A 144,179-nucleotide genomic window follows, 5' to 3' on the forward strand; every position below is an offset into this window, starting at 1 on the left:
TTCTCTGCATACTTTTTTTTTTTTTTTTTTTTTTTTTTTTTTTTTTTTTTTTTGCCGTTTCTTGGGCCGCTCCCTTGGCATATGGAGGTTCCCAGGCCAGGGGTCGAATCAGAGCTGCAGCCACCGGCCTACGCCAGAGCCACAGCAATGCGGGATCTGAGCCAGTCTGCAACCTACACCACAGCTCACGGCAACGCTGGATCCTTAACCCACTGAGCAAGGCCAGGGATCGAACATGCAACCTCATGGTTCCTAGTCAGATTCGTTAGCCACTGAGCCACGATGGGAACTCCTACATACATTTTCTTTTTTAAATTTATTATAGTTAATTTACAATGGTTCTTACATTTCTGTTGTACAGCAAAGTGACCCAATCACATAGAGTTCTCTGTGCTGTACAGCAGGGTCACCCATTTCCTATCCATTCCAAATATAACAGTTTGCTTCCCAAAACTCCAAACTGCCCGTCCATCCCCCTTCCTTCCCTTCCCCCCCCCCCCCCCCGGGAACCAAAAGTCTGCTTTCCTTGGCCATGATCTCTTTCTCTTTTGTAGATAAGCATCATCTGTGCCATATTTTAGATCCCACAAATAAGTAATATCACATGGTATTTGTCTTTTCTTTTCTGGCTTGCTTCATTCACTTAGCATGAGAATCTCTAGGTCCATCCATGTTGCTGCAAATGGCATTAGTTTAACTTTTCTTATGGCTGCGTGGTAGTTCATTGTATATATGTACCAAATCTTCTTAATCCATTCATCTCTCAATGGACATTTCAGTTGTTTCCATGTCTTGGCTGTTGTAAATATTGCTGTCATTAACATAGGAGTGCATGTATTTTTTCAATGAAATTTTTGTCCAGATATATGCTCAGGAGTGGAATTGCTGGGTCATATGGTAATTCTATATTTATTTTTCTGAGGAACCTCCATACTGTTTTCCATAGTGGTTTTACCAATTTACATTCCCACCAACAGTGAAGGAAGGTACACTTTTCTCCACACCCTTTCCAGCATTTATTATTTGTTGACTTGTTAATGATGGCCATCTGACTGGTGTGAGGTGGTACCTCCTTACAGTTTTGATTTGAATTTTTCTAATAATTAGTGATGTTAAGTATTTTTTCATGTGCCTGTTTGACAATTGTCTATTTAGGTCTTCTGTTCATTTTTCAATTTGGTTGTTTGATTTTTTGTTGTTGAGTTGTATGAGTTGTTTTTATGCTTTGGATATTAGGCCCTTGTCCTTTGCAAAGATTTTCTCCCATTCTTTGGGTTGTCTTTTCATTTTCTTAAGGGTTTCCTTTGCTGTGAAAAAGATTTTGAGTTTAATTAGGTCCCATTGGTTTATTTGTGTCTTTATTGTTATTATTTATTATTATTGTAGGTGGTGAATCAAACAAGATGTTGCTGTGATTTATGTCAAAGAATGTTCTGCCTATGTTTTCCTCTAGGAGTTTTATAGTATCTGGCCTTATATTTAGATTTTTAATCCATTTAGAGTTTATTTTTGTGTAAGGTGTTAGTGTTCTATTTTCATTGTTTCACAGTGTAGCTTTCCGGTTTCCTAGCACCACTTATTGAAGAGACTATCTTTCTTCCACTGATGTTCTTGCCTCCTTTCTCATAGATTAGTTGACCATAGGTGCTTGGGTTTATTTCTGGGCTTTCTATCCTGTTCTATTGATCTATATGTCTGTTTTTGTGGCAGTACCATATTATTTTGATAACTGTATCTTTGTAGTATTTTCTGAACACAGGAAGCTTGATTCCTCCATTTGCATTTTTCTTTTTCAATATTGCCTTGGCTATTCTGGGTCTCTTGTGTTTCCACACAAATTTAAAAATATTTGGTTCTAGTTCTGTGAAGAATGTCCTTGGTAATTTAATAGGGATTGCATTGAATCTGTAGATTCTCTTGGGTAGTATGGTCTTTTTTTTTTTTTTTTTTTTTTTTTTTGCTTTTTAGGGCTGCACCCATGTCATATGTAGGTTCCTAGGCTAGGGGTCCAATCAGAGCTACAGCTGGCCTATGCCACAGCCATGGCAATGAGGGATCCAAGCTGCGTCTGTGACCTACACCACAGTTCATGGCCATGCCACATCTTTAACCCACCTAGCCAAGCCAGGGATCAAACTCGCAACCTCATGGTTACCAGTCAGATTTCTTTCTGCTGCGTGACAATGGGAACTACTAGTATAGTCATTTTGACAACACTGATTCTTCCAATCCAAGAGTATGGTATATCTTTCCATCTGTTTATGTCAAATTTGATTTCTTTCATTAGCACCTTATAGTTTTCAAAGTGTTGATCTTTTATCTCTTTAGGTATGTTGATTCAATGGTAAATGGGATAGTTTCCTTAATTTCTCTTTTTGATCTTTCATTGTTAGTATGCAGAAATGCAATTGACTTCTGTGTATTAATTTTGTAGACTGTAACTTTGCCAAATTCATTGATGAGTTCTAACAGTTTTCTGGTGCTATCTTTAGGGTTTTCTAGGTATAGTATCATGTCATCTTCAAACAGTGATAGTTTTACTTCTTCTTTTCCAATTTGGATTCCTCTCATTTCTTTTTCTTCTCTGATGGCCATGGCTAGGACTTCCAAAACTACACTGAATAATAGTGGTGAAAGTGTCTTATTCCTGATCTTAGTGGAAAATGTTTTCAATTTTTCACCATTACATACATTTTCTTTTAATAATATCTGGCATTCACCTCTTCAAGATTACAATATAAATGTGTTTCATCATTCAAAATGCAGAAACATTTCAACCTTCACCATGAAATCTATATACTTTCTTCTTTCTGCATTTCTAACTACTTTCTTCCAAAATTGTTAACACCAAACTAGCAGTAGCTCATGTGAATTTTATCTCTTATCATGCTGCATTTGAATTTATGTTAACTGCTCCATCTGTCTTTTCTCCACAGTGACATTAAAAGCTTCTGGAAAGCATAGCATGCATGGAATTCATCTCCTTCCACTGGAGAAAGGATCTAGGAAAATGGTCATAATAATTTAACAGAAGATTGATAAGAAGATAGAGAACTTGAAAAAGACTATACAACTATTAAGCTACAGACTATTTATCATGAACACTATACCTAACATCTGCAGAATACACATTCTATTCAATGTACATAGTTCTTCTTCCAGAATAAACCTTATATTAGGGTACTGAACAAATCTCAATAAATATGAAACAATTGAAATGATACAGACTTGCCTTCCTTCCACTCAATGCTTTCACTAAAACTGCCATCCACAGAATTACAGTATGTTTTATTTACCACTATGTTATTCTAAACAACATTGCTTTGAATCAAGGAACTTTCCTCACAGAATGGGAAGTGTAGCAATGAGCCAAGGGGTCCAGGCTCATGAAATTCACTGATTTCACCATGTAGCCCACCATCCTGAAGTAGCATGCTTGTTAGAATGATGAAATGACATTTTGAAAATGTAATTACAATATCCAATAGGTGATAATATCTTTCAGGGATGGTGCAAGATCCTCCAGAAAGCTGTATATGCTCTGAATCAGCACAATTACAATAGAACTCAGTTATAGAAATGAGGACTGTAATTTTCACAAGAAATCTCTCCTTATTTTACTGTGACTGTGTGTGTGTGTATTACATATATATTGTACATATGTCAATTTTACATCAGAGTATTTAAGTCATAGTATAATAAGAATAGTAAGCATCTCCTAAGGACTTTACTTTCTCTTCTAGGAAATGGGTTATAGCAGGATAGTTGTGTCAAATTAGGCATCATTATGTCCTTATTATTTTCTTCATATGAAAATTAAATATGATTTAAGGACATGCATGTGGGTGTCAAGTTGACAAGGAGTGGACTTGTAAATATGAATTGTGGGTATCCACTTGACTGACCACATAGTGCCCCGATTGAATGTTATTTCTGGTGTGTCTGTGAAGGTGTTTCCATAAGAGATTAACATTTGAATCTATAGACTCAGTTAAAGTAGATGGCCCTCCCCAAGTTGGAAGAGTGTCATCTAGTCCGCTGAGGATCTTAATAGGACAAAATGTAGAGGAAGGATAAATGTGACTTTTTTTTTTTTTTTTTGTCTTGAGCTGAGAAATCCCATCTTATTTTCTTCTGCCCTTGGGTTTGAAGTGAATTATGCCATCTGTTTTCCTGAGTCTCTAGTTTACAGACAAAAAACTGTGGGACTTCCAGCCTCTAAGCCGTCATAAATGTGTGAGTCAGTTTCTTCTAATCTTTCTCTCTCTCTGTCACACACACCCCCCCCAACACACACACACACACACACACACACACACACACACACACACACACACACATCTTATTGCTTCTGTCTCTTTGGAGAACACTAACACTTTACTCTTAATCATTTTGAGACTGAAACAATTATCACCATCTTTCCAATCTAATTCAGATAATATTTAAATTATGTGATCATGGTTTAATTTATATAACTTATGGGGAGATATTTGACCTGAGGTATAGGTCCTCAAATTACAAATTAAAATTGTTTTTCTTTCTATTGTGCTGTTGTCTGTAGATATCTTAGGTCTAAGGATGTCACACTCACACAAACACAAAACTTCTGGAAAGCCAAAGAAATTATAATATATAGTGGTAGTACCTCCTCTAATCATAGAAAAACTAAATTTAACCTACAGAAAACATTATTCTAGTATAGACAAATGCAGAGGGAGTTGACAAATAATATGAGGTGAAAATATTTTCATATTCAGCTGGGTAGCTGAAGAGCAAATGATTCCATTTGTGGAATTTGATGAGCCCTAAAATGTGAGTAATTTCCCTTATCACATAAAGAGAGCTGTGAAAGTCTCAACATAAGTCTTGTTTCCATTTGGTCCTCCTGCCAATATAATTAACTGAAGTCTTTAGGTGGGTATTATGAGTTCTAATAAGGAGTCTGAGTGAATTTTTACAGTCTTCTAGAGTAAGACTTCAGCTTACTGAACTCTGACGCAAACATTGCAAGGAAACAGATATAAGACTGCTAGTGAAAGACAGTACAGTTTTTCATGATGTCACAATCCCCACCTTGGACTCAAAGTGTGTTATTGAGAGAAGACTATGATGCCTTTCATCTGTGGGAGGGGAGCTGTCTCCTAAGTCAGGACATAGACATAAGTCATTGAAAGCTTAAGAACTCTTCTATCCATTTCGACCATCGTAATTCTTCCAGTATATCATACCTTCAAAAACAAATTACCAAAGCTTGTATTGTATCTTGCTGAGTTGACATACACCACACATTATTGATAATAATTGAAAAGTAACAAACAATTAATGAAAAATCCATACTTTAATTTGACCTGCCACTGGAAGTCTCCTCTGTATCTCAATTTCTAAATTTAAATTTCTTATTTTACAGTGGTTAACGAATCCGACTAGGAACCATGAGGTTGCGGGTTCGGTCCCTGCCCTTGCTCAGTGGGTTAACGATCCGGCGTTGCCGTGAGCTGTGGTGTAGGTTGCAGACGCGGCTCGGATCCCGCATTGCTGTGGCTCTGGCGTAGGCCGGTGGCTACAGCTCCGTTTCAACCCCTGGCCTGGGAACCTCCATATGCCGCGGGAGCGGCCCAAGAAATAGCAACAACAACAACAACAGCAAAAGACAAAAAAAGACAAAAAGATAAATTTCTTATTTTAAAATCATTAAATATCTGTTCACTCCCTTTAAGTTTTTCAAACTACTTTAACTAAAACCAGTGGTTCATTTGTTCATTTCAAAAAGAAATAGGAGTATGTATATTCTTGCAAATCATTCTTATATTAATCTTTTTATCAAATGGCTGAGTTTTAAGCTGGTTAAAATATCATCAAAATATATATTTACACAGATTTACACATACACGTACCACGGGCACACACGCACACTACAAGTCAATCCAAGACCAGCCCCCATATTTATTTTCAGCTTAACTCCACTCATAAATTTATGCTGAAACAACTGATTAGCATAAGGTGCTATGTATTGCAGTTAAACTTCTAAATATTTTTAGGAAACTGATGGCATCAAAACAAAAGGGTAAAACCAAGATTTGCATATCATACCCTTTTAGTGTCTTCTTTCCCATAGTCTTATGACAAAAAAATGCCTTTCTCTCCTGAAATTTCTTTTGAAATATATTTTTATTATCCTTTTTGGTGAATAAATTGATTTATTGGCTTGCTGTCTATGCACTGCTGCTGGTGAAAGAACCTATCTCTGGCCGAATATTGAACAGGTTTTGTTATTGTTGTTGTTTTGTTTGTTTACTTTGTTTTGATTTTGGACCCCTCCATCTCCTTGTATCTATAAATGGGAAATTTGGGTGGCTAGAAAATAGCTGATACAGCATTTAGAAGCTGTATATCTTTAGGACACTTCTAAAGATACAGTGAAAGAAAATTTTTTGAAGGAAAATTTACATTTTTTTTTCCTATTCCAAACAGAGCAAAGGGAGTTTTTAAGCAAAATTTAACTCATCTGATATCATCAGTCTTACCTGATTTCATTATGTCACATATTTTCAATTGCACATTAACCTGCAGCATTCTGTGATTTCCCAAAGTAGATGTCATATTATGAAATTAAAATTCTTTCCTCATGTTATTATGTCTGTTCATATATGAACATGCAGAAATAAAACCACTGCTTTCTAAGTGAAGTCAAACTTCACCATGGCAGGTAAATCACCCTGCCAGATCAATACCACATGACACAGATTTCTCAGACTATGCCACAGTACAGAAATGGCAGGAGGGTCTAATATGCTTTGGTAGTGAATTAATCCAACTCATGAGTGTATTTATGCATACACACCAGCCTGAGAGATTGTGTAAAGTAAATGAGCGAAAAATTATTTAAGAAAATTCATTACGATCTCCAAGGGACCTGAGTTATATGAATCTAAGATTTTTGCCTAGAAAACATCTGATTTAACTGGCCAAATATATTTGCTCTACTCAGATTGATAGATACTGCAGATTTGAATCCTGGGCTGGAGAATTAACAAAGTTAATTGTGTGTTTTCATTCCAGACAATGAGGAGAATTAATCATTAAAAGCTTGTTGAAAATGGAGGTTATGGTAGTAATACAGTCTAACTATTCTACCTAAGTCACAGTATTTCTCTATATTATTTTTTTTAATGGCTGCACCCACCACATATGGAAGTTTCATGGCCAGGGATTGAATCTAAGCTTCAGCCGCAACCCATGGCACATCTCCAGCCATGCTGGATCCTTAACCCACTGTGCCAAGCTGGAGATTGAATCCACACCTCAGCAGTGACCCAAGCCACTTCAGAGACAATACTGGATCCTTAACCCATAATGCTGGAGAGGGAACTCCTCTTGTGTATTATTAATATTAGACTTCTTTCCACTTACCATCTTGTGTGATTTATTAGCCCAAACCTGATGAGGTTAGAATCCTTCTAGTGTTTTCAATCACTACAAATTTTAAAAAGAACATCAAAAGTATGGAAATAGAGCTTCATATATTCATACAGCTAATATTTAAGGGTAAAACAACATTAATAATGTATAATTTATATCTAACATCTCTAATTAGTTTTGCCTAATGTTTTCAATATTTTAAAAAATATCTTTTAGTTTTTAGTTTCTGCCTTTGTCCTCCCTTCCCCCAAATAATATATTTGTAAAGAGGCTAGATAATTTATCCTGTATAGTTTCCTACAATCTGAATATGTTAGTTTTTACTAATGTCAACCAAAATGCTATTAATACAGTGCTTTACATATAACACTATATTTCATTTATCTTTCCAAAGTTATTTTACAGGATCTGATTTGATCCATTCAGTCCTTATAGCACAAATAAAACCCTAAATGAGAATGGCACTTCTAGGGAATCGTAACACAATACAGGGTTATGGAATCCAAGTCATACTGGTCATATGTTTACCCTGAGTTGCCTGAGGTCAAGTGCTAAAAACTGAATTGCCTTCAAGGTAAGATACCAGGAATCTTTATCAAACTTCCATGACAGGGAGTTTCTGTTGTAGCTCAGCAGAAACAAATCTGATTAGTATCCATGAGGACATAGGTTTAACCCCTGGCCTCTTTCAGTGGGCTGGGGATCCGGTGTTGCTATGAGCTGTGGTGTGTGTCACAGACTCAGCTTGGATCTAGTGTTGGTGTGACTGTGGCATAGGCCAGCAGCTACAGCTCCAATTTGACCCCTAGTCTGGGAACCTTCTTGTGCCACAGCATAACCCTAAACAACAACAACAACAGCAATAAAACTTCGATTGCAATAAAGAAGACAAACATTTTTAAAGGAAAATTAATATTGAATTGCAAAGCTATAGAAGATGTAAAGACAGCAGCATGCAGATAAAGGCAAGATTTGAACAAGCAATTTTGGAGAGACATAACCAGTACTAGTGTGTTGGAAACTTACTTTTATGGGATTTTTCCTGTAAGGCCAGGTTTGAAGGCTTTTATAAATCATAGCAGACTGGGCACATATTAGATTACACTGGAAATATGGGTATTACTTTTCCAATTTTATAGAAAAAGTATTAAACTTAGATTGATTTCTTATTTGAATAACTTTAATTTCAGCAGGCTGCTTTCAGATTATCTTAGTGTTTTTAATTCCAACATACTATCTTGCCCAGACCAAGAAAAATACTAGTTTCAACAAGCATGGCATTCTCCCCCCAAAAAATTTGATGCTCACAAAATCAACAAAAAGAAAATTTCTTAAAAGAAATTCTGAGTTTGTTAATCAGCCAAGTTTGGAATCCACTGCTTAGATCACAACAAACCTCATGGTTCTACTGTTTATTTTACTCTTTGTTTGCTGACATATTAACAATAAAGACCAGTGGGCAACAAGATGTACAGGAAACTTTTCTCATTTTGGAGTCAACCTTACTTTGCAACCTTGGGAAACTTAGTTTCTAAAAGCCTCCTTTTCCTCTTCTTTAAAACAGAACTTAAAGGTGTTTCCTGGTAGATTAGTATTTAAGGGTCCAGTTTTGTCACTGCTGTGGTAAGGGTTCTATCTCCTGTGGGCATGGCCAAAAAATTTTTTTAAAGAAAATAAAATAGAAATTAAATGCCCACCTTAGAAGTAAATATTAAATAGAATAATATAAGAGATCTGATGGTAGTAAATAAGTAATAAATGCTAGTTCTCATTCTTCGCTTAACCAATGAGGCATTGATTTAAAAAAAAAAAAACAGGTGCATTAATGGCTATATTAAATACAGGCATAATTTGCAATAAATTATTTTTAAAATAAAAGAATCAATAAGCAGATTTATTTTGATTTAATTTTAACATATAGGTCTTGCTGTTGAGTTATTAACAGATGTATTTATGTTTAGGGCAAATAAATGTCCTCTAGATCAAGTAACATTCCTTTTCTTCAATAACAAATAAACTTTAAAAGGGCAACTTTAAAAGCATCTGCAGACTTTGAAGATTATAACATTTGCTGGTGTAAACATGAGAGAATACATGTAATAAAAGTGGCCTATTGGTTCAAGAAATTAGAAATGATCCCAGAGGTAAAATAACCATAGAAGCACGGTTAATAACAAAGAAGTTAGGAAAGAATTTTCCATGACCTTCTTATTCTTGTCTCGTCCAGTCTCAACTAGTGCATTAATCACTCAGACAATGAGATATTCACTGAACAGCTGGCCTTAATATCCTTCAAAGTCCTGGACTTTTCATAATTGGTGTTGGCTTGCAGAACTAGACCAGGGATATTCAGGATGGCTACAGTGAATGTAGGGATGCAAGAGATTTCTCCATTTGTCTGACCTTCTGGAACCTGGAGCCAGCTGAGAATTTTCTGTTATCCAAGTAGCATTTGAATGATCTAACTACCCTCAGCATAAGTCTGGCTTGTTGAGGAAAATCCTGACTCAAGTTCTAGGATTCTTGTTTATACTGCACTTTCACATCTGGTAGCAGATTGAAAGCTTTTCAACCCCTACATGATGTTCACCTTTTCTGGAAAAGGGGACTACGACCCACGTAATTCAAACTAATATTATCACCTTTTACAGAATTAATGAGAAGCCTCTAATTGCCAGCACTGTTTACCTGCTATGCTGGGAGTATATTTCAAAGGCACATGAATTAGCCATTGCTGGCTTTATAATTAGCGTGTGACAACTTTAATTCCAAAGGCATGTTTAATCAACAGCAACAGATGGAAATGCGCCTGGTGGTAAGTCATTCCTTCATAGCTCCTGATAGCAAGTTTGTCCCACTGGCTCTGAATTATAAGCTATTTAGCATAGTAAGTGCTAAATTGCTGGTGATATTTTCCATCTTTTTGGGGCTATCAGAATTACAATACACAAAAGTAATTATAATCACTGACATATAGGAATACTCACTACATACTAAGTGCTATTCTTGTTTTAACTTAATGAAGCCTCCAGATGACCCCTCATATTCAGTAATTTTGATATTCCCATTTTACAGGTGAGGGAATTGAGCCCAGAAAACCAGAGTGACTTGCTGAAAGTTCACCAGTTCCTAACAATAGTGTCAAAATTTGGATTGACTGCAACTCATTGTGTTGTAATAAAAACCCTCTGGTATTCTTCATTGTATGTAGCAGTTTACTGTCGTGGTTTTGGATTCTGCTAACAAAACTGTTATTTTATGGATGTTATGATTTTAGGTCCCAGTTTTTCTAACTTGTCTCTCCACCAGGACCAGTCACATACATAGAAGACAGACACCGTCTGCTTGGTCCTTTTATTTATTTGATAAACGTGTACGAACTCAAAGTCAGTCACTGTGCAAAGTTTGGACTCACCATTACCCTCCTCAAATAAAAGCTCTAGAAACTTTCAGGAACCTTCTCAGTGATGTTCTTTTTACTTCCCATGGGTTCACTGGATGGACCTTCACCAAAGCTCCAGTAAATAGTAAATATAACACCCTGTAACTTTTCTCCCAGCCCCCAAATCCATCCGCTTCTAGGGTTTTGCCACTGCAGGAAAAAAGTGATTCAGCTGGCTCAGATCTCTATTTGTAAACTTCCTGGACTTAAGATATCAAACCACAAGCAGGAAAGGTATGCCAATGTTTAGAAGTTTGGAAAATTCTGAGCTCTGCCTATCAAAACACAAATTCTCCTTCCCTTCTCAACTATAATGGACCATTTACACTAAACATATCTAGACTTGAAACCAGTGATTTTCAAAACTGTCCTGAACATTGATATTTCTTGAGGAACTTAAACACTGACTGCAGCAAGTGTCCCAAACCCATACGAGTTACTTAAAATTCTCTGGGGATGGGCCTGCACATCCATCCTTCTGAAAACCTTCCCATGTAAATATCATGGATAGGTGGGGTTGGGATGTCTAGCCTTAGACTTTCAAACAGAGAGTTCTTTAATGCTTTTCTGAAAAAAATATATATGTTTATATTAAATCCTAAAACTCATGGGTAAATTGCCTAGACTAATCACTTCTTAGACACAGAAAAAGTTCTGGTCCCTACAATAATTCTGAGGTGTTTTGTCCCCTCTAATTTGGAATGTGCTATTGTTACAGAAATAACAACTATGATGTGATCAGAAGAGATACCACTTTTATTTCTTTGTCATTAACCCCAGGGAAGACCTGTAATTTTTTTTTTTTTTTTTTTTTGGAAATGTAGAAATACCTAGCTGCCAGACATGCTTTAATAGTCTTAGAAATAAAAAGGAATAAATTAATTTTTTTTCCGTTTTTGTTCCTCAATGATGATTGGCTTTTTCTCCTTTACTTGATATATATATATATTTTGTTTTTTTTGGCCACCCCACAGCATATGGAGTTCCCAAGCTAAGAATCAGATCCTAGTCACAATCTACTGTGGTGAAGCTGAATCTTTTAACCCACTGTGCAGGGCTGAGGATCAATCCTGCGCAAAGATGATAGCCATTTCCTTTGCATCACAGCAGAAATTCCTCTTTCACTTGATTAACAAATGGTAATTCTAAGAGGCTCAGGTCCATTGCCCGATCATTCCACCTGGGTGAAATTCTTTCAAATATAGACTCATACACACACACACACACACATCACATTATTCTAGTAACAAAGGGCCTTTAGAGACACTTGATTAACAAACAGGAAAACAAGCGTTATCTTTCAAATAGCTTGATTTACTTACAACCACGTACATAATATTACTTTTACAGTTTACACTTAATTGAATTGATTCACTGACAAGTATGTTAATAGTACAACCCCAATATACCATGTACCATGCAATCTCCCTGAATTTGAATGACAAAACTATACATTAGATTCTAATACTAAATTAGATTAAAGCTATGATTATAAATAATTCATCTTAAAAGAAAGTAAAATGTATTATGAAATCACTGTTTTTCACTACATACTTAATAATTAAGTAAAAAAGAGTAAAACATAACAGCGAATTCTCTTTTCATGTGAGATAATGTTACCTGTGCATTTCCATTGTCAGGGGATACTAAAACTTTTATAAACCTAAAGGTGGGAAGTTTCTTAAATATAACAATAATATGAATTATCTTATTTCTACAGTGTGCTGTCATTGTTTTAGAGGATAAAAGAATGTCTTGATGTAGATGCTTTGTCCCCTTCTCTCCATGGCCAGCTTATTAGTGTTTACTGCTCAGGGTCCTGAACACATCAGGGTCTATTCTTGGCTCAATACTCTTCTGTCATAGTCTTGGAATTTTTTATATAACTAGGACTTTGTGTTTTTATTTTGCACAATCCCTACAAATTATGCAGCCATCTACCTCCACCCCTGCTCTTTATTCTTGTAACTACCAAGTTTATGCCCCTGATATCTCTAATACGTCTTGGCTAAGGCTCAAAGCTTGATGGCAGAACTTGACCCCTGCCTCTCCCAGGCAAGGTCAACACTTATTTCCTCTTGCTCTGTGCTCCCAACTTCTACTGGTGTTCTCAACACCTCATCAACCTCAAAAAATCTGAGGACAGTAGTTCTTGTTGTGGCTCAGTGTGTTAAGAACCCAGCTAGTAGCCATGAGGATATGGGTTCAATTCCTGGCCTCTCTCATTGGGTTAAGGATCCACTCTTGCCACAAGCTGCTGCATAGGTTGCAGATGAGACTCAGATCCAGTGCTGCTGTGGCTGTGGCAAAGGCCTGCAGCTGTAGCACCAATTTGACCCCTAGCCCGGGAATTTCCATATGCTGTGGGGGTGGCCCTAAAACGAATAAAAAAGAGAGAGAGAGAGAAGAAATCTGAGGACACATACCAGTGTTAGGGCTATAACCTGTGCCACTGGCTTAGTTTGCTCACATTTCATATTATCACTCACCTAAGCAACTGGTATGAATCAAGCCATCAATTAAAAACTGAAAATTGTTCCTTACAAAATGCAGAGCATGAAGTGATATATATATATATATATATATATAGTGTCTATGATTTTTTTATAACATTATACATCACATTTAATCTTTTCAGTTAGTATTCTTGTTTCTTCGACAGCAGAGTAAGAATCTGTCTGAGGATTGGCTATTCTGTTCCCCTTTAATCTTGGTTCTATTAGCTTCAGTGTCAGAAGATGACACATTCTTGCTATTTCCTCAAATTCTAGTCAGATACTCCATTTCCAATCTTGCTATATACAGATGACACATATATGTCACGCCATTCTAATGGTTAACATGTTTTTTTCTTTTTATGAAAAGATGCCTATTTTCTCTTGTTTCAAAATAATTTCTTAAAAGCCAACCAGTTCACTGGATTTGATTCAAGTATCTTTACCCTAACAAAATGACCTAATCAACACACACACACACACACACACACACACACACACACACACACACACACACACTAGCACACAAATTCCCCAACTGGGAAATTAATGAAGCCTGTATTCAAGATGTTTAGTATTTTCAGACAGGCTGGCAAATTGAACTATCAAGAAGAGGGTTGCAAACAAGAAAGTCATTCCGCAGCCATCTTATTAATATAAAGGAACACTTTACTGAGTGAATAGTCCTGAGTTTAGAAACAGTTTGTAAATATTTTCTTAAGGAAATCATTTGAATCCCATGAAAAAAATGTGTAAGATATGAGAGCAAATGGCAGTGGATGCAGAGGTTCTGTGAATAGTACCCAGGTTGCAAGTGTGTTTCTGTATCATCAACACTGCATTCAAAATAAAATCCACTGCCCCCAAAGTGATTGCCATTTATTTATTTATTTTTTGGATTATACACAGTCTTATTATTTTACTCATCAACTGGCATATCATAAGATATATTACTTAAAATATCCTTTTTGATTTTATTAAATTTTTGAAAAGCTAATCTCTATGTAAATAATTGTGAGTGTATGAAATTGTAAAATTGTTATCTTCAGAATCAGTTGTTCTGATCTAAACTCTGCAATTTTGTGTATGTGTCTATTTCCTCATTGCTCTTCTACTCAGACACTCTGATACATTATGAAAGTATTTACTGTCTCATTAAAAGATTCAGACCAAAATCAGTTTAAAGACAACCCCTGAGCATTTCACATTGGTGTAGTCCAGGAACATAGGACAATTTCCTGGGAAAATATACTCAGTTATCCCCATACTATTGACATTGCCTGCACCTCTCAAGTTCACAATTGCTGGCTCTGATCAGAGAGGTATGACACCAACTACCGTTTGAATGACCAGCTTTGGTTACTTTTTAACTGATATGTTCCTCCTACCTGAGCACATGATCAAAGAAGTGGCCAGTCCAGCTATCTTGATTAACTATCATTTAGCAAATTATTGAAAAAGTATATTTGAACATTGACACTTCTGAGAAGGGATAGTTTAATAAGCCAGGTAAGGTGAAGAGTGTAAGAGAGGACCAGAAATGACAGTAAAATATCTAATTTTTACAGACCATTACGTTGATAGGTCAATGTGTGCTTGTTTACATTTTAAGACGTCTGTCAACTTTAGTCAACTTAAGTGTGTCACTGACTTTTCCTCTAAATGAGTTTGAGAAAGCAAAACAATAGCCAATAGCTGTTAATCAAGAATAAAATAGAACCACTAGCTGTATCTCATTGAACAACTGCTTGATCAGTCTACTGTATTTTTTGTTGCAGTTGTTGTTCATGACCATGGTATGTGAAAGTTCCTGAGCCAGGGATCGAACCTATGCCACAGCTGCAAACAAAGCCACTGCAGTAAAAACACCAGATCCTTACCCCATTTCAATGCAAGAGAACTTGTCCATCTACTCTTTGTTTATGAAAATGTCATCTGCCTAAATATATCATACTTGCTCACTTGGGATTATTTTCATTCATGGAAATAAATAGGGCTTCTATGAAGACTAAGCAGACTTCTAAGAGTCATTATTTGTGATACTAGTACACCCTTTTACTGAGAAAAACACTGTGATTATGTAGCAGGCCATTTATAAGGTGTAATTTTTTTTGTAACCTGAGGACTTAGGAATTTCAAAAAGTAATTTATTAAAATTATATTTCCAAGAGAAAAAGGTCATACTTCTGCTACTTTATTTAGTATGTGACATATTCTTTTTTTAACATATATCCACATATTTAATGATTCATTGTACTTGGAGTACTAGTGGACTTACAATTTAGGTTACTTAAAGAAAAAAGTATGGGTTTTGCTTATTATCATTTCCAAATCAGTCACCACAGTGAAAGCATCTCCTGTTTTCTTGCCTCTACAAGAATATTTTGAAGAGCAGGGGCACACCACTCCGTTTGATCTGATTAAGTGTCTCAAATTTCAAATATTTAAATCTCCCATTTTCACTTCTTCCTCACTTTTTTTTTTTAAGTTGGACCCTATTTTTTTTTTAATTACTCAAATGAATTTATCACATCTGTAGTTGTATAATGATCATAACAATCTAATTTCACAGGATTTCCATCCCACAACCCAAGCACAGCACATCTCCCCACCCCCCAAACTATCTCCTCCGGAGACCGTAAGTTTTTCAATGTCTGTGAGTCAGCATCTGTTCTGCAAAGAAGTTCCGTCTGTCCTTTTTTTCAGATTCCACATGTCAGTGAAAGCATTTGGTGTCTCATTGTATGGCTGACTTCACTTAGCATGATAGTTTCTAGGTCCATCCATGTTGCAAAAAATGCTGGTATTTTGTTCTTTTTAATGGCTGAGTGATATTCCATTGTGTATATGTACAACATCTTCTGGATCTACTCCTCTGTCGATGGACATTTAGGTTATTTCCATGTCTTGGCTATTGCAAATAGGGCTGCAATGAACATCAGAGTACATGCGTCTTTGCGAGTCATGGTTTTCTCTGGGTAGATGCCCAGGAGTGGGATTGCTGGATCAAATGGTAGTTCTATGTTTAGTTTTCTGAGGAATCTCCATACTGCTTTCCACAGTGGTTGCACCAATTTACAATCCCACCAACAGTGTAATAAGGCTCTTTTTTCTCCACACCCTCTCCAGCACTTTTGTTTGTAGACTTTTGGATGATGGCCATTCTGGCTGGTATAAGGTGGTACCTCAGAGTTGTTTTTATTTGCATCCCTCTAATAACGAGTGATGTTGAACATCCTTTCATGTGTTTCTCAGCCATCTGTATGTCTTTTCTGGAGAACCCAATGAATGACAATGTGCTATCACTGAAGATAACATAAAGAATATGTCACATGTCATATTCTTTATGTCACGTGTCATATGTGACACGTGACATATTCTTTATGTTATCTTCAGTGATAGCACATTGTCATTCACTGGGGAGCATTTCCATTGGAGGAATAGTTTAAATTTGCATAAAAATGTGATGGATATGAACATGATCAAGCACTGAAATTCCATTCTCATCTTTAAAATGTGTAACTTGTATAACATGTACTCTGCATTCATTATTTTCATTTAAATTACTAACTTCCATAAGCTTAAAACACACACACACAAACACACACACATGCATACAGAGACGGAGTCAATGCATTAGGCAGGTTTTACTTATTCTATATGTTCAACTAATCCATGTATTTACAAAGAAGATAGAAGGAATTATCCTGGGGTAATTTCTGGACTCATTTATTTACCATGTGTCTTGATTGATTTTATTGTTACCCTCATAACATGTAATAAAATAAGCCAACACATGTCACAAGATGTTAGTGAATAATTATAAGGTAGCATGACAACTCTATAATTCCTTGGTTAAAAAAGAATAAAAACCATGAAAACAGCTGGAAAACAGAGCAGAAAGGAATACGAAAATATTCTCTTTCTGATAAAACATGGACACTTCACAATTTTATACACATTTAAAATTTTATATTTATTTCCTATTAGTTCTAAGAACTGTTATATATTGAGTTGAATATACTTGATGAACTTACAATCAATTGAATAGTATTAATTTAATTTGGCTAAAAAGTTAGCATTACGAGTACAGTGTAAACCACCAGGCAATGAGGAACTTTGCAGTGGAGCCCTGGAAAATTCCTTGGATGGAGGTGATGTTTTAGTTTTTCTTGCAAAGCACATGGGATAAAATAGCCTAAGGATGCATGGATGTCAGTCAACCCCAATGTAATTATCTAATATTGGTCTTCTTAGCTAGGCTTTAAGATCTTTGAGCTCAGGAGGAATGTTACTCTTCCTATTTTCTTAGTGCCTGGCAAAGAGTAGGAGTTTAATAACATCTGTTGAAAGGAGAAATGAAAATCAACAGACTACATTTTTTGTGTCAAACATCAAAACAGAAATTCAGTAAAGAATTATTCTGGGAATGGCCAAATTTGACCAAAGTCCTATTATTTGTGGAATAAAAAGTTTAGGGTCTTTGGTTTTTGAAGATTAAATATAACATTAAGATTTGAGGTCAGGAGTTCTCTGAGGGCCTAATGGGTTAAGGCTCTTATACACTGCCATGGCTTGGGTTGCTTCTGTAGTATATTTTTGATCACTGCCTAGAAACTTCCACATGCTGGTGTGGCAAAAAAAGGAAAAAAAAAAAAAGAGAGAGAGAGCCTGAAATAAACATTGTGCCTCTTATTAAAAAAAAAAAAAGAGGTTGCTGCTACCATTGCTATAAATGAGGAGTCAGGAGAAAAGTTTGTCTTGAGTCCATGGGAGAAAAATTTAAGTTCAAGACGTTGAATTTAGATCCAGAGTATCATATATGACAAACCACCATCAGTGGTTCAAAATGTGGTGTGGGTGCCCGAGGATATATTTAAGTTTAGCACACAGATTTTTAGAACTCCACTTGCATACACCCATGATAGATAGATAGGTAGATAGGGATAGAGATGTAGTTATTATAAATTCATATTCAGAGGTTGGTATAGGAAAAATATAGATTTATGTATTTATTTTAGAGATTTAAATGTTTTACAATCATATGAAAAGAGGTAATAATTAAAATGAATAAAATGTTTAAATAATATAAATTATTTGAAAAATAAATAAATAATTTGAATGTAATTTATAATAAATTAGAATAAATTAAAATTAAAGTAACATTTATAATTATGTAATCATGCCTCACATTAAATAATCAATATTTTAATAAGTATAAGACAAAATATCTAAAGAACATATAAATATGTTATAATCTTCTAGAATTAAACACATTTTGGCTATTTTTTGAAATGATTTTTTTTTGTTGCTGTTCAAGTCTAGACCAAAAAATTAATATGAGGGAGAAAAGCAGAAACTAATTTTCTCCTAGCAGTAGTAGCTGATATTTTAAATAACTAGTCTTTGATTTATTGATTCCCCTAATTCAAATTGCTTTCTGCCGATCACGTGGGCAAAGCATATGATTTTTTTTTTTTTTTTTTTTTTGTCTTTTTGCCTTTTCTAGGGCCGCTCCTGCGGCATATGGAGGTTCCCAGGCTAGGAGTCTAATCAGAGCTGTAGCCACTGGCCTACACCAGAGCCACAGCAACGCGGGATCCGAGCCGCATCTGTGACCTACACCACAGCTCACTGCAAGGCCAGTGAGCGAGGCCAGGGATCGAACCTGCAACCTCGTGTTTCCTAGTCGGATTCGTTAACCACTGCGCCACAACGGGAACTCCTATATGATGTTTTAATTTCTTTTTTTCCTCTTTATTTAAGAAGTGTCCTTATTAAAAGATCACTTGCGTAAGAATAGCTCGAGAAAAATCAGTTTTTATTATTTCTTTCAATAATAAATTATACTATAAAATCTCACCTAACAACATAAAAGAGGAATTAAAAAATAGTAAACACACTCATATTCTGGATTGGAATATTTACTATCCAAAATAGTGTTCACACCAAATTAATCTGTGGATGAAATTCAACTGAAGTCAAATTTCCAAAAGTTTTCCTATTTTTATAATCAGTCAAAATAGTCCTAAATGTTTATAGAATAAAATATTAAAACCCTAAGTTGAAACATAAAAGAGAGAGGGTCGCGCTCTCTTTTATAGGCCAGGCACTTGCTAAATTGTTGTTAAGTGAATAAATGAACGCATTGATTCATGAAAGGAAAAACTGGGAGAGTTGCAAGAGTGTTGATAAGACCCTTCTGATATAGAGCGTAAAGAGAAGGCCTAAAAATCATGTCAGAGCAGACAGTAAGAAAAATCCTCTCAGCTCCCACACTAAACATGAGGCGTCATTAGATAAATGTAAAGGTTGTGGACCTGGGAGGGCAATCATAACAACACTGAATCTCAAACCCAACCCAATTCCAAACTACCTTGAACCAAGTCCCATAACAAAGGCAAAGCAGATAGAAAGACATGCTGCTTATTATCAGGTATAAAATCTATTTACCTTAGTCAGTACTGTATGAACAAGGGGTCCAGATCTAAAGAACAAAAATGATAAGGCACATGGAAGGACAAAACCAAAAACAAAACAAATACTGCTAAGAGAAAAGCAATCAACTAAACACAACTCACATAGTACACAAACATTAAGATTATCAGATAAGAGATTTAAGATAAAAGATGAATAGTTTAAGGACACAAATGGAAAGGTACATGAGACAAGATTGGATGGAAAATTTCTTCAGAGATATCAAAACTATATGAAAAAATTGAATGGAAATGAGGGGAAATGAAAACACAGCAATGGAGATACAGAATGAATTCAATGGGCTCGTCAGTGAACACAATTCAGACTAGGAAAGAATCCATCAACTTGCAGTGACATCACCATAAACTAATCAAACAGAAACACAAAGAAAATAAAAGATGAGAGGATCCAAGAACTGTAGTATAGGCCCTAAAAAGACACAAAAAATTAACTGTAGTACAATATCAAATAGTCTAATATGTTCATAATTGGAATAACAGAAATGAGAAGACAGATAAATTGAAAGAGGAGATACCTGAAACAATGAAGAAGAACATTTTTAAAAATATAGCCAGACACCAAATTACAGATCCAAGAAACTTTAAGATCAGCAAGCAAACAAGTTGTATGATTTTTGTAAGATTTTATGATTTTGACAGAAGGAAGATATCTCAGATATAAACCTTTTTTTTTTTTTTCCCCCAGCCTCACATGCATCTTCCTTGCCCTTTAATGCTGTGGCTAAGAAGATGCAGATCACACTTCCCAGGCTCCCTTGACAGCTGGCTTCTTGTCAGTTTCAGCCAATAAGAGAAATTAATGGGAGACCAGAGGGCACAAGTACAGGGGAACCACCTTCTTTCTCTCTTTTTGTGTCTGGCAGCTTTTCGAGATGTGTGCATCTGTTAAGAATTTCTAGCTTCAACCACAACACAACTTTCTTTGTTCCAGCAAAACAGTAGCTGCACCCCTGTAATTCCAGTACTGGCCATGTGTCCCCTTCTCAGACTTTGAAGGCTCTGACATCTCCTTTACTGCAATTTACCCAGCTGGGTTTAGGGCCCAGTGGCTGTTGCTTTATCACAGATATAAACATCTGAATTAATTTGCTGTGTCCTTATTTCTCTCTGAACTTCCAGTACATGTAACTGTTCTTCCTTTCTTCCTTCCTTCTTTTCTTTTCCTTCTTTCTTCCTTCCTTCTTTTCCTTCCTTCTTTTCCTTCCTTCCTTCCTTCCTTCCTTCCTTCCTTCCTTCCTTCCTTCCTTCCTTTCTTTCTTTCTTTCTTTCTTTCTTTCTTTCTTTCTTTCTTTCTTTCTTTCTTTCTTTCTTTCTCTTTCTTTCTCTTTCTCTCTCTCTTTCTCTCTCTCTTTCTCTCTTTCTTTCTTTCTATTTTTGCCTTCTTAGAGATGCATCAGTGGCATATGGAGGATCCCAGCCCAGGGGTCAAATCCAAGCTGTAACTAGAGGCCTCTACCACAGCCACAGCAACACAGGATCCGAGCCACGTCTGCAACCTACACCACAGCTCACTGCAACACCGGATCCTTAACCCACTGAGTGAGGCCAGGAATCAAACCTGCATCCTCATGGATGCTAGTCGGGTTCAATAACCACTGAGCCACAACAGGAACTCCTTTTCTTTATTTTTTGAAATTTATTTATTTATTTTGGCCATACCCACGTCATGCAGAAGTCCCCAGGCCGGGGATCAAACTCAAGCTACAACAGTGACAATGCTGAATTTTTAACCACTATACCACCAGGGAATTCTCACAACTAGTTTTCTTTATGTTTGTTTGTTTTCCTAACAGAATACTGACTAATAAAGGAAAAAAAAAAAAAAAAAAAGACTCACAAGGGCACAAGGTACCTCCTTGCTCTCGCTACTCAATAATATATTGTTAAAACCAAATCCAAATATACACACATACAATTTCTGAACAAGAGGCAAATGCTGAAATTAATCATAATTTGTAATATAAACTTGTGCTTCTGTTACAAAAGAAATACACATCACTTATTTCTTTGTATCATTTAAATATGACACTTAACATGCTACTAAAAACAAATATTAATTGTCATTGTGCGTTTACCCAAAAAGCATGCCAGTATCCACATCCCTGTTTGATAACTCCCAAACTAACCAATGGGAAATGCCCTGTAAAAAGCTTCTAGATACTCGCACCAGGGGACATCTAAGGAAACTAATTCTGCTTGAGTCCCTCATTTTTTGCTAGAGTTTCATGCACATTTGATTTGATTGAATCCACCACTCCACATATTTATAAAGAAATGTTTTATAATCCTCTTTTATAGAGACTCAGAGATTAAGTGGCCTTCTAGTAAGGAAACCAGGTTCTGTATGACTTCAAATTCTACGTTGCTTCCATTACCACATTGATTTTGGATTATTTTCTATAAATCTTTTGGCTTTGGATGAATCATTCTGCAGTCAAATAGTGCCAAAAAATTTAAAAAGCCCACACAGTAATATATAAAATCTGTAATTTCTCTTTAAATATGGTAAACCCAGCCACCCGCAGCTATTTAGATTTAAAGTTAACTAGAATTAGGTACAATTAAACAATTTAGTTCCTGATTAGAACTAGCCATATTTCAAATGCTCAGGAGCCAGAGGGTCTTATGTCTATCATATTGACTAGCAGCAAAGTTATAATTTTTTTTCTATCCTCATAGAAATGCTATTGAACAAAACTGATTTAGAACATAAGACACACCCAAAGGTAAACACCTCCTTTATGCTCTCTTAGGAATGCTCTGTCATTCCTATTGTCACTCTTTAATGCATTCCAAATGATAAAACGATAAGATCTTCAGGCCAGATGCCCACAAACCTTAAAATCCAATATTGAATCAAGATTTCCTGAGCATATTGACAAATAAACAAATGGAGTAGTCAGGATTCAGGTACCATTTCTCAAATTGGAGATAAAGAATAAAATTCAGAAAAAGATGAACACATACAAAAAGTCATTGTTGATTTGGAATCTGTGAAATATGAAATAGCAATCATTGCCTTAAAGAACTAGGAATTAATCATCAAAGTCACTTTAGTGAAGGAGTAAAAGAAACATTTTCTAAGAATGTTAAAACCCATCTTCAAATATAGTACACTGACATCAAGCCTAAGAAGGAAAATCACATTGAGTGATGCTTTAAAAACACAGATCAGGAGTTCCCGTTGTGGTGCAGTAGTTAACGAATCCGACTAGGAACCATGAGGTTGCGGGTTCGATCCCTGGCCTCGCTCAGTGGGTTAAGGATCCGGCGTTGCCGTGAGCTGTGGTGTAGGTTGCAGACACGGCTCGGACCCCACATTGCTGTGGCTCTGGCGTAGGCCGGTGGCTACAGCTCCGATTCAACCCCTAGCCTGGGATCCTCCATATGCCGTGGAAGCGGCCCCAGAAAAGGCAAAAAAATATTAAAAATTAAAAAAATAAAAACACAGATCAATTCTTCACATGAACAACCACCAAAAAGAGCTACCATATTTCTCCAGCAATACATAGCAGCATGTGGATTGACAGCAATAGGAGAGATGGGAAAGTTATCAGTCATACCCAAGTTAATGATGGCAGCATCAAGGGCTGCAGAATGACTATTGTCACATAGTATGGAGCAAGTGACACTTGTTAGCACTTCTGGCAGAGGCAGTCTAACTTGAGGAGTATAGCAAAGTGCATAACAACTCCTACCACTAAGGGGAGGAGCAGGCCCAGGATGTCAACCCCTATGCATGGCTTGTAGGCTCAGAGGTGACAGGACTCACAGGCAGTGTAGAGAACAACACTATGTACTAAGAGATCAGGGCAAGATCAGCTTCTATAGTGAGCACTGGTCCCTCATGGCCAGAGAGTTCCACCTTGCAGCCAACGTAGGGAAATAGTCTCAATGAACAACTCTCGTGCTTCAGGCAAAGGACTGTTGCCAGCAACAAATATAGCAGTGGGTTTAGCCACAAGCCATTGCAACACACAGGCAGAACAGAGTACACATCAAATCTGGAACAGGAAAAGATATTCCCAAATAAGGCAATATTCCCAGCATAGACTCTGAGGACTTTTTATGTACCTATAAGGAAATGTTCCAGAACTACAATGGCACCTCCTCGTGAAACTGTGCCAGGGTGACAGGCTGCTCTGTATGTCTAATAGGAAAATATGTGTATATGTCAGAGTGTCATTGGAAGAACAAATGAAATATGAAATAATGGCAACAAGAAAACCTGAATATTTCAAACCAGGTGATGCCATTGATTGAGTGGTTTTTAGTTATCATGCATATTAAATTTCCATTTCAAAAGTAGTTTGCATTTTTGAAGAGCTGGAGACAGTATCATTTCATATATTCTTTTTGAAGTTTGGCCATATTTTCTGAACTAAGAAAATTTCTCTATTTCCCAATGATTTTAAAAAATATTGTTTGTTAGTACTGAAATATTTTTACATATAAAGTAAATTTCCTGAAATAACTACAATACCTGAAACTATAAAGTCTTTTGAAAAATTTGTGACATATAGCCTTTCAAAATAACAATCAAGACATTCCTTAAATTTGCATCTACATGCTATATCCCTTTAATAGGCAATATGACAATAACCCACCTTGATGTTAGCATAAGATTTGTATGTACCAATGAATTTCAAAAGCTCACTGGAACATCTTACCAGTGAAAAATACTAGCACATGAAGTGCTCGTCAGCAGTTATCATAGCCAAGTCCAGATTTATTTTCTCAGAAGGAAGAATTGTGTGATCTGGGAGATTTATGCATTTGGGAAGACTGAAATGAGTAGAACAGATATTTAGTAGCTCACCCTATGCATCCTAAATCATCGCTTCTGTTTGGATGCTAACAAGTTATCTTTCTAAATGCCGAGGTTAACATCCAGCCGTCTTTACATTAAGAAGAATTGGGAGGTTGGCATGACAACTGACTGAAATATACAGGAGCAAAATTGACTCAGGAGAACATAGATCAGAGATTATTCTGAGTAGCAAAGCTTACTGAAAATTGTTCTCCTTGGGAATTTCTTTCCAAACCAAACCATTTCGTAAACCTGTAGGCCAATGTGCCCCAGTGTATGTATACTTCTTGTTCATTGTGAGAGTAGTTCTTGATAGTTTGGAGTTCATTTTTATGTCCAAGTGGTACAGAAAATTAAAATAAGTACTTACTAAGTACTTAGTTAATACTTACTAATAAAAACCTCTTGCCTGTCATGGAGTAGAACAGACAAAAGAGTCCGTCCCCATGAGATGATGTGGCTAGGGTAGAAAGACAGAGACTGTAAGATGAATAAAAATGGCTTGTCTATCTTGTCTAGGGGAAAAATAGACGACGATCCACGCGGAATGATTTGAGGGTTGATTAATCAGTTTCTCCAACCCTATCTTCAATTCACCAAGGTGACTAAAATTTATAACATTCATAGAATCATGGACTGATAGAATTACACATTTTCAGTGACTGTAGAGGTCCACTAAGACACCTTCTTCATTTTAATAATGAGAAAATTAAGATACAGATAAGTGAAATAAATTTTTGCTTGGTGTATAGCCAATCTGCAACACATTTAAACCACCAAATAATCCTTACCAACACCCATTATTACATTCTGTAAATACGTAACACCTAACAAAGCAGTTGCTTGCTAAAATAAGACCTGTTACACTCGGAGTTCCTGTTGTGGCTCAGTGGGTTAAGGACACGATGTTCTCTCTCTGAGAATGTGGGTTTAATCCCTAGCCTTGCTCAGTCAGTTAAAGTTCTGGCATTGCCCCAAGCTGTGATGTAGGTTGCAGCTGCAGCTCTGATTTGCTCCCCGACCCAGGAACTTCCATATGCCACAGTGTGGCGATAAAAAGGAAAGAAAAAAAAGTCTGTTATACTCATCCCCCCCAAAGAAGCAATATTACTAATGCTATGCTCTACTCTTTGTTGCCGTTCCTTTTTTACCATTTAATTTGATTTAAGGATATCCTACTTATACCCCAAGGTCAAATTGAAGTTCATCCTGGTTTATTAGGAATTCTACCAGGCATTCCAGGTCTCTAAAACACTCTCTTCCTTCCGAGCATCTATATAAGTTTGATGAGGAACACATATAAAACTCTTGCTGAGGGACGTCTTGCTGAGTATTAAGTACACAGGTATACAACAGAAAGGAAATTCCTAGAAGATCTGAGCATATTCTAAACATTGCCATAAAAACTTAAGTAGGATCATTTTTTGACATATTTAAAATAAATATATTAATACCCTTATTGCACAGAAAGCCTTAAAATCTGCAATAAAACACTAAATAAACATAAGAGAAAAATTGTCAAGGAATATGACCCAATATGACCAAGAAATTACAAAATAAACATAAAAATGGCTAATTAACATGTGAAAATATTCTCATATGTATTAAAAAAATTACATTAATATACTAATAACTTACTAATAGGAATAAATTAGTACTAATTCCATGGAAATTGATTTGGAAGATCTATTAAAAGCCTTCAAAATATTTATACCTTTCCATTAGTAATTTTACTTCTATGAATTTCTTCTGAGGAAATAATCACAGATATTCACAAAAATTTTAGGAAAGTAATATTCATATTAGCATTCTTAATCATATACAAAAATATAAAATTTCATTGGTACAAGATCTATAAAGCAAATCAGTGTGTCTATGTGGTGGAATTTTATGCATCATTATAATCATATTTTTGAAAGAAATGTTTAATTATACAGAAAAAATAGGATAATATCAATTTAGCTAAATACTATTGATATACAAAATTACAGAGCATATTATCCCAACTGAGTATATATATTTATATTGCCAGTGACTATATTTTTATATTAGTCTGTATGCTTCCTCACATTTCTTAAACACATTAAAGCCATTGTGAGGAACAATGATAACAAAAATATTGAACCGATAAATAAAAATCAGTTCTATTATTAAAAATGTTTGTATTTTAACTAAGTTAAGAATTAGTTAGTTCTAACCTAAATAAACTCTGTAGCTTATGAGTATATTAGAAAAAAAAAAAAGACAAGAGGATGCTCTTTTTTTTTGAGTTGGCAAATATATTTTTTTAATTTTTTATGAAAACATTGATGCAAACTATTACATTTAGAACGGCTAAGCAATGAGGTCCTACTGTATAGCACAGGGACCTATGTCCAATCTCTTGGGGTAGAACATGATGGAAAGATGTTGGCTATTTTCTTTTGTGTTGTACCATATGGCTTATTCTATGACTTATTCCATGCACAATAGTTTATACTTCTTAATCTCCTACTCCTATATTTTTTCTCCCCTTCTCCTTCTCCCCGCTGGTAACCACCAGTTTGTTCCCTATATCTCTGAGTCCGTTTTCTTTTTGTTATATGTACTAGTTTACTTTATGTTTTAGATTCCACATGTAAGCAATATCACACACAATTTGCCTTCCTCTGTCTGAGTTATTTTACTTAACATAATGCACTCCAAATCTATCCACATTGGTCTTAAGAAATAAATTCTTTCATGCTCCTTTGACTTCCAAATTTCTAGACTCCAAAAAGACCACTCTAGTTTGAATGAATTCTTCATTTAGACAATAGCACAAATTATTTTGTTGCAAGTTTCTGTAACTACACTTCATATACCCTAAGGACCTGAATTAGAATTTATATTTACCATTATCCTCATCACTAATTCATTTGCAAGTCATTTCTTGAGTTACTTTCCTGGGTAATTTCCTTATGTTGTTGCATTTTTTCTAAGTTCTTGAGAAGGCAATTTTGCATCAAATATTAGGAGCAGTTTACTTATAAAATACCAACTCCTACTCCTTTTCCTAATCCACTAACATATTCTCCAGCTCAAACAAGAATAATTCTGCGGGCCAAGCATGACTGAATCTCCTGGTTGTTGTCCAGTGGATTAAGTATATGAAAGTTATCCTTTATAATTCTAAAGTTGAGGTTTCCTTGTGAAATGTGATATCTAGTAGACAAAATATAAGGTCTTCAAGGTAAATATTTCCTTTATGCAGCTATTTAGTAGCTATATAAACTTAAATAACTTAAACTTTGAGTCTCAGTTGACTAATTCATGAAGCTGAGATAATAATACCTCCCTCAACAGACTGTAATGAAGCCTAAATCATATCAAAGCTATAACATGTCTAACAAAGATATCTGTTGCCTTGCACCTTCATCATTCTGAATTCTTAAACTAGTTATACCTGTAAAATTAGATTCAGGTGGCAAAAACTGGTGTGAATAACCAGCTAAAATTTTGTTTGTGGCATATATGGGAACTTGATATTTAGATGAATATAAATACAACATTACACTATAGATTGTGTAGAAATTCATGATTTGTTATAAAAACTCTCATCATTTGTTTTTTTTTTTTTTTTTTTTTTTTGAAGAAAAAAAAGTTAAAACCTGTGTGCTCAAAGAAGCTGATATTAGGTAAACAGGTCCCTAGAGCAAGTTTAACAAAGAAGTGTCACATTCTGACAGGTTTCCTTTGCTTCCCTATAGCCTCAATGTATATGTGAGACAAACTTAGCTGCTGCCTTGGTATATTTTCTGATCCATCCATGCCATCTTTAATCATGTAAACTCTGCAACAAAATTGAGTTACAGTGTAGATCACAAAGGACAAAATAGAACATATAAAATATAGACAACTCAGACAAAGCAGAACCAAAATCTTATGTTGTGAGATTTGTCTTTTTTATAGGTTTCTGGAAAGCATGCTGTAAATTGTCATGGGAACTAGACACTGGAGTCATTTTTCCAAGTAGCATTTTACAGAGTAAAAGGTAATACATGGCAGTTAGAGTATACATGAAATATAATATATACGCTCACCACACATATACAGTGTTTGCACTATGAGGGTAATCAGATTGCTACAACATTTGGAGGGTAATAGTGAGCAAGAGCATTGGAACATCAGATAGATTATCAGTGATGCCATAATGTTTTATAGTAGGATGTGTGGTAAGATCATACAAGAAGTTAGCTAATTTACTACAGCAATAGGGATTGTCAGTCGATGAGAGGATGAGTGGAAGGAGAATGATTTAGGGTCACATCAGCAAAGGTTCTATCTCATTCCTGGGTAATTTTTTTGCCTACCAAAGAAACTCTGGCCCTCTCAAATTCTTGATGCAAAAGTTACATGTCAGAGCCAGACACCAAAGAAAAATCTAGACTGAATACCATTTTAACATATCAGAAAAATGCCCAAATGCATCTTACTCTAAAGGAAATTTAGAAGACACTTCAAATTTCTAAATAGAAGTACTTCAGAGATGGACCAGAAAAAAAAAAAATAGTAGATGTGGGCTCAGTAATTCGGTATTAGTAACTAGAGTGCTGTGTTATAATCAGAACCACATCAATGAGCCCATTTGATGCAGTAATTATAATTCTTACAGTGGACTCTCTGGCATGTTTTCTACCTACGAAGACAGTAATCTAACTTCATCATATAACTTTGTATCCATTTACCTTTTTTCCTACCCTGTTCTACTGACTGTCAAATGTTAATTCATCCTCCAAAACTCAGTCCATAAAGCCTCTCCTCCAAGACCTCCTTGGATTTCTGCAGGGTGAATGATTCACCTCCCTTGTGCACCTTTAACACCCACCCAAAAGTCTCTGTATCTCCCATCATACTGTAACTCTTCAAGGACCAATATGACCACACCCATCCATGCCAGCCCATTGCCTCTGTGCTCTTTGACAAACACAATTATAGATGTTTTTAATGAGAATTATTGTATATTTTAAGTGGTCTATCAATTAATTAAGTGGGTAGAATTGTATAAATCCGACTCAGAATGATAGAGTTTCTCCAAGAGCTGTTCAGGTTAGGGCATCACTCTGAGCATCATACTTTCTGTCTGGCCAAGGGAGAGAGTTCTGATTCCAGACTTTCCATAGTCCCAAATCATCCAAGAAAACAGAAGGCAGGAAGAAGAGATGGCCTGGGAATGAGAAACAAGACAAATGGATGGGAAGGAGGAAAGTCACAAGGACAAACTTTTGAGTGATAAATAAATTCAAGAGAATGTATAATACTCACTCAAGTAAATTTAAATCAAATATAGTCAAGCCTACTAAAATGTTAGAATGTACACTGAGGGAGACAAGCAAAGGCAATGGAAAGACGTAATTGCTCTTTTTAAAATATGATGACACAGTGTTTATCAACTCTTCTTTGTTCTTTCAGGAAAAGCCTCCTGGCCTCGAATGTAGTACAAACCTAATGACTGATGATTTACATCCTTTGTTCTCATGGGGAAGAACAAGTGAGTGGCAGAATGTTTGTGAGATTTGGAGTGAAATGAGAATCTGATTTCTAGTTTTTACAGCAACACGACTCTAGGAAATTTACCTATATTTTCTCACCTTCAATTGAAAAACTTTCAAATTGAGAAATCAATAATTTGCTCCAGGAACTGTGTGAGGATTTAATAAGATATTATGTGAAAGAACCCCAGTCCATGCTATCATGTGTTCTGCCCTCCTCCTTTCTTCCTCAACCTTCCTTCTTTTTCTTTTCTTTTTTCTTCATTTCATCTATTGAAATGTCTATTTATTTCTTTGCTTTATGTTACTGACTAGATATCTGAACATGGTGTAGGAAAACAAATGATTAAACTTGTTGCTAATTAAACAGATGTGCTAGATCTTAAAGACTTCCAAAATAAATTTGTGTTACTTTATAAGAAAAAAAATTGGTGGCTCATGAAGGGAAGTTAGATCTACAGAAGGATTTCATTAAATATGCACTGATTGTTTTGTTGGTATGGCTTGCTTTTAACAAAACATCAGATATTTGAGAAATGTAGACTGTGTGATTGTTCTTATTCATATAACCTCTATGTTGTTTTCTCTTGAATTAATCCCTTAATAGCTACTTCATAAGTCATGTCTTTTTTGGTTGTTCTAAAACTAAATTTTATTTATTTATTAATTTATTTATTTTTAAGTTTTATTGAAGAATAGTTGATTTACAAGGTTATGATAATTTCTGCTGTACAATAAAACGATTCAGTCGTACATATACATATATCCATCTTCTTTCAGATTCTTTTTCCACATAAATTATCGCAGAATACTGGGTAGAGTTTTCTGTGCTCTACAGCAGGTCCCTGTTGGCCAATCATTCCATATTCTTCAGTGTGCATATGTCAATTCCAAATCCCCAGTCCATCCCTCCCAACCCCCCGACCTGTCCCCTTTGGTAACCATAAATTTTTCAAGGTCTGTGAGTCTGTTTCTGTTATGTAAATAAATTCATTTGTATTCTTGTTTTTAGATTCCACATGAAAGTGATGTCATATGATGTTTGTCTTTCATACATTTTACTTGAAAGCATCATGTTTTAAGAAATCCCTTTAAACGTTTGTAAAACTAAACATATAATCTCCGCAAGAGTGCCATTCCCAAGTTATCTACAAAAGCCTCACCAATTACCCCATGTTTGACAGCATGGCATTATCTTTATCTTCTTTCTCTCTTTTTCACTGTTCTAATTTCATTTCTCTCCTTAATCACTTTCTGCAATTCACCTTTTCTTCTCTAATCAATGACCACTATTAGCCTCAGTACTCAGCCCTCTTGTTTTTTCAAAAAATATTTTCAAACATTTCTTCATTCACACCACTCGACAAATACTTATTATTGTCTATTATTTGCCAGATACTCTTCTGATTGTTGCAGGAACAACAAAGAATCAAATAGACATAATTCCTGCAGTCATGGAACTGTACTGGAATGGAGGGCTTTAGTGGGGAAGGAAGGACATGAAATAATACCAAATGCTGATATATGCTGTAAAACATTGGATGGAAAGTATTGGAGGAAAGGCAGATGGTGGAGTTATGTTATAGAGACATACAAGTCACATTGTTGAGGAGACGGGGTTTGATTTGAAACTCGATGAGAATGGAACAGGAGGAAGTTATTAGGCTAGATGAGACTGGCATGAAGGAATTTATCTTCTGGTCCTAACTGATGTAACCTTAGGCTGGCTGGAGATCTCCACCTCCCTTTATCTCCTTGTGGCTAATGATGACAGCTCTGCTGCTGCTATTACCTCCAGATTCTTTCCCTCTCTTGTGGTTTACCCACTTCTCACCCATACCTTTGTAATCAGTCACTTTGCAAACAAAATCTCCTCCAATTAGCCTAATTTGGGCATGCCATCTGTTTCCTGCTGGCTCCCTGACTGGTATGGTAATTTGTACAGCACTGGCCTCAGGAAAGAGACCTTCAACTTTGGATTCTGATGTTATGCTAGTCACATAATGGAGTAACGCAGGATGACAGTCTTGCTGGGTGAGGTAGGAGGTAAATAGTTGGGATTCAGGTAATCTATGGTATGTTCTGTCTTTGTGATTACTGACATTATCACTAGTGGCAGCATGATATGAAGTGCAGATGGAGGGTAAAGCCTGGAGAAATCAGAATTCTGAGTCACTTCGTTGCTATCACACCTAATGATTATGGAATCACCTGGATTCTTCTATTACACCTTAAGATTATACATAAAAAGAAAATATAAGAGCTATGAAAACAAATTAAGAACATATGGAGAAACACAAGACCACAAGAGCAGCTTCAAAGCATGTTTCATTCTTGTAGGACAGATAGGCACTGGATCTCTCTGGAAGGTGTAGAGCTGCAGTGATATTTCAATACTTGACCACACCATGTGTCTCATGCTAAAGTGAGAAGACAAGTCAGTAAGGAATGAGGCATTGACTTGTCCAATAAGACTCTTTAGGCATATATGAACAGGGCTAAAACCTTAAATCTCAAAGTACCCTCTTCCTGTACATATAGTCTTCCTCTGCCTAAAAAGCCTTTATGTGACAGACATGTTACTACCAATGTACAGTGAATTTCCCCCAAACTATCTAGCATCAGGGCTTTGCCATATCTTTTGCACCTTGCCATGATATGGGAAGAGGAATTTTAACCATCTAGGTATCCCATCGAACGAACATTACATGGGTCCATTATACTAATCATGTTATACCAACTGAACCTGGTACCCAGGAAACAGCAAGCACTTTTGATCCCTTAGTAAGGCATTACACACTAGGATGCTGGAAGAAAGCCCTCTGAAGATTCAGGGAAATAGCACTTCAGTAAAATGTCTGAGAATTCAGATATTTAAAATATTCAAGCTGGAGTTCCTATTGTAGCTCAGCAGATTAAAGACCCAACATTGTCTTTGGATGTACATTTGATCCCTGGCCTTGCTCATGAATCCAGTGTTGCTGCAAGCTGTGGTGTAGGTCACACATGCTCCTCAGACCTGCTGTGACTATGGCTTAGGCCTCAGCTGCTGTTCTGATTAGACCCCTGGCCTGGGAACTTCCACATGCCACAGGTGCAGCCTTGAAAAGGAAAAATGAAACAATCCAATCCATAAGGAGATATATGTCATATATCACTGTACCTGGTACTACCTCTTCCAAACAGATAGAAAGCTTTTGGACTTCTTTGGATTAGAAGGCTCTGAGTGGAAATATACCTATGAATAATCAGGTCCATGTGACTTATTGCCAAGAGCAATTATGCAGAACCTATGCTGTCACAATAGGAAAATCATAGTGCTGACCCCATATATTTTGTTCTTTGAAACTACTATTTGAAATGAAGCTCCTGGTTTATTATTGGTCCTTTTAGAAACTGAGTGGCATAACATAGGTGACCAAGTGACTATACCACTCAAATTAAACATCATAAATTGGGTAATATCAAAGCTACCAAATCTTACAATTAGATGTGTTCAATAGCATTTCATTATAAGCTCAAGCATGTACAAAAGTCAAGAGATATCTGTAGAATTGCTTTTTCTGGCCCTAAGGGTGAAACCATGCCATGCTTCTCCCCTATCTTCCAGTGTTTGCTAGAAGTCCTTGACATTCTCTGGCTTATAAAGGCATAATTTCATTTTCTGCCCCCACCTCTAAACCACTTCTCTGTGTGTCTCTGTGCATCCTTTTCTGTCTCACATGGAGACTCTCACTGGATTGAGGGCCCATTCTAATCCAGTATGATCCAATTTTAATCCTGCCCAATTATATCTGTAAAATTTCTATTTCCAAATAAGTTCATAATCCGAGGTTCTGGTGGATGTGAATTTTGAGGAGACACTATTCAACCTACTACATCATCTAAAGAGGGGACATATTTTATGGAAAAGAAAGTGTACCAAAGACCTTAGTTCCATGGAATTCACTAGTCTACCACTTGCCCTATCATTCAGGAACATCTGGGTTTATAGGATGGTAGAATTGTGTCACAGTAGTGGCTGGTAAGCAACCCTCTATCCATTGAAGGGATTACCCATAGGTATTAACTATTCAGAATACATGGGCCTAGGAAACAAGAACCCTGTTAATATTATACATAGCAACCCAATGGAAGGATTCTTGATTTATATTTCCATGACCCTGGGCTAAGTGCACTTTTTAAAGTTTTGGCCCTAAGGGAAGCATAAATTTATCAGAGACCAAAGGGAAGTTTCCAATGAACTGAAAATTAAAACCGCTACCTCATCCTTTTGGGGATACTCATACTTTCTCACCAATAGATACAGAAAGAAACGATTGTCCTGATGACTGAGTCCAATTTCCAGGAGGAAATTGGGTTTCTGCTGTACAAAGAGCAAGCAGGACTATGTGTAGATCCCAGGGAATTCTCTAGGAAACATCCAGTACTTCCTTGATGGTTAAATTTATGTGTCCACTTTACTGGGCCATTGGGCCCAGATATTTGGTTGAACATTCTGAGTGTGTCTCTAAGTGTGTTAGTGGATGAGATTAACATTTGAATTGGTAAATTGAGGAAAGAAGGATGCCCTCCTCCAAGTGAGTGGGCCCCATCTAATCCATTGAAAGTCTGAATAAAATAGAAAGCTGAGAATAAAAAGCTCTCTGCATGACCCTAACCTAGGACAGTAGCTTTCTGCCTTCAGAATTGAAGTTTGAAACTTATACCATGAACTCTTCTGTTTCTCAGACCTTTGAACTCAAACTAAATTATTTGCTCTCCTGGGTTTCTAGTTTTCCCAATTCAGATGTTGGACTTTTCAGTCTCCATAATTGTGTAAGCTAATTCCTTAAATTATGATGTATAGATGATAGATAGATAGATATAATATATATATTAATTATATATATAAAGGTTTTCCAGTAGAAAACAGGTAATATTAGAGACATATTGATATCTCCTGTTTGTTCTCTTTTTCTGGAGAAACTGAATTAATACTCTTTTAGATACTATAGTCTATATGTTTAAAAAAGTTTATTAATCCAGCAAAGACAAAACTACCCAGGAAATAGATCCTTCAGGAAAGATTTTGTTCAGATGAGGTGCTGACAGAAGGCTAGAAACTATGAAATTGGTGGTAGAAAAAGACCACTACTATTTTCCACTCTAGGCCTTGTGGTCCCCTAGGGAGAGAGGAAAGATAGCAGCTAGATTTCTTAGGACTGAATTGTGTCCCCTCTTAGTTTTTTTCCCTCTATGTGAAGAACACAAGGTTTTGCTTGAGTGTGGTTGAACTGCCATCATCTCATGACTATGGGACTTTATGCATCCCTTGTGTCAGGTTCACATTGTTTTACCCTATGATACAGGACCAAAGTATGAGCTAAGGTACAGAATATATACACTGAGCCACATATCTTCCATGCATTCCTTAGATCCACCCTCTACCCAGCTCTATTGTCCTTGTTGCCTTGCAAGCCTGTTCTATACTGATTACATTGTTGCTGTGCAGCCTGACTTTCAATTGTGCTTGGCCAGTGGGATCCCAGGCAGAAGAGTGGAGGGAGAAAGTTGAAGTAAGGATGCTTTTTCTCTTCCTGTGAGGGTGCCTTAAGCTGGCTTTGTTTATTGACATTGACTATTACTTCTCAAGGTAGATACCTTGTGTGGCTCTCTCCTTCCTCTCTCAGCACTATTCCTTCTTTTGGGCCTAAGGACAGTGACAGTTCTCAGTTGCTCCTAGCCCTATGGTTCTCCTAGTTCTGCTTGTGGTCCACCCTCATGTTTACAATCAATCTCTTTTAAATAAACTCTCCCAAATTAATGCTAATTTTATTGTGCCCTCTGTTTTCTATTAAGATCCTGACTGATATTACATGATTTTGAGACTTTAATGATAAGACAAAAAGGCAGGGAGTTCTACTACCTTTTTTTTTTTCAAGGTAATGTTTCTGGTTTCTAATACCTACATCTTTTTACTTTATATCTTGTGATCTAGCAACTCTACTTTTAAGCATATACCCAACAGAATCATTCCTGTGCACACCAAATGACATGCATAAGAATGTTCATAGTGATTATTTTTAATTTTTTAGTATAGTTTATTTACATTGTTCTGTCAATTTCTACTGTACAGCAAAGTGACCCAATAATAAATATATACATACATTATTTTTCTCATATTATCTTCTCTCATGTTCTATCATAAGAGATTGGATATAGTTCCCTGTGCTATACAGTAGGACCTCATTGCTTATGTACTCTAAATGTAGTACTTTGCACCTACCAATTCCAAACTCACAGTCCATCCCACTCCCTCTCCCTTGGCAACCACAAGTCTGTTCATGTCTGTGTGTCTGTTTCTGTTCTGTAGATAGGTTCATTAGCATCATATTTTAGATTCCACATATAAGTGATATCATATGGTATTTTCCTGTCTTTTTCTGACATTTCACTTAGTGTGAGAATCTCTAGTTGCATCCATGTTGTTGCAAAAGGCATTATTTTATTTTGTTCTTTTTTATGGATGGGTAGTAGTCCACTGCGTATATGTACCACATCTTCTTATAGCGGTTTAATCATAATAGCCCTAGTGAGGGTTGATTCGTGTCACCCCAAAGGTGATACCAAAATCTTAATCCATAAGACCTCATTTGGAAATAGGGAGGTTGAATATATAATCAGCTAAATTAAGATGAGATCATGCTGCTGTGGAGTGGGTCCTTAATTTAATATAGCTGATGTCCTTATAAGAAGAGACACACAGGGAGCAAATGGCCATGTGGCAGTGGAGGCAGAGGTTGGAGTTCTGCACTTGCCAAGGAAAGACAGGGATTGCTGGCAAATTTCAGAATCTAGAAGAAGAAAAAATCTTCTCTTCTATAGGTTTCAGAGGGAACAAGACCCTGCCAGCACCTTGATTTCAGACTTCTAGAGTCCAGAATAGTGAGCAATAAATTGCTATTGTTTTATACCATCTGTTTTGTGGTTCTTTGTTACAGAAGACCTAGAGATCTAATTTAAGGCTCAAAGTGAAAACAACCCAAATATTCATCAAGAGTAAAATAGATAAATCCCTCATGTCATGTTCACAAAATGGAGCATACTATTCCACAACAAAAATAATACTTCTACATGCAAAAACAACCATAAATTTGAGTGAAAGAAGCCAAATACAAGGGAGTATATATTATAGGGTTCCATCTGTTTAACATTCAAAAATAGAGCAAATAAATCTATCATGTTGAAAGTCCAGATAGTGACCACATTAGGACTTGGTTAACGAGAGTATAATGATTAAGAAAGGGCCCAAGGATGGCTGACTTCTGATGTTTCATTTCTTAACCTGGGTGATAATTATGTACATTATCTACTTTGGGATAATTCATTATGTGCGCTTTATACATGTATACATTTACATTATAAATCAATAGTAGATTGATACACTCGGAGTAGATTTGAAATGCCATTCTCTAAAGAAAAGTTTGACAAGAAGAAAGATAAATGGATTTAATTATCTAATCCCCAAGAATATGTCCGTTGTGACATTGCACTGATCTGAAGCAGCCATACTATTCTTTTCCTTCTTTCTTTCTTTCTTTCTTTCTTTCTTTCTTTCTTTCTTTCTTTCTTTCTTTCTTTCTTTCTTTCTTTCTTTCTTTCTTTCTTTTTTCTTTCTTTCTTCCTCTTTTTCTTTTTTTTCCTAGGGATCAAATCAGAGCTGCAGCTGCTGTTCCATACCACAGCCACAGCAACACAGGATCTGAGCCATGTCTGCGAACTACATTGCAGATCACAGGAACGCTGCATCCTTAACCCATTGATCAAGGCCAGGGATGGAACCTGCACCCTCAAGAACACTGCTCAAGTTCATTACTGCTGATCCGCAACAGGAACACCATGAAGCCGCTATACTCTTGAAATAATGGAGAAGGGAAAGATTGGGATCAGGAATGGACGATGTATTGGCTAGTCCACCCCCAGATGGTAATACATACAATTCCAACTCCTTGGTCTAAACGAAGTTTTCCAGTCCTCCACTTAGAGATAATGGTTCCTTCAAAAAGTAATTTACCAGGCTGAGTCTACATTACTCACCAAGGAGAAACAGAAGTTATAGCAGTTAAAACTTGAACTATTGAAATTATTCATGAGTTTGTCAAAATTGTCTCTAAATAACAATAATAAATACACCGTAAATAGCACTAAAAGAATTAAGAGGTCCTAACAAGCAACGTAAGGAGGAGGTACTGGGAATGATGGGGGGTCCTTTATTGGGTGGTGGTAAGAGTCTAGGGCCAATTTGCCCTTTCAGTTTTCCTGGGTTCAGATTCCTGTTCCACCCCTCAATACTGGTGTGAATTCATGCAAGCTATTTGATCTTTGGCAATATCTTAATACAAAAAACAAAAACAAAAACAAAACCTCCTTTTAAGGCAGCTCAAATAAGGCTAAATAGTTCACATGGCAAATTGTGTTGACACACTTGACACAGATGAAATTTAATTCTAGAACAATTGGAATCTGAAATGAGACCTTTCATTTTATTCTACTGGTTTCAGCTCACACTGGGTAGCTTTCCTTCGATCACCCACATCTAACCCCATAAGTATTATGCAAATTTCTGTGACAGTACTTTTCACGTTTTTTTTGTTTTGTTTTGTTTTGTTTCTTTCTTTCTAAGGCTGTCCTGGCAGCATATGGAAATTCCTGGGCCAGGTGTTAAATTGGACCTTGTGACAACGCTAGATCCTTAACCCACTGAGTGAGGCTAGGGATCGAATCCGCATCCTCATGGACATTATGTCAGGTTCTTAACCTGCTGAGCCACAATGGGAACTCCATTATTTTGTTATTTATATGTGACTGAAATCACAAATCAATATCAACATTCCTTTGCAAACCCCAATAAACCAGGAGATCCTTCAGGGTAGAGACCTATCATATCAATACCCCCAGTCTCCACAAAATAATCATATCTATGTCCCCAGTCTGCACAAAATAATCAACAGAGGTGAAAAAATTGAATGCACTTGGGATGAATTATCAGATTTTTAGAAATCAAAACTTATACTCTATGAATCTGAAACATGCAACTCTTGTCATTATGCTGTTTCTAGGACTTCTAAGAACTACCTAATATATAAAAATAACTTGTCTCTGGCAAGAATTTGATTACATGATACTTTCTGTTTTAAACTGATTACTTATTGGCAGAAATGATTGGCCAAAATTGTCACAAATTCCCAACAAAATCTAACAACCAAATAGTTTATGGAGAACTACATGGTACACTTGTATATGAAAAAAAGGAAGAGAAAAGAAGAGTCGCTATCATAACTCAGCAGTTATGAACCCAACTAGTATCCATGAGGATGTAGGTTCAATCGCTGGCCTCACTCAGTGGGTTAAGGATACGAAGTTGCCATGAGCTGTGGTGTAGGTTGCAGACATGGCTTGGATCCTGCGTTGCTGTGGCTCTGGCGTAGGCTGGCAGCTGTACTCCGATTCTACCCCTAGCCTGGGAACTTCCATATGCTGCAGGTGTGGCCCTAAAAAGAATAAGTAATACTAATAAAATAAATTTTTTAAAAAGAAAAGAAAATTGTCAAAGTATGAGGAAAAGATGTAGTGTATTTTTTCAGAGGGTTACATGAAAAGAGTATGGCTTGTAATCAAGCCCATTTATGAAATAATAAAAAATGCCTTTCTTAGGTGAGCTGTGTGGGAATTGGCTAAGTATTTCAAATATGGAGGGAAAATTATGTAAATAATTAAAGAGGATGGTTCTGAAGTGCTCTGTAGTTCTGCATTTTCGTGGTTCCTAGTCAATGCATTCACTTTGATTTTAAATCTAAAATTTGGTTTCTTTATACCAAACTCATTTCCAGAATGGTGAGAACAACTTCAGTGATGCTTATACTTTCTACCTTTCCATTCTCATCCTGATAGTACAAGGTAATCCTCTGAATGTTCCATACCTGAACATTTACTTGGGTTGGTAAATGTTCATCAAAACTATCTCGAAAATTGAAAGAGTTCACTGTTTCTAGTCTAATGAATTTATAATTACATTGGATAATAATTTGAGTAGTTTCATTCAAAACCTGCACCAGAATGGTTGATTCTACAAAAGCATAATGACCAGATCACTGATCCAAACACTTTGAAATCCACTTCCCCTTAAACCAGTTTTAAATCATTTTTAGCTAACCAGCCAGTAAATGCAAATAAATTCTAAATTTTTTTAACATGAATAAGCCCAAACATTGTTAAGGGACTTTACCCTTTACCAAATCTATACTATAAAATAATATATACAAAAACTGGCACAAAGGAAAGTACTCCAATTTTATCAGCTTTAGTTTCTTTGCTCTAAATTAATTGATAGTTGCAAACCCAGAGGTGAAACAAAAGTTTTTACTTAATTGGATGACTTGTCTTGAAAATCTTCTATTATTTCTTTTTTTGTAATTGTTATTTCCCCAACACATTTTTTTTTCCACTGTACAGCATGGGGACCCCTTATACACATGTATACATAATTTTTTCTCCCTTTATCATTTTCCATCATAAGTAACTAGACATAGTTCTCAGTGCTACACAGCAGAATTTCATTGTTAATCCATCCCAAAAGCAACAGTTTGGATCCCTTAACCCCAAGCTCCCAATCCATCCAACTCCCTCCCTCTCCCCCACCCCGGGCAACCACAAGTCTATTCTCCAAGTCCATGATTTTCTTTTCTGTGGGAAAGTTCATTTGTGCTATATTATTTCTGAATTTTTTTTTCCTGCTGCTAAGGGCTTGGATCAAAAAGATAGGAATAAACCATGTGAATGTGTTTAATAAGATATTTTGAAAATACCTAAGTATTTTAGCTATTTAATTGACTGTGTGCATGTGCTTGGAATCTATTATAATGCTAGTAATTGTGAAATATAAAAATTATAAGGATTTAAAAAACAAGAGATGCTCATCTCTATTAGAGTTAACTGAGAAAACTTCTAAGAAGATATTCATAAATCAAAAAACATTTCAAGAAAAATAAAATTAAATAAAAAGGAGTTTCCACTGTGGCTTAATGGGTTATGAGCCCAGCTAGTATCCATCAGGGTACAGTTTGTTTGATCCCTGGCCTCAGTCAGTGGGTTAAAAATGCAGCATTGTTCTGGCTGTCGTCTAGGCCAGCAGCTTGCAGCTCTGATTGGACCCCTAACCTGGGAACTTCCATATGCCACGAGTATGTGGCCCTAAAGAGAAAAAAAAAAAAAAAAAAAAAAGAAAAATTAAATAAAAAGATTTTAAGATCACCTAGTTATTACCATAAAAGTAAAGTGAATTTTAAACCTTCCCTTTTAGCATAGAAATGTCAGTCTTGGTTCAAATTGAATATTCTGTTAATATTTAATAACAATAAAAGACATAGCAAGCAAGAAATTCATAACTTTCAGTTTAATTAAGTAAAAGTTGCTAGAATCACTACTCTAATTAAGAAATCCAGATGGCTCCAGATTTCAGGCATAAAACATGTTGCCACCTTGGGAGGTGTCATCTTGGGTAAGTTTCCTCTTTTAAAATCATCACAGATGTTCTCTAATAGAGAAAAACACCCATGAAACACAACCAGTGACTTGTGGGAAATTCGATTTCTGATAGGCCATTCTATTAAGTTCCAGATCACAGTTTTAATATTGTTATCAAGTTCCAGAGCACAGTCTTAATATTATTATCTAGCATATAGTTAAATTATTCAGAAAAAAAATCTGATAACCCAAAATTTGCGGTTTATTGACAGTCTTGCCCTCCTAAAATAGTAACAGCAACTCCTCAAAGACAATGATAAATTTTCTCCTCACAGTGTTTTGGGGACAAGGAAGAGGGGGCGAGGTAGGGATATATAGAGATAGATACTACTATGTATAAAATGGATACAACAAGGATATCCAATGATTGTGCGTACACTGGTAGGTGGGGCTAGACCCGGCTGTGTTGGTTGTGAGTCTGTGGTTGTGCAGTTACTGCAGGCCCAATGGAGGGCAAAGGGTTTCCCAAACAATTGCTTGTGCAGCCAGTGATGGGGGGTGAATAGCCTTGCTGCTGGCCTGCCGGTTGTCAAGGATGGATTCCCACACAGCTGCCTGTGCAGCTCAGGTGGGCATGGCTCTGGTGCCAGCCTGTTGGAGGGTGGCTGGGTCCCTGCACACCTGTCTGATCATCTGTGTGAGGGCATGTAGCTGGTTCTGTCCCCCATAACATAGGCTGGAAGGGGGATTCCAAAATGCCACTTGCCAATGCTTGTGTTATTACAGTGGAACAAGCTTGCCTAAATGACTACTGGCAGTGTTTCCATTTTCAGGGGGAGTCCTGTTGCCTCCTGCCTCTCTAGGATGCTCACCAAAATCAAGTAATGGATCTGACTCAGGCTACTTTCAAACTACTGCCTGTCTGCTGGGACTCAAAGCATGTGAGATTTTGCACATACCTTTTAAGAGGGGCATCTCTTTCCTATAGCCCTCTGACTTTCCTGAACATAAGACTCACTAGTTTTTAAAGCCAGACATTCCTGGGCTCATATTCCCCAGGCAGGACCCCTAACCAGGGTATCTGATGTGGGCCTGGATCTTTCACATCATGGAGGGACCTCTATTTATTGTACTATCCCTCCAGTTTGGGGGTCACCAATGTGAGAATGCGGCTGTACTGCATCTTGGCCCCTTATACTCATCTTGTTGTAGTTTCTTCATTATGACTTTAGTTGTAGACAATCTTTTCTGCTATTTTCAGGTTGTTCTCATAGATAGTTGCTCTCTAAATCATTACGATTTTGGTGCATCCATGGGAGGAAGTGAGTTCAAGGTCTTCTTACGCTGCCATCGTTGCTATAGATGTGCTGCTATAAACACAAGTGTATCACTATGGGGTTGAGGTGAAAGTCAAGAGGCTTTTGAATTTTAAAGTTGTGAAATATATCCTGTGATGTGGAATTCTACTTCTACTTGAAGAAATTCTTGTATCCACATGTGATAGAAGTCATGTATTAAAATGTTCAAGGAGCTATTATAACAAGCAGAAATTGGAAGAAATTTTTTGGAAACAGTGAATAGTTGAAAAGATAATTGCAACATATTCATACAATGGAACATAAAGCAGAGGTAAATTAAAATAAATCAACTGTATCAATATGACTCAATTATAATATTGAGTAATTGTTTAGTTTTATAGAACACACTATTTTTGTAAAGTTTAAAACATATAAAATAATGTAATATGATAGAAACTACAGTTTTTTATACATACAAATGTAACTAACCTCCAATTAGATATTACATTTTTATATGTTTTTAAACTTCATATAAATAGTATTATGCTCTATAAGATTTTTTTTTTTTTTTGTCTTTTTGTCTTTTTAGGGCCACATCGGAGGCATATGGAGATTCCCAGGCTAGGGGTCTAATCGGAGCCGTAGCCACCAGTCTACGCCAGAGCCACAGCAATGCGGGATCCCAGCTGCGTCTGCAACCTACACAGCTCACGGCAATGCCGCATCGTTAACCCCCTGATCAAGGGCAGGGACGGAACCTGCAACCTTATGGTTCCTAGTCGGATTCGTTAACCACTGCACCACAACGGGAACTCCTATAAGATTTTTTTAACTTGCATTTTAATTACATATATATGCGTGTGTGTATATATATATATTCTCTTTCTCCCTATCTCTCTTTCAATTTTCTTTCTCTCTCTTTCTCTGTCTCTCTCTCCCTCTCTCTCTCTCTCTCTCTCTCTCTCTCTCTCTCTCTCTCTCTCTATATATATATATATATATATATATATATATATATATATAAAGAAGAGAAATATGGTTATATGAAAATTAAGACAATAAATCCTGAGTTCTCTTTAAAAGGAAATTTTTTTCTATATTGTATATTCTATATATGAGATGATGGACATTCAATAAACTTGTGATAATCATTTTATATTGTATGTAAGTCAAATCATTGTACTGTGCAACTTAAATTCATACAGTGCTATATATCAAATACACCTCAGTAAAACTGGAAGAAAAAAACTAAAAAAATATAGGGGGGCAACAAGAACATCACTGATACTGAATGAATATCACATGTAAATATCAACATTTTAAAAAATATTAAAATATTTTGTTACATCTTGATTTCTCTCAGATTATTTTTTATATCACCAATGTATACATAAATTTTCTTAGTTATATTTAAGGATTTTAAGTCATATAAAATGATGATTATTATAGTACATCCTGAGTTTTATTTATTATTGTTTTTTTACAGCCAGACCTGTGGCATATGGAAGTTCCCAGGCTAGGGATGGAATCAGAGCAACAGTTGCCAGTCTATTTCACAACCATGGCAACACCAGATCAGAGCAGCATTTGTCATCTATGCTGCAGGTTTCAGCAATGCTGGATCCTTAACCCACTGAGAGAGGCAAAGGATCAAACCTACATCCTCATGGACACTATGTCAGGTTCTTAACACACTGAGCCACAACAGGAACCCTGTATTAATTTTCTAATTAAACTTTAAAATTTACCTAGCTTTGGGGAGATAAAATTAAGAAGTTGGAATAGAAGGACTGGAGCTCAACTTCTCTCCTAAAAACAACAAAATTAACAACTAAAGGCTGAGGAATCTTCAACCAAATGGACCAGAAACCTTAAAAAAGATATCTTACTCCAGAAGAAAAAGAGGAGGCCACATCAAGAGGTAGGAGGGGCAATGTCACGATATAAACAACCCCATACCTCCCAGGTGGGAAGACCCACAGACTGGAAACTAACTGGTTCACAGAGACTCACCTACAGGACATGAGAGCACGGAGCCGCACAGCAAACCCTCACGTGAATGGACCTGGCACTGGTAGAAAGAGCCACTGGAACATCTGTCATTGAAAGCCAGTGAGGCTTGTGCGCAGGAGCTCCACAGGAATGGGGGAAATGGAGACTCCATTCTTAAAAGGCACACACAGACTTTCACTTGCACTGGGTTCCAGGGAAAAGCAAAGTCTCCATGGGAATCTGGGTCAAACTTGACAGCAGTTCTTGGAGGACATCCTGGGAAAACAGAAGTGAATGTGGCTTGTTGTGAGGGAAGGACATTGAAAGAAAAGCTCTCAGGAATATTCAGCAGTGTGCCTTTCTCTGGAAGTGGCCATTTTGGGAAAATCTGGCCCCTCCCATCAGTCAGCTGCTGAGAAGCCCCAGGGCAAACAACAATCCAGCTGGGATCACAGCTCCACCCCTCAGTAAACAGGCTACCTAATGACCCCTCAGGCACACAGCTGTCTCTAATCCCATCCAGAGATTAAGCCCCACCCACCAGAGGGATTAGAATCAGCTCCACCTACCAGTGGGCAGGCATCAGCCCCTCCCATCAGGAAGCCTACAGCAAGCCCCCATACTGACTTCAGCCACAAGGGGGGCAGACACCAGAAGTAAGAGAAGCTACAACTCTATTATCTGTAAAAAGGTCACTACACCAAAAACCTATAAAAATGAAAAGACAGAGAACTATAACTCAGATGAGGAAGAAAGGAAAAACCCCAGAAAATCAGCTAAGCGATGAGGAGATTCTTAGCCTCCAGGAGAAGACTTTAGAGTGTTGATGCTGAAGATGATGCAAGACATTGGAAATAAACTGGAGGCAAAGATGGATAACTTAGAGGAAACACTGACCAAAGAGATACAAGATATAAAACTTAAGCAAGAAGAGATGCAAAATACGATAACTGAAATAAAAAATTCACTAGAAGCAGCTAACAGCAGAATACAGGAGGTAGAAGAATGAATAAGTGAGGTGGAGGACAGAGTAGTGGAAATTTCGGATGCAGAACAGAAAAGAGAAAAAAGATTGAAAACAAATGGAGAGAGTCTCAGAGAACTCTGGGACAATGCTAAACGCACCAACATCCATATTATAGGGGTGCCAGAAGGAGAAGAGAGAGAGAAAGGGACAGAAAAAATATTCCAAGAGATAATAGCCGAAAACTTCCCTAACATGGGAAAGGAACCACTCACTCAAATCCAGGAAGCACAACGAGTACCATATAAAATAAACCCAAGGAGGAACACCCCGAGACACATATTAATCAAACTAACCAAAATTAAAGACAAAGAGAAAATCTTGAAAGAAGCTAGGGAAAGGAAACAAATAATATACAAGAGAACCTTGATAAGGTTATTGGCAGGTTTTTCAGCAGAAACTCTGTAGGCCAGAAGGGAGTGGCATGATATACTTAATGTAATGAAAGCAAAAAACATGCAACAAGATTACTTTATCCAGCAAGGTTCTCATTCAGATTTGAAGGAGAAATCATAACCTTCACAGATAAGCAAAAGCTGAGAGAATTCAGCAACACTAAACCAGCCTTACAACAAATACTAAAGGAACTTCTCTAGGCAGAAAAGAAAAGACAGCAACAGGAAACAAAAATTCCACAAATGACAAGGCTCACCAGTAAAGGTATATTTACAGTAAAGATATGAAATCATCCATTCACAATTATACTACCAAAATCAGAAATCATGAGATGAGGTGAGTACAAATATATGACACTGGAGATGAAGTTGCAATTAAGAGAATAACTTAAAACAATCTCATATATATATAGACTCATATCAAAATTCAGAATATCTACAAACAATAAATCTACAATTTATACACAAACAAAGAAAAATCAACTCAAATACAACACTAAAGATAGTCATCAAATCAGAAGAGGAGAGAAAAAGAGAAGGAAAGAAAAAAGAGCAACGAAAACAAATCCAAAGCAATTAATAACATAGCAATAAGATCATACATATCAATAATTACCTTAAATGTGAATGGACCTAACGCTCCAACCAAAAGACATAGACTGGCTGAATGGACACAAAAACAAGACCCATATGCATGCTGTGTCCAAAAGACCCACTTCACTTCTAGGGACACATACAAATGGAAAGTGAGAGGATGGAAGAAAATATTTCATGCAAATGGGGATCAAAAGAAGGCTGGAGTAGCAATACTCATATCAGACAAAATAGACTTTAAAATGAAGCATGGAGTTCCCGTCGTGGTGCAGTGATTAATGAATCCGACTAGGAACCATGAGGTTGCGGGTTCGGTCCCTGCCCTTGCTCAGTGGGTTAACCATCCAGTGTTGCTGTGAGCTGTGGTGTAGGTCAAAGACACGGCTCAGATTCCGCGTTGCTGTGGCCCTGGTGTAGGCCAGTGGCTACAGCTCTGATTCGACCCCTAGCCTGGGAACCTCCATGTGCTGCGGGAGTGGCCCAAAGAAATAGCAAAAAAACAAAACAAAACAAAAAAATAAAATAAAATAAAATAAAATGAAGCATATATTAAGGGACAAAGAAGGACATTACATAATGATCAAAGGATCAATCCAAGAAGAAGATATAACAATTTTAAATATCTACGCACCTAACATAGGTTCACCATAGTATATAAGGTAACTGCTAACAACCTTAAAAGGACAAATCAACAATAACACAATAATAGTGGGGGACTTTAACACCCCACGTACAGCAATGGACAGATCAACCAGACAGAAAATCAGTAAGGAAGCACAGGCCCTGAATGAAGCATTAAACCAGATGGACTTAATAGATATTTTTAGGACATTCCATCCAAAAGAAACAGAATGCACATTCTTCTCAAGTGCACATGGAACATTCTCTAAGATTGATCACATCCTGGGCTAAAAATCCAACCACAGTAACTTTAAGAAAATTGAAATCATATCAAGCATCTTTTCGACCACAATGCTATATGACTAGAAATCAACAAGAAAAAATCTGCAAAAAACACAAATACGTGGAGACTCAACAACATGCTACTAAACAACCAATGGATCACTGAATAAATCAAAGAGGAAATTAAAAAATACCTAGAAACAAATGACAATGAAGCTATGTCACTCCAAAACCTATGGGATGCAGCAAAAGTCATTCTAAGAGGAAAGTTTATAGCAATACAAGCACACCTCAGGAAACAAGAAAATGCTCAAATAAACAACCTAACTTTACATCTAAAGCAGCTTGAGAGAGAACAGACAAAACCTAAAGTCAGTAGAAGGAAAGAAATCATAAAGATCAGAGCAGAAATCAATGAAATAGAAACAAAGAAAACCATAGAAAAGCCGGTTCTTTGAAAAGATCAACCAAATTGATAAACCCCTAGCCAGACTCATCAGGCAAAAAAGAGAGAGGTCTCAAATCAATAAAATTAGAAATGAAAAAGGAGAAGTAGCAACAGACATCACAGAAATACAAAGGATCCTAAGAGACTACTATATGCAACTATATGCCAATTAAAACAAAAACCTGAAAGAAATGGACAAATTTCTTAGAAAAGTACAATCTTCCAAGACTAAACCAAGATGAAATAGAAAAGATGAATGGACCAATCACAAGAACTGAAATTGAAACTGGGATTCAAAAACTTCCAACAAACAAAAGTCCAGGACCAGATGGCTTCACAGGCGAATTCTATCAAACATTTAGAGAAGAGCCAACACCTCTCTTTCTGAAACTATACCAAAAAATTACAGAGGAAGGGATACTCCCAAACTCATTCCATGAGGCCACCATCACCCTGGTACCAAAATCAGAAGAAGACACCACAAATTAGAGAAAACTACAGGCCTATTTCACTGATGAACATCAATTCAAAAATCCTCAACAAAATACTAGCAAACCACATCCAACAATACATTAAAAGGATTGTACATCATGATCAAGTGGGATTTATCCCCGGGATGCAAGAATTCTTCAATATCCACAAATCCATCAGGGTGATACACCACATTAACAAACTGAAGAATAAAAACCATATGATCCTCTCAATAGATGAAGAAAAAGCCTTTGACAAAATCCAACACCCATTTCTGATAAAAACCCTTCAGAAAGTGGGCATAGCGGGAACCCACCTCAACATGATAAAGGCCATGTATGACAAACCCACAGCAAACATCATTCTCAATGGTAAAAAGCTGAAAGAATTCCTGCTGAGGTCAGGAGCAAGACAAGGATGTCTGCTCTCACCACTACACTTCAACATAGTTTTGGAAGTCCTAGCCACAGAAATGAGAGAAGTAAAATAGATAAAAGGAATCTAAATTGGAAAGGAAGAAGTAAAAACTATCCCTATTTGCAGATGACATGAAACTATACCTAGAAAATCCTAAAGACTCTACCAGGAAACTATTAGAGCTCATCCATGAATTTGGCAAAATTGTAGGATACAAAATTAATACGCAGAAGTTGACAGCATTTCTATACTCTAACAATGAAAGAGCAGAAAGAGAAATTAGGGAAGAAATCCCGTTTACCATGGCATCCAATAGAATACAATACCTAGAAGTAAACCTACCTAAAGACACAAAAGACCTGTAGTCTTGAAAACTATAAGATGCTGATGAAAGAAATCAAAGATGACACAAAAAGATGGAAAGATATACCATCCTCGTGGATTGGAATATTATCAAAATGACTATACTACATAAGGCAATCTACAGATTCAATGCAATCCCTATCAAATTACTAAGGACATTTTTCACAGAACTCGAACACAATATTTTAAAGTTTGTTTGGAAGTATAAAAGACCCAGAATAGCCAAAGACATCCTGAAAAAGAAAAATGGAGCTGGAGGAATCAGGCTCCCTGACTTCAGGCTATACTACAAAGCAACAATCATCAGAACCATATGGTACTGGCACAAAGAAATATAGATCAGTGGAACAGGATAGAAAGCCAGAATTAAACCCATGCACCTACAGCCAACTATATCTATGACAAAGGAGCCAGAATATACAATGGAGAAAGGACAGCTTGTTCAATAAGTGGTGCTGGGAAAACTGGACAACCACATGGAAAAGAACGAAATAAACTCAAAGTGAATTAAAGACCTAGATATAAGACCAGACACTATAAAACTCTTAGAGGAAAACATACACCAAACACTCCCTGACATAAACAACAGCAACATCTTCTCAGATCCACCTATCAGAGTATTGACAATAAAAAGAAAAATAAACAAATGGGACCTAATCAAACTTAAAAATTTCTGCACAGCAAAGGAAACCCTAAACAAAATGAAAAGACAACCCACAGAATGGGAGAAAATCTTTGCAAGTGAATCAACTGACAAGAGATTAATCTCCAAAATTTATAAACACCTTCTGTAGCTCCATACCAAAAAAAAACACCCCATCAAAAAATGGGCAGAAGATCTAAACAGACAGTTCTCCAAAGAATACATACAGATGGCCAAAAAACACATGAAAAGATGTTCAACATCACTCATTATTAGAGAGATGCAAATTAAATCCACGATGAGGTACCACCTTACACCAGCCAGAAGGGCCATCATCCAAAAGTCTATAGACAGTAAGTGCTAGAGAGGGTGTGGAGAAAAAAGAACCTTATTACACTGTTGGTGGGATTATAAATTGGTGCAACCACTGTGGAAGGCAGTATGGAGATTCCTCAGAAAACTAAACATAGAACTACCATTTGATCCAGCAATCTCACTCCTGGGTATCTATCCAGAGAAAACCACGACTTAAAAAGACACATGTACTCTGATGTTCATTGCAGCCCTATTTGCAATAGCCAAGACTTGGAAACAACCTAAATGTCCATCAACAGAGGAGTGAATCAAGAAGATGTGGTACATATACACAATGGAATATCACTCATCCATTAAAAGGAATGAAATACAGGCATTTTAAGCAATATGGATGGACTTAGAAATTATCATGCTAAGTGAAGTCAGCCATACAATGAGACACCAACATCCAATGCTTTCACTGACATGTGGAATCTGAAAACAGGACAGACTGAACTTCTTTGCAGAACAGATGCTGACTCACAGACATTGAAAAACTTATGGTCTTTGGAGGAGACAGTTTGGGGGGTGGGGGGATGTGCTTGGGTTGTAGAATGGAAATCCTGTGAAATTAGATTGTTATGATCATTATACAATTACAGATGTGATAAATTCATTTGAGTAATTAAGATAAAATAAAATAATAAAATAAAATAAAATAAATTAAAATAAAATTGAAAAAAATAAAATAAAATTGAAAAAAATTTAAATTGAATTTAATATAACTGCATTTAATCTGTGAATTTATATATCCTTTTTAAGGCACCTATACATTCTCAGAGTGTATGGTAAATAGAACATGTGGCATGATTCTTCACTAATATATGTTTTTAATAAATAAACACAGATTGATTATAAACTTGTTTTTATGCACCAATCAAATAAAACCTAACACAATATAAATCAGATAACATTTTTAAAAGTACAATTTATACCAGGATGAAAGAAAACTTAAATTTAAATAACAAATATAACCTCCATACCATATCAAAAGGAAAAATGTTCAGATTTTATTAGAGTAAAATAATGCAAATTTTAAATTGGTACAGCAGAAATGAAACATGAATAGGTTAAGATGCTTCATCATCTTACAATGTTAAAAAAAAATAACAGTACCTTTCAAATGAGATAACAAGAAAGGCTGTCCTTGTGGTTTACATTTTTCTATTTTTCTTTCCCTTGTTTTGTGGGTATGATCATAGAAATCAAAACATGAATTTTGACAGTGTAAAAACTGTATCAACCTATCAAATAATGCTTGGAGAAAAACTGCTCTGGCAACAGATCTTACAGAAAAAAAGTTTTGAGGTTTTCAATGACCTTAAAATCAGCCTGGAAAAAATGACAACATTGTAAGATGGTTTTCCAATGGCTAGCAATACCTTTAGGTGTGTTAGGAGAACTAGAGAGCTACAGTATTCATGTTAATTCAATATTTCTGTTCAACAGCAGATGTAATGGATTAAGAGCAAACCTGGAAAAGTAAATTATATACGCAAATCCAGAGAAAAGTGTTTGTGATGATGAGGGGTTCTAGTCATCATAGCAGGAAATACACAAAGAAGAAAAATAATATATAGAACTACCATATGACCCAGCAATCCCACTCTTTGGCATATATCCGGTCAAAACTCTGCTTAAAAGAGACACATGCACCTGCATGCTCATTGCAGCAATATTCACAATAGCCAAGACATGGAAACAACCCAAATGTCCATTGACAGATGATTGGAGTAGCAAGATGTGGTATATAAACACAATGGAATACTACTCAGCCATAAATAAGAACAAAATAATGCCTTTTGCAGCATGGATGGAACTAGAGACCCTCATACTGAGTGACATAAGTTAGAAAGAGAAAGACAAACACCACATGATATAACTTATATCTGGAATCTAATATACGGCACAAATGATCTTTCCACAGAAAAGAAAACCATGGACTTGGAGAATAGACTAGTGGTTGCCAAGGGGGAGGGTGAAGGAGTGGGAACTTGGGGTTAATAGATGCAAACTACTGCCTTTGGAGTGAATTAGCTATGAGATCCTGCTGTGTAGCACTGGGAACAATATATAGTCACTTATGAAAAAAGAATGTACAATAGACTTGCTGTACAGTAGAAAATTGACAGAACACTGTAAACCAACTACAATGGAAAAAATAAAAATCATTATAAATGAAAAACAAGACAAAGAAGAAAAATAAAACCTAAGAGCATGTGATATCTAGTGTAAAAACAACTCCTGGTAGTTATAACAACCACTTTCTAGTATTTGAATGGCTGCCAGAACTTTTGTGCAGTTTTGCTTCCCAAATAAGAACCTCAGAAGTTAGGTGGGTTATAGGTATAAACTGAATCACTTTGCTGTGCAATAGAAATTGGCACAACATTGTAAATCAGCTATACTTTAATTTAAAAAAAATAATTTAAAAAGTTGTGTGGAAGTAATAGATGTCAGCTCGCAATATGTGTGGTACATCCCATTTTTGTTCGGTTCCTCATTCTGCAATATATCCACGTCCTTTATCATTTGACTTGACAGTTTCTATCACCAGAGGTGGAATATATTTCCCTGCCCTATTGATTTTTATCTTGTTTGGACAATGGAATTTGGGTGACTTTGACACTTAGCCAGTTGAGAGCCTCAGCTTTACACAGCTTTGTACATTTCTGTTCACTCCTCTTGTTATTCCAATGCTACAAGAAATTTCCCATTGATTCAAAGAGAAAAGTAACCTGGAGTCTTACAGGTCTTCAGGTCTAATCCAACCTTAGAACTTGGAGTCAAGTCCAGTGGTTCTGGTTAGTCTCCAAGTTGACTGACTCTAATAGCTCTTAAATTAATGTGTGTCTTAGTGTATCTGACCATTCCAAGCACAGATTTTGCCTCTTCTAAAATTGCCACTATTTTACATACTGACTAGTATAATGAGCTATCTTGGTATTATCAGTTTAAACGATGTGAAACGGACTTATTTAATTATATCCCTAACCACATATTTTTTCATTTTTTCAAATTTTATTGAAGTATAGTTGATTTACAAGGTTGTGATAATTTCTGCTATACAAAAAGGTGTGTTTGTTATATCGCTTGACAAAGCAGAGTCAAACCCTTTTCTTCTTTCTTTTTTTTTTTTTTTTTTTTTCCTCTTTTTAAGGCATATGGAAGTTCCTGGGCTAGGGATCGAATTGGAGCTGAAGTTGCCAGACTACACCACAGCCACAGCAACAGTGGATCCAAGCTGCATCTGCAATCTATGCCACACCTTGCGGCAATGCCAGATCCTTAACACACTGAACGAGACCAGGGATCAAACCCATGTAGTCATGAATATCAGTTGCATTCTTTTCCAATGAGCCACAATGGGAATGCCTCAAATCCTTTTTTGTAATTTATACTCTGTCTTTGATTTATTTCCCAACTAAATAATTGACCCTTCTTCTATTCTTAACCTCCATTTCAAATGTGTTTCCAGTGTCAATTATATCATTGTCAATTAGCTATTATCAAAAAATATTATGGGGAGTTCCCCTCATGGCTCGGAGGAAAAGAATCTGACTAGTATCCACGAGGATGTGGGTTTGATCCCTGGCCTCATTCAGTGAGTTAAGGATCTGGTGTTGCCATGAGCTGTGGTGTAGCTCACAGATGCAACTCAGATCTGGCATTGCTGTGGCTGTAGTGTAAGCCGGCAGCTGTAGCTCCAGTTCTACCTCTAGCCCGGAAACTTTCATATGCCATTGGGTTCAGCCCTAAAGAAAAAAAAATTAAAAAATCAAACTTAAAAAAATCATGGACCAATACTGATTTAAATTTAGGATTAGATTAGTATAGGTGCTTAGATTCAGGACTAACTCATTTTTGTTATAATTTATTTTGATTGACAAGACCTTGTTTAATTGTAGTCAGTTTAAACTAAATCCTAATGAAACAGAGTTTCTTGTTTCAGGTTAAGAAATTATTACTCCACCAGTGAAAGTTCTGCCCTACTATACAAGAATAAGAAAGTAAGCAATTACAAATATTTTATATCTATTATGTTATTTAAGTCTCATGACAGTATAATACATATTTTCAACACTTCATAGGTGATGAAACTGAGCTGCTTTAAAATGAAATGATGTGCCTAGATTCACATAATTTGCAGCAGGGAACCAGGGTTCAATTCTTTTCAGGCTGACACCAGAATTTTGCTCTTGACCAACAAGTTCTACTGCTTCCATAGATGACATTTGAGAATAACTGTATACCCTTGCAATCTGTGACAATATAAAATCATGTGCCTTGCCAATTCATTACAATTAATCTGAAATCCAAAACTAGGTTTTAAGGTGAGATTATAAGGAATGAAATAAAACTCAGGGATGATCTTGAGAATGAGACCAAAGTGCTTCTGTGACCATTAATTATATTTCCAAATGGCAAGTGATTAATTACCTACCTAAGGTGATGAAATAAGTAATAATACCAGTTTTCTTTCAGGGATTAATAAGAACAACAAAAGAACAACAAAAGCATGCACCTATTTTCAAAATTACTTTTTCTGACCAATGTCAGAATTTAGTTTGTTTCTGTGTAATATGCTGACATTAATAAGACTATCCTCATATTATTTATATCAATGAGTTAACAGTTCGGTGTCATCTTGAGTGATTTTTACAAGATAAATACATTTGATAATAATGGTGATGTTTTTGGCTGTGCCCACAGCATGCATAATTTCCTTGGCCAGGGATCAAACCCATGCCATAGCAGTGACAATGCTGAATCCTTAACCACTAGGCCACCAGGGAACTCAGTCATGATAATTTTTATGTCAATCAATACACTAAACATTTACAATAAATTATGTCTTTTGATCTCCATCAAATGAAGAAAAAATTATCAATCCTTACTCTGATGAGGGATTAAAACTTACAAAAATTAGGTAACTTATCCCAGATAATGAAATATACAGGTGTTGGCCAGTCAGTATTCTGAGGTTACTCTTTCCTTAACCAATGCTGTCTCTGTTCATTATACAAATTCCTGCAGTTTATACCATAAGGAAAGAAAATTTGTATGAGATCCTGTGGCAAGGCCACACACTTGATTAGTGCCTAAGAATGGCTTTCACAATGTATATAATATGTATGGCACTGCCTAGCCTTGTGCAACAAGATAGAACTGCATAAATTTGAAATTTTCACCAGATATTCTTATGTGACTAAAAACGAGATGGATTTAATTCGTGAATTTCTAGCTCAGTAACAAATAAAATTATTATTATCAGAGTCAGAATAGGAGTTCCTGTTGTGGCTCAGAGAAAACAAGTATGACTAGCATCCTTGATGACCCAGGTTCGATCCCTGGCCTCACTCAGTGGGTTAAGGATCCAGCGTTGCCATGAGCTACGGTGTAGGTCGCAGATGTGGTACAGATCTGGCCTTGCTATGGCTGCGGCATCAGTCAGTGGCTACAGCTCTGATTCAACCCCTAGCCTGGGAACATCCATATGCTGTGGGTGTGGTCCTAAAAGACAAAAAAAAAAAAAAGAATAAAGAATGCTAGTAAATACGGCCTTACTATTATGTTTATTTTCCTTTCCATGCAGTATTTGGATAAGAAAGAAATACAAGGCATTCTTAGCAGATAGTTTCTATCCCACAAACATCAATTATAGAGAAATAGAGTGTAACGAACAAACAAGAAAAATCTGGTGGACATAGTAAGAATCTCTCACATGTAATTAAATAATTACAGACTATGTATATGCCTCTAATTCTTTACAAGGAAAAAAAAAAAGGAGAAGAGGAAAGAAAAAAGGTCACAATAGAAAAACATAGTCTTTGATTGAACTGGCCCCCTGGGAAGCTGATCTAAGGCAGAAGCATATATCAGCTTCATATGAAGACAATACTCAGATCAACTCTGTGGGAGCCCCAGGAAAGGCAAGAAATGGGAATGAGGCAATTGACTAATCCCTAAGCAGAAGGCACAGTGATGGTTTTATGGATATTTATAGAAAGAAGACAGGAGTCACTGCATAAAAGCTTGTTTCTTCATCACAAAGAAAAATCTTAGACAGAATTTTTTTCTTAAAAATGAGATTCCAACTGGCACCAGCCCACCCAAAAGCCAGGAGGCAGACAGCATGTTTTCAGTTCTTTCTTAACGCACTTTATCAAAACTTTCAGCCTCACCGGGGACTTTCATATGGCATCTGTGCTCAAGCCTGTCCTCTTCACACCTCACAGGAAACTTCCACTTGTGAGTTTTCTTTTTCCCTTTTCTATTCTTTTGGCAGCACTCGTGGCATGCAGAAGTTCCTGGGCCAGGGATTAAGCACAAGCCACAGCAGAGACAAGGCCCAATCCTTAACCACTAGGCTGCTGGGGGACTCCTGTGAGTTTTCTAATTCTCTAATTTTGTATAATAGTTTTGGTTTTTAAAAAAGGCTCACTTAGGGGGAGGTGGGAGGAAACACCAGTTCAAACCCTAAGAGAATGACCTAGACTTTCAGATAATGGATATTTGATCTAAATTATCAAGAGCTATATTTGAAAAGTCCTAATAGAACTCTATGCTCAGGTTCATCAGATTTTAAAGGAGTTTTCGAACTGAATATGTAAGAATTCAGGCTCCAAGTTTGCAGATGCAGCTTGGATCCCGTGTTGCTATGGCTCTGATGTAGGCTGGTGGCTGCAACTCAGATTGGACTTCTAGCCTGGGAGCCTACATGTGCGGCAGGTGCGGCCCTAGAAAGACAAAAAAAAAAAAAAAAAAAAAAAAAAGAGGAATTCGTGCTCCGAAATTATAGAAAAACAAACCCCAGTTTCTCCCATGTGAAGAAGTGATGGATTTGAATTTTATTTCACTAGAAGCAGATCTGAGGGCAGGTTTTTTTTTGTTTTGTTCTGTTTTTGTTTTTTATTGAAGCATAATTGATGCACAATATTATTTGTTACAGATGTACAATATGGTGCTTAAAAAATTTTAAAGTTATGCTCCATGTATGGTTATTATAAAATATCAGCTATATTTCTTGTGTTGTACAATATATCCTTGTAGCTTATTTTATACACAGTGCTTTGTACCTCTTAGTTCCCTGCCCCAAGTGCCCCTGCCCCCTACCTTCTCCCCGCTGACTACTAGTTTGTTCTCTAGATCTGGGAGTCTGCTTCTTTTTTGTTATAGTACTAGTGTATTTTAATTTTTTGATGTCATATATAAGTGGTATCATACAATATTTGTCTTTGTCTGATGTATTTCACTTAGCATAACACTCCCTATGTCCATCCACGTTGTTGTGAATGGCAAAAAAAAAAAAAAAAAAAAAAGAGAGAGAAAGAGAGAATGAAATTTTGCCATCTGAGGAGAAAGTTTGGGTAGAACGAAGGTGACCTGAGAAAATGGAGGTACTCACCCTTGGGCTAAATAACCACCTGAGGTCCCTCTTGTAAAAAAATGTCTGCTTTCAGAGGCAAGTTGACCTAGATGCCCTTAAGATTTATGCCATCTGTCTGTATGACAGCAGTTACACTTAAATATATTCAAAGAAAAAGTATATTGTCATTTGGAAAATGACAAAAAGAAGTAAGTGCTTAGGAATGCTTGGATACATGCATTTTGGTCTGTTAAAACCCAAGTTTTCATTACCAACAAGACCTCCTCTGGCCTTTCATCATAATTGATTCTGTTTATTTATTTAGTCTTTTTAGGGCAGTACCCATGACATTTGGAGGTTCCCAGGCTAGGAGCTGAATTGGAGCTGTAGATGCTGGCCTATGGCGCAGCCACAGAAATGCAGGATCTGAACCACATCTGTAACCTACATCACAGCTTATGGCAACACCCATTCCTTAACCCACTGATCGAGGCCAGGGATCAAACCTGTGTCCTCATGGATGCTAGTCAGATTCATTTCTGCTGAGCCATAATGGGAACTCCTCTTCATAATTTATACAATCAGCCAATAATATTCATAGAGGACATGAAAACAGCTAGCATGAGTGAGGTGCTGGCTCTAATGCTGGTGACCAACAGAACATGAGACCCTGACCAGAGACAGCTAATTCAACAGGAAGGATGGAGGTTCATGCCCTGAAGTGTGACTGGTAGTGAACAAATAACCAGGCATTTAGTGATAAGCGTATGAGCCCCAGAGACCCAGATCCTGAGAATGTGAAGCCCTAAAAATCTTTGAAAACATAGTAAAGGCTATAGCTAATGGATTCAGCAATCCAAATGCAGTTTTTTTTAGATTTTTTAAATTAAAGTTTAGTTGATTTACAATGTTGTGTCAATTTCTGATCTATAGCATAGTGACGTAGTCATACAGATAGATATATATTCCCTTTCTTATATTATCTGCCACCATGGTCTATTCCAGGAAACTGGATATAGTTCTCTGTGTTGTACCGTAGGATCTGATTGCTTATCCATTCTAAACATGATAGTTTGCATCTACGAACCCCAAATCCCAGTCCAACTTGTGGTTGTTGCCCCCTACCCCGGCAACCCAACCACAAGTTGATTTTCTTTTTTCTTTTCTTTCTTTTTTTTTTTTTTTTTTTTTTTTTTTTGTCTTTTTGCCTTTTCTAGGGCCGCTCCTGCAGCATATGGAGGTTTCCAGGCTAGGGGTCAAATCGGAGCTGTAGCCACTGGCCTACACCAGAGCCACAGCAACTCGGGATCCAAGCTGCGTCTGCGACCTACACCACAGCCCATGGCAACACCGGATCCTTAACCCACTGAGCAAGGGCAGGGATCGAACCCGCAACCTCATGGTTCCTAGTCGGATTTGTTAACCACTGAGCCACAACAGGAATGCCACACAAGTTGATTTTCTATGTCCCTGAGTCTGTTTCTATTTTACAGATCAGTTCATTTGTGCCATATTTAAGATTCCATATGTATATGATATCATATGGTATTTGCCTTTCTCTCTGACTTACTTCACTTAGTATGAGAATCCAGTATAAAGCTAAAGCAATTATGAAATATCCAGCAACCACAGAGTCACCAAGAGCCCAGAGCAAAAGGGACTGAAGAGCCACATTGTGGCCTTTGATGCTGAATTTTAAAGCTGAAGGTTTGTATTCCTTACTGTTTACTGGGGTCAGTGGCTTCAGTTGCAGACAAGGAGAAGTAGAGCCCTGCCCAGGTTGACCATGACTTCTGAAAGCTTATTTTAAAATGCCCTCAAATGTATATGCCCTCTCCCACACAATACTTTGGATGCTTTTTCTTCCCTCTGCTTCAGCCAAAGTAAACATTACAGTAAAAGTCTTTATGATCATTCCCAAACTGATAAGAAGAAGGAAACCTATCTTCTTTTTACAGTGCTTTCTAAGCACTGGCAGTCACTGAGAGGAAAATTAAAAAAAAAAAAAAATCACTATTTATTTGTGGCATTTTGTTGAGATGGTAAGAGCTCTGCTTCCTTTTCTCTCAACACTCTCCTTTATTGTCTCAATCTGTCAATTTGTTCTTGGTCTTCTGCAGCTAAACTTTAATTTGACTTGAATGTCCATGGAGTACCTGGTGAATTTTTTCCTCTACTAGCCTTTCATCTGAATGCATTATGGTTCTAAATGGAAAGACCTGGACCAGGGAGACTCTCCATGTCTAGCAATTTGAATTTCAAGGAAAGTATCTGATTGGAACACATGATCATTCACAGAAGATCTCCTACCTTCTATTTGAACCAAAATGAAGGAAACTGAACTTGAACATCACATTTAAAGGTATATTCATGTAACTATCAAATCATGTGAAAAACATGTAACTGCATCAAACAGATACTTAAGAAGTTGTAGGTTCATGGAGTTCCCATCGTGGCACAGCAGAAACAAATCTGACTGGTATCATTAGGACGCAGGTTCAATCCTTGGCTTCACTCAGTGGGTTTAGGACCCGGCGTTACTGTGAGCTGTGGTGTAGGTCACAGACATGGCTCAGATCCGGCGTTGCTGTGGCTGGGGCATGGGCTGACGGCTGCAGCTCCGATTGGACCCATAGCCCGGAATCTCCATATGCCATGGGTGAGGCCCTAAAAAGAAAAAAAAAAAAGAAGTTGCAGGTCCATCTCAAAAAGAGAAAAAACAAACAAACAAACAACAACAACAAACTTGTATATCCAAATCAGTTTTCAGGACTTAACCATCATGTTACCTACCAGCTAAATGCTTACCCACATCCACCTGAGAACAACTGCCTAAAACTAAAAGTAAATTATATACAAAAAATCCCCAGACACACACCTTTCTCTAAAAGTAAGTTTTCAACATAATCTTATTTTCTGGTGTATTCCCCCATGATTTTTCTGAGAACATTTTAGAACAGCTTCCCCAGACTTAACTAATGACCTGTTAATGAACTGCCACAGACTCGACTTGTGTAAATTATGGAGTTGCTGAACCTGGTGTTAAAGTTTGGTACATTTCAAGGATATAAAATCAATCATCTTGATATTAAAAACTGTCACTCACATGCCTTTCACATCTGTGCTACTTCTTGGTCCCTCTACCTTGATGAGTGTCAAAGGTGATTCTGAAAGCCTGGACATTCCTAGAGTGATTAAACTATTTTTTTCTATGGACTAGGTACTAAGCTCAGTTTTCTCTAGGGCAGTTATTTTTGGTTACAAATGCCCAAGTGTCAGATCATTGTGATCAGTGAAAACCGAGGTTAGAAGTGAGGAGAAAGGAGTTATTCCTGAGTGGGCTATAGCTTCTGAAAATGAAGATGGTAGCACCATTTGGCTGACAGCCTAGAAAGACAGCCAAAGGCATTCTAGAATTTGTTAAAGCCTGACTTGACCACTTCATCTTTCAGTTCCTCATAGACTCTAACTTTGGCTTCTCTCTCTCTCACTGCTCTTTCAGAACTGGATGTGAATACTGGTAATAATTCATTTTTTTGACTAGGCAAAAAAAAGAAGGGCAGACGAATTGAAAATTAAAGTCAGAGTAGGTGTTTCTTTGTGGTGCAGTAGATAAAAGATCTGCTGTTGTCACTGCAGCAGCTCAGGTCATTGTTGTGGTATAGATTCAGTCCCTAGGCCGGGAACTTCCACATACCACAGGTGCAGCCAAAAAACAAAAAACAAAACAAAACAAAAAAAGACAAAATAAAAATGGGACAATGAAACCTAAGAAGAAATTATAAAAAGAATACATTTTATAAGTTCCCCTTGTGGCTCAGTGGGTTAAGAACCCAGTTAGTATCCATGAGGATCCAGATTCAATCCCTGGCCTTGCTCACTAGGTTTAAGGATGTGTCATTTCCACAAGCTGTGGAGTAGGTTGTAGATGTGGCTTGAATCTGGTGTTGCTGTGCCTGTGGCATAGAATGGCAGCTGCAGCTCCAATTTGACCCCTAGTCTGGGAACTTCCATGTGCTGCAGGTATGGCATTAAAAAAAAAAAAAAAAAAAAAAAGGGAAAACAAAGAGTACATTTTACATTCGGATTCCCCACCAATCAACAGTGGAACCACCCTCCACCCCTTTCTGCCACATCCAACCCATCTCCTTCCAACCCTCTAACTCTGCTTCCCCTGTCTTTAAAGCTAGGCTTCACTATTGCTCCTAGAGTTTATATTTACTAGCCATCTCTATGCATCCTTTTTTTTTTTAATAATGCCTTCAACTAGAAAACCATTTAGGAATTTTATATGTAATGTACCAAATTGAGCACAGCCTATCTGCTTATGTAAGTAAAGAAGGATATTGATGACAGGAAAATACAAGACTTCCATCCCAGGACCAATCCAGAAGAAAAGCGATCTGACACATGTTACACATTTACCAAAGACAGCAAAGTCCATGGGCACAGGCTTTCCACATCTTGCTGTCCTGATTTTCTCCTAGAACACAATCACATTGCTAAGCAGAGAAGCAGTAATTAATGAAGGAAACTGAGGATTTATGTGAAAGAGGGCAGTCAAAGTAAGAATCAGCTGGCTGATGGTGTGCTGACAAAAGCAGACAAAGGCAACATTACTGAATTAATATTAATTATTAATCATTAATGTTAATTAATTACAAATCATTAATGTTAACTGAATTAAGTGCTGATTCTAGAACCATAATACATTTCAAATCCTTGTTCTACCATGTACTAGCTGCATGACCTTGGATAAATCACTTGATAACTTTATGCCTTATTTTCCTAATCTATGAAATGGGATAAATAGGGCCAACTTTATTCTTGTGTTATAGATTAAATGACAAAAAGTGCTCAAAACTTTAGCAGATAGTTAGGTCTATATCAATGTTATCAATTACTACCTTAACATAGGAAGCTACTAAATATGCAAATATGTTAAAAATTTTTGAGCATATCATTTTATTTCAGCTCAGTAAACTAGCTTATGCTCTTCATAAAGGCCCTGAATATCAAAAGCATATTAAACAGGGTTAGTGTTCTTTGCTTAATATGTAGGACAGATAAAATTATTTTAGAAATTCTTTTCAAAATAGTTTTTCAAAAAAGAAGCATAAACAAGGAATATATTTTCATTTAGGAGATATCCTGATTTCCTTTGGGGAAAAAATAACTTATAAAGCATAGCTCATTTCCTAATGTTACTAGAATAAGCAATGCTACATGTGAAGATATAAACAAGAGAGAGGTGGAAATATCATTATAGCAGAAGTGAAAATACACTTAAAAATGTGCTTATAATTTTATAGAAGATATTGGAATATTTATAAGCAATAATGATCCTCAGTAAGGTAAGAGTACATTGCAGACTCTATTTTAGCCATTTTCAAGAACTTATTTGCAATCAATTAAAAATTTATTTAATAGTAACTGTGAGATAGACTCTATATGGGGTGCTAGGGTACAAAAAGAAAATATATATACTGTGTTTAAGGAACTGTCAAGCTGGTAGGGAAGAAAGACTTAAAGTATGAAACAATGTAATAATTATAAAAACAGATTATACAAAGCTCTGCTTAGATACAAAGAAAGAGTAAGCAATTCTTCCGTGGAAGGTAGCAAACTTTGATAAAAGATATATCAGTTTAAATACCATCCCCCCGCACCAAGTCATATCTACCAATAACCTATTGAATGTGAACTTATTTGAAAACAGGGTCTCTGCTGTTGGAATTAAGATGGAAGTTAATGGAGTTCCTTTCATGGCTCAGCAGGTTATGAACCCAACTAATATCCATGAGGATTTGGGTTCAATCCCTGGAAGTGCTCAGAATTATTTCTTTCTCTCCAAGTAAAATATAAAGAGTTTCTGTTGAGAATGAAACTATAGGCAGCTGATAATTAACTTATTGGCAGGTTTTACTGAGTAATTGTTCTAAAAAATAAGATAAATCAAATTAGAAGATACCAAAAGATTCCATAGGTATGTTTTGTTTGTTTTTCACTAAATAAAATTTTTTAAGGCCACACCTGTGGCATATGGAAGTTCTCAGGTTAGGGGTCCAATCGGAGCTGCAACTGCAGCAATGAGCGATCCAAGCCCCGTCTTTGACCTACCCTACAGCTCACAGGCCACAACAGGAACTTCTGTTTTTCACTGTTATTTACATATTTGTCATCAGTACATTTTTTTCTCTTTGAGTCTTTGAGGGTTATAGTTAAGAAGAAATGGATTGTGAAAATACTTTTTCGGGAAATTAATTTCATCTTGGCATTTAATCATCTAGGCTGCCACAGTAATTTTATTAATAATTAAATTTCAAATTTTGTTCATATCAGTTAGTTAGCTTTCATTATAAGTGAATAGAACTTATGTTCTTTTTTTTTTTTTCCAAGAAAATTCCTACCATCTGGGCCAGTGCTTTATATTTCCTGTATATTTGGCAATAAGGAAACTTTAGCTGTCAAGGGAGGATTGAGGTTTTATACAAAGCTAGAAGAACCATATCAAAGAATTCAAGTTAATTTAGTTTAAAAAATTAACTTCACATATTCTGCTTCAACATTTTTTTTTTTTTAAGGGACACACTTGTGGCATATGGAAATTCCCAGATTCCCAGCGGTCGAATTGGAGCTGTAACTGCCAGTCTACACCACAACCACAGCAACGCGGGATCTGAGCCAAGTCTGTGAACCATACTATGGCTCATGGCAATGCCAGATCCTTAACCTAATGAATGAGGCCAGGAGTGGAACCACAACCTGATGGATGAGATTTGGATTTGTTACCGCTGAGCAAGGACAGGAACTACTATTCTGCTTCTTCTTCTTTTTTTTTTCAATGTTGCTTAATATTGCTCAGGACAGTGGACCAAGGAGAGAGACCTTTACTATTCATCTTGCTTGGGCAGTGCTCTATTCTATCTCCATCCTCTCCAAACCTGTGTGGAAAGGCTGCCTACAATAGACTTCTGTAAGACGCAACTGGGAAACGGAACTGGGCACAGGTTAGAGATCACTGAGGGAGAGTGGAGAGAGGGAAAAGCTAACAACTGCAAGAAAGATATGGTATTGAGAACACAGCAGAAGGAGGAACTCGAATGGACAGTGAGCACAAGCATATTTAGAAATGTTTAGATTTCTTGGGAAGGGGACCGGCTTGCAAGTAGGGTGGGAATTTCATTTCTTTTTAATGAAAAAAATTAAAGTTTGGGGTGATTCCAGAAGGATAAAGAACTCACAGGTATGGGAGCTCTGAATGTATATTTTTATAATACTGAAGTATGTGAAAAATAATTAGGAATTTCAGAAAGCTATTGTCTTTTGGAAAGAAACGCATAAGACTGTTTGTCTTCTAAATTTTCATATTTTTCAAAATTTTATGCAATGAGTAATAATTAATCTTATAATTTTCTAATTCTATAATATATTAATTTTATAATAGCTAATTTTTATAATGTAAGAATGTAAAAGAGGTCTCTTACCACTTCAGGATTCCCCTTTAATTAGGCTGTGACATTCTTATAATTATCTCTATGCTCTGCAATGCAACATAACATCTTCATTCATATAAATTCATGAAGATAAAAAAACAGAAAATCAATACACGTGTCTTAGCATTTAAGTGATCACCAGACTTTTCTCACTTTAGTAAGCCAACCTGAAACAATTCCATAGCCTCCCTCTCTTTCTGGGTAAGTATCCACTTACCCAGTTTGAAGAAGAAATGAAATCATCATGAAAGCCCTCTGAACACCCCTGTCAGGGCCAGCTCCCTAGAGAAGATAAACTAATAATATCTAAGTGAATTATTATATATTTCTGTTGTGTTGCAAGTGTTTTGACATTTAAAATATCTAAATACCTGTGAGATTAACCTCAGTTAAAAGAGGTGGGACAAAAGAGATAGGCAAAGTGCAAGTGTGGAGACAGAAACTGAAAACCACAAAATAACTGAATGTGGTCAATAAATGAAAGCATATGAAAAACCTAGTCACAAAGTAAACACATTAAATGAGGTTCATGGCGGGGGCAGAATAAGTATGATTTGAAGATAGTGTTGTTATTGTGTAGTTTTTACTGAGTAAATGTAACTTTATGAAACAACCTTGCTCTTATTTTCTAAGAGCCTGTAGGGAAGCCTATTTGCACCTAATTTTCACAGAAGTCAGTTGACCCTCCAGATGTGGTCTCTCCATCCAGCTGCAAAAATAATTGCAAGCATTTCTGTAGCCATCTCTGATGGCTTAGAGCCTCTTTCCTCTGCCCAGGAGTTAGAATGTATCTTGATGACTCCCTGGACATGAGTGCTGCTCTTGTTTTTTTCCAGCAACTCTCAGAAATGCGCTTCTGCATCTTTATAACCTGGCCGACTTTGTCCAAGGAGCATTCCCATACCCAAACACATTTCTGCAGGATCTTTTGTATCAACCTTAGATCAAGACCTGTACAGACTCTAGAATTCTGTTCTAGACCACAGTCTTCACTTTCATTCCTGTCCTGCTGCTAAGTACATCTTAGTAAGATTTGCAGGAAGAAACAAATATTTACATTCCTTTAGAAAGCTGATGTAGCCTGGATACCAAAGGATAATACAGAAATGAGAAATGAGGAAAATAAAATTAAAAAAAAGAGATATAAATGAATTTTTTCAATCATGTTTGAGAGAAAGAACTCGAGCTATCTTTTTTTTTTTTCTTAAGATAGCCCCATACAGTTTACTTTTTAAAGTATTATATTTTAAATTTAAAAGGTGATCCAAATAACTGAGTCCTCCTTATCCTAAAATTATGCAAAAAGTCTTCAGGAAACAAATGTAACCCAATTCCAGTTTAAGGACAGATTTATTCACTGCTTTTTATTTGCTTTAGGGTAGACAATATGAAGCCAAAAATGTTAAGAAAAAAATCAAATATTCAAGAACTTTAATCCACATAATCAAGAATTATTATTATTATTTTATTTTTTATTTTTTTGCTGCACCTCCAGCATGCAAAATTTTCTGGGCCAGAGATTGAACCCTCACCACAGCAATGTCCTGAGCCTCAGCAGTGACAATGCCAGATCCTTAACCTGTTGAACCACCAGGGAACTTCTTAATTACTTATTTTAATTAAGATTAGTCCAATCCACTAACAAATAGGAACTCCATATCCAAAGACCATCGTGGTAAGAACAATTTAAGCTTTCTGCAAAATTAAAATTCATTTTTAATCCCAATTTTATTACCCCATTAATGGGGAAAATCAGGAAATGCAAAGAGCCTATGTGCATGCGTTTTAGGAACAGCAGCCAAAGTATCATGGGGTAGGGGGTTTGTACATCATTCAGCAGGACTCTTAGGTTATCAAGAGTTCCAAATGACAATGTAGGAGCTAGGAGGCTAAGAGTTGAGTTCTATATGTTGAGTCTCTGTACTTATTCTAGAAAATGAGGGGTTACCATAGGAGCAATCCAAGTCCACAGATCCATGTGTCTAAAGTGATGCTAGAAATGACCCAAAAATTTGTCCCTCAACACAGACTCCATGGAAGAATCATCCTTACCAGCTATGGACAATTTTCCATCTAGACCCATCTAGTCATGCAAAATGTCCCCAACTAAATCTTATTTGCTTTATTCTCATCTCTTTCTCAAGATTTCCCCCCTGAAAAAGAAAGGAAAGACAGAATTGCATTTTCTATGTTTGCATATCAGATTCTGATAATATTTATTTCACAAATGATGTGTGTGTGTATGTAAACATGACCATTATGCCCTTTTTTTGAGGATTGAGTGGCACTAAGAATTGACATTTTATTTATTTTCCCCAATTTAAAAAATACTGGGAAATAAAAAGTTCTTTAAAAAAAAAAATCCCTCCTACCACGCAAGCAGACTTTTTTTTTTTTAATTAGCACACAGTTACTAGCCTTCCAACACTTTCTTTCTTTCTTTTTTTTTTTTTTTTTTTTTGCTTTTTAAGGCTGCACATGGAGGTTCCCAGACCAGAGGTTGAATTGGAGCTACAGCTTCCAGCCTACATCACAGCCATGGCAACACCAAATTCTTAACCCACTGAGTGAGGACAGGGATCGAATCCACAACCTCATGTTTCCTAGTTAGATTCGTTTCGCTGCACCACAACAGGAACTCTCCAACATTTTTTTAAATGGGTGTGTGATCTGTGAATAATACACACTGTTGAAAGTTTAAAAATCACATTATTCTGAACACTGCAGAATGATTGCTAGCAAATATTTTCCAGTTTGTAGTTACTAAAAACTCATGTACTAATTAGATGTTGTGTAATGTATGTGCCAGGTTAGAACTTCATGTTCACAGGTTTTGAAAATATAATTTCTAACTTCAACAGAATAGAAACGATACCTATTTTCAGAAAGTAAATTCATTTTGGAACACTGATAGAGTGAAAGATATTAAAGTGGTCCCTATTTTCCAAAGTGACAGCCAAGACTAACATGAAACTGATAAAGTCAGGACAAATGACTACGAGATACTGCCAATTCTTCTCTTCTCTCTCTCTCTTTTTTTTTTTTCCCCAATATATTCTGCATGTATTTCCTTTCTGCAGTTTTGAAGTGTTCTAACCTAAGGCGTGATAAAATTATATTCTCATCTGTTATTGTTATAATGACTTTTATTTTCCTTTCTGCTTTCAAAGAAACAGGCTGGTAAGCAAATTAATATCACTATTCGCTACGGATTATTAACCTCACACATTTTTTCAGAGCTGGTTTACAATACCTGCATGCATTTTCTATAATCTCAGAAAGCCTAATGAAGGAGGCTCTGATTCCACATTTTACAGATTTTTGTCCATAACAATGTCATGACCATAAAACTAGAAAGTGATGGCACCAAAATTCTAACTCAAATCCACCAGACACCAAAACACATGATTTTTATGCTATTACTTTCACTGTTTATCTTAGAAAATATAATAATTCAACAACTAATTATTAAGACTTGAATTATAAATAAAATGGAAAAGAAAATTCTGCCATTGCTTAAACGAACTGTCCTCATCAATTCAGCTTACTCACTACATGCCTTAAAATTTTTAAATATGTTTATTTTTAAATTTCCAAACATTAAGAGCCCTTATTTATCATTATTCTGAAACTAGTAATTCACATACTAGCTCATCATAGAAATTAACATTGATCCAGTCATTCTAACACATTAATAATTTGGATATCTTTATTAACATAAAAATATGTGAAGCCTTACATCACAAATGAATATAATTTCTCATTTATTCAGTGTATATCAAAAATTATTCAGAGCTCTTTTCCTAGAATATTATTTCTAGGCAAATGTGTTCTATCACTTTGCTCAGGGCTATATTAATAATTGCTTATGGTATCTCTGTAACAAACTAATATCTTTAGTTTAAAATTTGTTAAATGCTATTTTCAGGTAAGATGACCACATATTTATAGACATTTTAATGTTTCCATTTACTTTGAAGCACATTTATTAAATTAATATATACATATATGAATACATATCTTAAAATATGTATACATTTAAATTTTAATTGGTATATATAAGTGTATATTATTATGTTTATTAATATGTATACCTAAAAATATACAAATATTTCAAAACTTAAATTGACATCAAAATCTACATATGAACATTACCCAAATATCAAAATCTAAATGCATTCCTCCTCATGTCCATTATAACAGCACTGGATAATATAAAAACAAACATAATATAACTCTGTTTGGGCATCTTCCAATTTTCCTTATCCCTCTTTAGAGGAAAAACAAATATTCAGAACCTAGATCTATGACCCACTGTGAAGTACCTAGGAAAGAAGGCAAAATTATATTTACTAAATCCAAATCCACTTCCATAGCATTATAAATCAATTCTAAACAGATATTTCCTTCAGCGAGTATGGTTAGACTATGGAAAATTTTTTCACAAAGAAAAAAGAGAATCTATGAATAATTATTCTAATTATATCCTTAAAGGGGTATTTGCACAAGGATTGAGAAAAAAATCAGAAATCTCTCTGGTTCATGCTCTCAAAAAAAATCAAGAGGATGTAGCTTACATAAAATTAGTTCATGTATTAGGCATGAGAAAGGGAGAATCATATAAAGTAAAGCAACATAGAGATATTAATGCCACAAAAATGAATGGTTTAGACAGAAAAGCCAAACTATATAGAATATCCAAAATATTAGATAAAGGGTAAATTTGAATTTTTTATGCAACTCACAAAGTTAAAAAAAGGTCACAATATCCAGGAAAATTATAATTTAGAGGCAGGACACAAGTTAGAGTTCAGAAAAGTTTGTTGTAAGAAGTTTCAAAATAATAAATGCTCTCTGAGTTGTAATAAAATTAATAAAAGGGATAGCCATCCAGTCATATTAAGGTAGAAATGTAAGATATTTGCAATATAAAGGATTATTCACTAGCCTGCAGAAGAAGAGATATGATGCTAATCTTAACTTTGTCCATGGTACATTACAAAGGAATTACAGAGGATTAAAAACTGCAGAGATTTGAAGTAAAAAAAATGTGATATATTTTAGGAGTTAAAACTCAAGCATACCTTAAATGTTGCAAAATGATAAATTTAAAAAAAGCCTCATAAATGCAAGTGCTCAAAAATAAAAAATGCAATTCTTTTTTTTTTATAATTTTTTTATTTTCCCACTGTACAGCAAGGGGGTCAGGTTATCCTTACATGTATACATTACAATTACATTTTTTCCCCCACCCTTTGTTCTGTTGCAACATGAGTATCTAGACATAGTTCTCAATGCTATTCAGCAGGATCTCCTTGTAAATCTATTCTAAGTTGTGTCTGATAAACCCAAGCTCCAGATCCCTCCCACTCCCTCCCCCTCCCATCAGGCAGCCACAAGTCTCTTCTCCAAGTCCATGATTTTCTTTTCTGAGGAGATGTTCATTTGTGCTGGATATTAGATTCCAGTTATAAGTGATATCATATGGTATTTGTCTTTGTCTTTCTGGCTCATTTCACTCAGGATGAAAAAAATGCAACTCTTGTATATCATTCTTGTGTTAAGATAATAACAACCAAAAGAGTATTAAAAGAAATGATTTTAAATGTTTTAAATAGCCAAATATCAAAGAAATATAAAATTACTTCAAATAATTGGTTCAGATTTTTAAATTCCATATTAAAAGGGCCAATTCAACTAGACAATTTTTTTTTTTTTTTTGTCTTTTTGCTATTTCTTGGGCCGCTCCTGCGGCATATGGAGGTTCCCAGGCTAGGGGTCGAATCGGAGCCGTAGCCACCGGCCTACACCAGAGCCACAGCAACGCGGGATCCGAGCCGCGTCTGCAACCTACACCACAGCTCAGGGCAACGCCGGATCGTTAACCCACTGAGCAAGGGCAGGGACCGAACCCGCAACCTCATGGTTCCTAGTGGGATTCGTTAACCACTGCGCCACGACGGGAACTCCGACAATGTTTTTTTTAAAGAGAGAGAAAAAGGAAAAGGTCAATGGTAATCTACTTCTAAAACAAAATATTTAAATATTTGCAATGGTATTGGCAGGTGGAAAAGGAATAAACTACTTCTGTAGGCTAATAGTAGCAAAAACGCTTCCAGTTCAGACACAAGTATTTTTCTCTTCTCCCTGGTAAACCTCCATCAAAATTATATTAAAAGACTGAATTTATTATTTTTTACCAAAAAAAATAAAAAAGATAGGCCATGACCTGCACAAGATATTTCAATAAATTTATAGCAGAATAAAAGATTGTAAAAGCTTTCTAAAATTACATGGAAAGGAAACAGTAGTTTGACAAGAACCACTATTTCCTACAGAATATCTAGAGCTTTGGGCAAGTTGAGGACTGGAGGGAGAAGATGGGGGTCTGAGTTAATTCAAAGCAGTATTTTTAGTCACTGTGTTAATTGTCTCCCCACACTAACCTACTACTTCTCCCCTCACCTTTTCCAAGATTTCTAAGTATATTTTATTATAGGTAAAACCAGAAGCAGAAGCATTATTTTTCATAAAAGCAGAAGCATTTACACTGAAGAGAATTTGATAGTTCAGATGTATGAAAAATGTCACCAAGGAGTCACCAAATTCTATCAAATTTCATTCATATAAAAATAATTTTATATATAAAATATAAAGAACTATATCTCTCAGTTCTTAATGATAAATAACATTATCCAAAGGAGTTTTCAAGTCAACACAAGGTTAAAACATAATTAAAAATCCCAAATCAGGAATTCCCATTGTGGCTCAGCAGTAACAAACCCAACTAGTATCCATGAGGATTTGGGTCTCACCTCTGGTCTCACTCAGTGGGTTAAGGATCTGGCATTGCAGTGAGTTGTGTAGGTCACAGATGCAGCTTGGATCCCATGTTGCTGTGGCTGTGGCATAGGCCTGCAGTTACAGTTCTGATTTGATCCCTAGTGTGGAAATTTCCATATGCCACAGGAGTGGCCCTAAAAAGAAAAAAAAAAAAAATCAAAGGAGTCATGGTATAAGAGGGTGGTTTGTGACCATTGAAACTTCTGAAAGATATATCTAATTTTAAGTAATGTCATAAGTCAGAGCAGGGAAGGTGTGGGATCCCGAAACCTCAGTGGCTTAATACATATGTTTCTGGCTCACAAGGGGTTGAATGAAGGTGATCAGTGAGTAATTGTCTATCCTATGACTCCATCTAAGAGGACCTCATAATTTTCTGTGGGATCTTGTGCAATCTGCGGATGACAGGAAAAGATCAAGACTGGTGAACCATAGGACACTTCTATCAGCCATACCTGAAACACATTTGTCAGATCCACTGCATTCTATTAGCCCTCATTATTACATCTATCTTGGAAATGAAACCTACTTCTCTGCACAGCAAGTAAGCACAAAAAAATAAAAAATTAAAAAAAAAAGTTTGGTGAAAAAAATCCAGTTCCTGCCACAGATATAAAAAAATTACATTATAAATATCCTTAGTAATTATTGATTTTTAAAGTTAGTAGTAATTGGAAGTAAAAATGTGGGAATAAAACTGAAGTGTAAGCCAGCATATATTACTGATAAGAATCAATTATCATCATTTTTCCTTATATTATCATAACAAAGTCTTAACATCAATACATTTCTATTGTCATTGTTAATCATTAGAAAGAAATACATTTAAATAACTAAAAGTATACTATTTTATTTTATTTTGGCCACAGACATGGCATACTGAAGTTCCTGGGCCAAGAACTAAACCTTCACCACGTCAGTGACAACTCCAGATCCTTAACCATTAGGCCACCAGGGAACTCCAAAAAGCAGAATTTTAAAAGCAAATATACTTTCCAAGAAACTATAAGAAAAAAATCCATATAGAACAGTACAAATGAAAGACAACAACAATAAAATATAAACTAATATTAAAAAAAAAAAAAAACCTCAGAAAGCTAAAACCTGAGGGGACAGTTCAAGAAGCTGGAATAAGAACTCAAATTAACCTCCTCCCATAGACACAACAAATATTCAACTCCATTTGAATCAGTCCCCTCTAAAAAGAACCTGATAACTAGCTGAACACCTGACTCCACAAGAAAGAATGAAAAGGGCCATGCTGAGAGGGGTAGGACAGGCAGAGAAACTCTCACCAAAATCCTTGCCCCAACATGGTGGCACACCCACAGGGAGGGATCTCAGCCCTGGGCACTTCTTCCCATGGGGCAAAAGGGTCAGTGCCCCACATCAGGAACCCAGTCCCTGGAACCTGCACTATAGAGATGAGCCCTAAACCATCTGGCCTAGAAAACCAACGAGGCTTATGTCCAGGGGTTCCCAACGTGCTGTAGAAAACTCAGACTTTCTAAAGGGCTGACATGAAGTCTTACTTGCTCTGAGACCCAGGCAAAAAACAGAGGTTTGAAAAGTTCCAAAAATATATGTGAAGGAGAGATATGAAAATCTAAAACCCTCTGTTGGAGGGGCAAAGGATGGTGAAGACACTCCCCTGGGATGGAGGCACTGGCCGATGGCTTTGTGGCCCTCACCGCCTAACCTGCTAGCACAGGCAGGTAAGCTGGGATGTGGCCCAGCAATCATGGCATTTTACTGCTGCCCTGCTGAAGCCAGAGAGTTGTAGCCCTCCTCTGCTTCCTGGCTGTGACAGGCACAAAGAATTGCAGCTTTTTCCTGCTCCCTAAGTCTATGAGTGTAGGCAGCTGCAACACTCTCCCTCCCACTGGCTGAGGCTGGCAAGCCAGACAGCAAACTGAAACACATCCCCAATCTTCGATTGAAAAAACCTTATTTACTTAGTCTGGAGCTTCACCCAGGATTCCCCCCACAATTACAGGATAAGGAGGCACCCCCAGGGAATGTCAGCAGGAAGATGCCATCCTTGTATCTAAGACAATGGCTGAGAAACAGAGACCAGAGCCCAGATTAAATCATGCAGGACTGTCTTTCCTTTGTGTCATTCTTTGTCATATATGTTAAAAATCACCCTTACTGGAACACTTCTCTCTCCTATCCAAGCCTGATATCTATGAAACACAAAAAACCCAAAGTAAAGTAGATTTAGTTCCTTATGCATGATGTCCTCAGGCATTTATATCCTACCAACCGTTATGGATTTAATATTTGGGTCCCCTCAAAGTTCATATGATGAAACCATACCAGCACCAACTCTCTGTTATGTGCCCCCCCCCCCACCCATGATGGTATTAGCAAGTGGAGGCTTTGAGAAATTAGATCAGGTCAGGAGGGTGGAGCACTCATGAATGGGATTAGTGCCTTTACAAGAGTCACTAGAGAGCTTGTTTTCATTTTTGCTTTCTGCCATCAGCACATTCTGCCTGGAATATAAACAACCTCAAAGGCTGTTATTCGAATGAATGTCTCTAAATTAAGTCATGGAGGATGGAGTTCCCGTCGTGGTGCAGTGGTTGATGAATCCGACTAGGAACCATGGGATTGAGGGTTCGATTTCTGCCCTTGCTCAGTGGGTTAAGGATCTGGTGTTGCCGTGAGCTGTGGTGTAGGTTGCAGACGCGGCTCGGATCCCGCGTTGCTGTGGCTCTGGTATAGGCTGGCAGCTACAGCTCCGATTAGACCCCTAGCCTGGGAACCTCCATATTGCTGCGGGAGCCGCCCAAAAAATGGCAAAAAAAAAAAAAAAAAAACCACTTAAGGAATAACACTTAAGATCATAATTTGAAATATCCTTTCCTTCAGCTCTATAACTCTTGGCTTCCATTTAGATTACAAAGATGGGGGCTCAATAGTTTTAGTCAGTTTCTTTGTGTCACATAATAGTTTGACTGGAATGTACTCTGAAAAAAAAAACAAAAACAAAAACAGAATCTCCTCTGGGCAACTAAGAAACAACACTTGAGGGACTTTGATAATGAAACAGTAAAGTTAAAGCCCATAATTCCATGACATTAATATTTGAATGTACAGTGTAAATTGTCAGACCTCTTTATTTTCATCCTTTTCAATAGGAGTGAGCATGCAGGCATTGAAGTATTGAAGCAAAGTTACAAGGTTTTAAAGGACACAAAATAATCATCTGAATGACAAAAGAAGGGCAAGTGACTGAGTGCTGTGACTATAAACAGATGATGAGGATTATTTTTATTTAGTTCATGGTTACAAAAATATAAAAACTCAGAAGTGTCTCTAGGCACTGACCTAGCTCTCTCTTAGCTAATATCCACATTTCTTCTATGAGCAGTCAAGGAGTTAACCTTTAAACTTCTACACTGATGAGGTCATGTTATCTTTAGAGACACTGCATTCTCCTTTTGGCCAATTCTAATTACAATGAAGTTCTTTAAAATATATAACTATTTTTTTTCATCTCATAAGATTACAACATTCATCTGATTTTTCCCCCTTTGAATCACAAAAAACAAAGCTAATGACTCTTTTGTACAAGAATTCCCAAATATAGTTTTTGAAACGATTCTCCAATGTGCGCACTATTTTCTTACTTTGTATTTAAGTACACTAAACCTTATAGAACTTTAAAAACTTTTCCAAGTCTGTACATCTATGAACTGTCATGCAGGTGCTAGGGCCTAGAACTATAGAACTGTGAGCTGAGTGTATTCTAACTAATCCAAAAGGCAATAAATGTACCCAATGCTTTGACTTCAATTGCTCATTCTATCTCGGTTATGTTAGCAATATATCTTTGCAAACAGTGTAACAGACAAGGGCCTAACAGCCGATGTATACAAACGACTCATACAACTCAATAACAACAAATAAATAAATAAACCAATCAAAAAATGGGTAGAAGACTTAAATAGACATTTCTCCAAAGAAGACATATGGGTGGCCAATAGGAACATGAAAAAATGCTCAACATCACAAATTATCAGAGAAATGCAAATCCAAACTATAACGAGGTACCACCTCATTCCAGTCAGAATGGCCATCATTAATAAGTCTACAAATAACGGATGATGGAGAGGGTGTGGAGAAAAGGGAACCCTCCTTCACTGTTGGCAAGAATGTAAATTGGTACAACCACTACAGAAAACAGGATGGAGGTTCTCAGAAAGCTAAATATAGAACTACCATATGATCCAGCAATCTCACTCCTGGGCATATATCCAGACAAAACTATGATTCAAAAAGATACACATACCCACATGTTCTTAGCAGTACTATTCACAATACCAGGGAGATGGAATCAACCTAAATGTCCATGAACAGATGAATGGATTAAGGAGATGAAATACATATACACAATGGAATACTACTCAGCTATAAAAAGAATGAAATAATGCTATTACCAGCAACATGAATGCAACTAGAGATTCTCAGACTAAGTGAAGTCATAAAGACAGATACCTTATAATTTTTCTTATATGTTGAATCTAAAATATGGCATATGGCATAAATGAACCTATCTACAAAACAGAAACAGACTCACAGACATAGAGAACAGACTTGTGGTTGCCAAGGGGGGAAGGAGAGGAAGTTGGATGGACTGGGAGTTTGAGGTTAGTAAATGCAAACTATTACATTTAGAATGGATAAGCAATGAGGTCCTACTATATAAGACAGGGAACTATATCTAGCCTGTTGGGATAAACCATAGTGGGAAGGAATTTAAAAATTTACATGTATATATATATATATATATATATACATATATCACTAGGTAACTTTGCTGTACAGCAGAAACTGGCACAAAACTGTAAATCAACTATATTTTAATAAAAAAAGAAAAAGAAAAAGAATATGTGTTATTTGTCAGGCACTGAGACAGTGCTGGGAACTCCTGTGGACTCTAATGTGGAAATAGAAAAGGATAAATGCCATTGCACAGATAAATATGTAAACAGTTGAGAAAGAAATTTTTAAAAAATAAGGGGTTCAGGAGGGCATATGACATGTTTGGGTGACCAGTCTGGGGAGCTCAGACTCTAATGGGGGTAATATTGTTTAAGGGACAGTGTGTGAAATAAGAGGTGAAGACAGAATGATGCAAATGAGGTGAAGACACAAGGGCATCACAAGCATTGCTAAAAAATATTAGTATTTAGAGTAAGAATCCACTTGTGGGATTGGGGTTGGGTGATGAATCCATTGGTCTTTAGAACAAGCATCTATTGAATTATTTGAGTGGGATTAGATGACATGATCATTTCCAATGTATTACTGTTGTTGGCAGATCATTTTAATGTGTTTCACAGTTTTATTTTGCTTTGTTTGGCTTGCACTCTAGGGGTGGTGCTAAATTATGCGTACATGAGCAAGCCCTACAGGTGATTCTGATTCCTGCTAACACCTGAGAACCACTGCAGGAGGCTTTAATTTAGAACATTTTGTTCTCAATCCTGGCTGCACATTAGAATCATGAGGGAGATTGCTGAGCTCAATTTTGAAAAAAATACCGCTAAAATTATTTAATTGGTACGGAGTGGAAACTGAACAGCAGTACATTTAAAAACTGATTTTAAAGTATAGAAAGTTTTGAAAACCACTAGATTAGTCCATTAATGAAATAAATCTAGCTGACCTGGAGAGAGAAGGCTTTCCTAGTCTGGGAAGATAAAAAGGTGATAGATTACGGGAACCGCATTTAGTTCCTACTCAAATTCTTGGGACAGGGCCAGACCTGAGAACAAAGGACTGAGGCCTGGGAACTCACTGAGAGTGCTACAGCCTCGGCAGAATCTGAGAATATTCCTGATGGCCAAAAATGTATGAGAACTGGGTGTTCTGAGATTATCCGCATCAATATACTGGGAGTTCTGTAGGGTGTGAAGTTTGGGGAGGGGGTAATAACCCAACAGTTGCAGAAATAGCAAAGGTGGGCCTATCACAAATGTGGAATAAGGACCATGCCCTTTGCCCATTCCGACCCCTACACCTTAGGATGCTCATATAGTCTCATTAGGGCAAGGGAAGTGCCAATCAGCTAATTAGATAGCCCATAAGCCAGGGGCTTAGTTTTCTATACCTTCTAAAATTAAGGTCCAGAAAATCAATTCTACAGTTCAATAGGTGCTGTGTGCAAACTTACAGAGACTGTGAACTAATCCAAATTGTTGATTAAGAAGTTATCCTGGGAGTTGCTTTCGTGGCTCAGCAGTAGTGAACCCGACTAATATCCATGAGTATGTGGGTTCGACCCCTTTTCACCTTGCTGTGGCTGTGGCATAGGCCAGCAGCAACAGCTCAGCTGGACCCCTAGCCTGGGAACTTCCATATGCCACAAGTGCAGCCCTAAAACAAACACACAAACAAAAAGTTATCCTGAATATGCTGCGGCATAACTAGTTGCTTAATTGCAGCATTTTAAAGTTAGTATTTATGCATTTTTTGTTTATCTATGAAATTAATTTGACCAGTATTTCAGAAGCAAACTATCAAAACTATTTTTAATAATCATAACAGAAAAAATAACAGCAAAGCAATAGTGATATTTATATTTTATTTAGCACTTATTTTTCTTTAGGCAAATTTCTAAATACTTTGAAACTATTATCTCATGACAATCCTGCTATTATGATCTTATTTTAAAAATGAATATTCCTGAGGAAATGACAAGACAACTTCCCTAGAATTCATAACTTAATAAGTGACAGAGACAGGATTTTAATCCAGGCAGTATAACAACTATCACTACTGAGTCATATAATGGTCTAGTTATAGAGATATGTGTGTGAGATGCTTCACCAAAGAAAGTAGAAATATAAAATCATTTTTCAAAATACATATACTTATTATGAAAATAATACTTATTTTTAACTTACTTAAAAATAATGTCAACAGAGCTAATTCAAAAGTCTATATTTAGTGGATAAATAATTTATTTTAATGGAGTATATAGCCATGCTTTAGCACTGGCAAAATAAGTGTATCTGAAATCAACCCAGTTATAATATGTATAATGTGACTAAATATTGGCAAAATGTCAAGTGAGTTTTTTAGCATGACAGTTTTTTTTAATTGTCTTTTAATATTTTTAACATGAAAGTGTTATATAATTTTGCAGATGTATCTAACACCTGTGAGCTCACACTCTGAAACACTGCAGTAAAGGATAACATATGGAAGAAATTTAAAATCACTTAGCTAAGATCAACAACTGCAGGATAACTGTTTCTCTAGATAGGAAGTGAAACATAAATGTAAAATGAGGATTGGTGCTTGAAATTGGATTTTCCATGGGCAGAAGCAGGTGGTTGAGGTCAGGAGTTTGGCTATTGCATGGTCCAATGGACAAAAGTTGTGTTCTCCAGAGCCATGCTGTTTATGGAGCAGAATGAGGGTGAACCACTCCCTATCCCCTCCTCCACACCCACATATTAATATACTGCTGCTGCTGGGGGCCTAGTTTTATAGAAACTAGGGAGTGAAGTTGAGCCAAACTCTGGCCTGATGACTCTGGGTCAGGATCTCCTAAGCCCAGACTCTCACATGGCAATAACGCTGAAACACTTTTATAAAAATGTACTTTGGGTTATTGTGATAAAGCTGGATAGAGAAAATAGCAAAAGTGAGAGAGACAGATGGAGGAATAGAAAGGGAGAGAAAGATGGGGGGAGACAAAGAGGAGGAGAGGAAGAGGAAGGGAAGGTGAAGCAGAAGGAGGGAGAAAGACACACATGTGCAGACAGAGACCCATTCAAATAAACTTTCAAGTCAAGATGTCCAAACCCACTGATAAGTTTTAGCCACGCTCCTAAATCTTCTTCTAGACCCATATGTTTACTTCTTTATATAACCCAGTTTTAGAAGAACCCTGCTCAATCACTTTAACCAGAGCACTCCATGTCTGATCACCACCCCATATCAGACTGGGTTCCTCATCCCTCACCATCTCCCAGGGGATATCTGATCACCCTGTCTTGTCTTCAGCAAAGAATCCTGGTAGGTCACTTTAATCAGAATCCCTCTCACCCTTGATATTACTTCTTAGTAATATTTCATCCACTGACCTGCACTTTGGCTATAAATTCCCACTTACCAGAGCTGAATTCAGAGTTGAGCACAACTTCTCGACTGTAAAATCACATTGTGGTAGTCCGTATACCTATTGCCATGAATAAAGTCTTACAATCTTTAACAAGTGCCTTTGAATTTTTTTTCTTTAAGCCAACAATATAACAAAATCAACAATCAAACAAGGAATCTACTGCATATGAAATTACTAGAATTACTAGAATAGACTGATATTATTGAAAATAAATATGTTGAAGAGTTCCCATTGTGGCTCAGTGGTAACAAACCCTGCTAGTATCCATGAGGACACACGGATTTGATCCCTGACCTTGCTCAGTGGGTAGTGGATCCAGCGTGTCTATGAGCTATGGTATAGGTCACAGATGTGCCTCGGATCCCAAGTTGCTGTGGCCGTAGTGTAGGACAGCAGCTGCAGCTCCAATTCAACCCCTAGCCTGGGAACTTTCTTTTGTATGCCATAGGTGCAGCCCGAAAAAGCCAAAAAAATTAAAAATTAAAAAGGTTATTTTTTAATAATCCCTGAGAGAGGCCAGGGATTGAATCTGCATCCTCATGTATACTAGCCAGGTTCACTACCACTGAGCCATAATAGGAACTCCTATAATTGTTTTTACATAAAAAAGTACCATGAACTGTTGCACCTCAACAAGAAGGAAAGTGATTCCAGTTGAATGAGATGAGATGATAGAAACAAGAACACAGCAACTAGCAACTGATTATTGATTTTAAAAGCCATCATATTTTCGAATAATTTTAAGAGGGATAAAGTAAAATATCTACACAATAGTAAGGTATAAGGCAGGGGGTCTAGACTTTTTATGAATAAACTGAACATCATCATTGTCAAAGAACAGATATGACAATGGATTTATTTGAACAAACTTATTACAAATGCATCTTAAAATAAATGTAATCACAGGAACCAAATAAATGCAACTAAAAGCCTAGAAATCAGGAGATAAGAAGGGAAAAAAAGCAGACAGAGAAAACACTAAAAAGCAAAGAAAACAGATGGCAAAAAGAGACTACAAAATAAATGAGTGGAAAATTTATTTCTGTGTTAGTAAACACATTAAATGTATAAAGATTGTTGAGTTAGGTAAAAATAACATAATGTAAAATAATTTTGCAAAATTGTGTTGCTCACTGTGTACTTATCTAAAGGAAATCCACACAGAAACTTGTATAAATAAGAGGAAAATGGTAGAAAAAAAGAAATATTAGCTAAATACTAATTATAAAATCAAACACTAGGGATAGTAATATTAATATAAAAAGGAATATAAATTAAGACAAAAAGCATTAATGAGAATTAAGAGGAGTTCCTGATGTGGTGCAGTAGGTTAAGGATCTGGCATTGTCTCTGTGGCAGTGTTGGTTCAATTCCCAGCCCAGCAGAGTGGGTTGAGGATCCAGCATTGCTGCAGCTGCAGTGTAGGTTGCTGCTGCAGTGTAGGTTGCTGCTGCAGTGTAGCTCACACCTGTGGCTTGGATTTCCTTGGCCCGGGAACTTCCATATTCACTGGGTGCAGCTGAAAAAAAGAAATAAATAAAAGAATCGAGATAATCCCTATAAAACAGTTAAGAGAATTTGTAAAGATGACATGAAAATCTTACACTGATATGACATAATGTAGACCTGAATTATATATGATAATAATATTGCAAGGAAAATTTTTAAATCCCATAATTATAGTAGAGTATTTTTAACACATTTTTACAGTAAACATATAAATTAAGTAACAAAATGTAGGATAAAGTGTGTGGAACAATAATGAACTAACATGATTGAAAAGATGGAGGTTTTAATATAAAATGAAGAGAATGTGTTACTTTGCTCCATGCTTTGTACAGAATTTAACTGAAATAAATGTTTACCAAATATAAAGGAACTCCCTCAAGTATATCGGAAGTTTCCTTTCTACTATTATTGTTTATTTGTTTTGAATACATACATTCTTTGGGAATTAATTTTTTTTTTTTTTCCCATGGCATGCAGTGACTTGAATTGGGATCTCAGTTCCTTAGAATGGGGATTAAACCTGGGGCCACAGCAATGAAAGTGCTGAGTCCTAACCACTCAACCACCAGGGAACTATAGGAATTACTTTTTTATTCTATCATTTGTTTTACCTTTTAATAGCACTCACTGAAATACAAGAAAGATATTTCCCATTTAACATAAGCAATCAGTCCTTGAAGAAATTACTCACCAAGAGCCTACTTACCATTATTTTAAGCATTAGAAATTAACCCTTCAAACTCCAAACAATTTCTAAAATAGCACTGAAACACAGAAAATATTGGTGTGTGTATGTATATAATCTCATTAAAAAACAACAAAATCACCTTGCTTTTCTTCTGTCTTTATAAACTTATTTTTGTCTTTAGAATCAGGGATTCATTTTAACACTGGGTATTTAGCAAAGGCTACAGCTGAACAAGCATCACTGAAAGGAGATCAAGACAAGTACCATGGCAGAGTTCCTCTAAAAAAAACCAATGCTATGATGCTGTTAGTACCATTAACATCCCAGCATAATCTCCCTTTACTGGCATTGAATTCAAGATCCTTATGGAGTTCCTGTGGTGGCTCAGTGGTAACAAACCCGATTAGTATCCATGAGGACTCTGGTTTAATCCCTGATTTGCTCAGTGGGTTAAGGATCCAGTGTTGCCATGATCTGTGGTATAGGTCACAGACGTGGCTGGGATCCTTGCATTTCTGTGGCTGTGGCATAGACCTGTAGCTACAGATCTGATTCAGCCCCTAGCCTGGGAATTCCATATACTGCAGGTTTGGCCCTAAAAAGACTAAAATAAATAAATAAATAAAATATCCTCATAGGCAATTCTGATGTTCTTTCTCCTCATTGTATTTGCAGTGTTACTGAAAATTTTCCGAGCTCTTCATTCTCCTAAAATGTTTTGTGGAGACTAGGGGGAACAAATATAAGTTTTTTCTGTATAAAGGGTGAAAAATTTGGATATTAACAAACAGAAAGTATTCCATTAGGCAAGTGTTAAACAGATATTCTAAGTGATATGTCTCGAATTATGTTTATAAATACAGTACAAAAACTGTATTTGCATCACATTGTACAAAAACCCAAAAATAGTTTCAATGTTAACTACTAGTAATTTTTTTCAGTTTATGATTGCCTATTCATATTTTCTAGATTTAATGCTCATACAGAACTTACCACCTATGTGATATTTATCTAGATAAATGATTTTCACATCAACTAATATCTTCCAATTAAACCACTTTAAAATCAGTATTGTGTAACTGGTGAAAACAATATGAATTTAAAAGAAAATTCCTTACAAAATTTACTTATATGCATGCAAAACATTTTCATTTAGTTTAAATGTGCATTTTACATATATGTGTATCTAAAGCATTGAGATTTATATTTGTGTGACAGATTAAATATGCACAAGTTTCTCTGCTTCCTCCACTAATTCCCTTGGAAAAGACAGCAGAGGAATCAGCTGGATAAAACTGAAAGGACATAAGAATTGAGAAAAGGATGTATGGCAAATAAAAAAATGTCCAAAAAGTTTTAGAAATGAAAATTGAATACATAAGTAGCAGCAAACTTGTTTAGCTCTTTCATATGGTTAAGTGTCTGGGGCAGGGTTAACAGCTAATCTGTAGTCTTTCCTCTAGCTTTAGGGTTGCCTAAAGTTTTAACCCTTAGATAAATTCTCCTTGAAAGACCAAGTAAGGGAAGTATAGGAGTCTTCTGTCTCCAAGATAAATGATGATGATACTGACTTAGCTCTGTACCAGACCAAGTTCTTGCACACGATTGTCAAGATTACTTATTAGGTAACTTGTTATTGATGGGTAACCTGAAATTGATAAATAAGCTGTAATGGAGGAGTAATGTGCAATTGATGAGATGCAGTTTCACTAGGGAATGAAAGCTAGTCAAAGACCCCAGAGAGAGCTGTATGTCTAATGAGGTATAAATAAAGACACCACTGAGTATGGCTTTCCTCAGCCTCATATCACATGACTACTTGTATTCTAAGGACATGATTGGAACATTTGGAATCTGCTGGGAATCCTGAGAGATCTATTGTTGCTATGCATGGTCTTCTCCCTGCCTTATATTCTTTTTTAAACTAAGTAAACTTGGCACTGGGTGAACTTTAACATGCCTCCAGAATTTTAATGTTAACCTCAACCTAAAACCATTGTGGCTTGTCAAGCAGAGTTAATATCAAACGCTAAAAGAAGAAAGGGGGAGCTCAGTGGCTAATTTGTGTCACAGATCACCAGAAGGTTCAACAAATTGGAAACATTGCCTTGGGGAGTAACAAGAAAAAGGCTTGTGTTTTTGCATGCAAAACATTTCCAAAGTTTCAAAAACTTTAAAAGAACACATATATCCCCATACTTTACTCCAGACAACTTTCCTTTTCATAACCCCAAAGAAGGCCTGCACGTTTACTTTCTGGAGACAATGTATTTGGCTTGTATAAAACAATGCCCCTCCCACAAACTCCAGAAAAAAAAGCTAAGATAGAGAGGTTCAAGAGATCTCTTTGAACTTTGGGGCACCAAGAACGATCAAGGTGAAGAAAGGGGCACCATTTTGAAAGTAGGGGATTTGTGTAAAAACCTGTACCCAAATGTGTACTCTATTTTCCCTTCTTAGCTGCTGAAATGTAAGTTTTGAGGTTACACTAAAAATCAGAGGATAGATAAGGCACCTATGCCTCTTGCTGTTGAGTTTTTTCCCTCCCTAAACAACCACATTTTATGAGAACATCTTACTCTGTGGCCAAATAGTTGAGGGAGCCCTGCCCATGCTCACAGAGTTTTAGTCACCCTCACACTAGAGTAGATAAAATTTATTGATGGGCAATGGGGTCCTACCGTACAGCACAGTGAACTATGTATAACTTGATCACTTTGCTGTAAAATAGAAATTGAAGAAGCATTGTAAATCAAATATATTTTAATAAAAATATTTTAAAAATTTGTCAGATGTGCGAAAAAGACTTTGCTAATAACAAAGATCCTCCTCCAAAAAAAAAAAAAAAAATGAGAGAGAGAGAGGTGGGGAATGCTGATCAATGAAATAGAGGAGTAAACTGAAGAAGAGGAAGTCATGATGTCAATGAAATAGGGTTGAGTGCCAACCATGCAAAAAGTAGGAGGAAATCCTCAAGTTGCTGGGGAAAGATGTATTGGGATAAAGGCTCTGCATTGAGCAGAGAACAATCAGCACCCACTGGAGGAGAAGAAGAGAGAAATCAAGAAGATTTCAAGGAAAAAAGAAAAATGGTGCAGATAATTTATGTGATGTACTTAGAGATATTGGGATGGACATTTAAGTTGAGAATATGGAGATAAATTAGTGATAATTAAAAAGGAAAGGAAGCCAACAATATAATTGCTTCATTATTGACTTGATGAAAAAAAACAAAGTTAATCAAAGTGAATTTCCATCTATAATATTAATATAGTAGTATGATAATGACAGTAATATTGATTTAATGAAAATTGTAATATAGCTAGAGTGGAAGGCCAGGAGATGAGCATTTATAATTTGTGGAAGGGCACATGAAGCTCAATCCAAATACTCTATAGTAGGAAGTCCATAAATAAAGCTGTGACCTTTTTATATGAAAATATGGAAGTAAATACAACATAAATAGATAAATAAGTTAAAAACAGTTGCTTCTAGGGCTTGGACATAGAGGTGGGAGCAGTAAGGAGTGAGAAAAAGGAACACATTTTTACATTAGATAGTATTGTCTAATTTAAAATATATTTTTACTTGATAAACTAATACAAAATTAACAAATTAACTTTAAAAAATTAACAAATTTCTTAAAAAGGGAATGTTTCCTCTAGTCCTTCTTCCAGAGAAGAAGTTTTTTTAACAGTTTACTGTAAGTTCTTGTTTCTTATCTAATTAAAGAAATTGGGGCCACATCTGCAGCATGCAGAAGTTCCAGGTCCAGGGATCAAACTCATACCACAGCAGTGACAACCCCGGATCTTTAACCTTCTAAGTAACCAGGGACCTCCTGCTGTAAATTCTTTATCCTGTCTAGACCTAAATCCAGTTCATCACTTGGTGTCCTTAGGCTAATTATTAGTTTCCCTGTGTGCAATTAATTAGTAAAAATGCTGTTGGAGGAGGTCATAAAGAAGACATGACCAAGAGCTAACCTGACAGCTGGACCCAGGCAACTGGAGGCTCCACACCTCCTCCCCTCTCCTTGGAATGTACAATCCACCTGCTATTCCTATACTCTAAGCCATTTAAAGGACACAGCCTTGAAAGAGCAATGTGATGTTTAGACCATCTATTCCAAACCCTATTGAACCTCTGTACAAACTTCCAAGATTCTGGTGGGTGGGTATGGAGAGCTACTCTTCTTGTTGTACCCAACACAAACCTCATATATAAATTTCCTTGCATTTTAAACCTACCATACACCAATATGGAGTGGTCTACTTCTTCCTTTGCTCTCTCCTTGCTGTCCATGTACAGGGGCCAGTTTTTGAACCAACCGATAACTCATAGCATCATTAGGAGGAACTACTAAAGTCATAATTAGTGTTGCATAGTGCCTAGAATGTCTTCATTTTATCTTCACAAAGATTGTAAGTTTGTTGTGATAATGTATAACTTCTAATGTGGAATATTATAAAATATACTGGTTTCCTTTTTTCTTTTATTAGCTAAATACATAAGGTGCATATTTTCTCTGTCAGTATATGGTCAGGTTTTCTCAACTTTGGTTCTGTTGGCCTTGGGGTGGGATAATTCTTTGCTGCCCTGTGTATTCCGGAATACTTAACAGCATCTTTGGGCTCTGTGTGCTAGATACCAGTAGCAGGACCTCCATTTCTCAACAGCGAAAACCAACAATGTCTTCAGACATCACCAAATCTTGGGGATTGTGGGGGACAAAAATCACCACATATAGAGAAATACTGATATTCATCTATCACATTTCCTCAGTGTCTACATACATCCCTGATTAGAGGATATTTGACATTTCTTATTTTAAATTTAATAAATAGTACTGAATGAAGATCTTGGTTTAAAATTTATAATCAAAATACTGTAGCGAACATCATTCACTGTACTCCAGCATTTGGTTATGTCTCATAGAATATCCTGGAAATAAAACAGTAGGGCATATATAATTAGGATTTTTTCATTTGAATTTAAAATGACTTCTAGAATACATATATATGTGAACATAATGTATATAGGTAAATATATATATGTGTGTGTGTATGTATATGTATCTCGACCATCCTCTAAAATCATCAGGATTCGTTACACTGAAAGCTTAGCCAAATGAAAATAAAACCCTTTGTCATTACTGCAGATGTCTCATAAACTTGGGAGCAAGAACTTTACTTGGAAAAATACTGTCTCCTGATTTTCAGGCATCATAACCAAACTATGAAATGCTCTTGAGAATACTTTTCTCCAGAAAAACTTTAGGATATATATTTTTGTACCAGGAGAAAGCTGCAAGTGTCTCCCTATTCATAGACGTCTTAGAGGACCATTAAAACATACTTATCAATTATGGGAGGTCCATAAGTCAGTTTGGAAAATACATGCTTCAGGACTGGTATTTACTTGGTTTCTATAGGCAAATAGATGTGCTGACTTACTTTATAAAATTAAATTTTTGACGTGTTTTATTTATAGGAGTAGATACACTATAATGTTACTATCAACTTGCTTATTTGAGATACATGATTAACAAGTTTTTTTTAAAAAATAAATACAAAGAAATATAATAATACAAGCAGATGGACAGAAACAGCTCAAGGAGGAAAAGTCAGCCAAAGCATTTATTTTTCCACTGCTTTGGTGATCAGAAAGTTCAGATATTTCCTTTTGCATTAACAGAAAGCTGTCCAGATGCAGAGACTCATAAAAACCAACATAAAGTGTTAATGAAGTTGAGGAGGTACTGCTAAAATGTCTTTATCCTGAATATTTCATGAACTGTCACCATTCAGAGGGTGTCAGGATTTACCCTCCTTGCAGTTCAGTCTTCAAAAACACAATAAAAACAAGCAAGCAAACCTCTGGCACTTGATGACATCTTCAGCGAAATGTTCCAGAGACCCATAATGCTTTACAAGCCTATAAAGAAAACTACAGCTGGAGCCAACTGTATATGTGTTTTTTTAGTTTTGCTTTTGTTTTTTGCTCTTTGTGAACTGTGATATCACACATGTCCAAATTCTTCAGGAACTCTATTCAATGTTCTGTGATAATCTTTGTGGGAAAGAATCCAAAAAAGAATGGATGTGTGTATGTGTATAACTGAATCACTTTGCTGTACAGCAGAAATTATCACCACATTGTGAAACCATACTTCAATAAAACTTTAAAAAAATTCTTTTTTCTATCATCTCAATATAACCTTCATATAGCTTTCCACACCATATTCTTAGCCCAGCACTAGTCATTGCTTTGGATAATTAAAACAGTCCCTGAATAGGCTAACATATCATACAGGAATGATATTATTTTTGTCTATAATAAAATATTTATAATGTTTTGCTTTGTATAAACTTTGAGAACACAGACCACAAAAATGTTTTAAAAACACCATCTTCCATTACCAAGACCATCATTTTTTGTACTTTTTGACAGAGCCTCCCAGACAGTTTTTATGCTAATATAAACATATGTATTTTTTACTAAAATACAGTTATATTCTGCACACTGTTTTATAACATGCTTTCTTCAGTTAAAAATCTCCATTTTTCCACTACAATGTGTTTTTATCTTGTATTACATTCAATTCTACAAGCAAATTTCCCCACATGTCTCCAAAATGTCCTTTAGAACCTGTTTATTCTTAAAATAATTTATTCCAAAAGCACATATTTCACTTGATATTCATGTTTTCTTGGTTGCTTTTACCGTAGAAAGTCACTTTTAGTGACACTCATTTGTTGATGAGACCTGCTCTCACAGAAGGTCAACCCTTCTACATTTCTGTGGTTCTTCCTCCTGTATGATTCAAATTGTTTGTCTTTTATGGATCCTGTAATCTGAAAGTTAGATCTAAAATATAGAGGATGTAAGTTAGTCAGGTTTGCTAAAATATATCTTAAGTGATATTATGTCCTTTCTCACCAAGAAATAGAGAATATCTGGTTCTCCCACCATTAACACTGAGATCAGACTCTTTGATCAGAGTGATGACAGGCTGAGCCCTCATTTTCCTCCCTTCGACTAGAAGCTAAACTGTGGTATATCTTTGGTATTACCATATAAATTTTCAGTTTTCTCATCAAACATATGTTTTTTTGTTTGTTTTTTTTTTTCGTTTTTTTTGTTTTTTTTTACAGCCTCAACTACAGCATATGGAAGTTCCTGGGCTGGGGTCCAATCAAAGCTACAGTTGAGGCCTATGCAATGCCGGATGTTAGCCACATCTGTGACCTATGCTGCAGCCTGCAGCAATGAGGGATCTTAACCTGCTGAGCAAGGCCGGGGGTCAAACCTGCACCCTCAAGGCACTCAGTCAGGTTCTTAACCCACTGAGCCACAGTGGGTACTCCTATCTAATGGTTTCAACATCCATTCATAATCATTTTGAATTAATATTTCATTAAAGGTGATTTGGAATGAGGATTTTTTTGTTGTTGTTGTGGTTTTTCTATTATTGCTTCTCTAAGGTGGAACTATCCCTTTCCAACAAAGTTTACTTGGCTATAGTTCCTAATTCAAAGTTAGAATACACGACTGGAGGGAGGACAAGATGGTGGAGGAGTAGGGGGACACGCTCGCCCTCTCCCACAAACACAACAAAAAAAGCACATCTACAGAAGAAATGACTCGCACAGAACAGCAACCAATCGCTGGCAGAGGAACCTAAACTCCAATAACGGCAAGAAGTTCGTGACATTATTGGGCAGAACGGGAGAAAAGAGGAGAGTGAGAGAAGGTGAATCCGAGCGGGACGGGCGCTCCCGAAAGGGAACTGCGGAGGAGAAAGGGATCCCGCACCCTGGAAAGTCTCCTACCGGGCAAAAGATCAAATGAACCGGAGGAATCCCCAGATGCAGAGAAGAGTGTAGCAGTAAGTCGGAGTACGGAAAAACGGATCAAGAACCCAACGGACCATCTGAACTACGGGCACAGTCACCAAAAATTGAGACGCCTGGGTGGGGGCTGGGCACCGAATCCTCGGCTCCAGAGGTTAGTCCCCGGGAAAGGGCCGGGGGACGCCTGGGTGGGGGCTGGGCTCCGAGACCTCGGCTCCAGAGACTAGTCCCCGGGCTAGGGGGGTGGGGAAGAGCGGAAACTGCTTGGGAGGTCTCTAAACCATTTGACGGGGCAGAGACTGCCTGGGAGACTAGAAAACAAAGCTGTGGCAGAGGAAGGGAGCAATACTCTAGGGGCGGGGAAGTGGAAAGCCGCCTCAGAGGGAACCTGGGAGAAGAGCTTGGTCTGCGCCCGTGCTGGGGAGCGGAGAGAAAAAGGGGTGGGTTCCCATAGAATACCCCCCCACGCCACAGCAAGCTTACAGGCCCGCTAGCTAGCAGAAAGCTGTGCTTCCCAGTGCATCTCCTCCCCCCACCCCCGCCACCCCCTACGCTCTCGCGGAACCTGGGGCTGCCTGCCATCCAGGAGGGCTGGCCTCAACAATTGCCTGAAGCCTACCACCGCAGGGGCTCTCCCTGCACAGGCCTGCTTGCCCTTTGGAGGGGCTACACTTCCACAGAGCAGCACCAAACACCACCAGCCCCCTAGAAAAGGCCTGCAGCCCAGAAAAGCTAGAACAAGCCTAGCCAGGCCGTGAATAGATCCGTCTAATTCTCCGACGGTTTTTCTGAGACGGGCTCCCCCGGGGAGGAGCCTCTTGGGTCTCCAAGGGCCTTGCTACCCGCCCAAGACCCCAGGGGGTGCTAAGACCTAGTGGACCAGCTGCATAGGACTGCCAGCTCCAGGCAGGACCCCCTGCAGCCCAGAAAAGCTGCAACAAGCCTGGCCGAATCGGGAAAAGATCTCAGACGGTCTTTCTGAGTCGGGCTGCCCTGGGGAGGAGCCTCTTGAATCTCCAAGGGCCCTGCTACCCGCCCAAGACCCCAAGGGGTGCTGAGACCTAGTGGACCAGCTGCATAGGACTGCCAGCTCCAGGCAGGACCCCCTGCAGCCCAGAAAAGCTGCAACAAGCCTGGCCGAATCGGGAAAAGATCTCAGACGGTCTTTCTGAATCGGGCTGCCCTGGGGAGGAGCCTCTTGAGTCTCCAAGGGCCCTGCTACCTGCCCAAGACCCCAAGGGGTGCTGAGACCTAGTGGACCAGCTGCATAGGACTGCCAGCTCCAGGCAGGACCCCCTGCAGCCCAGAAAAGCTGCAACAAGCCTGGCCGAATCGGGAAAAGATCTCAGACGGTCTTTCTGAATCGGGCTGCCCTGGGGAGGAGCCTCTTGATTCTCCAAGGGCCCTGCTACCCGCCCAAGCCCCCAGGGAATGCTGAGACCTAGTGGACCAGCTGCATAGGACTGCCAGCTCCAGGCAGGACCCCCTGCAGCCTAGAAAAGCTGCAACAAGCCTGGCCGAATCGGGAAAAGATCTCAGACGGTCTTTCTGAGTCGGGCTGCCCTGGGGAGGAGCCTCTTGAGTCTCCAAGGGCCCTGCTACCTGCCCAAGACCCCAGGGGGTGCTGAGAACCAAGTGAAATCTGCTACCATCGTGGGATGGACCTCCCAGTCCTGTCTGCCCTCAGGAAGTCCTCCTTTGCTTCAAAGAAACACTGTTAGTCCCATCAACGCTCCAGAAAAGCCACACTGCCTCAAAAAAGATTGACCAACAACGACAGCCTCAGGAAATATTCCACAGCAGTGACAAGGCAAACACTGCCCGAACGGAGAGTACAACCCCCTCAGGAGAAAGAAGACAACAAGCAAGATGAAGAAGCTGAGAAACCACCCCCAGTCAAACCAACAGGAGAACTCACCTAAAACAGTCAACAATGAAACAGATCTCTGCAGTCAGACAGACCTGGAATTCAAAAGAGAAATACTGAAAATACTGAAGGAATTAAGAGAAGATATGAACAGTAATGCAGATACCCTCAGAAAGGAGCTAGAAAATATAAGGAGGAGCCAAGAAAAACTAGAACATTCATTTGCAGAGATGCAAACTGAACTAGGGGCAGTAAAAACCAGAATGAATAATGCAGAAGAACGAATCAGTGATATGGAAGATAGAATAATGGAAATCACTCAATCTGGTCAACAGACAGAAAACCGAATCAAAAAACTGGAAAGCAATATAAGAGACCTATGGGATAATATAAAATGGGCCAATCTACGCATAATAGGAATTCCAGAAGGAGTAGAAAAAGATAAGGGAATGGAAAATATATTTGAAGAAATTATCGCTGGAAACTTCCCAAATCTAAAGGATACTGGATTCAAGATACAAGAAGCACAGAGGGCCCCAAACAAACTGAACCCAAACAGACCCACACCAAGACACATCATAATAAAAATGGCAAAAGTTAGTGATAAAGAGAGGATCCTAAAGGCAGCAAGAGAAAAACAGAATGTTACCTACAAGGGAACCCCCATACGAATATCAGCTGATTTCTCTACAGAAACACTACAGGCCAGGAGGGAATGGCAAGAGATATTTAAAGTGCTACAGGGAAAAAATATGCAACCTAGAATACTCTATCCAGCAAGAATATCATTTAAAATAGAAGGGGAAATAAAAATTTTTCCCAACAAACAAAAACTTAAAGAATACAGCAACACAAAACCCAGGTTAAAGGAAATATTGAAAGGGCTTCTCTAAACCAAAAAGAAAGGAAGGAAAGGGAAGAAAAAAGAAAAGAAAAAAAGAAAGAAGAAGAAGAGGAAGAACTAGGACTGAGGAAACTGCAATCAGAGAGCAGTCACTCAAATAAGCCAGCATACAGATTTAATCATGAACATGCTTCAAACAAAATAAAATTAAAAAGAAAAAAATAAAAGAGTCATCAAAACCATAAAATGTGGGCAAGGGATGTTAGGAGGTAAATAATCCTTTTTGTTTGTATGTATGTCTCTCTTCTTAATTTTAATATAATAATGAAGTGTTTGAACTTACAGGACCATCAGGCTAAAACACACAATTATGGGAAGGGGTTAGCATACTTAAAAAACAGGGCAACCACAAGCCAAAACCAAATATTGCATTTGCAAAAAATGAAAAAAAAAAAAATACACTCAAGCAGATAATAACAGGAGACCATCCAACCAAAAAAAAAAAAAAAAGAAAGGAAGAATGGAGAACCATAAAATCAACTGGAACACGAGGATCAAATGGCAATAAATAATCATCTATCAATTATCACCTTAAATGTCAATGGACTGAATGCCCCAATCAAAAGACACAGAATGGCTGAGTGGATAAAAAGGCAAAAACCTTCAATATGCTGCCTACAAGAAACTCACCTTAGGACAAAAGATACATATAGATTGAAAGTGAAAGGCTGGGGAAAAGTATTTCATGCCAATAGACATGACAGAAAAGCAGGAGTTGCAACGCTCATATCAGACAAAATAGACTTTAAAACAAAAGACATAAAGAAAGACAAAGAAGGACACTATTTAATGATTAAGGGATCCATCCAAGGAGAGGATGTTACTATCATCAACATATATGCCCCAAACATAGGAGCACCCAGATACATACAACAAATATTAACAGACATAAAGGGAGATATTGATGAGAATACAATCATAGTAGGAGACCTAAATACCCCCCTCACATCAATGGACAGATCCTCTAGACAGAAAACCAATAAAGCAACAGAGATCCTAAAGGAAACAATAGAAAAGTTAGACTTAATTGATATCTTCAGGACACTACATCCAAAAAAATCAGAATACACATTCTTCTCAAATGCTCATGGAACCTTCTCAAGAATCGACCACATATTGGGACATAAAGCAAATCTCAATAAATTTAGGAGCATAGAAATTATCTCAAGTATCTTCTCTGACCACAATGCCATGAAATTAGAAATCAACCATGGGAAAAGCAAAGAGAAAAAACCTACTCCATGGAGACTAAACAACATGCTACTAAAAAACCAATGGGTCAATGAGGAAATCAAGAAGGAAATTAAAAACTATCTTGAAACAAATGATAATGAAGACACAACCTCTCAAAATCTATGGGATGCTGCGAAAACAGTGCTCAGAGGGAAATTTATAGCAATACAGGCCTTTCTCAAAAAAGAAGAAAGATCCCAAACTGACAACTTAACCCTCCAACTAAATGAATTAGAAAAAGAAGAACAAAAAAGTCCTAAAGTCAGCAGAAGGAAGGAAATTATAAAGATCAAAGAAGAAATCAATAAAATAGAGACTCAAAAAACAATAGAGAAAATTAATAAAACCAAGAGCTGGTTCTTTGAAAAGGTGAACAAAATTGATAAACCCCTGGCCAGACTCACTAAAAAGAGGAGAGAAAGAACCCAAATCACCAAAATTATAAATGAAAAAGGAGAAATCACAACGGATACAGCAGAAATACAAAAAACCATAAGAGAATACTATGAACAACTATATGGCAATAAGTTTGACAATCTGGAAGAAATGGACAATTTTCTAGAATCTTACAGCCTGCCAAAACTGAATCAAGCAGAAACAGACCAACTGAACAGACTGTTCACTGGAAATGAAATTGAAGAGGTCATAAAATCACTCCCTACAAATAAAAGTCCAGGACCAGATGGCTTCACAGGTGAATTCTATCAAACATATAAAGAGGAATTGGTGCCCATCCTCCTGAAACTCTTTCAAAAGGTTGAAGAAGAAGGAATACTCCCAAAGACATTCTATGAGGCCACCATCACCCTCATTCCAAAACCAGGCAGAGATACCACCAAAAAAGAAAACTATCGCCCAATATCATTGATGAATATAGATGCAAAAATTCTCAACAAAATCTTAGCCAACCGAATCCAACAACATATCAAAAAAATTATACACCATGACCAGGTTGGGTTCATCCCAGGTTCACAAGGATGGTTCAACATACGCAAATCAATCAACATCATACACCACATTAACAAAAAAAAAGTCAAAAATCATATGATCATCTCAATAGACGCAGAAAAAGCATTTGACAAAGTTCAACATCCATTCATGATCAAGACCCTCGCCAAAGTGGGTATAGAGGGAACATTCCTGAATATAATCAAAGCCATTTATGAGAAACCCACAGCAAATATAATCCTCAATGGGGAAAAACTGAAAGCCTTCTCACTCAAATCTGGAACAAGACAGGGATGCCCACTCTCACCACTGCTCTTCAACATCGTTTTGGAAGTCTTAGCCACAGCAATTAGACAAACAAAAGAAATCAAAGGCATCCATATAGGAAGAGAAGAGATCAAACGGTCACTGTATGCAGATGACATGATTCTATACCTAGAAAACCCTAAGGACTCAACCCCAAAACTCCTTGAACTGATTAATAAATTCAGCAAAGTGGCAGGATATAAGATTAACATTCAGAAGTCAGGTGCATTTCTGTATACCAGCAATGAAACATTAGAAAAGGAATACAAAAATACGATACCTTTTAAAATTGTACCACACAAAATCAAATACCTCGGAATACACCTGACCAAAGAGGTAAAGGACCTATATGCCGAGAACTATAAAACCTTAATCAAAGAAATCAAAGAAGATGTAAAGAAATGGAAAGATATTCCATGTTCCTGGATTGGAAAAATCAATATTGTGAAAATGGCCATACTACCCAAAGCAATCTACAGATTCAATGCAATCCCTATCAAATTACCCATGATATTTTTCACAGAACTAGAACAAACAATCCAAACATTTATATGGAACCACAAAAGACCCAGAATCGCCAAAGCAATCCTGAGAAATAAAAACCAAGCAGGAGGCATAACTCTCCCAGACTTCAAGAAATACTACAAAGCCACAGTCATCAAAACAGTGTGGTACTGGTATCAAAACAGACAGACAGACCAATGGAACAGAATAGAGAATCCGGAAATTAACCCTGACACCTATGGTCAATTAATCTTTGACAAGGGAGGCAAGAACATCAAATGGGAAAAGGAAAGTCTATTCAGCAAGCATTGCTGGGAAACCTGGACAGCTGCATGCAAAGCAATGAAACTAGAACACACCCTCACACCATGCACAAAAATAAACTCCAAATGGCTGAAAGACTTAAATATACGACAGGACACCATCAAACTCCTAGAAGAAAACATAGGCAAAACACTCTCTGACATCAACATCATGAATATTTTCTCAGGTCAGTCTCCCAAAGCAATAGAAATTAGAGCAAAAATAAACCCATGGGACCTCATCAAACTGAAAAGCTTTTGCACAGCAAAGGAAACCCAAAAGAAAACAAAAAGACAACTTACAGAATGGGAGAAAACAGTTTCAAATGATGCAACTGACAAGGGCTTAATCTCTAGAATATATAAGCAACTTATACAACTCAACAGCAAAAAAACCAATCAATCAATGGAAAAATGGGCAAAAGACCTGAATAGACATTTCTCCAAAGAAGATATACAGATGGCCAACAAACACATGAAAAAATGCTCAACATCGTTGATTATAAGAGAAATGCAAATCAAAACTACCATGAGATACCACCTCACACCAGTCAGAATGGCCATCATTAATAAATCCACAAATAACAAGTGCTGGAGGGGCTGTGGAGAAAAGGGAACCCTCTTGCACTGTTGGTGGGAATGTAAACTTGTACAGCCACTATGGAGAACAGTTTGGAGATACCTTAGAAATCTATACATAGAACTTCCATATGACCCTGCAATCCCACTCTTGGGCAGCTATCCGGACAAAGCTCTACTTAAAACAGACACATGCACCCGCATGTTCATTGCAGCCCTATTCACAATAGCCAGGACATGGAAACAATCCAAATGTCCATCGACAGAGGATTGGATTCGGAAGATGTGGTATATATACACAATGGAATACTACTCAGCCATAAAAAAGGATGACATCATGCCATTTGCAGCAACATGGATGGAACTAGAGAATCTCATCCTGAGTGAAATGAGCCAGAAAGACAAAGACAAATACCATATGATATCACTTATAACTGGAATCTAATATCCAGCACAAATGAACATCTCCTCAGAAAAGAAAATCATGGACTTGGAGAAGAGACTTGTTGTTGCCTGATGGGAGGGGGAGGGAGTGGGAGGGATCGGGAGCTTGGGCTTATCAGTCACAACCTAGAATAGATTTACAAGGAGATCCCGCTGAATAGCATTGAGAACTATGTCTAGATACTCATGTTGCAACAGAAGAAATGGTGGGGGAAAAACTGTAATTGTAATGTATACATGTAAGGATAACCTGACCCCCTTGCTGTACAGTGGGAAAATAAAATTAAAAAAAAATAAAATAAAATAAAATAAAAATAAATAAAATAAAATAAAAAAAAAAGAATACACGCTCTATATTTCTCTTTTAGTAATCAATTTTAAAAGGAGTGGATTGGATTCTTTGCCACATCAAATGGCAATTTCTAGCTTACTTCCTCTCTTTGCAACATTTTGGATTCATGAATTTTTATTGATTTATTTTTCCAATTGGCTACTGTTTTTCTTCTCAGTTTTTTACATTTTGCTCAGTATGATAAGTTGACACATCTCTTCATGTTGTTTTCTGTGTCCTTTACCTTAATTCAGTCATTACTGTTTTATAATTTTGGATTGTGAATATTTTAAACATAAAGAAACAGGAGTTCCCATTGTGGCACAATGGAAATGAATCTGACTAGCATCCATGAGGATCCAGGTTTGATCCCTGGCCTCATTCAGTGGGTTAGGGATCCGTCATTGCCATGAGCTGTGGTATAAGTAACAGAGGTGGCTTGGATCTGGCATTGCTGTGGCTGTAGCATAGGCCAGGAGCTGTAGCTCCAATTCAACCCCTTGCCTGCGTACTTCCATATGCCATGGTTGTGGCCCTAAAAAGACAAAAATAAATAAATAAATAAAATATAGAAACAGAAGTCACAGAATAACTAATCCCACATTACTCTGCACCAAGCCTCAAGAATTATCCACAAATGTCCAAAATTGTTCCTTCTATGGTTTCAATCACTCTCCTCTCTATATTCTTTGGAATCAAATTCCAAACATAATTTATTTCTTCCATAGGTAATTTAGGGTATTTCTAAAAAAACAAAGACTCTAAGGGAAACTACCAAACCATTACATTCCTAAAATCTAGTAACAATGATTTTTTAAGTATCCCTAAATATCTTGTCAGTGTTTAAATTTCTAATTATTTTTGAATGCATGTGTATGTAAGTGTGTTTTAAGCTTTGCTTGTTTGTTTGAATCCAGATCCAAATAAAGTCCATGCTTAATAATGGATTGATATGCCTCCTAAATCTTTTTATAACTACAAATTCCCTCCACATAATTTTTTCCTTTTGAAATTTTTCTTGTTATAGGAAAAATTATGGTCCTTGCCTTGTAGAATTTCCTATAGTCTGCATTTTTTTGATTTTACCTCCACTGTGTCAACTGATAAATTCAGGTTCAATAAAAGTGGTGTATTTTTTTTTTTCTTAAATGAAGATTGTAAAAACTCTTCTCAGTTTAGCAGCTATTTTCAAATTAGCCTTCCACGTTTTACAGTGAGCACGTGCTGGTGATTTTAGGTCGATCAGACATTTATTTCTACTTTTCCCATCAAAGCTTTGACTAAATAAGTCTTATGAACCCATAAAGACTTATGTGCCATCTGCTTAAGTCTTGGCATAATGAGGATATGTTGACATATAGTCTTGTTGAAGATGCTTACTGGTTTTTGTTTTGCTGTCCTAATTATTCTATTTTTATTGGTGGATTCAAGATTAAAAACTTAATACTACCTTCTCCCCTGAGTTTCTCCATTCACTTTTAAAATTCAGTTGCTTTGGTATAGTTAGACATCTCAGTCTCACTGTGTAACTTTCCAAACCTGGTGTTGGCCATTTTTCAAGAAGCCTTATTTTTTTTCCTGGTTTAGACATCACATTAAAGACCACATCTGGGTACTAGCAGTTCTCATTGCTAGAAACAGAAGTTCTAAAACCTCACTTAGTCACGACGCTATAAATCCACTATGCTTTAATAAAAAAATTAAACAATGATCAATTTATTATATTTTTAATTCAAATTTAAGTTTACAGAGATTTCACTTGGCTTTCTGACTTTGTATTTTTATTTATTTTTCATTATATTGAAAAATTTTGAGTCTTAATATCATTGATATAATTACTACTTTGATTTGGACAACATAAAAAAGCTTTAAAATAACTATCAATATTACAAAAAATAAAACTTTTAACGGAGGCTTAAAATATCTTATTTCTTTTAATGCTTAGAACATTTCCACTAAGGTGTTAGAGTCAAACTTTTATGTTATAAAGTCATTGAGAACAATACTTTCTGTGTATAAACATGCTAACAGTTTGGGACCAACTCTTAAGAGAAGGTCTTAGAGAGAGAGAGGGGATGGCTTAGTATAGATTCTTGGTTTGTCTGTCCAAGAACCACCTCAGCTTTCATTACAGTGAAACAGAAATTCATCTGAGCTATGACATTATCAACATTGTTTTCCCTTTGTCTCCTCTTTTTTCCATCTTTTCCAACATCCATGTGCTGTTCTTTCTCTCCTTAGATATGCCCACAGGATTGCCATAAAATAGATTATTTCTGGCAAGTGTGTCTGTGTGTGTGTGTGTGTGTGTGTGTGTGTGTGTGTGTGTGTGTATGTGTGTGAGCGAAAGCACGCAAAAGCTTTGCTCTCTAAATGCTGGTTTGGGGGAAATTTCCCGCAATTTATACATATGATTTCTGTGATTTCTCTTCCCTCTGTTATCGGGGAAGGCATGGGTTGTGGAGTTCTCTTTCATTCCTCTGGTTATTTTGAGGTTTTAGAAGGAAAAATAATATCTGTGATTGGGCTTGCTGCCATGTTCCTATTAGCACTCAGGACACTTAGGTTGCTGCTACTACTAACAACTGTACCCAGACTTATTTGTTGGATTATAAAACGCTCTGATGTTTTATCCAAGGGTGATGATTGAATATGTAAAGGAGGGAGAACGTGCCTAAGCATGGTTTTCAACTGTGTATCACAGATTTCAGGGTCCCTGAGCAATTAGCAAGAGCAGTCTAAATTTTCATATGCTATGAAACATATTCCCTAAAGTGAATATATGTCAGTACATTTATGGGGTATTGACTCTTGAACACTATTTGTTTTTTTAATTAAGGATGGTAATAAGCAGGACATGGGATACAATTTGTTTGATTATCATTAGTTTTTTTGGGTTTTTTTTTTTTTGCTTTTTTAGGGCCACATCCATGGCATATGGAAGTTCCCAGTCTAGGGGTCGAATGCGAGCTGGAGCCACCTGCCTATGCCACAGCCACAGCAATGCAGGATCCGAGGCATATCTGTGATCTACATCACAAATCCCATAAATCTACACCACAGATCATGGCAACGCTGGATCCTTAACCCACTGAGCGAGGCCAGGGATCGAACCTACATCCTCATGGATACTAGTCAGATTTGTTACGGCAGAGCTAATGGGAAGTGCCCATTGAAACAATTTATAACAAACATTTGATTTGGGTACTAAGTCTCTGCCAAACAGAGGAAAGATACACAAGACTTATGCCCATGATGATCATAAACAGATGATCCATTGTATTTTATCCTCATTATATTTTTTTTTCCTGTGAAGTCTCAGTAATTGTCCTTTGAACAAATTTCTTACAGAAACCCCAATGAATGTTAAAATCCTATACCATCTTTGTTAGTACCATTACTGAATATTATATTATCTTCCAGATGAATACATATTTTTCTTGCTGATTAATACGTGCTCTTCAAATTCTAATGCTTTTTTATAGTTATAATTTTACAAAATAATACATAAATTTTTTCTAAACATAATTTGAAAAACTCATAATAGGTATTCCATACTCATATCATTTAATCTAATTATTTCTCCAGATTTGAATAGAATAAAAATTTCTCCTGATCATTACTACTAATACTCCCTCACAAGTTATTTTTTATTAAAAAAAATTTCACTTATGCATTTTAATGCAATCTTCTTGCCTAATAACTTTGCCATATATTTTTACCATTTTCAAACATATTTAGAGTTTGTAATTGATAAAGTGCAGTTTCACTTTACATTTTTTAATTCATGATTTTTTTTAACAAATTACATTTCTTCTATCACTAATAAAATATGGCCACATCATGCCATCTTAACTACACTTATTTTAAAATAGAAAAGCAAATCACAGAGTTTCCATTGTGGCTTGGCTGGTTAAGGATCCATATTGTTTCTATGAGGATATAGGTTATATCCCAGGCCTTACTCAGTGGGTGAAGTGTCTGGTCTTGCTCTAAGATGAGGCATCGGCTGCAGTTGCAGCTCCAATTTGACCCCCAGCTTGGGAAATTCCATTTGCTGCAGTGTGGCAATTTAAAAAAATAGAAAAGCAAATTTTACATAAAATGTTTGACATTTGGAAGTTAGCAAGGGACATTTGTCTGGGAGGGTATAACTGATCTTGTTACTAGAGGGTATTGTATTTCAAGGAAACTGAATAACAGTTTGTCAAGAAGGTGAGAGGGATGACATTTAAAGAAACAGATAAATCTCAAACATGCCTCTGCAAAAACTGGCCAATTTATACTTCACCTTTGAGAATTCCTATTGAACTGTACCTGCTATAACTATTGAATATTTTTCATTGCAAATATATTTATTGTATTTTTTCAACACCAAAATAATACTATCATTGTATAATATTTAGAGAACATAAATAAGCAAAGATAAGATAAGGGAAGATGACATAAAAATTGCTACAATATCACAAATCTGTCATAGGCACTGTGAACATCTTATACAAGACATTTAGTGTGTGTGTGTGTAAATATCTATAGCTAGAGATAGAGGATGTAAGGATTTTCATCCCACAATATAACATATAGTTTGTTAGTTTTATTTACTGAAATATTATAAACCTTATTTAGTATATAAAAGATATCAGTACATAATATAATATATACTAGTATATAATATAGTATATAATTTAGTATATAAATAATTGATTAAATTAACCATTTCACTATTACTAAGCGATTACCTTGCTTCTAGTTTCTCACTCTTGTAACTACTATTTTGATAAATACATTAGTAAAAGCTTTTTTAAGCATGTATCTTGGGAGCTTTTAAAGACTGATTTTGAAAAGTGATAGCGAGATACTGATGTGTTGAGTATGTTTAAACATTTGAGTCTATGAGGGAGATGCTAATTGTCTACCCAACTGGTTGATCTTTTACCAGATAGCTTTACAAATATGTGGCTGGCCACAAGCTCTGCAGATAGCTGCAGACTGTCATATGATCCAGCTCTGGTAGTAATCTTTAACCAAAGCTGGAACTCTGGAAAAGTGTTCTTAAAGGAGAGCTGAACTTGTTGGCATAATTCCCTTTTGCCTCTAGCATTGGACTATGACTACCAGGTCATTATTTCAGGGTTGGAGTTTTAGCAACCACATGGGGAACATAAATAGAAATGTAGGAAGGTCTAGATGCACACAAAGGAAGTGTGGGAGGGTAAGACAGCCAGAGAGAATGAGGATGAGATTATGTCTTTATGGAGCTGCCATGCTAGCCCAGGATTTTCCATTTGCAGTTTTCTCATTATGCATGAAAATAAAACACCTAAATTGGTTAAGTCAGTACCACTTCAGCTTTTGCTATGGACAATTTAATTCCTAATTAATATAATAGCTATATGCCTTCCAGAAATGTACATTTCCACCAGAGGCATATTAAATAGCTTGTTTCCCTGTGCTCTTATATCACTAGATATCTTGGGTTTCAACCATTTTTTTTTCTAATTCAACATTCTACAATATTTTTTTATTTAAAATTGTGTTTCTTTGATTACTGTGGAGATTACATTTTTTAAAACATCATTATTGATCAATTGTATTTTTCCTTTTGAAAATTACATGTCTTTTGTCTCTTTCCTTCTGTGGTGTTTGCTTTAATTTATAAAGGTTTTTTGTGGAATTCCCATTGTGGCTGAATGGGTTAAGAACCCAAAACAGTATCTGCAAGGATTCACGTTTGATACCTGGCCTTGCTCCATGGATTAAGAATCTGGCATTGCTGCAAGTTGCAATTCAAGTTGCAAATATGGCTCGGATCTAGCACTGCTGTGGTTGTTTGTAGGCTGCAGCTGCAGGTCAATTCAACCCCTAGCCCTTCCACTTCCATATGCCATGGATGTGGTCATAAAAAGGAAAATAAAATAAAAAGAAGTTCTTTATAAGTTGAGTTATTAACCTTTCCTTTTTCATATATGTTCTGAATATGATTTTATTATTCATTACTTATTGATTATTGCAATGTTGTATTAAAATTTTTATATTTTATGTTTGTTCATTGTAGCTTCTGTTAGTATTTTAATGCATAGGACATCCTTGAAATCTTTCTGTACTTCATAAATGTTGACATTCCTTTCTGGTTGTATTTTAATACAACAGTATTTCATTCAATCATTAATATAGCTACAATCTATTTTCATATGAGGAAAATATCCAACTCTGAAAATATCTCCATATTTATCAAATGACAATTTATTTTATCACTTATCTATAATTATTTTATTTTCTATTTTCTGTTTCTTGATCAGTACAATAATAGTGTGGATATCTACTGTGTACCAGAATTGCTAAACATAGGGTGATTAAGCGAGCATTCTATCCTAAGGGAATTAGCTGCTTATTTTGTAAATACTTTCATAGTTTATTTCAGTAAGATATGATCAGGACCAACAAGAGGATAATTTCAGGGTACTCTGTCCTATGGGATCACATTTTAAAACAACCCTTTATGCACTTTGTATCTAGATTATTCTAGAAAATATCAGCCAAGGAGGCATGGTATCGGTCACACTATGCTTAGTGTGTGACATTACTGGCTGAATTATGAGGGTAATGCCTACTCCTGAAACCTACCTTCATGGGGTCGTAATCCTCTGCTTCCTTTCAAATGTCACCCAACTCTGCTCGTGGTTCCAGAATGCAGTGTCCTACCGCCCTCTGGAACCCTCGAAAGAATTCAGCCATATGGCACTAGTTTACCTAAGTCACTCTGCAGAAACACCTATAATACAGAAACACCTATACTAAGTCACCACCAGAAGCTGCCTTGAAAGGAATGATGATCCTCCGAGGAGGAATGTAACCATGCCATCCAAAGCACCTCCATAGGATCAAATTTTCAAGCAAGAAACAGGATCTGTCAAACTGTCAGAAATCCAGCATGAAACAAGCCCATGTAATGCCAAATCACAGTGCCACTGTCAGAGGGGAACTCATTGCCCTTATTCTTTTTCTTGAAAATAAACAAAAATAAAAGTTTTTGACACTATTGCTCTATTTCCTGACTCCAAGAGTGACAGTGTTTCCTCTTATGACCAAATGAAGTTAAAATTCTGTTTTTAAAGGATTTCTTTGTTTGTTTGAACCTATCTTGACCTCTGGAACCAAGTGGACCATCACTTTGTGAGCTAAACCTTGAAGACAGAATAATGTCATGATAGGTATTCATTGTAAAAAGTAGTCTCAAGCAATGGTTATAGATCAAGCTAAGATGGGAAAGCTTTCCGTGTTGCATTTCAGAGAAAAAGTTAAAAATAATACAAAGTATTGACAGGTAATTGTGTTTCTGAGGGTGTTTTAGGTCCCTGATGCAAACGATTTCAATAGACCACTGAATCTTCCAAATTCTCTGCCAGTTTTCAGATGAATACATATTTCTCTTAGTATACCACCATGAAATGTGTTTACCTGGTGTTTGGCCTTGAATGCCTGAAACTATCCTGATAAATCAAGTTATACCACCCATAGGCCAAGTGTATGTTCTTCTGATATTCTACATTCAAGACTGGTTTTGTATGTACAGGTGGCCATGTTTCCCTGGATATAAACCATATGCTGATCATGGCACTCAGCACCTCAAAATCCTCAAAGTGAAAGGGAAAACAAAAAATCAAGGACGGTGGGCTGTTTGCCAATAATTCTGATCCACTTATATTCCTCCTACTAAGAAGGGAATCCACTAACACCATGGCCCAGGAATCTGCCAGAAGTACCACTCAATGGCTCGAACAAGATGCACACTCACACTTTAACATATGAGAAACAATTTTCAAGGAAACCACAGCCTCTTACTCAGTGCTAGTAGGGTTGAGGCTGATCAGAACCCAGAAAATGAAGAAGAGATAAAGAAATTCTTCAAGGACTTGAGACTTAACTAAACTGGGTCTATATGTCATGAACCCAAATTTTGTAATATATAAAAATTAACAGTGTATAGACTTCCAAGGAAAATTAATAATAATAAATAATCTCTCTTTATTTTTTATTTGGTATTTCATTTTGGTTGTGATAGCTAACTTTCTTTGGATGGATATGTTAAATGGTTCATATTTAGATGTAACTATAAACACTTCTAAAAAGTTTATGAGGTAGACAGGATTTGACATTTTCCAAGTGTGTCTGTGACTATCACCACATTTTGGATACTGATAAATATTGCACAATTAATTTATATCACAGCATTATAAACAATTATAGCAGTATTTCTATGATGGAAAAGTCACTTATGCCCTTTCTTCACTTTTCTTTCTTTAAAGTAGTAATAAAAATCATCTGAGCTATTGAGAGAGTCTTTGTGTTAATGGGAAATTTTAGGACTTCACATTTAAACAAAATCATATGTTTATTAGGTAGTTAAAATTGAATTCAATATAACCTTTCTGTTAGGTTGTAACCTCTGGAGCTTCCCAGGTATAATATGAAATCAGTCCCACTCGTGGAAGAGAAAGGAGAGACCAAAGAAAGAGACAGACCACCCCAGATTGGTAGGTGACAGTTTTAATGAGCAAGGACACTTACTTAAGAGGTTTGTCTTGGGTGGACTCAAGATGAGTCATTTTCCACACCTGCCTACCAAATGCTACCAAAGGCTCTAACTGGGTTCAGTCATGTATGTCATCCAGTTAGTGTCATCCAGTTAGTGTCAATGTCGTATTTCTGTCTCAAGGCTCTGTCTCTGGGGCAGCTTCTAGGAGTGGGGAAGGAAAGTAGAACATACATTCCAAGGACAGCAGAAAGGGAGGAAGCATTCTTTTTTTTTTTTTTTTAATGTTTCAAAACAAATTTTTATTGAATTATTATAAGGGAAATAAAAACCTAAACAAACATAAAAAAGCCTTAGTTTGAAAGTATCAGGAATAAGCAAGTAATTATAGGATCAAAACCTAGGGAATAAGGAACCCAGAGTCATGTCTGAAAAATGGTACCCTTTTTCCTTTTAAGATGACTGATAACTTTGAAAGTGACTTTCACAAGTTGAACATTGATTTCAACCCCATCTCTGGGACCTGAAAGATCAAATGTTCAAGATCACGATCTGCCAGAGAAAGATTCTTTTTTTTTTTTGAAATTTTTATTTTTTTTTACAGAATAAAATACGTACATTTAAACACAATTACATTCACGCAGATTCTTATATCATGGATCTTAAGAAACAAATTAAGTGACTCCCTCTGGGGAAGTGGAATGGTAAATATGCTGAGACAGATAGGAAGTTTATTCTATACATATATTTTGTATGGCTTTCATCTTTACTATTTAGTATTATATATTACATTTCAATTTTTCTTTAAAAATTAGCATTATATTAAAATTGTTATATTATGCAACTAAAATTTATAAAGAAGTAAGCTGTGTATACCATTAAATATTTTATATAGCATAACAAAAAGAATAACAACTCGTAAGAATAACAAAAATAATACACCCTCTGAAAATAAGTAAAATATAAAATGCATAAATTTGTTAAAAAAACAGTGTAACTATATAAATATGTCCTCACAATTTGTTACATTTTATTGAGTCTTCAATATAGGCATTACACCATTCTAGGTGATGTGATAAACAAGACATTATAGACCTTACATTGTACCATGGAGAGAAGTGGTTATTAATAATACAATTGTACAACTATATTATTTAATTGTACAGTTGCATTATTTAATTACCATAAATTCTCTGGTGGAGAGGAAATCAGAATCAGATCTAAGAAGACTTCAGCATTCCAAGAATGATGTCAAATGACCCCCTTCGTGGTGGATTATGCACTTATTTACTATGAGATATATTTCTTCTCCAGAGATTGGTTGTTTGTGTATCAGTTGTAGATTTTTGGTTTGCAGTTATTCTGAAGTTTTGATATATAAGAGTCTATATGCATATGAGATTGTTTTAAGTTGTTGGTCTCTTAATTGCAAGTTCATCTCCAGTGTCCTGCATTTGTACCCACCTCTTCTCATGATTTCTGATTTTGGTGGTATAATTGTGCATAGGTGATTTCATACCTTTACTGGTGAGCCTTGTCATTTGTGGAATTTTTGTTTCCTGTTGCGGCCTTTTCTTTTCTGCCTAGAGAAGTTCCCTTGGTATTATTTGTTGTAAGGCTGGTTTAGTGTTGCTGAATTCTCTCAGCTTTTTCTTATCTGTGAAGGTTTTGATTTCTCCTTCAAATCTGAATGAGATCCTTGCTTGGTAAAGTAATCTTGGCTGGAGGTCTTTTCCTTTCATCACATTAAGTATATCATGCCACTCCCTTCTGGCTGCAGTTTCTGCTGAAAAATCTGCTGACAACCTTATTGGGGTTCCATTATATGTTATTTGTTTCTTTTCCCTAGCTGCTTTCAAGATTTTCTCTTTGTCTTTAATTTTGGTCAGTTTGATTAATATGTGTCTCAGTGTATTCCTCCTTGGGTTTATTTTATATGGTACTCGTTGTGCCTCCTGGATTTGAGTGAGTGATTCCTTTCCCATGTGAGGGAAGTTTTCAGCTATTCTCTCTTGGAATTTTTTTCTGTCCCTTTCTCTCTCTCTTCTCCTTCTGGCACCCCTATAATACAGATGTTGGTGTGTTTAATGTTGTCCCAGAGTTCTCTGAGACTCTCTCCATTTGTTTTCAATCTTTTTTCTCTTTTCTGTTCTGCATCCATAATTTCCATGTGTCCATGTGTGCCTTTTAAGAATGAGGTCTCCATTTCCCCCATTCCTGTGGAGCTCCTGCACACAAGCCCCACTGACCTTCAATGCCAGATGCTCTGTGGCTCTTTCTCCCTGTGCCAGATCCCCACACGTGAGAGTTTGTTGTGGGGCTCAGAACTCTCACTCCTGTAGGTGAGTCTCTCTCTGTGTACCAGTTAGTTTTCAGTCTGTGGAGCTTCCCACCCAGGAGGTATGCGGTTGTGTATATGGTGAATTCGCCCCTCCTACCTTTTGATGTGGCCTCCTCTTTTTCTTCTGGAGTAGGGTATCTTTTTTAAGGTTTCCAGTCCAGTTGGGTGGAGATTGCTCAGTCTTTAGTTGTGAATTTTGTTGTTTTTAGGAAAGAAGTTGAGCTCCAGTCCCAGAAGAAGCATTCTATTGCTTGGGTCCTAATTATGGGTCAACCTGTGGCTCCATTCTCTCGATGACCTCTCAACACACTTTAGTGAGAATAAAAAAAGTTTAATTAACTACTTCTACCAAAATTCATATAAGCTCAGTGGTTGGTTGGTTTTCCAATCCTAGGCTCTCATCATTAATCAAGGAGGTCTCTCTAAGAGCACTTTCCCACTTCTCCTATTTAGTTCATGCATTCATTCAACAAAATTACTGTAAGCTGGAAAGACTTGCCCTCCTATTTCTCCCTAACCACATTTACCTCATGCACTCCTTCCTCTGTTATCCAAATGTGCTTTCTCCTCAGCACTGTGGAGGAGAGAGTCACCCTAACAGAGTTCCAGGTTTCAAGGGGATGGTGATAGTAGGACTACATCAAAAGCAGACACAAAGCTGAGGTGGCAACAAGGGTTAAGCTTGAGTGAATCCCACAGGTGGTGATGTATTCACGTTTCCTTCCTCCTACCTCATTTTGAACCAGGCTCTGGTCTTTGACTCTGCATTGGTTTTGCTAATTCCTTCTCTTACATTTTTCTAACACTGTAGGTACAACAATGACCTCTCCATTGTAGGTCTCAAACCTTATTTCTGGCTTGGTCACCAGGAATGTAAGAAGACATACTTCCATAGTGTTCTGCCTCTGCAACCTGCAAGTCTTGCTGTTACTTACACTATTTGGTGGTCTGCCTTGTTTCCTGGTGTGTCCAAGAGTGTCATGACCTCATTCTCGCTCCTCATTGCACAAATTCTGACCCCCTGGGAGAGTCTGTGTTTGGAATTTTTCATCAACCCTTCCCTTCCTTGAATGTCTGGAATTCAATTTCCCTCAATTCCCACTACCTCATTTTGATTAGATTTTCACATCATCGTATTATTATTATTATTATTTTTCTTGTGTACTTGGACATTTTGAACGACATTTTATTTCCAGTTTTGCCCTTATACTTTACAAATATTCAGTTTCTGTCATTCCCTTCTTTCTCATGGTTCTATTCTAGATTTTTGCCACAAATTGTTACCAAAAGCTCTGAATTTGCATATGACATATTATCCTCCACTTGGGACAAGTCATTTACTGCATGTTCTCCTGTAGCCCTGCAGTTGTCCCCTTTCTTGGATTTTTTGAATTTTGGTTTTTTGATAATTCTTTCCCTTGAATACATACACCAGCAATAACTTTTTTTTTTCTTTTTATGGCCACACCCTTGGCATATGGAAGTTCTCAGGCCAGAAACTGAATCTGAGCCATAGCTGTGACATACACCACAGCTGCAGCAATGCCAGATCCTTTAATCCACTGTGCCAGGCTTGGGATCCAACCTGCACCTCTGCAGCCACCTGAGCCACTGCAGTCAGATTCTTAACCCACTTCACCTCAGCATAAACCACAAAACCTATTTTTTCCCTTGATTACTGCTACCATTTCTAATCACCAGCAACATTTACTGATAACTTTATAACCAGCAGTGAGGGTATTAAGCACCTGATATTTATTACCTCACTTACTCCTTCTAAAATTAGTGCAAAGCCAAACTGGTATCATCCAATACCCCACATAAGGTTTGATCCATAACAAGCTTCCAAATATTTCTAGAATGAAGGGTGATTGACTCTTCATTTTACAACTGAAAAAACTGGAGCTTAGGAACATATTTATTTATTTATCTTTTTATTATTAATTTTTGTGAAGGTGAAACAGTGAATCACAGATAAGAATACAACAAGACTTAGGGAATACCTGCAGGGAATTCAGAACTAAAAAATGATGTAGCAGTTATGAAAAGAAAAAAAAATCTATAGATAAATAATAACCAAAACTTATTATTTCCTTCTTTTTATGGCTGAGTAGTATTCCATTATGTATATGTACTTCATCTTCTTAATCCATTCATCTGTTGATGGACATTTAGGATGTTTCCATGTCCTGGCTATTGTGAATAGTACTGCTAGGAATATGTGGGTACATGTACTTTCTGAATCATAGTTTTGTCTGGATATATGCCCAGGAGGGCTAAATAGGAAATCAGGCAACTAGTAAGAATAATACTTAACTTTATTAAGTGCTTTTATGTGCCCAGTGATGTTCCAAGTTATTTTACAAGTATTCGTCATTTTGCGTATTTTTTTTTCTCATCATCTAATGAAAGAAAACAAAAACAAAAACAAAATATTCTCTGTTCTTAGAAGAATGGAATTAGGGTGAAAGGGAAGGAAAATAGTTTCCTCTACCTTTCTTGGTTCAATAGCTGGGCCAATAAAATGAACCAGCAACAGACATATTAACAGGAAAAAAATTGTACAGATTTATTAATTTTTAGTATTACACACACAGGAGCATTATAGGCAAAGTAAGTGAATACCCCAAAAAAGCTAGGAGATTTAGGAGGTTAATATCATCTTAATAGAGGAAGGGGAGAGAGAATGTAGGCAACACAGGGAAGATGAAAACATAAGAACCGCGGATGGGCCTTTAGAACAATAGATGGGAGATGTGAACGTTTGTGATCAAGTTTGCCTGGGTGTGGTGCTAACTTCTAGTCTCTTCTCCTATGATAAAAATCAATCTCCTCTGGTTGATAAAACTCCTGGGGAGGGGTTTGATGACAACCGAGGACCTGCTTTTAGGCAGAAAAGGGAGGTAAGAGTTCAGAGAAAGCCTCCCCCTGCATTTGCTATTTTTCAAATGCCTTCAGCTCAAAATTATCAATATACCAAAGTGGCACCTTTTGGGTGGCATGTCCTTTTCTAACAAATAGGCAGAAATTTCAGAGAGGCAATATATTGAAAAAAATTAAAATGAACTAAAGCTTGGAGTTCCCATGTGGCTCTGCAGGTTAAGGATCTAATATCTCACTGCTGTGGGGTGGGTTCAATCCCTGGTCCAGGAATTTCCAAATGTCATGGGTGTGGCCCTGTCCTCAAAAAACTAATGAAAAGAAAACTCAGTATGAACTACTTATTCTAATAGAATTCTAATGATTCTATTCTAACCACTTATACTACTCTCCACAAGAAATGTATTGAAGCAAAGGCTGTGCAACAACTGCCTAGGGTGCTATGAAGTAAATTCCAGCATATGCTGGCAGTGGAAAAAGTGATATCTATGTTAACTTTAGCTTTAAAGCATCTACAGCAGGATACCTTGGACAAAATAAACCTAAACCAAAAAAAGAGAGATTTTTGGGCATCTCGCTCTTCCTTTTTAAGGAAGGCAACATGGTACAGAAAACACTTAAAGGAGAAATTTTGAGTAAGTAGAAATTCAGGGGTAGTGTAAAGGCATAGTGTTTATTTTCACCAACTACTCTTTACTGAGGCCAAAATTTCCACCGCTTTAATCGTAGATATAGTCACATAAAGTATTTTCTACTCAATTTCCTCAAGCATTTGCATTTGTGCAACTAGAGACTATGTCTGGTCTCTATGTTGGTTATTTCCTAAGTCACACAAGGTGCCTGAATCCTTGAACAAATATCTTGGATTGATTAAAAACCTACAGTATGATGCTTGGATCTTGCAGTAATATCTTGGAGCACAAAATATGATTTTCATGAACTAAAGTGGACTTGATGCACTTGAATTATAAATGAGGAACCAGCTGAATAGTATTTCAAAGATTTTTGCGTGCATTAGAACAACATGTATTAATTTTCACATTTTCTTCTGGTTGAGCATCACAAAGGACAATTAGATATACAGACTTGATTCTTTCCTCTAAAATAGTTCCCATAAATAAGTCTTCTTATTCAGGTCATAATTGCAAAGCTTACCCCACCTTGTTTTTAGCACTCCTGTTCCCTTGGATATCTCTAAGGCTTTGTTTGAAAATCAATAGGAAAGGAGAAAGTCAACATAAAAAGAAGCATATTAAATATTGTGATAGTCACTATGAAAGGAGGTAATGAGAAGTGTCCATACATTACAATTTAGGGAGTTCCCGTTGTGGCACAGTGGAAGTGAATCTGACTAGGAGCCATGAGATTGCAGGTTTGATCCCTGGCCTCACTCAGTGGGTTAATGATCTGGCATTGCTGTGAGCTGTGGTGTAGTTCGCAGATGTGACTTGGATCTGGCATTGCTGTGGCTCTGGAGTAGGCTGGCAGCCACAGCTCCAATTAGACCCTTAACCTGGGAACCTCCATATGCCACAGGTGCAACCCTAAAAGGACAAAAGACAAAAAAAAAATTTTTCACTGAAATTCTGGAATGGAAAAAATAAGGCAGATTTTACGTAGATTTTGGTTATGAAGTCTAATTTTTACAGATTAGGTCATATTTTCTCCAGAATTAAGCTGCAAATTATGATTAAAAAAACAACAAATACAACTGATTTTTGAAGTTGGAGAACTTAGTATGTTCAAGTTCTTACCTGATATTGGGGACCTGAAAAACTCTTATCTCAATCAGACCATTTAACTCATGTGAAGAACCAGGAAAATGGTAATAATACTCAGTGCACACAGTTATTATAAAAATAGGTAGAATATTGCAAATTCTTCTTGTATTTAATCAAGAAACATTTATTGAGACTGTTATGCACCACATTCCACTTACAGGTGAATAAAATAAAGCGGTAGTTTGTAAAATTTAAAGCAGTACACATTACGTAGCTTTATTCAAAAGTCTTAATTAATGCATAACTGAATAATATGTAGTTTAATCCTGAAGACTTAACCTTAGGGTTACAAAATAAGCTTAATATATATATAACACTCAACAGATCAAATGAGACTGGATTCGCAAAGGGAAATCAGGTATATAATTTTTGACAATCCCAACTCTACTCTATAAATACACCCCCAACACAGATTTTTCTATTAACTTTTGGTGTACAGATTTCCTTCTCCATCTTGCTGTCCTTATGCTAACATACAACTGTATTGCTGTCTAAAATTGCAGTAAATTGGGAACGATGTATTCTGGAATTACATTGCACACTGCACAGTGACAGAAAGGCAACAAATTATCATTGTTTCGAATGTTAGAGAACAATTAGATGTTTGCATATTAGAAGAGGAAACATTCTTAGTGCCTGTGACAAATGATGAAATCAAGCAATTTAAGAATCTCAACTAACAAAGTCATCATAACACATTTGTTTTGCGATTGTGTTTCTAGCTAATGCTGCTCTACTGAGGTTTCTAAATGCTAAGGAATTACTTCTCAAAATATCTGCTGTAAAATATGTGACATGCTGAGCCCCAGGTAAGAATTATTAGTTTCTACATTAATTTTCATATGGTAAGTAGAGATGTCAAGCTCACCGTGTGTTTCTCTTTTCAAATTTAAGGAGCTCTGTATGTTATGTCTTTCACGTTGTATTACTGGGCTATTACCTTCAAGTGAAGTACTGTGCTAAGGATGTGGCCTTTAGTATCATAGGGGTCCCTGGATTTTATGTGCAGAAATATGTTCATATTTGCTAGAAGAAATCATTTAGCTCAGTGCTCGTTTTTTTTTTAATAATTATTTTTATTTTTTCCTATTATAGCTGGTTTACAGTGTTCTGTCAATTTTCTACTGTACAGCAAGGTGACCCAGTCACACATACATGTATACATTCTTTTTTCTCACATTATCATGCTCCATCATAAGTGACTAAACATATTCAGTGCTAGTTTAAATGCACAGACTTTGTTGCTGTTGTTGTTGTTGTTGTTGCTGTTGGCTTTTTAGGGCCTCACCTGCTGCTTATGGAAGTTCCCACCCAGGCTAAGGGTAGAATCAGAGCTGTAGCTGCAGGCCTACACCATAGCCACAGCAACATAGGATCTGAACTGCATCTGCAACCTACACCACAGCTCACTGCAATGCCAGGTCCCCAATACAGTGAGTGAGGCCAAGGATCAAACTCTCATCTTCATGGATACTAGTCAGATTCATTTCCACTGCACCACAAGGGGAACTCCCTAAATGCACAGACTTTTATTCATACACAATAGGTTTGCATCCAGCATCTGCCATTGATTTACTCTGTAAATTTTACCAATTTATTTAACTTTCAAGATTCAGTTTCCTCAAGTATATAATGCAATAATGACAGTCTACACTCTAACTGGTTGTAGTGAGTTTTAAAAAACAATGCATGTAATAAAATTATCACCATGTCAGATATTTAGTATTCTGTCAATAAATATAAATCATTGTTCATCACAGTCAAGGTTAGAAGTATCCTAGTAGGTTTTGTAACCTAAGGACAACAAAGTTTTTTATTTGGGAACACACAGGATTGTGCAGAAATCCAGAAAAACCTAGCAAAATGAAACCAAAGCTACTCAGTTATTAGAGAGAGAAGAAAAGGTAGATGAAACAAACATTTCTTTTAGTGCCATTATATGAGAGAGGTACACATCACACATTGTCTTGTTGAATTAATTCCTAACATACCTTTTAAAGGAGGAATTAAGCAGATAAGTTAATTACCTGAGATTGCAAAGCTGTTGAGTTGCAGAGGTAGCATTTGACACTGTGTCTATCTGATGTAAACTTCTTTTTTATTTTTTTTTCTCCACAAGCCAAGATTAAATATCAGGCATGCTCAGATTAGGAAGTCTGCAGGTAATACATACTCAAGGGATTGCAAAGCATAGGGGATCATGGCAATAACCAGAGAGCAGTAGTATATCTCTGATTCACCAGTAAAGACTATTTCCTTCAAGAGGTCTTTGGGAACTTCCCACCTGGGTAGGGCATGAGTGGCTGGCTCTCACTTCATAGCTGTGTATTTCCAAGTGACCATGAGTATCTGCTGGGGGAATCAAGAAGTGCTGTTTATAGAGTACACCAAAAAGCAGAGTGCCAGTGACTCTCTGACTGTCTCAATATTCATGAAAGTAATATAAAATAGATAGGTACTACAATAATAATTAAATAATAATATTTATGATAGAGCTTTGCCTTTGTGTCAGGCACTGTAATAGTAATAATCATCATACTAATGCTAATTTTAAGGAGCCCTTCAAGACTAATGTTAGTGTTCTCATGTTATAGAACTAAAATGTAAAGCACTTAAAAGATACTGTAATTTTCCCAAGGTCGTGTGATTAAATAATGGTAGAGAAATCAAATTTCATTAAAAATTAAGGAGAATTCAGGATGAGTGAATCCTATTCCTAACTGAGAATTAGTCAGACTTCTAGTAGATTATTTCATCTTTCAACACATAGCAGCACTATGTGAAGAAAGAGTACATGACACTGACAAATGGTTCTTTGTTTTTAGTTTTGCTTCATGATATAAAGTGTAGCCTTATACGTATCATTCAATTGAACTATTGGACCCTCAGAATCCATGGTTGTAAAATATGGGAATAACATTTCCCCTGGCTGTTTTACTGGGTGTTAAGAAGACTGTAATGAAATCATGAATTGGTACTATATAAATTCAAAGATAATATGCAAATGTGATATTATTTTTGCCCATATCCCTGGAGCTACATTTGAATAAAATAGGTTAATACATACGAAAATGCTATCCAATTATAATGAAAAATCAAGAATCATTAAGGATAAGTATAATCATTCCTGGGAGGTATATAGCTCTCTGAATATTTATATGTAGAAAGTGATTGTTGTGCTCTCCATTCTCATTATTAATATAATCCAAGATTTTTTAATCACATTTATTATGAACTCTATATTTTTTAGCATAAAGAAGGCAAAGCTTAGTGGGGACAGCTAACTTGTCCAAGGTCTTATAATTATGATTTAGCAATGATATTGTGACTAGAATTCAGAATTTTTCTTCACAGATGTATTTTCCCTACATCATACTGACTCCTTGTATAAAAGGATAAATCAGTGGAAGGATAATGCAAATATTCAGTTCCTGATTCAGAGTATTTTAAAGGCCATCTTTGAAACCAAAACTTTTTTAAAAAGGCACTATAAGCCAGTTTTCCCTGTTCTTTAGTGACTTCTATAGGAAGTTTTCTCTACTTTGATAGAGTTTACTTCTGCTTCAAGATATTCCCCCATGAGCCCCAAGATAGAGCCCATTTTCAAACTCCCTCCTTTCTTTTATTTCCTCAACATTCGCCAGATTCCAAGGGCCCCCGCCTCTGGTCCTCTAGCTGGTAAATAATAGCTTTAGTCTCACCATTTGCTGTGTGGTTCCCGGACTCCAAATGACAACTCCTCTTGAAGATCTCCATATCCATCTCTGGTGTTACATTGCCATGATTTATTCTGCTTTAAAAGCCAGTAATGGGGGTGGTAGGGGGAATAATAAAAAAGAAATTCATCGTCTTGTAATTCATGTTCATACAAATTCTGTTATATGAGCATATTTTGCGCAAGTCTCTAGTTAGCTCAGCTAGTGTAGTTGAATCCCTGAATTAAACTCTGACACAATGATTAGAAAGGCCCAGAATAAGACTTCAAAATATGATAATTCACTAAACCATGTTTCCTTGTTGACACATAACAGGTCAGCATCCTTCCATAGACATGCTTTTGCTCAGATTCAAAACTTTCTAAAAATCTTTAAATATAAATGCTTACTTTTTTCAGCTTTATTGCTATATAACTAACAGATGACGTTGACTAAGTTTAAGGTATATAGACTGTTGATTTGATACACATATATATTGCAAACTGATTACCATTGTAGTATTAGCTAATACCTCCAACACATCAAATAGTTACTTTTTCTTTTTGTGGTGAGAGGATAAGATTTATTCTCTTAGTAACTTTCGACTATTTAATACAGTAGTATTAGCTATAATTACATGGTGTCCTTTGGACCCCAGAGCTTAATCATCTCATAACTTGAAATTTATACCCTTTGACCAATTTCTTCCCATTTCACTCACCCCAGCCCCTGTTAACTACCACTCTATCTTTTGTTTCTACAAGTTTAGATTGTTTCAATTCTACATATAAGTGATATCATACAGTATTTGTCTTTCTCTGACTTGCTTCACTTAGCATAATGTCCTCAACTTGCAGCCAAGTTGTCACAAAAGACAGTATTTCCTTTTTTCAAGACTGAATAAATTTCCATGGTATATACCTATATATACCACATCTTCTTCATTCATTCATCTGTAGACATGGAGTAAGATTGTTTCCCTATCTTGGCTATTGTGAAAGAAAACTGCAGTGAACATGGGAGTATAGGTATCTCTTCAATATCCTGTGTTCATTTCCTTTGGATATATACCCAGAAATGGGATTGTTGGATCATATGGTAGTTCTATTTTTAGTTTTTTTAAAAAAAACATACTATTTTCCATAGTGGCTGCAACAGTCTGCACTTCTACCGATGATGACCAAGTTTTTTTGTTTGTTTGTTTAAACCCTCATCAACACTTGCCTTTTCTATGAGAGCCATCCTAAGAAGTGTGAATTGACATCTCCTTGTTGTTTTGACTTGCATTTCCCTGATGATTAGTGTTAGCCAGCACTTTTTCATGAACCACTTGGTAATTTGTATGTCTTGTTTGGAAAAATATCTGCTTCATCTGCCCATTTTTCAATCAGGTTGTTTAATTTTTTGCTATAGTTTCTCAAAATAATCTTAATGCCAAAGAGGTACTTTCTTGGGTGGCATATTTTGCTATTTTCACTTTTTTCTCGTCTCTCAAAAACATTGAAGGTCATATTTGAACTTGATTTTAAATAACTTTGCTGCCTAATATTTAAAATTCTCAATTTTTCTCTAGCATTCATTTTTTTTACCTTGCTTCAAATCAGTTTTCTAACTTTTCACTTACCAAGTCAAAAAGTTAAAAAGCCTCCCTCAGCTCCTCAGATTAGGATTAATTTACAATGTTCTGCAAGATAGTCCTTGAAAATGTATCTTATTTAGTTTCTCATTTCTTTTTACTAATATTCATCATTTCACCCAGCTAAGGCCTCTGGTGGGTTTTCTCATTTTCAATCGGGACTATCCAGTATGTTCTGTTGTCTTTTAGGAAACCTTCATTATGCTTAATTTTGAGCAAGGAAAAATGGTCTTTGAATTTGACTCCTAAACATGTTTTAAACCCAGTGGTACTTAAGTTACACTGTCTTATGCTATATCTTCTATTTTTAATTGTTTATATTTCCCTATAGTGCAAAATCAGTTTAACTTTCTTTAAAAAATGCTTAAGAATGTGATTTGTACTTTAGAAACATCACTTGTGTTCATGGGTTTTTTTAATTAAATTAAAATATTTTATCAATGACATATTGCATAGAAGATACAGCATAAAGCCCTATCCAAATCCTTTATGGCTTTCTGAACTTTTTGAACACACTTTTTTTCTAGTTTAATTCCCCCAGACTGAATTCACATAAAATCATATTCTCTAAGATAATTTCTGTGTTTGATGGGTTCAAAATTATAGTTATAACTAAGTTGGCATTGGTAAAATTAACATCCTATGCTTTTATCAGAAACATAAAATGTACATTTTGGTTACTTAGTACTGTAAATGGTTGTCAAATATGAATTATGTGCATTTCCAAGAAGTATATGATTTCTGATTTATTTAAAAACGAAATTGAAAACAACAAAGAGCTAAGCCATAAAATGTATTTGATTGTTAAAATAAGAAACCTGTTCCCTAGCTTCTTTTAAAGCTTGTAACCACATTCATCTTAACTATCATACCCTATATCTCCAGTACACTGCACAAATGGACTAATAGCAAGCAAACTATCGACCTTACCTCATCCCAAAGATTTGGCCCTCATCTTAAAAGCAGCAATAAATCCTCACATTTCCCCACACAGATCATCATCAGTTTGCTGAATCAGCATTGTGGACCATGCAGACTATATTTCCAGAAATAATGCATTCCCAAAGCAATATCCCTAGATATGCTGAATCAGCATGCTGAAGGACAAGGAACAGAAAGAGATGCCTTTAAATGTTTTGTCTGAGCCAGAGTCTATTAGTAGAGATGAGTGTTCAACATGTAGACCAAAACATACAGGTGGTAAAAGTCTTTTAACCTAATAGTGCTCACACTCGTGTAAGTATTTGCAGGTTTTGTTGTTGTTTTTTTTTTTTTTTTTTTTTTTTTTTTTTTTTTTTTTTTACTCGATTGGAGGTTTTATTTGATTCCAGAACTTGTTAGTTTCTGTTTATGAAGGACAGGCTATAAACCATGAAGTTATTTTCATAATTCTATAAATCTCATGCCTCATTGTGATACATTTGACAAGATGATTGATGATGTTTGCCTTATTTAAATCAACTTAACTTTGCAATGCTACCGTATTGTTAAACCATGTATTTTTCTTCGTCATCCTACTTCAGAAATGCAATGGCTATTGATCAGTAAGGCAACCATTTATTGGACTTCTGGGAGCCGGTGATCCAATCTATATTTATCTAGACTTATGATTATAAAGAAAATAATTTCTAGGTGGATATAGCTCATAGCTTTGGGATTTTCTGTGAAGTGTACCTATTCTAGATTGCTATCACTAGAGAAAAGCAAGTTGTAAAGGCATTGCCATCAGATGCCCATCTTACATCTTACACAGGGTTCATTTCTCACCACTAAAATAAATAAATATAAATAAGATAATCCATAATAGCTCAACTCTTTGTCACTACTTTTTTTTTTCATTACTGGACCTCTTTACAATTTCCAGTGAATATGTTGAAAGACTGTCAAGATTCTATAAATCATATTCTATAGTGTAGTTTTCTGATTATCCTCCCCCACACAAAAAAAATAGTTTCCTATAGGATTAAATGAAATCATACATTAAGTGAAATAATAGAAATCTTACTTAGAATTGGTTTTGAGGATAGGCCGATTCATTCAAGAGCTAAATAACTTGTTTTCATGGATCCATTTTACATAATTTATGCTATAGCTCAACAAAATAATTTATCCATCTAATGGAATTTTATAATCATTCACAGAGATGGAGGGACAATATAAATCCCATGAATGCAAAGGGTCTATTAATGTCACATAAACACTTCCTTCACTAACACCAATCCACTGCTTTTGAAACTAATTGCTCAAGCTCCCTGATTCCCCTTGGTTCAACATCTCAGTCTTACATTCACATCAAGTCTCTTTGACTCTGCTGTTCCCTCTAGTTCCCAGAGATAATTTTAAGAATTCTGCTCCTTCTATATGTGTTTATAATTTATTTATTAAAGCACCCTCTTTTCATTCCAACCCTGCATTATTTGATTGAATTGGTCCCTCTCATGTGGATCTCATGCTAGAGAAGAGGGTAGGCCAATCAACAACCACAGAAATATTGTGATGTTAAAGGTAAGCATGTTTAAGCACATTCAAATATGTGTTGATAGGCCTCCGGGATATTGAACTATATTTGATTTTCTGTCTTCTTTTAGCAGTTTGCCAAACCAACGCTAATGAAGATCAGCATATAAACTCCTAGATAAAAATGAAAGAACAAGGACTGATGGGGTAGAAATAGGCCCATATGCTTGATGCACATCTCTGCAAACCACCTGGGCCTTGAGGCACTTGTCCTGAGCCCTAGTATGAATCAGAACATTAATTGTAAGGCATTAAAATAGATAATTCCAGAAATCTCTTCCTGTCCAAGTACTTTAAGGGTGATTATTAGAAATTTGCTTGACATTTCTGTGTTTACTCTGAATTGTGTATTGTATTTTTGTTGTAGTTGTTTTTGCTTAAAATTTTGACTTAAAATACACTTATCAAATTGCATCAAATCAGCAAATCTTAGGTGTACAGCTCATAGAGGTATGTATTCACCCTACCACCTCCAAGATCCCTATATAAAACATTACCCCAGAAGGATCCCTAATGCCCCTTACCAGTCCATGAACTACTACAAAGGTAACTGCTCTCCCTACTACTATCATCATCAATTAGTTTTGCCAACTCTTAAACTTTATATGGAGTTCCTGCTGTGGCACAGTAGATTAATGGTCTAGCCTGTCTCTGTGGAGGCATTGGTTCAATCACTAACCTGGCACAATGGCTTAAGGATCTAGCCTTATGCAGTGGCTTCCAACTCATATTTCCAAGAACTTCTATATGCCATGGGGGCAGCCAAAACAAACAAACAAATTTTGTGTGATGGAATCATACAACCTATACTCTTTTACATGAGGCATTTGCCTAACATGATGACTGTGAAATTAACCCATGTGAATACATGCATAAGTGATGTATTCTTATTATTGCTTTGTAATATACTATTACAAAAATACCCTCAATTAACATATCCATGTTCCCTTGCAGAATACTTGGGTTGTTTTTACATATGAGTTATTATTAATAAAGTTGTTATGAACATACTTGTGCATGTCTTTTGGTTATATATGCACTTGTTTATCTTAGATATGTATATTAAGATGGAATCATTAGGTCAAAAGTGAGGTGTATGTTCAATTTTGGTAAATATTGTCAGCTTTTATAAATGGTTAGATCATTTTTCGTCACTACCTATTTAGAAGGGTTCCAGTTTCTCCATAAATTTGCTGCCACTTGATACTCTCAGTTGTATTAATTGTAGCCAATTTGGTAGGTATGTCTTGACAGTCAACCCTCTGTATCTGAGGAGGGTTGGTTCCAGGACCCCCATGGACACCAAAATCTGCAGATGCTCAAGTCCCTGAGATAAAATGGTGTATTATTTGTATATAACCTATACACATCCTCCTGTACACTTTACATCATCTCTAGATTACTTATAGTACCTAATAGAAAATAAATTCCACATAAATAGTTGACAATAAAAAGCAAATGTTATGTAAATATTTGCCAGCACATGGTAAATTCAAATTTTGCTTTTTGGAACTTTTTGGAATTTTTAAAAAATATTTTCCATCCATGGTGGTTTGATTCTATGAATACAGAGCCTGTGAACACAAAGGGCTGACTGTACCTCATTGTAGTTACAATTTGTATTTCACAGATGAATAAAGATATTGACCATTTTATCAAATGCTCAATGTCCAGGTGGGTACCCTCTTTTATAAAGAGGTTCAAGATATACGTCAATTGTGTTGTTTTGCCTTTTTAAATACCTGTGTTATAGAAATTCTTTATATATTCTGGAAAATTCTGCATAGTTAAACACATGTATAGTAAAGATATTCTCAGTGTGTTCACTTTTTTTTTTTTTTTCTCATTTGGCTGCATTCACAGCATATGGAAATTCCATGGTAAAGTAGCAAATCCAAGCCAGAGCTGCAACCTACTCCACAGCTGTGGCAATGCAGGATCCTTAATCTGCAGTGCCACATTGGGAACTCCCATGTTCACGATTTTTAAGGGCATATTTTTATGAGCGAGAATTCTTAATTTTAATGAAATAAAATTAATCAAAATAAGATACACTTTTTTAATGGCTGTGATCTTTTGTTATGTTCATGAAATTATTGTCTCCTTTGTAGACTTAAAGGTACTGCTCTATGCTTTTTTCTATAATTTTTACCTCTCATATTTAGGTTTATATTTCATCCTATTTAACACTTTTCATATCTTTACTTTCACTGAACAAAATAAAAGTGGTAAAAATGTTCCTCAGCTCCAGAGCAATGAACGAAGGGGCTGTAGCAGAAACTTTACCAGAGGCTATGTGCACTCTTTCTAGATATTCCTACTGCCCATATCTACTGACTTTCCTTAAGCATGGTTAGAGGTTGTTCATATTGTTCACCTGTGATTTCTCAGAGTGAAAGAGAAAAATCAGCTCAAAAGCATAACACTTTGATTTGTGTGTTTAATTGTTTCAAACTTGACTTGGTCTATTATTTCTTATTTAATGAAAGAGGAAAACACCTACATAATACACTAAGGCAGGAGCTGCAAACTTTTTCCTTAAAGGATGAGATAGATGCCTTTGAAGGTCACATGTCTCTGTAGCAAACACTCACTTTTGCCATCATAGTGCAAAAGCAACTATGGGTATTATATACATAGACAGGCAATATTTTGTTTTGATGCAATTTTATTAAAAAAAAAAAAACAGACAGTGAGGTGAATTCAGAGTGTGGACTGCAGTTTGCTAGTTCCCATTCTTAGGGGAAGGACAAGCAACTATCACTTATTGTCTGGTTAGTACACCACAGGTATAGCATTCCAGAATATAAAATAATCATGCATATTAAATTTTTTAAATTTTTATTTCCAAGAGTCAGTCCTTTGGCTTGTTATCATGCCAGTTAGCCTGGTAGTCAGTGTGTGAACTAGTTTGAATAAGAAGCATGGTTCCCAATTAACATATTTATTTGATATGAGGTGGTTTTATTCGCTGAGCCTGACTTCTGGGGAGTCAGTTCTTCAGTTCTGAAGGAGGATCGAAGTAGGAGAGCACAGCACCCACCACAGGAGAATCACAGAACATAGTTTTCCCGAATAGAGACAACAAACAGGAACTTTAAGCAGTGAAATGCAGTCCAAATTCAATCTAGATAGTGAAACCATTTGAGTTGCTAAATTGTATTTAGGAGTTGAAACATAACTTCGACCCCTCTCTCTATAATAATAGAATTTCAACTAGCTACAGATGTTACCTTAATTACCCATATATACACTTATTAATAGTTTTTAAAAGCCTTAGCAGTGGATGTTATAAATTCCATATTTATGGAAGGAACATTTGTAGTTAAATCCAGCAAATTTGCTTTATAAATTCAGTGTTTGCAAAGACTCTTATTAGAATTTTCTTAGCCTTTTTGTTCTTTGTGTTCTCATTCCAAATAATAAAAACCATGCCATCCTGCAGTGCCATTAGTAAAAATGTATTGAATGATCGTGCAAAATATTTTTAGTCCTTCAAAAAAATTTTGTGTATATAAAAGTGTCTGAAATAAGAGTGTATCATAAGTAGTCCAAAATAACATCTACATCATTTTTAGTAATAGCCCAGTTTACATCCAATCTCATTTTAAGAAAACTGGATTATTTACAACAAAAGTTGAACAAATACACCCCAAATATTGAATTAGTTTGACGTTGTAAATGAACAAGCACATAAACATGTGATCAGTGAAAGAACACTAAATGCTTGAGAAATACAAAGTAAGCTGGGCCAAAATTATTGTTTCTCCTTAGTATGTGTCTGTGGTGAATAAAGAATGGGAGGAGTTCCCACTGTGGTGCAATGGGTTAAGAATCGATTGCAGTGGCTCAGGTCACTGCAGAGGTGCGGGTTCCATCCTGGCCCTGCGTAGTGGATTAAAGGATTTGGCATTGGTGCAGCTGTGGGGTAGGTTGCAGCTGCAGCTTGGATTCAATCCCTGGTCCAGGACTTCAATATACTGTGTGTGCAGGCATTAAAAAAAATAAAAATAAAAAAGAATGGGAAAAGATTGGGTCTGATTCATATGCTGGACTGTCTTCCTATGCCCTGCATTCCTGTTCTCACTCCAACCTGTTCTGTGTCCCACGTGGCTGATCTCTAGGGAATGTATCAACTGAGGGTTTTTTGTCCTATAGATTCTGATTGAGTTCATCCAGAGAAAGGCACCAGCCAGGGAAAGGAAGACAGAAAACAAAACATCATAGTATGTATTCCTTCAGCTACTTCTTATCTGACTTTTATTTCTCACCCAGGGTCACAACAGGCTTCCTGTGTGCACAGTGACAGTTTTCTCTGGGTTTTTCTGGTAAAGCCCTTCCAATCAGACCTTCATACTCCGAGGTTGTGTGCTTCCTCCTGTTAGAGCCAGTATGCTTTGTTCCCTGTGTTCATCTCACTTCATTATGCCAGTACCTTCCTTAAATTCTGTTCACCTGCACCCACCTTTTTAAAACTTTTATTTGAAAAGAATTTCAAAATTATAGAAAATTTAAAAAATTGATACAGAGAAATCTCATGTATGTTCCTTTATCCAAATTCACTAATTTTATTGTCTTATAACATTTGTTTTAGCATATCCTCTCTTCATCCTCATGTATGAATGTATACTTAATTTTTATAAACAGTATCCCATAAACTTTCATGTGTCTTCTTTAAAACAAATGTGTTCTTTTACATAATCACAGTACAGTCATTAAAATTCAGGAAAATTAGCATCGAAACACTGATTTATTGTCCCTATTAATTGTATGTTTCAATTGTCATTATAGCCATTCTTTTATTCTAATGTCTTTATGTTCTTTTATTCTAATACAGGCTCTAGTCTAAAACTGATAGGGAGAAAGTAGGATAATTAAAGAGTTAGTTTAAAAATCCCACTAGTTAAAGATAGAAAGGAAATTTTAAGGGAGTTTGTGAGACTGTTGTAAGCTAATGATAATTAAAGAAAACAATCCAGTAACCAAGCAACAATCAACTCTACCTTGAAGGAAGACCAAATGAATGCATTCAAGTGCCACGTACACTCAAGCCATAAACCCTGACAGCTAAGACACAAAACAGCAGATATGAGTCTGAATCTTGTTACATGAAGTAAAGGAGTTAATAGCCTTTAAAGAGTAGCATCTCTGTAAGCAGACAAGACAGGACTATGGGTGAAAAGTGAAAGACAATAGGTGAAAGGGGACATTAAACTGAAATGTGATATGAATTATCATATGTTAGTATATGTTCACTTCCTTTTGCTAAATGATGTTGTATTATGTCTATGTGATCAAATATATAAATTATGTATATCATATATATATGATTTAAATAGTTCCATGATAGCTCCAGTCAGATCATATAGGGTCAAATGATGAACTAATGATGTAAGCCTTGGTGCCCAAGAATGAGGAATAGGTCTTCTCCTCTCCTCATTTTTTCTTTGATTATAAAAAATGTAGCCATTTTTTTTCTCATGGCTGCATTCTCTTGCTGTCTGCTTCTATCTGTCACAAGAATCCTATGCTAAGAAAATCACTGTAGCTTTGCCTCTTGCTGATTTCTTTCTGCACCAAAAAAAAAGAACCTGAGTGTCCTTAAGTCCTGACACCAGGGGAGTAATTTCAATCAAAAGAAATTAGGGGTTAGAGTCCCCTCCTAAGTCAGGGATTGTGGGTTCATGTCCCAATCAGAGTGTGGTGGATTTGAATCCCATCTGGAGTGCAGGTTCAAAATCATGAACTGAATTTACTTGTCATGTCTCAACTCCCACTTTTGAATATATTATCCACTTCCTGGTTCATACATTCCATATGAAAAGTGATGAATAAATGCCCCCAGTAGACCTGATTGGAATTATGAGTATAAAAGTAATTAATATTTCCTTTTTTTTTTTTTTTGGCCCCACACTTACTTCTTCACAAAAGATTGTCCTCTTTCACTCAATGTTCACTAAATTTCTCCTCCATGCAGAAGCACATGTGTGCTAAATGCTGGGAATTAGAATGGGCAAGAGGAAGACATGAAATAAATGAAAAAAATAATCTTGTATGCTAAGAGTTCTAACCTTAGAAGATGTTAGGGTTTTTCTTTTTTTCCCTCTGAAAACAAAAATAATGAATATAACTAGAATTTTAAAATTCAAAAGATCCCATTGGACAGGACTGCAAACTACCTGGACAGAGTTCTAATATTTCAAAAGCCTTGCTGGCGGCAGACATCAAAAGCTAATCATGGACCATTTCTACTGAGCCCAATTGTGGTCTCAGAAGTTTTCATACCACAACACTAAGAAATCATTATCGGTTGATCAAAGCAAACATCTGCAACAAAATAATTTTTCTTTCTCTGATCCACGAATAAGCAACACATAAAAATAATTTGAAAGACTCAGGTCTAAATGAGGTGAAGGACATCAGCCAGAGAGCCTATAGACAGTGAAAAAGATAGTTGCCCTCAGCAAAACACCAGCAAATTCTGAAAACATGAGCAAAACCTTTTTATTCAAATATCAGAGAATTTTGTCATTCGTTTTTAGGGATACAGTTCATTGGAAGTAAAACCAAACAACAATCTGTCAGAAGATTGTTTTTACACGTGGGCACTGAAGTGGAATTTGAACATTGGGAGATGTATTCATTAGCCTTTAAGGAATCTGATAATGACCCAGACTTACTACAGAATAGATAGAAGAGAGTCCATAGAGAATTTGCAAAAGACCAAGTCAAATTAGAGATGTAAATAAAATGAACATTAATATCCTAAAAACATGAAACAGAACTCTAAGCCGTTCAGCTAAAACCAGCAGAGCCACTAAGAGGAAGCAGAGTCACTAACAGTCATATTTGAGCCACAGTGAAGAATCTAAATTACCTATAAGCTTAATTTGAAAGCAAGTAAAGTGTTGTGGTTATTGTTGGTTTTTAATCCATTCCCCTGTGTAGGCAGCTGTCATTAGATCAAAGACTGTTTAACATTCCAGAGCTGGCTAATCAACAGAGGCAAACTCAAAGGGATCTTGGATTTCCCCAAGAGGTGACATCCATTGCATTAAAGTTTATATGAGTGAACAGAAGGAGAACATTGTAGGTTTTGCCTCAGGACACTCAAATAAAAACTACATTTCACTGTTTTGATTGAATTTGTAACACTAAACAAAAGAAAAAAAATGTGACAGGTTACACATGGAGCAATCTGTTTACATATAATGTTCTTGTCCTCAAGGTAAATCCAACTAGTCATGCAAATTTCTCACTTCTTACTTGGAAAAACACTCACAAACACTAGATAGATGGATAGGTAGATAGAGAGACAGACAGATGGATATACACACACACACACACACACACACGTATATATATATACACCCAGTTTTATCTTATATAGAATTTAAATTATATATATATATATAAGTTCTCAATTTAAAAATTTAAAAAGCAGAAAAAAAAGAAGTTTTCAGAAGTATCAGCATAGGCAGGTTTCTTATCAAAGATGGTTTAATCTGATGATAGAGATGGTAGGTAGGCTAGGGATCTGGACATTTACTCCTCTGTGAAAGAGAACCTATAGCAAGATCCAAGCCTTAAAACAAAGCTGGCCATGTGGGCTGGCAATGTAGGGAGACATCTGCACTGCATAATTTTTTTTCTTCACTTTTTTCTTTTTTCTTTTTCTTTTTTGTCTTTTTAGGGCTGCACCTGTGGCATATGGAGGTTCCCAGGCTAGGGGTCCAATTGGAGCTGTAGCTGGTGCAACGCTGGATGGAAGCCACGTCTGTGATCTACACCACAGCTCATGGCAACAATGGATCCTTAATCCACTGAGAGAGGCCAGGGATCAAATCCATATCCTCATGGATGCTAGTCGGATTCACTAACTGCTAAGCCACGACAGGAACTCCTACACTGCACACTTTTAACTTAGTACTTAGTTGAAAACACTTAGGCTTAGTGAAGATGAAGGCATGAGAAGTTTCATAAAAGGAGAGAAGAAAGTGGGTAAGAGTTGATATCCTGGGAAATGTGAAAGTGGAATTATTGGAGCATCAAAGAGCTCAGTACCCAGCAGTGAGTGTGCTGGACCCAGATTTCATCCTCTTCATGACATCACTGTCCTTTCTCTCTCTACTGGCTTTCTTTTTCTTTCTTTTTTTTTTTAATTAAAGTATAGTTGTTTTACAATGTTGTGCCAATTTCTGTAGTACAACCAAGTTACCCTCTATTGACTCTTTAATATGGTAGAGCCAAAAGCATAAGTTCCTGCTTTTCATTTTGGGATATGGAACTTGATCTGACTTTTGCCGAAGGAGCATTTTGGTTGTTCCTCTTCCTTACCAAGTTTAGCATTGTGAAAAAAGAACACACCTGTGTAAGTTGTCAGGAAAAAAAAATGCTTTGTTAATTTTCCTCTCTTTTCTCCTCTTTTTCATTTCTTCTCCTATATCTTTCTCCTTCTTCAAATATTCATCTGGTACATCAATTTTAAAAGGAGAATTTGTGTTAGGATTTAATGGGTCAGGTTGGAATAAAGAATTAAGTCAATTAGATCTAGAGGCAGACTATCTAGAGCAGAAGTTGGCGTACTTTTTCTGGAAAGGACAAATACTTCAGACTTCTCAGGCTGTAAGGGCACTGCCATAACTACTCAACTCTGACATTGAATTGTAAATGTATGTCAATAAAAGCTGTGACTGTGTTCCAATAAATCTTTATTTATTGACACTGAAATGGAAATTTCACATACCACAAAATATTGTTCTTCTTCTGATTTTTTTCTCTGATTAAAAATGTAAAATAGGAGTTCCCATTGTGGCTCAGTGGGTTAAGGACCCAGCATAGCCTCCATGAGGATGCAGGTTCAATCCCTGGCCTCACTCAGTGGGTTAAGGATCTGCACGTTTCTACAAGCTGTGGCATAGGTCACAGATGCAGCTCAGATCCACAGCTGTGGCTGTGGCTGTGGTGTAGGATGGCAGTCGAAGCTCTGATTTCGCTCCTAGTCTGGGAACTTCCATATGCCATGGGTGTGGCCATCAAAAATTTAAAATATATATATATATAAACAATTTTTAACTCATACCCCATATAATAACAAATGGCCAAGCAGATTTGGCCAACAGGCTGTAGTTTTATCATCCTCTATCCTGGAGTTAAATACTATGTCATTACCTGCTACATCTGCAATATGAGTCATAACCAAGATACCTAACTTATCAATTTCCTTCATCCATAAAGGGGTAATTTGTTTTATGGACACTAGCTAGATCTTGAGATATTTTAAGGATTAAAGTGTTAATATACACCAAATAGAAAATATTTTCTTACATATAACAAGCATTCAATAAATACTGTTATTATTACTAAAGTTATAGAATAGTTTACATCCCTGTACTTTATTCAACATACCTCTATTAGGAATTTATGAGAAAAATCCCATTGTAACCAACTTCAAGTTAAATTGCATGATTTTCTGGATTATTAGAAAAAAAGTATATAGATTATATTTTTGTTATTTTGACTAATTTAGGACAGCAGGCATGAAAAAGAGAAGGAAAGATGAGAGAAAGGAGAGTTAGTATTAACTGATATCTATCTAACATGTTTCATGATTGGTGCTAGAGACCATATATATATATATATATATTTAATATTTACTATAAATTTTGTCATATACTATCCTCATTTAGCCCACTTAATAAATATTAAGAAAGTAAATAACTTGACAAATTTTCATATCAAGACAAAAAGGTGTTTAACCTCAGAGGCATTACTCTTTCGGTTACTAATACGTGTTTGCCTGGAGAAGCTATAACTCAACACATTGAATGTTATTTATTTACATGTTTTTAATGAAAGATTTTATACACAACCAAGGCATAGACAAGAGTCTAATGAACCCTTCTGTATACATCATGTATTTAACCACCAATCTTGTTATTTCTCTCTGCCTTTCACTTGAGGTTGGCACATTCATTTTTTTAAATATGTAATTCCAATTCTTCTAATGATGATAAAAACTCGAAATTCAGTGGAGTTCCCGTTGTGGCTCAGCAGTAACGAACCCAGCTAGTATACATGAGGACACATGTTCCAGCCCTGGCCTCGCTCAGTGGGTTAAGGATCTCACTGAGCTGTGGTGTAGGTCACAGACACGACTCAGATCCTTCATTGCTGTGGCTGTGGTGTAGGCCAGCAGCTGCAGCTGAGATTCCACTCCTAGCCTGGGAATTTCCATATGCCGAGGGTGGGGCCCTAAAAAGACAAAAAACAAACAAACAAAACCCTTAGAAGTTCAAGAAAAAAGTAAAAATATTAAAAATAAAAAGTTGTTATAGGAATTCTCGTTGTGGTGCAGCAGAAATGAATCCGACTAGTAACTGTGAGATTTCTGGTTCTACCCCTGGCCTCGCTCAGTGAGTTAAGGATCTGACGTTGCCATGAGCTGTGCTGTATTCTGCAGATGTGGCTCAGATCCTGCATTGCTATGGCTGCAATGTAGGCTGGCAGCTGTAGTTCCATTTAGATCTCTAGCCTGGGAACCTCCATATGCCCCAGGAGCAGCCCTAAAAACCAAAAAATAAAAAATAAATAAAAGTTATTACAAAAATCCTAACAGAATTACTTTTGCTATTCCCTGTCACATTTTATGCACATGATATCATAATTCGTATTAGTATTTGTCATACATTTTGTTATTTATGCAGATTTCATAAACTTTATACTTAAATCAATACATCTACATTTTTAACTCTGCCTGGATTATTAAATACTGTATTTTATATTTAAGTACATATTTGTCACAAATTCAAAAATTAACTTAGATTTAGGAAAAATTTAAATTTATTGGAAGGGTGCTGAGCATTTCACAGAATTCAAAGCAGAATTGAAATCCCAAGTCTTGGGAAAAATATAGCCAGGTCAGCTACAGGGAACATTGTGGCAAAGATCTAGGGACTTGCTCTCTGAAATACTGTTTCTCAAGTTTTAATGGGCAAGTAAATCTTTCAGGTTCATCATTAAAAGGCAGATGTCTATGCAATCTACAGAATAGGGGCCAAGGGTGTGCATCTCTAACAGGTTCCCAGATTATGCTAACAGAGCTAATCTTTGGCCCAGTCTTTGAATGCAAAGTTCTGAAACCCTCCACTTAACATGATATAACAATAACAATTTGGTTGTCTATATATAGTATAGACTATTTATACACACGCATATACACATATATATAGTGCATCATATACATATACAGACGTGATTTTGATGCACAGATTTATTTCTGTGTTTTTTACCAAAACCATTCAGTTTTGTTCATTTTCATCTTTTTGTCTCCTATTATTTCTATGCTTTGAGATAATCCTATTTCCAAAGTTATGCAACAGATCGAATTCACAGGTGGAAGAAATCAAGAAATCCATTTCTGATGCTAAAATAAACCAATACAATATACAAGCTTAAGAAATAAATTAAGAACAGTTGACTCTTGAACGTGTAGGTTTGAAGTATGCAAGTTCATTTATAGGTGGATATTTTTTCAATAGTAAATACTACAGTACTGAAAGGTCTGTAGCGGTTTGAATCAGAGGAACCACAGACATGGAGTTGTTCGAGGGTCACCTGTAAGTCACCTAAAGATATAATAGTCTTATGCTAACTTCAGAATATCATATTAAATGCATTGAAAATATACTTAAATGAGACACCCCTTCCTTATTTTTTCATGAAATGTGTACATTCCTGTTTCTCTTTCAATTTGGCTATTTCTGGATTGTGTATAGTGACTGGGTATGAAAATCTATATGCATTTTGGTAAATGGAAAATTCCGTTTAAATCAAATCAATTCTTTAAGAATTGCAGTGATGATGGTTGGAGCTTTATTGATCGAAGATTGCAAGCATGTCTTACGTCACTCCTTTCTATGCATTTATATTAGCAATGCCATTAGATGTCACCAAATGTATCTTGACTTTGAATGTCAGTCTGCGTTTTCTTAATCAGGAAATCAAATGAAAAAAAATATACACTATCTACTTAACAATAAAAGGATTTTTTTTATCACATGCAAGTCTCTATCCAAATAGCAAGCATAATTGCTAATTATTAACCATTAACTTGATAATTTTTCTAGAAGAGATAACTCTTCCCTGATTTTTTCTTTTTCCTTCCAAAAAACTGAGAAAAATAAAAAGATGAAGATAATATGAGGCTGTATTTTCTATAATTCTCTTTTACTACATCCCAAGCTGCTTCATATACTTTCCTTATTGACTTAGTGTTAATCCCATATATATATTAAAAAAAAAAACCTGCATCGTTTACTTGAACTTATCTATTAACTGCTTTAGAAAGCCATCAGGAGATTTTAAAAAATGGTTTCTTTGATTTATTTTCATGGCTTGAGTTAAAGTTTTAAGGATTATGTCTTTTTCTTATCCGAACATTTAAATCTATATAAGAAATAAACTGGGCCAAATTTAAATGGTGGCATCAAACAACTTTATCACAAATGTTAAAGATCAACTGGGAAAATGGCAAAGAAGACTCAAGCAATTCGCTTTTCAGAATTTTAATTGCTCCAGCTAGTCTACTACATTGTGACCAGCTCTTAAACAATTTCCTAGAAAACAACTTGAAGCTCATGGACAATTAACAATTGATCTGGCTCATCATGTCTGTATTTGGAATAATGTTTGGTGATGGTGATTATAAAAATTCCCTTACTTTCGTCATATTATATATTTGTTCACCAATTGGGGGTCCCATTCCAGAGTTCACTGCAAATGTCTTTTGCGTTGAGATATAGGGAACACTAAGTGGCTTTTCTATGCATGAAATGCCTGGTAATTTAATTTACTAAAGTGCTTGGAGGTATGTATTTATAGATCAATGGAGAGGAGTAAACATTTGTCTCATTACCAAACATATCTCAAAACACAAAAGTAGTTTTTCACTCTCAGATGTGCTTTTTTTTTTTTTAAATAGACTCCATTTTCAGAATTCTTTTCCTGCTGCAGAAATACTGGTGAGGTTGGGCAAGGGCATGTTTAGAACATTGTAACTAATGGCCCAAATCAAGGTACATCCTAATAGCAGCAAAGATGCCAAAAGTCAGTCTATCCATACATTTTTTTGAAGCAAAACACTGTCAGTCTATATGTGAACTTAAAGGTTATATCATTAATGTTATGAGTTTCAATCAATACAGTTATAATGATGTTTAACCTTCTCCCATTTCCCTAATCTTCTTACCCTAAAATTGAAATTATTTTCTTTTAGAGGTAGAAACGCTGAGTTTCAGCCACAAAAAGCTAGGAAGCAAAATTGAAAATAATTTTGAAATTAGATCTTGGTTCTTGCTGTACTGCAATTTTTTCACTCATAAAATGGGAATGATAATATCTGTTATTCATAATCAAGGATCAGATAGAAGAACACATGAAGAGTGACCTCCCTAGCGCTTGATGCAAAGAAGCTAAACTTGATAGCTGATATTTTTATCATCTATATGTGGGAATATTCAAAACAGCCTTTTTTTTTTTTTTGGTAATTCTCTGAAGGCCATGAATATTTTTATGTTTTTAGCAGAGTTTTATGGGAAGTTGAATTTTTAACTGGTTTACTATTAAGAATTGATGGTTTTTAGGAAATGGTAGGCTAGTGAACTGGTACTCCAAAAGGAAAAAAAGCTCTTATTTGTAGTGTTTGCGGCTTTCTGTGATCTAAATACTCCAGCCACAGCCAATTTTATGTACCAGATCTTATGTTTAGAAGACATGCACGGTAGGGTCTTATGGGCTGGCTCCAGCACCCTGCTGGCCCTAGATCAATTAAATGATAGCCAATTATTTGAAAGATCAATTCAGTAAATAACAAACTCAGAAAGTGACCAATTCATTAAATGACAAATAAGTCAAATAACCAATTTACAAAATGACAAATTCATCAAGAGCCAATTTTCCCAAAGCTAATTTGTAGAAAAATAATTTGCCATATGATCAATTCCCAAGACACTTTAGTTACAAAACATCAAATACCTTAGAGAGAAACTAAGATGATTTTTTTCAGTCATTGTGCTTCTGGAGGCAGGTGAATGCAGAAAAAAAGCTTAAATATACAGAGACTTACACAAATGGAAAACTAATTTGACTATAAGCTGGAATATGTAACATACAAATCCTGACTTTAAACCAAACTAAACTAAAAACTATGCAGTTAACATGCTGAGAGGCAATAGATAACTAAACCTGGAAAAAAGAAATCCTAATCAATATAGTAATCTTTTAATTTCCTATCTGCTGTTTGTATCAACAAGCAAATTGAATTTTCAGTGAATTGGCTTTATTTGAATTTATTCTTATTATTTTTATGTGCTTTGTTCCTGAAGATACTGGAACACAGAGACTGTTAATAAGAGAAATTTTAGTCATTGAAGTCTTGATATGAACTTCCAGTGATTTCTAAAGGTTTATTATCAAATCATCTTGATTTCTAATTATTTTAAATGTAATTCTCCACATTAGGGGTAAAAGAGCCATTGGGGTAGAAGAACCAGAGAAATACAAAATCTAAACTCTCTGGCTTTGCAGTTGCATTTAGAATCATCTAGGCATGATTTAATTTGTGTAACTCACTATGAGCAAAATTATTAAAATTGAATTTGCCTTTATGCCATCTCTTTCCCCAACTCCCCTTTTAGTGATCATCTGTGTCTTTTCTGAGTACAACTCAAAGAATGCAGGTATATCCCTTCATCTACTTGCAAGCTTACATACACTCTGAGCTCAATGCCCAAAGTCTCTTTTTATCCTTTCCTCACCCTAATTAGTCTCAGAAAATGGCACTTAAGAAGGTATCTTAGATATCTAGATACTTGAGATCTGAAATGGCCTTTGCATGTCATTTAAATTTATATTGAATTTCATTGGGATTGAAACTAAATTCCAAAGAAGTCAAGTGATTTACTGGAAGTCACAGACAGAGAAGTAAGTGTATCTACAGTAGTTGAGATAAAATACTTATGGTCAAAATTTCTTTGTAGCTCTTCTCATCAAATGATGAACTCTGTTTCTTTATCATCTTGAATCTAGGCTGGCCCTGTGATTTGCTTTGACCATTAGAATTTGGCAGAAATGGTATTATGTAAATCCCAGAGACTGTCTCATAGGCCTTTCAGCTTCTATCTTTTCCCTCATGGACTGTTGTCCTGAACCCAACAGGTAAGAAAGGAATTTTAGCCTACATGAGGATGAGAGGCCACTTGAAGGAGAATCAAGGTCAGCACTGACCACTAATCATGTGAGTAGAGTCATCTTGGACATGGCAGACCAGCCCATCCTCTAGCTAAATGAAGCAGCATGGTTTGACCCTGGGTGAAGAAGCAAAGCATCTACCCTACCAACTTATAGAATTGTGAGAATTAAAATATTATTGTTAAGTCACTACATTTTGGGGTGGTTTGTTACATAGCAGTTAACTGATTTTTTAAATGGAATTTCAGGTAGCCTACAAAAATATAAACAATTTTTAAAAGCAAAGAATAATTCATTATACTTCATTTTCAATATGTACATATATACACTACACTAAAATATATATATATACATCACTAAAATGCAACTATACTTCAATTTAAAAATAGAAAATAATTCAGAATATCAAGATAAAGTAAAAAGTAAAAGTAGTATATATATATATATATGGGCATGGATAAAGCATAGATTCATATCTATGATAAGGTTTACCATGCCCTAAACAGAAGTATATCAGATACTTCAGGAAAGATCTGAGAGAAGCCATTCCATGAAGGAGGGACATCTTTAATTCTTAATAGGTTTCTTATATGTCTGCCTGTCTTATAGGAAGGAACACTGATTGCCTTTGTTCTGGACTATATTTCTAAGAATGTTGGAAGACCCAATTCAGTCTCCATGAAGAGGCAGATTTGATGCCTGGCTGTGCTCAGCGTGTTAAGGATCTGGCATTGCCGCAAGCTGTGATGCAGTTCCCGAAATGGTTCGGATCTGGTGTTACAGTAGCTGTGATGTAGCCCTCAGCTGCAGGTCTGATTAGACCACTAGCCTAGGAACTTCCATGTGCCGCAAATGCAGCTGTATGTATGTATGTATGTATGTATAAATAAATAAATAAATAAATAAATAAATACACGTGCTTCAATCCCCTGCCCGGCACAGTGAGTTAAAGATCAAGCATTGCTGCAGCTGCAGTATAAGTCACAACTGTGGATTGGATCTGATCCTTGGTCTGGGAACTCCTGCTGCAGGGCAGCCAGAAAAGAATACCAAAACAAAACAAACAGACAGAACAACAAAAAAAGAATACTGGAAGAAAATGACACTGTTCTCTTAGGAGCAAAAGAATGCATGCTTACTGTGAGAATAAAATATTGTTTCCTTACATCTAGGTCTCTACTCCTGTAACACAAACCACTCTCTGTGCAGCAGTCATTTGTCCCTCTTTACAGATGAGTTGAAGAACTGAGGATGGAGGTCCTGGTGCTAAACATGCTGATATTCATGCTGCTTGCTCTCCTGTGAGTTATCAAGTCATTAGTCTCTGACCCAGGAGTCTCATGTCACCTGCCAGCACCCCTGAAACCTCAGCAGGATTGTTAGCCCGCAAGAAGGTAAAAAAATCTCAGACCTTTCAGTTAGAACAATGTCTTTCATGACTATCTACAAATAAACACCGAAGTAAAGCTGTTTGTTTGTCTTAGGAAATGTGTTTATGTGTCATCCATTATTAAGATGAGAGGGAAAGAAGAACCCAGATCACTGAAACCCAAAGTTGGTATTATCTTTTCTTATGCATAGTAGGGATTTTTTAAACAATAAGTCCTCAACAAAATGTTCATAAATGGGAATAGTTTAATTCATTATCCCTTTCTGCTTTCCAATTTTTAATAATGGAAAATACTTTAATCCAAATAGTAAACAACCAGCGGGTAACTGCAGGATTAATCAAATGAATGAGAAAAATATTTTGTGGCAGAAATTTCTAACTCCTTCCAATTTGTACGATTCAGCTGTCTGTTTATTTCAACCATCATATGGCATAAAGGTAAGAACAGGCTTTGAAGTTAGGAACGCCTTGGTCCAATTGTGCTTGTAAAGCTTCTAAGTTGTGGGATTTTGAGTAAATGATATAATTTTAATAGTTTCCACTTCTTCACCTGTAAAATAGTATTTAATTGTTCAAATGTAATGACATCAACCTGACTGCATTATCTTGAGGATTATAAATATTTGTGGTTCATTTCTACACTTCTAATAACTCAATAAATGGCAGCCTCCATTGTCACTCCACAAATAGATATTGCTGTGTGGTTCTTTACCTAGAAATGTATAGAAGCCCACGCCTTCAAGTTCATACCAGCTGTTATTAGAAGAAAGTTCACAGAACATGATGTAGAGTCACATGGTGACTTTGTAATTAGAACAAAATCTCCTTGAGGAAATGGGTCATGTTCTGCACCCTGGCCTTAGAGCAATGCCTAACACACAGACAATGCTCAGTAAAGATTTACTCAATAAATTGGTAGATAAATTGGTCTCTAATCAGGCCTGTCTTTCTTATTCATAATAATATGAGGGAGGAGGTGACAAAGGAAGTTGACTTCAGACACCTGATAGCTATGGGGAAAAGCTAACCAAAAAATTCCCCCCTCCTTTTCTTTACAGAGGGGAACTTAATGCCATTGTGGTTATTTTAAAAGCAATTTAAGCTTGTGTGGAAAGGAAGAAAGAAAGAAGGAAGGAAGGAAGCAAGGAAGGAAGGAAGGAGGGAGGAAGGAAGGGAGGGAGGGAAGGAAGGAAAGAAAGGAGGCAGGGAGGGAGGGAAGGGGGGGAGGGAGGAAAGAAGGAAAAAAGAAAAGGAAAGAAAAAGAAAATTAAAAGCCCCTAAAATTAAGAAAAAATTTTATGAAGAAAAAAACAGTCATAAACTCAAACACTTGAGATAATGACTATTGAAGATAATTGCGAGGCATGCTTATGTTCTCCAAACCCTCTTTTTACAGATGAGGAAAACAGAGGTCCTAAGAGGCTGTTACTTCTACAAAGTTGCATTCCAGTTCTCTGCTCCACATATTGATGACCGGAAGAAGAACTGAAAGGAGAGTTTACCTCCTAGTAATGCCCCACTAGCTACTGCCTGGGTCTCTCCTGGCTGTCTGCTAATTAGTTAGCATTGATCCAAAACTGTTTAGGCCAAAAACATTTTCCAGAGCTGAGAGTTCCAATGATTTTGCCTTTTAAATATCAAAGTTAAAAATAACCTTTACAGAAACAGCACATGGGGGCAACAAAATGCTCCACATTTGGCACCTTTCAGGGAAAACAAGCTGCTTTTTGTAGCCTTCCAGCTCTTTGCTGTAGTACAGGCATGATGTGCCAGATCAAATCCATCATAATGAACAGCAATGAAACTGGAAACCCTTCTTTTTTTCCCCTTTATAAAATGAAGAAAAATTAGAATCAGGAAGTCCTTAAATGTATTTAACTTGGATCAAGTCATCAGATTTGGAAAGTACACTGTTGGAAATCACGCTGCCTCAGTGCTCAGATGATTCATAGGGGTTTGTTGACTAGGTTTCTGGCAAATATTCCATGCCATGGCTACTGGCACACGTGTCTAACAGATGTTAAAAATGAAAGGCTGACAGTTTTTATAGTATAATTAAATCTCTCCTTATTTCTCAAGTGCTATTTAATTTAATTTTAATCAAAAGTAATAACCATCCATAATTGCTATAACAGAGGCCTTCATGTTCTATGTGAGGCATTACCTATTGTACTTTAGGAAGAAGTCTTGCAATGGGAGTGTCTCGCGCTGAAGTAGTTCTTATTCTTTCAAAACATTTAGAAGCAATGAACATACTCAAAGAAAATAAAATGTAAGGTTGTGCCAGATAATGTTAAAAAGGCCATGTGGGCCATACCCCAATATGATGTTCTCTGGCAATCTCCTGCCTTTGTAACTGAAATCAGAGGAAATTTTTCTTTGAAGGGCTGTTTTGAAGACGCATATTACTAGAAAGAGGTGGTTTTTATTCAGCAAGGCTGATGAAAGTAACTGAACTTATGATCCAAGACATCAGTTTCTTTGTTCATTAGGGTTGCTACAATAAAATGCCATAGACTGAGCAGCTTAGAAACAACCAAAATTTATTTTTTACAAGTTCTGGAGTCTGGATATCCAAAACCAAGCTGCTTGTGTTGTCAGGATCTGGGTCTTATAAGAGCCTGCCTCCTGGTTCATTCATGGCTATCTCCTGGCTGCAACCTTAGGTGGCAGGAGGGGAGAACTCTTTTAGGCCTCTTTGATAAAGGTACTAATTCCATTGTACCCTAATCACTTCCAAAGGGCCCACCTCCTATTACCATCACCTATTAGGTTTTCGATATATGAATTTGGGGAGGCACACAGTCAATGCATAGCAATCACTTAAAAGTCACTGAGCTTAATTTGCAGGTATTTATTCCATCAGTTACAGAACAAGCATGGCTAAGATATTCATAATGCTTAGGTTAAAGTACAATCATACAGCTCAGAACTAGAAGGAAAATTAGATTAGGGGTAAGTTGGTCTGACCTTCAAATTTCACAAATGAAGAAGGTAGCACCAAGTACCAGTTTCTTGTGAGTTGATAAACCAGAACCAAAACCCTTGTGTGATGACTTCAAATCTAGTAGCTTTTAAATCTGACCAGACATTAATGATGTTTTGATTTTAAAAAAATATCTTTCTGACTGGTGTGAGGTGGTATCTCATGGTAGTTTTGATTTGCAATTCTCTTATAATCAGCGATGTTGAGCATTTTTTCATGTGTTTGTTGGAATGGCCATCATTAATAAATCCACAAATAACAAGTGCTGGAGGGGCTGTGGAGAAAAGGGAACCCTCCTGCACTGCTGGTGGGAATGTAAACTGGTACAGCCACTATGGAGAACAGTTTGGAGATACCTTAGAAATCTATACATAGAACTTCCATATGACCCTGCAATCCCACTCTTGGGCATCTATCCGGACAAAACTCTACTTAAAAGAGACACGTGCACCCGCATGTTCATTGCAGCCCTATTCACAATAGCCAGGACATGGAAACAATCCAAATGTCCATTGGCAGATGATTGGATTCGGAAGAGGTGGTATATATACACAATGGAATACTACTCATCCATAAAAAAGGATGACATCATGCCATTTGCAGCAACATGGATGGAACTAGAGAATCTCATCCTGAGTGAAATGAGCCAGAAAGACAAAGACAAATACCATATGATATCACTTATAACTGGAATCTAATATCCAGCACAAATGAACATCTCCTCAGAAAAGAAAATCATGGACTTGGAGAAGAGACTTGTGGTTGCCTGATGGGAGGGGGAGGGAGTGGGAGGGATCGGGAGCTTGGGCTTATCAGACACAACCTAGAATAGATTTACAAGGAGATCCTGATGAATAGCATTGAGAACTATGTCTAGATACTCATGTCGCAACAGAAGAAAGGGTGGGGGAAAAAATGTAATTGTAATGTATACATCTAAGGATAACCTGACCCCCTTGCTGTACAGTGGGAAAATAAAAAAAAAAAAAAAAAAAGAAAGAAAGAAAAAAAAATATCTTAAGAAAATTCTAAAGTAATAGTTCAGAACTATGTTACATTTTCTGTGTAAAATTTCCTTGATGACATGACTATTTCATTTTATGTAGCAATATTCTCCACCTCCTCTAACATGCCATCTCTTTGGCTCACACCTTAATTGGAGTTAGCACAGAGATGAGCATAGTGTCCTATGTTTGAATGTAATCAACATATTTTAAGTTAAATTAGGTCTTAGTCTGTAGCTATTTTAACATACTGGCATGAAAGCTATTGCACTTATAAAAGATGATATGTATTGTTTGGCTATAGCTGTGTTTCAAATAATAAATTTTGGTAGTCTTGGTAGCTTCCTCTTGGCTGACTTTAACGGAAACCCCATTTGGGATAAATGTTGGCAGTGCTGGGAAACAACTAGGGAACATTAAACTCTCATGTCTTGGAGCCCCAAATGATGGTTGGGCAAGATGCATCATGGTTTTGAGTCCAATGTCCAGAAATATGAAATTTAGGACTCTTTGGAAGAAACAAAAGCCCTATTACATGCCAGTGAGTACTAGAATAGTGAGCCTGAACACAGAAGGGCTGGCACTTGGGGAGAGACCTAATACAAATATTTGAAAACTGCAGTAATGCAACCCTTTTGGTCAAAGGTGATATATGAAGCATAATTGATATCTAAGATTCTCTCTGAGAACAGACTAGAGTGATGAGTGATGAAAGGAACATTGGGCAGCAAATTGAGGAGAAATTTAGTACAACAGTATTGTTTGAATAGGCAAAAATAAAGTTGGGAACTAGGTAAAAACTAGGAAACCTTTTGAATAGACAAGAGATAGGTTAGAACTACTTTTTGAGACCAAAATAGACTACTTTTGAATGCAGTTATTTGGCTTTGATGAGAAAATGTTGAACCCTGGAAGAAAGTATTGGGGCATTCAGTAACTTTTTGTGATTTAATGTGGGGCATTATAATAACAATGAGTACTATTTTAATAGTAGAGTGGTCACACTATGAGGAAAAAAACAAAATTAGAAAGTCAAACTGTGAAAAAGTCATTAATTACCTCTATTTTATACAAAAATAACATTTTAGAAAGGTAGAGGATGTTGAATATATTTATCAGAAAAGTTATTCAGAAGGGGAATCTCTTATTTAGGAGAATCAAAGATATGAGGTTTAGTTAATAGAAATAAATAATGTTGCTTGACTAAATTTAGAAGAAACCATACTAGCCAGTCAAAACTAAAAAGTAAATAAAAAACTTTACAAATATTTATTTAAATCACAAGAGAACACAGGAATGTCTGCTTCCTTGTGACTGTGAATTGGGAGGAGCAAAGTACACCGGTTGTTGAACAAAACGGAGCTAATATCTCACCCAAACTTGCACTGTTGTCACTACATTCCTAATTGTACAGTCAATTGAAGTCCTCGATTATGATAATAACATTGTGTAGATACAATTGTATATTGGTAGAGTAGATGAAAAGAAAAGGCAGACATGCAAATAGTGTAGCTAGATTTTTCTTGGAGGAAGACCTGGGAAAAAACTTAAGAAGGGTGGGACCATGAATAATGAAGCCATAAATAAGGGGAATTTTAAGTAAGAACAAAAGAAAGGACTAACTTAATTCTGTATGCCTGAGGAAATGCCTGGTAGCAATTATTTTCTATTTCACCTGTTAACCAGGGTTTCAAATCTGTGTAATTACCAATTCCTGTACTTGTATAACCACATTGACTCACCCATCTTTGTGTGGAGACATTCAGAAAGAAACCTCAGGACTGCAAAATGGAGGGGGCTTGTTCTCTGGATGGCCTTACCCACTGACATGAGATTAGAGAGAGCTATTGAAGCAGACCATGACCTTGAATGCTCTTCTTGTCCTGATTTTCACCCAAGAGCATTTCTATTCACTTAGAGAAAGTATGAGAGAAGCAAAGGAGTAGATGCTGGGATTTTAATAGACAGTCATCTCCTATTTTTTTGAAAATTTGCTTTGTGCCCCTTGGCTTTTATGAGAGACCTATAGCAGGACCTGTTTGCACTAACCAGAAGAAATCTAAAGAGGATTTTTGCTTTTATAAAATTAAAATTTGTTTCACAGTGAGCCCCCAAGCTACAAGAGTGGCACCACCAGGCTCCTCCCCTAGGAACTGTATTTGGCATCTCAGCATTACAACACTACAGCTTTGAACTGTGTCTGTGAGAATCTGTGCTTTGTCCCAGTTTATTTGGTGCATCCCTTGCAAAATGCATCCTAAG

Source organism: Sus scrofa, chromosome 15 (assembly GCF_054392235.1).
Source record: "Sus scrofa isolate SSC_HxYL_T2T_F1_AM1 chromosome 15, Sscrofa_HxYL_maternal_Yorkshire_Landrace_v2.0, whole genome shotgun sequence".
Classification (NCBI taxonomy): domain Eukaryota; kingdom Metazoa; phylum Chordata; class Mammalia; order Artiodactyla; family Suidae; genus Sus; species Sus scrofa.